General features: G+C 38.6%; 4 protein-coding genes across 11 annotated transcripts; 1 reads left to right on the top strand and 3 right to left on the bottom strand.

The window, feature by feature from the left end:
• Window positions 1–34229: 34229 nt before the first annotated feature.
• Window positions 34230–35237, bottom strand: LOC124514373 (platelet-activating factor receptor-like). Its single transcript, XM_047082368.1, has one exon. It carries the CDS (start codon window positions 35235–35237, stop codon window positions 34230–34232), a length of 1008 nt encoding a protein of 335 aa, XP_046938324.1.
• A 4287-nt stretch (window positions 35238–39524) lies between these two features.
• On the bottom strand, window positions 39525–42729 carry TMEM35B (transmembrane protein 35B). Of its 3 annotated transcripts, XM_047085116.1 has the most exons (4): window positions 42571–42729; window positions 40990–41170; window positions 40833–40887; window positions 39991–40077 (listed from the first exon to the last, which is right to left on the bottom strand). In XM_047085116.1, exons 1-3 carry the CDS (start codon window positions 42676–42678, stop codon window positions 40838–40840), a joined length of 339 nt encoding a protein of 112 aa, XP_046941072.1. In that variant the 5' UTR covers window positions 42679–42729; the 3' UTR covers window positions 39991–40077; window positions 40833–40837. The 3 variants fall into 3 exon arrangements, 2 of the variants coding, with proteins under 2 accessions (XP_046941071.1, XP_046941072.1); XM_047085115.1 differs by lacking the exon at window positions 40833–40887 and having other exon boundaries at window positions 39525–40077; window positions 42571–42724; XR_006962954.1 differs by lacking the exons at window positions 40833–40887; window positions 40990–41170 and having other exon boundaries at window positions 39989–40077; window positions 42571–42659.
• A 1408-nt stretch (window positions 42730–44137) lies between these two features.
• Window positions 44138–85346, bottom strand: ZMYM6 (zinc finger MYM-type containing 6). 6 transcript variants are annotated; one of them, XM_047084084.1, is made up of 16 exons: window positions 85241–85346; window positions 83958–84124; window positions 75410–75494; window positions 74346–74595; window positions 71224–71392; window positions 69247–69438; window positions 66473–66623; window positions 65935–66050; window positions 64586–64861; window positions 64269–64419; window positions 63513–63685; window positions 62034–62181; window positions 60453–60593; window positions 59967–60007; window positions 47756–47900; window positions 44138–46053 (listed from the first exon to the last, which is right to left on the bottom strand). In XM_047084084.1, exons 2-16 carry the CDS (start codon window positions 84048–84050, stop codon window positions 44222–44224), a joined length of 3963 nt encoding a protein of 1320 aa, XP_046940040.1. In that variant the 5' UTR covers window positions 84051–84124; window positions 85241–85346; the 3' UTR covers window positions 44138–44221. The 6 variants fall into 6 exon arrangements, with proteins under 6 accessions (XP_046940040.1, XP_046940041.1, XP_046940039.1 ...); XM_047084085.1 differs by lacking the exon at window positions 85241–85346 and adding an exon at window positions 82840–83101 and having other exon boundaries at window positions 83958–84043; XM_047084083.1 differs by lacking the exon at window positions 85241–85346 and having other exon boundaries at window positions 83958–85092.
• Window positions 85347–104369: 19023 nt separating this feature from the next.
• Window positions 104370–130114, top strand: ZMYM1 (zinc finger MYM-type containing 1). Its single transcript, XM_047083713.1, is given in 11 exon segments — window positions 104370–104599; window positions 113276–113445; window positions 115538–115610; window positions 115799–116048; window positions 121975–122143; window positions 122230–122351; window positions 122353–122434; window positions 124761–124914; window positions 125798–125935; window positions 126360–126397; window positions 127135–130114. Coding segments are annotated over 10 exon segments (3423 nt in total). The 5' UTR covers window positions 104370–104599; window positions 113276–113349; the 3' UTR covers window positions 129436–130114.
• Window positions 130115–144179: the final 14065 nt, after the last annotated feature.

The following is a 144179-nucleotide window of genomic DNA, read 5'->3' as shown; positions in this document are numbered from 1 at the left end:
GTTTTCTACTTTTCTCTTAAAGCTGTCATCAAAGGGTTGATATGTTTGAGAACTGAGAATATAGGGCAGCTTTCATTTGTTAACTCAACAACGATTTACTGATTATGATTAATCAGACAGGCTTACCTTAGGCCGTGTTCTTTCATAGCCATCCAGTGACATATAAGGGAGATGGAAATGTAAGCCAATAATTAGGATCAGGGCCAGCTTCTTAGGAGTGTGAGCTGTGCAGTCACACAGAGTCCCGCACTTAAAAAGGTCCCACTCTTGGTTTAATGCTCTGCTGTCACTATCTTGGAATTCTTAATCTTTAACGAGGGACCCTGCACTTCACAAAGTATGATTGCCGTGTTAGGAATTCCATGCCTTAATAGAGATAAGCACAGAATACTTTGAGTCTAGAGGCAACAGCCAACTCTGCCTCAGTGAAGAGGAGTAGTCAGAAAAGCAAAGAAACATAAAGGAAGCATTTGAGTAGGCTCCAAGTTGGGAGAGAGAATTAGGGTAGAAAACCACACATGTGCAGAGACAAGAACTCATCAAACTGTCTGTCATTCAAGCAGTATGGCAGACTAGGTGCTTCGTTGATCCTCCCACTGAAAACGTGATAAGTGTTAAAAAGTGATAGCTAAAAAAAAATTTTTTTAATCTTCTTAAATGCATCAATGAGCTGGCAAGAAAATTAAAATCACCCCAGCCAAAATCTAACTGAAGGCAAAACCAGAGAAGTATGCAGAGCACTGAAGGCAACTTTAGTCTTGGCGGTTATGATACATTGGTTGCAAAAATGGCACCAATTTACCTCTCCCTGCATCCATGTCCTTTGCCATATGACTTTGAAACTCCCTGCATCAAGAGATGGACTCTATTTTCCCACACCATGAATCTGACTTGCCACTTGCTTTGGCCAATAGAATAGGGAAGAAGTCACGTGCCAGTTCTAAGCCTAAGCTTTAGAGCTTGCATACTCCTGCTCTTTCTCTTGAACTCCTGCCTCCACGGTGAGTGTAAGCCTGGGATAGCCTGCTGGAGACAAGAGACAGGTGCAAGAGAGCCAGGCTTTCCCAGCCAAGACCATCAGAGCCACCATCTCTTGGTCAGGTATAGCCAGCTGACCCCCAAACATGAGCAGCCAAGAGCAACAGAGGTATATTATACCTGACTGTCGCTGACTGCAGACACTTAAGTGAGGCCAGCTGAATGAGAAGAACCATCCCACAAAGTTGAGGACTCTTGAGCAATAATAAATGCTTATTAATTTAAGCCACTGAATTTTTGAACGGTATGTTATGCCATAACATTGTGGCGATAAATAACTGACATGGGGGTATTTGCTAACAGGTGAAATTGAGCTTCAGTTTTCATGATCTCTCAGGGCAATTTGGGAAAAAAGATAAAGCACAGGGTCTGCCCAAGTTGAGCAAACACTCCCCTGCATAAACTTAGAACCTCAAAGCATTCTCTCTACTCTAAGGTACAGGCGAACTAGAAAAAACTTGCCCCATCCCCACACCCAGGAAATTGCAAGAAAATAACTGGGTTTTTTTTTTAACGTTTATTTATTCATTTTTGAAAGAGAGAGAGAGAGAATGAGTGGAGGAGGGACAGAGTGAGAGAGAATTCCAAGCAGGCTCCATGCTGACAGCATCAGAACCTGATGTGAGGCTCAGTCTCACAAACTGTGAGATCATGACCTGAGCTGAAATCAAGAGTCAGACGCTTAACTGACTGGGCCACCCAGGTGCCTCAAGAAAATTACGTTTTAAACCTTGGCAATAGCAATGAATGTAGGAAAAAAGAATCATCTCCTGAGATTCCACAACTACAACTTAGACCTCACACAATATGCAACTATCTGGGACATCTGAAAAACCTCAAACCAAGAATTTAGCATTAAATGATTCCAAACTGGTAGTGCCCCAGGTGCCAGGCAGAAGCCAATATAAAGTTCAGGCCTCGAATGATTTCCACAGATAAGGTTCCAAAGAAAATGAATGAACACAATCAAATATCACCAAACACACATGGAAATATGACATCAAGGACAAGAACCAGCAGGGCGCCTAGGTAGCTCAGTCAGTTGAGCAGCCAACTTGGGCTCAGGTCATGATCTTGCGGTTCATGAGTTTGAACCCCACATCAGGCTCTCTGCTGTCAGCATGGAGCCCACTTCAGATCCTCTGTCCCCCCCCCACCATCTCTCTGCCACCCTCTCTCAAAAATAAATAAACTTAAAAAAAGAAACAAGAAAAAAGAACAAGAACCAGCTAAAACAACAAATAGCAGAAACATCTGCAAATAACTCAACTTAGAGTTGTGAAACACAGAATATAAAATAACTGTTTAATATATTTAGAGATAAAATAATCCTGTTGCCTTTCACTTATTTTCCTTTTTTTATTGTGCTGGCCAGGTCCTAAAGTACAATGTTAGAAGTGATGATGGCAGGTAAGTTTGTCTTATGTATGAATTTAACGCTCTGGCATTTCTTCTTTATGATGATATTTATTGCAGAGTTTTTGGAGACCTCTCTTGATCAAGTAAAGGAAGTTCAAATTTAGTTCTAATTTACTAAAAGTTTTAATTAAATCCACATTGAATTTTATCAAGGGCTTTTTCTGCATCTTTTGACATGATCATATGGTTTTTCTCCTATAATCTGTTGTGGTCAATTATATTTAGAGATTTTCCTGATATTTGATTTTATTTTCCTGAAATAAACCCAACTTACTCAAAGACTTTATGATTTATTGTACATATATCATTGGATTTGATCTGCTAATATTTGTTTTGGATTTTTTCATCTATATTAATAAATAAAATAAGCCTGATATTTTCATTTTTTTGTTATCTAGGATTTGGTATCTAAGCTATTCTAGCTTTATAGAATGAGTTGGACAAGTATTATCTTTTTTCTTTTCTCTAAAAAGTTTATATAAAGTTGGAATGATCTGATATTTTTAAATTTGGTGAAACACATCTGTAAAACTATCTGGAACTGGTGTTTTCTTTATGGGAAGTGTTTTGTTTTGTTTTACTATTTCTTCTGTTTCTTTAACAGTAATATTTAAAGCACTATTTCAGGTTTTCTATTTCTTTTTGAGTCAGTTCTAATAAGTTATATTTTTCTAATACTATGTCTGTTTTGTCTAAGTTTTCAAATGTATTGCTGTAAAGTTGTTGACAAAATTCTCTTATTATCATCTGAATCTCTGCTTCCTCTGTGATTGTGTCTGCTCTATTTTTTTGGTTAACATTTATTTGTGTCTGCTCTATTTTTTTGGTTAACATTTATTTTTGTCTGCTCTATTTTTTTGGTTCTCATTGGCAGAGACTTTTTGTCCATGTTTTAATCATTATAAAGAATCAATTTGTTAACTTTGCTGATCTTTTCTATTGTATCTTTTCTAATTTCTTGATATCTACTGTTATTTTTATTATCTACTCTATTCTACTTTCCTTGGGTTTACTTATTCTTTAACTTACCACTTAAGTTGGAAACTTAGTTCCCTAATTTTCAGCTGTTCTTCTTTTTTCATATAAGTATGTAAGGCTAAAAATTATCCTTGAAGAACTATTTTCGCTGTATCTCACATGTTTTATTATCACTCAGTTCTGAGTATTTTTAAATTTCCATTATGATCTCTTCTTTGACACATGAGTTATTTGAAAGCATGTTTTTCATTTCTAAATAGCAGTATTTAGGGTATATTTGTGATCAAAGAACCTTGCCCGTATGATACTTTTTCTTTAAAATTTGTTGAAACTTGCTCTGTGACTAGTATATAATCGGTGTTTGTAAATGTAACACATGTGCTTATCAGTCTTCAAGGTGGCCCTCAATTATTCTCATCTCAAGGCATTAATAATCTTGGGTAGTCACCTCCCACACTGAATAATAAGCCTGCTATGTACAAGCAATAGATGTTGCAAAAATGATAGCATGTGACTTCTGGGACTAAGTCATAAAACACCTTGCAGTTTCCACCTTGCTATCTGAGGTTGCTCACCCTAAGGGAAACCAGCTGCCATGTCATGAAGATATTCCAGTAGCCCTGTGACAAGACCTACAATGAGGAGGAACTGAGGCTTCTTTCCAACCACTAGCACCAACTTACTAGTTATGTGGGTAAATCAGTCTGAAAGTAGATACTTCTGCTTCAATCAAGCCATCAGATAACTGCAGTCACTAAAATCATCTCCGTGAATCTCATGAGAAAATTGAGCCAATTCTGCTGTCAGCACAGAGACCACTTTGGACCCTCTGTCCCCTTATCTCTCTGCCTCTCTCCCCCTAAAATAAATAAAAAATTTTTAAAAAGATGTATTGAATCAAAACCACCCAGACAAGCTCCTCCTGAATTCCTGACCCATAGACATTGAGGTATTTTTTAAATGCTTATTTTTGTTTTACACTACTGAGTTTTCTCAGTAGTGTAAGATAGATACTAAGATAGTTCTGGAGAAGATTTTGTACTCTTTAATTGTACTAGGATAGTACAATTAAGATAACTAAGATAGATAACTAAGATAGTTCTGGAGAAGATTTTGTACTCTTTAATTGTACTAATTGTCAAGTCTCTGTTGTACAATTTTATTGTTCATGTCTTCCACATATTTAGTGTATTTTTATCTGTTTGTGTTATCACCAATTTAAGGAAATGTATTGAAATCTCCCACTATGATGGTGGATTTGTTTATTTCCTATCTATTGTAGCCCTATCAAATTTTCTTTTAAGGTACTTTTTTAGGCACATGCATGTTACGATTAAAGAGGGAAAATAAAACTAACATTATTTTCAGATGACATAACTCTTTACCTAGAAAATACAAAAGAAAGACAAATTGTTAGATGCAACTGTATTTAGCAAGGTGCCTGGATAGAATATCAATATACAAAAGTCACTTGCATGTTTTTACATTAGCACAATACTAAAACATGTAATCTGCAAAAGTACATCATTTACTGTATTACAATGAGGGGTTAGATATTTAATAACCTAATAAAGATGCAGAAAAGTATAAACATTTCTTGAAATTTTATTTATTTTTTTTTAAATTTTTTTTTTCAACGTTTATTTATTTTTGGGACAGAGAGAGACAGAGCATGAACGGGGGAGGGGCAGAGAGAGAGGGAGACACAGAATCGGAAACAGGCTCCAGGCTCTGAGCCATGAGCCGAGAGCCTGACGCGGGGCTCGAACTCACGGACCGCGAGATCGTGACCTGGCTGAAGTCGGACGCTTAACCGACTGCGCCACCCAGGCGCCCCTCTTGAAATTTTAAAAAAGCTAATCAATGGAAAGATAATTCACATCCATGAATTTAAAAAGTATAACTTTATAATGAAGTCAGTTCTTTCCATATTGATCCTAGATTCAGTGCAGTTTCAATAAAAAACCATGTAATTTGATAAGCTGGTTCTAAAATCAATATGGAAAAGTAAACAACAAGGGGACAGTTTTTAAACTTCTTATCATGAAAAATTTCAAACACACACACACACACAACAAAAATGTAGAAGAAAGAATAATATAATACTCCTCCCCCTGTATCTATTCAATTATCCAATTCAATTATTATAAACTCCTGGCCAATCTCATTTAATTTATATCTTCCACTTCCTCCTCTCTTTGTATTATTTTGAAGCAAGTCCTAGATATAATATCTTACTAATAAACATTTTAGTATGTATCTCTAAAATACAGGCACCTTTTTGTTAAATATAATTATAATAATCACATCTAAAAGTTTAACAATAATCCCTTAATATCATTAAATACATAGTAAAATATACAAATTTCCCTGACTCTTCTCATACATTATAATTGATTAATGTCACTGAAGTCTTTTTTAATCTATAGATTCCCTCTCCATTTTTTTTTTCAGCAAATTCATTTGTTGCAGAAAGAAGATTGTTTATCTTGAGATTTTCCTATAGTTTGAGGGTTTGCTTGCAAAGTTGTTTATCATATTTCTCTATCCCCCCATATTTTTTTGTAAAATTTTATAAAATTCTTAAGTAGACCTAGAGATTTGATCAGACACAAGTTCAATTTGAGGGCAATAATTTTTTATAGCTAGTATTGTATATTTCCATCAGTGGATGATTGTATCTGGTAATATCTCTTTATACGATGCCTCTTTTTTATGCATTAGAGGTTGCAAAATGGTGATATACCAATTATTTAATTCCCTCCTCAGTTATTAGCTGGATCATTTCTATGAAGAGAAACATCACTCCTCAATTATCTCTTCTATGAAGAGAAATATTCTCTCCTCAATGCATAGTTCATACAGGAAAAGCAAAAAAACATTTGATTTGTTCCCTTTAAGTTTGAGAAACCATGAGTTGGTTAAAAATGAACCTTGACTTGGAGTGCCTGGGTGGCTCAGTCAGTTAAGTGACCAACTCTTGATCTTGGCTCAGGTTATGATCTCATGGTTCATGAAATTGAGTCCTGAGCCTGCTTGGGATTCTCTCTCTCCCTCTCTCTCTCTCTCTCTCTGCCCCTCCCCTGCTGTCTGTCTGTCTCTCTCTCTTTCTCTGTCTCAAAATAAGTAAAAAACTTAAAAAAATGAACCTTGACATCAAAAAATATTTTTAAAAAATCTTGACTACAAAAAAGCAACTCTTTTTTTTTCTGTTTTTCTTTTGTTTTTTGTTTGTTTATTTTCAAGTTAAATAACATACAGTGTGGTCTTGGCTTCACAAGTAGAATCCAGTGCTTCATCACTTACATATAACACCCAGTGCTCATCCCAAGCGCCCTCCTTAATGAAAAAAAGCAATTCAAAATGGATTGCAGACCTAAAGATGAATGGTAAAGTATTAAATCTTCTGGACGGAAATATAGGAGAATATCTTTATGATTTTGGAGTGGGAAAATCTTAAGCAGGATGCAAAAAGTGATAACCATATAATAAAATATCGTAGAAGGATTCTAGGAAGATGATGGAGTAGGAAGCACCAACAACCTGTCTCCTCACCTAGGCAACAATTGCACTGGAGAATCTATTTTTGGAGCTCTGGAGTCTTTGGAAAGGCTTGCAACTTCCAGGAAAAACTTGGACAATAAATTCCTATTAATTTTGGTCAATTTCAGGTTTAGCACAGTAACATCTGCTTATCCCCCACCTCCAGCTACCTGACAGGTGGCTGTGCATGTTTTCTTGGAGCAACTTGCAGAAGCCAGGGTGCCAAAAGTAGCCTTTTCTCCAAATATCAGGGATCTGTGCTCTGACCCTTGAAAGTTATTTCAAATAACAGGATGTAGACAAAGAGGAGGTGGCCATTGTATTTGGACCTCCTCTCATTGTTGCAAGACACCCACACACACACCCTGGCTAAAGTGACTTCCAGGGGATTTAAGAAGCTAGATCCTGCTTTCCCTTCATTTTTCTTTCTCTTTTTGGTAACCAGACATTAAAGACTAAGATATTTAAAAGCAACTACATATATAGGAGAAATTAGAGTGTCACTGGGCATATGCAGGAAAAGACGTGGTCTCAGAAAACAGTGGAGAAGACCTTAAGTTTACACCTCAGGTTGATCCTAGGCATAGAAACAGTTTACAAAAATTTATTTAAAGGAAGAAAGGAAGAAAGAAAGATGAAAGAAAGAAAGAAAGAAAGAAAGAAAGAAAGAAAGAGGAAGAAAGAAAGAAAGAAAGAAAGAAAGAAAGAAAGAAAGAAGAAAGGGAGAGACAGAGAAGGCAACCCTGGGGATAGGAGGAAACTCTGATTTCCAGAGTTACCACATTATTAGGTACAAATCTCAAGTTTTCAACAATATATCACAAAGTATACCAAGAAACAGAAAAGTATGACCTATGCAAAGAGAAATAATAAACAAACAGAAACAGTCCCTTAAAAAGACCTAATGCTAGATTTACTAGACAAAGACTTTAAAGCAACTGTTTTAACAATGTTCAAAAACTAAAGAAAGCTATGGAGAAAGTCAAGAAAATAATGTATGAACAAAATGTCTATCAATAAAGAGATAGAAAACCTAAAAAGAAGGGCACATGGGTGGCTCAGTCGGTTGGGCATTCAACTTTGGCTCAGGTCATGATCTCGCGGTCCACATCAGGCTGACAGCTCAGAGCCTGGAGCCTGCTTCCGATTCTGTGTCTCCCTCTCTCTCTCTCTCTCTCTCTGTCCCTCCCCCACTCACGCTCTGTCTCTCAAAAATGAATAAATGTTTAAAAAAATCTAAAAAGATATTCTAGGGATGAAAAATACACTAACTGAAATGAAAAATTCACTAGAGGCATTCAAACACAAATGTGAACAGGCAGAAGAAAATATCCATGAACTTGAAAGTAAGACAATGGAAATTATTGAGGCTGAGGAACAGAAAGGAAAGAGATTGAAGAAAAATGAACAGAGCCTAAGGTACCTATGGGATACCATCAAAGGACCAGCAAATATAGTGTGGGAGTCCTAGAAGGAGATTAAAAGAGAGAACGGAACAGAGAGAATGTTTGAAAAAATATTGGCTGAAACTTCCCAAATTTGGTGGAAGACATGAATATAAACATCTAAGAGGCTCAAAGAATCAAAGATGAACTCAAAGAGACCTACACTGAGACACATTATATTCACACTGCCAAAAGACAAAGACAAAGAATTTTGAAAGCACAAGAGAGAAGTGACCTGTCGCATTACAAGGTGTCCTCAATAAGATCATAAGCAGATTTCTCATCAGAAACTCTGAAGGCCAGACTAGAGTCATCAATATATCAAAATTGTTAAGAGAAAAAAAAACTGTCAATCAAAAATCTTGTATTTGGCAAAACTGTTTTGTAAAACTAAGAAGGATATTAAAACAATCCCAGAAAACAAAAGCTGAGGGAGTTTGTTACCATTAGACCTTCCCTGCAAAAAAGTGCTCAAGGTAGTCCTGCAGGGTGAAATGAAAGGACACTAGACAGTAATTCAAAGCTGTATGGAGAAATAGAGATCCTAATAAAGGCTGAGGAACCTGGCTGACTCAGTCTGTACAGCATGTGACTCTGGATCTCAGGGTCATGAAGTTCGAGCCCCACATTGGGTGTAGAGATTACTTAAAAGTAAAATCTTTTTAAAAACATTTTAAAAAGATCTCAGTAAAGGTAAAAACATGGGCAATCATAAAACCTCATATTATTGTAAGAATGGTTTGTAACTGCATTTTTTGTTTGTTTTCTACATGATTTCAGAGACTAATACATTTAAAGAAAAAAAGTGTTAGTGTAAAAGCTAGTATTACTGCACCTTTAGTTTGTAACTTCACATCTTGTTTTCTACCTAATTTAGGAGACTAATGCACTTATAATAATTATTAGTTTATGTTTGAGAACACACCATATATAAAGATATAATTTTGTGATATCAACAACCAAAAGCAGTGGGGACAGAGCTTTTTGTATGTTATTAAAGTTAAGCTGGTATAAATTCAAAGTAGTTTTAACTTAAAAATTTTCAATGAAATCCTCATAGTAACCACAAAGAAAAGAGCTCTAAAATATACACAATGGGGCAACTGGCGGCTCAGTTGGTTAAGCATAGGACTCTTGATATTGGCTCAAGTCATGATCTCATGGTTTGTAAGATCAACCCTGGCGTCAGGCTCTCTGCTGACAATGGGGAACCTGCTTCGGATTCTGTCTCTCCCTCTCAGTATGCTCCTCCCCAGCTCATGCTCGCTCTCTTTCTCTCTCTCTCTCTCAAAATAACTAAATAAACTTAAAAAAAAAAAAAGAAATAGGGGCCCCTGGCTGGCTCAGTCGGTTAGGCGTCCGACTTCAGCTCAGGTCATGATCTCGCGGTCCATGAGTTCAAGCCCGGCGTCGGGCTCTGTGCTGACAGCTCAGAGCCTGGAGCCTGCTTCGGATTCTGTGTCTCCCTCTCTCTCTGACCCTCCCCTATTCGTGCTCTATCTCCCTCTGTCTCAAAAATAAATAAACTTAAAAAAAAAAAGAAATAAAATATACACAAAAGGAAATGAGAAAGGAATATAAGCATTTCACTACAAAAAATAAGCACAAGAGAGGACAGTAATGTAAGAGCAGGAGTGGCTATGCTAGTATCAGACAAAATAAATTTTAAATCAAAAAACATTGCAAGAGACAAAGAAATAAGTGAAATAAGCCAGTCACAGAAAGACAAATACTGTATTATTCCATAAGTGTAAGTGTATGATTCCACCTACACAAGGTACTAACAGTAGTCAAAATCCTAGGGACAGAAGGTAGAATGATGATTACCAGCAACTGAGGGGAAACGGGAATGGGGAATGGTTATTTAATGGGTACGGAGTTTCAGTTTCGCAAGGGAAAAAGTCCAGGAAATGGATGGTGGTGATGGTTGCACAACAGTATGAATGTACTTAATGCCACTGATTGTACACTTAAAAATGGTAAGGATGGTAAATTTTATGTTATGTGTATTTTACCACAACTTTCAAAAATTGAAGAAAAAAATACTGACAAATTGGATTTTGTTAAAATTAAACTTATGTTCATTAAAGACATCATTAAAGAGAGTGAAGAAACAAACCACAGACTGGGAAAAGGTATTTGCAGTATATCGATCAAATGAAGAACTCACATCCAGAATCTGTGAAGAATCCCTACAAGCCAATATGAAACAAAAAAACAAGCCACAAATTTTAGTAGGAAAAAAAAATCACTTGAGGAGGAACTTCTCAAAAGAGGGTCTCCCACTGGCCAGAAAACCTGCATTGGATACCACCACACACTCAACAGGATAACTGTATTTTAACAAGAACAGTACAAGTGTTGGTGAAATATGGACCAACCAAGACTCTGATACCTTGCTGGTAAGAGCGAAACGGTACAGCCATTTTGGAAAACTGTTTGACAGTATCTGCTAAAGTTATACAGAGACCCTATGACCCAACAATTCTATTCCTAGGTATATACTCCCTACCAAGTAAGTGCATATGTCCACCCAAAGACATGTACAAGAATTTTCACAGCAATTTAATTCATAATGGCCTAAAATTGGAAACAAAAATGTCCATTAATGGTAAAATAAGTAATAAATGTAGGAATAGTAATTCTATTAACAAATGAAAATCATTCAGCAACTAAAAAAAAAAGCTACTATTACTACTACACGCTACAACATAGAAGAATTTATATTCTTGCTTCTCAAGTGTGGGCCACAAATCATCAGTATCAGCATCACCTGGGAGCTTATTAAATGCATAGGATCCAAGGTCTCACAATAGACCTACTGAATCAGAACTTGAAAGTCACCAGCTGATACATATACACGTTAAGAGTTGAGAAGAATTATTCTATACCTTATGTTGAGTGATAGTTACATAGATGTATATAAATGTAAATTTTCATCAATTTATACATTTAAGATTATACATTTAATTTGCACATATTAAGGCCTATACATTTAAATGCATTTTGCTGTGTCTTTTTTAACCCAATACAAAGTAAGATAATCAAACAAAAGTAATGGTTCACTAGCATATTCCAAAGGTCACCAGTGAGGGATTTTTAGTATCATTACAAATGTATTAAAATATATTTGAAGTATTTTAATCCGTCAAAGTTATTGTTGTACTTATACTCTATTTTTCCATCTTTGGCCAGGGTTCAAGTTGGCCATCGGGTCATTTGCAGTCCCAGAAATATTTATAATTTCCTCATTTTGTAATATTAGAAAATGTTTCGACTCATTTTGTGCATTTTCTATCCAGATGTGAAAAATAGCCATTTTTCCAAGAATCCAGGATTCTTTTAATTGGAAATCATATTAAAGGCTCCAAAATGGGTACTAAGAGATCTAATTAATTACCTTAAACATTTCTGAAGAAAAGAATAAAGTGGTGTGATTTGCCTTATCAGATACCAGGGATTATTAAGAAGGTATAGCATCAGGACCATTTGATGCTGGCTCAGAGATACAAAATGATCAGTACAATAGACTAGATTGTTCAAAACAGATTTACATATGGAACTTAGATGTACAACAGAGGTGGCATAGCAGATATATGGGAAAAGGAGGGGAACTGATGATCTATTTAGAAAAATAATTAATTGGATCCCTACTTTACATAATGCACAAAATTCAGTTCCACATGGGTTAAAGACTGAAATATCAAATAAATTTAAATGTCTTATAGAAATTGTATTAGTCAGGGTTCTCCAAAGAGACAGAGCCAATAGGAGATGGTAGATAGATAGACAGATAGATAGATTTATATTTATTTTAAGGTACATTTATGTACATTATGTACATTAAGTATATGGGGTGCCTGGCTGATTCAGTCAGTAGACCATGCAACTTTTGATCTTGGGTTTGTACGTTTGAGCCCCACATTGGGTGTAAAGATTGCTTAAAATTTTAAAATCCTAAAAAAAATCTTAAAAATATATATATAAATATATATTTAATATAAAATACATGTCAATATATTTTGCACATATAAATATATATTTGCTTATGAGTTACATAAATAAGGATATAAATATATATAAAAATATATAATTTATATATGTGTTAAATATATACATATATATATAAAGATTTATTATAAGGAATTGGCTCATGCAATTATAGAGGTTGAGAAGTCCCAAGATCTACTGTAGGCAAATTAGAGACCCAAGAAAACTAATGGTATAGTTCTAGTCCAAGTCCAAAGGTCTGAAAACCAGGAGAACAGATGGCATAAGTTCCAGTTGGAGTCCAAGTTCGAAAGCAGAAGACTGATGTCTTAGCTTGAAGACAGGCAGACACAGAGAATTTTTTCTTACTCAGCCTTTTTATTCTGTTCAGACTTCAGTGTATTGGATGAGGCCCATTCACATTGGGGAAGGCAATCTGCTTTACTGAAATGTTAATCTAATCCAGAAACACCTTCACAGACATACCCAGAAGTAATATTTAACCAAATATCTGTGTACCACATGACCCAGTCATGTTGACACATGAAACTAGTGTGACACATCACAGAAGTATAGGTAAATATCTTTCTGAACCTGGATTAAGAAGGTTTTCTTAAACAAGGCATACAAAAAGCACTATCTTGGAAAGAAAATATCGACCCATTTGACTATATGAAAGTGAAGAACTTCTATTCACAAATCATCTTTTTTCATTTTTGATTATTTTTTATTTTATAAATCATCTTAAAGAAAGTGAAAAGCTACAAATGTTGAGGACATATTCATTATATACATAAATGACCAAGAATTGGCATAAGGGATTTTAAGTTTTCTTTATATAAACTCTTTCAAATCGATAAGAACAAGACAGGGATGCCTGGGTGGCTCAGTTGGTGAAGCATCCAACTCGGTTACAGCTCAGATTATGATTTTGCAGTTTTGTAAGTTCAAGTCCTGCATCAGGCTCTGCACTGGCAGTGCTGAGCCCGTTTGGGATTCTCTCTCTCTCCCTCTTTCTGCCCCTCCACCTCTCATGCTGTCTGTCTCTCTCAAAATACATAAATAAACTTAAAAAAAAAAAGACAATCAAATAGAAAAGTACATGAATGATACATGAGTAAGATACATGAGCAAGATATATGAGCAGGAAATTCTCAGAGGAAATGCATATGGCCATATATGCTTGAAGAGATGCTTGAATTTATTAATAAACAGGAAATGCAAGTCAAGACAGAATGAGATACCAATTCATACCCATCTGATTGGCAAAAATTAAGATATCTGTCAATTCCAAATGTTGGAGATAATGTGGATCAACGCAATCTCATATTATTTCTGGTGGAAGTATAAATTAGGACAACAATTTAAAATAATTTGACATTAGCTTACAAAGTTTGCCATTCATAAATCCTCAAGGATAATATTCAAAGTATTAACAACCAATGTCACATGGATATTGACCAATCAGAATGGAGTGCCTGACCAACCAGACTAGATGTTAGCCTGTAGCTATACTGATGTGCACTATCTTATGTACACTACAACCCAGCATTCCACCCATAGCTATGTGCCCAGTGGAAATTTCTGCTCATGTTTATCAAAAAATAGATAAAGGAATATTCATAGCAAGACTGTTGATAGTAGAAAAAAATAGAAACAACCAAAATGCTCATTAGGAGAAGAATGAATAAAATAGTCATGGAATAGTCTCACAATGGAAATTATAGAGTGTGCAAAAATATAGGAAAGTCTTAGTTAATATAATGCAGATATTTTTTAAAATCCCAGAATATTATATATGCCATAATACTCTTCATAAAGTTCAGAAACTATTAAAACTGAACAATATATTTAGGTCACATATATATTTATTAGAACTATAAGAACAAAAAAAATGAATGATAATCACAGATCTCAAAAAAAAATTTTTTTTAACATTTATTCATTTTTGAGAGACAGAGAGAGACAGAGTGCGAGTTGGGGAGGAGCAGAAAGAGAGGGAGACACAGAATCCAAAGCAGGCTCCAGGCTCTGAGCTGTCAGCAGAGAGCCCCATGCGGGGCTCAAACTTACTGACTGAGAGATCATGACCTGAGCTGGAGTCTATCGCCCAACTGACTGAACCACCCAGGCGCCCCAATAATCACAGATTTCAGAAGGGGGAAAGCAGAATTATAGGATGGGAATAAGCAGATAGCTAGCTCTTCTAGCTCTTGAGTTGGATGGTGGGATTAGGTAATTCATTACATTCTTTTAGAAATACACGCAGGGGTGCGTGGGTGGCTCAGTCAAACCTCTGACTCTTGATTTCACCTCAGGTCATGATCTCAATGTTCCTGAGATCAATCCCTGCGACGGGCTTGCGCTAACACTCTGGAGCCTGCTTGGAATCCTCCCCCTCTCTCTGCACCACCCCTCTCTCTCAAAATAAATAAATTAATAAGCATTTTTTTAAAAAAAATACATACATACATACATACATACATTCATACACAAAATAGAGGTCTGTGTCCAATGATGACAGTGAGTGACCATGAATCAAGGATTAAGATTTATCTAATTCTGTGTGTCTCAGATTCATTAAAAAATAAAAGGCAATTTTGAAATATGAGCAAAGAACAGGAATTTTAAAGAATGATCAAGTAGATAAGAAAAGGAACTAAATATAACTTCTAGAAATGAAAAATATAATAACTATAATTAGAAACTCAATAAATGGGTTTAACAGCCAACTGGATGCAGGTGCTAATAGAATCAGTGAACAGAAAGAGCTGAAAAATATATGAGGAAGACATCCTGGAGAGAGAAAGCTCTGAGAGAGAGGTTACAAAACGTGAAGGGTAATGTGAGTTGGCCAAACATACATCTAATCAGAAGCCCCCCCAAAAGAGGGAGACCATGGGGTAGAGGCAATATGTGGAGAGATAATGGCTGATGCTTTTCCAGAATTGATAAAGTTGCCCAATGAATTTCAAATAGAATAAATAGAAATAAGTCCACACCTATTACATCATGTTAAAACTGCAAAATCAAGAATAAAAAAAATTTTAAAGCAGCCAGAGAAAAGAAAGGTTGCCTTCAAACAAACAATAGATAAGCTGACAACTGACTTCACAAAGCAACAACAGACACCCAGAGAACAGTGGAATGGTATGTCCAATGTGCTGAGGGAACAGTCAACCTAGAAATCTATGCACAGTTAAAAAGATTTTTTAAGAATCAGGGTGAAATAAAGACATTGCAGAAAAGAAAAAATGGAAAGACTGCCATTAGCTGACCCTCAATAAAGAAAATTATAAAAGAAAAGTTCTTTAGACCAAATGTGATCTCCTCTGTAAAGAGTGATCTAAGATGGAAGGTCTAGGAAGCAAGAAATAATAAAGACAAAGAAAATGGTAAATATGTAGATACATATGTATAAACCATGACTGTTAAAATAGTAATCATAAGCTCTGGTGAGTTTTCCAAAGATGAAATTAAAACGTAGGACAGTAGCTTATATCTCTGGAAAGGAAAAAGTGGAGTTAAAGTGTCCAAGGTCCTTGTATTTGGGGTGGGAGTGGCGGTGTAAGGGGATTGACTTCAGACTTTCATAAATAAATATGTTAAAATTTCTAGAGTAATCAATAAAAGAATAGAAAGAGAATACATAATTTCCAAAATAGTTGTAGAAAAATTTAAATACGAGACACTCAATGAAAGTGGGAATCCAAGTACCATTTCAGAATGATTACACTGTGTAAGGATAGCAGAGGAGGATGAGATTAATGATACAGACAGGAGCAAGATTATGGAGGGTGTGGTGAACCTGGCTAAGAAGCTGGACCCCTAGGCAATGAGGAGTCAGTGATGAGTTTTCATGTAAGGAAGACCAACATGGTCAAATTTGTTCTAAGAAGCAACACTCTAGGGGTGCCTGGGTGGCTCAGTTGGTTGAGTATGTGACTCTTGATTTTGGCTCAGGTTATGATCCCAGGGTTGTGGGATGGAGCCCTACAGTGGGCTCCACGCTGAGCATGGAACCTACTTAAAATTCTCCCTCTCTCTCTCTCTCTCTCTCTCTCTCTCTCTCTCTTTCTGTCTCTCTCTCTCTGTACCTCTCCCCCAATCATTCTTTTCTCTCTATATATATATATATATAAATTTTTAAAAAAAGAAAGAAAGAAACACTCTAACAAGAACATGGGTATAGACCAAGTCTTACATAAACATATGCACATGCACACACACCTACATGTAATTGTACAAAGATAACCAAAACTCTCAACTTTTACCAGTTGGTAATACAAATGTCACCCATCAACATTTGCAACTAGATCTTGTTAGCTTAAAACCAAGGATTTTTGCAAGCAAGCAAAAAGTGGGAGCTCTGGACCATGGCTAGCTGAGCCAGAAATCTGCATGCTCAGGCCCCAACCATTCATGAAAGTGCCACCCCACACTGGCAATTGAATCCCATCACTGCCACAAGCCATTGTTTGTGGAGCTGAAATGCTGCAGCTTTGGCTTGATGCTTGAGATTAAAGTTATCTCTTGTGAAATAGAGAGAATGCTTTTTCTACGTTATGCTCAGTTGGAGAGGTCCTGCCATGAAATTGCTTGAGCTGTTAGTTATATCCTTCTTTTTCTTACTACCATAGACATCCAGGCAGGGACTCCATAACCTCAGGATTTATTGTCTCCATAAGAGTCATATTCCTGCTGAAACTCTATTCCTATAGATGTCATCCCTACCACCCCATGTAGGAACTCCCACATGCTGGTGCTAGAATTCAGCTGTAGCCTGAAGGCCATGAAACTTGGACACTGCATCACACTCAAGGCAGAAAGTCCATGTCTTCACCCCTTGAAAGTAAGAAAGAGATTCTCCTGAGACATGCTCAGGGTAAGAGAGGAGGGGAACCACATAACGAGATTGACTGAGCCCCAGGGTATTTCAGAAATCAATGATTTAGGGGTACCTGAGTGGCTTAGTCAGTTAAGCATTGACTCTTGATTTCAGCTCAGGTCATAATCTCACAGTTTGTGAGTTCGAGCCTGCATCAGGTTCTGTGATGGCAGCATGGAACCTGCTTGGGATTCTCTTTCTCCCTCTCTCTCTGCCCCTCCCCAGCTCTCAATCAATCAATCAATGAACAAACTTAAAAAAATCAGTGATTTAACTCTTCCAATTAAAACTCATAATGCATGTCTCCCAGGATGCACATCTGCCACCAGAGTGGTTGGATTGGAATCACCTCCAGTTTCAGCCACTGTCCTATACCTGGACACTCTTCTCCATTATTGTGACCTATCGTTAGAGCTGGTTTATGTACTCAACAACTTTTCCCATTTATATAGGGAGTTTTCCCTCAGTGGTTTCTGGTCTCCTTCCCTATCATCTGGTTTCTATTTAGGGTCACCCCTTTCATCCACCATATTGTATATCTCTGAAAAGAGTTTAGGACTTCTTGCCAGGGGTTCCTCAGGCCTTGTGTAAATCACTAGATGTAAAAGGATACAAAGAGAGGAGGATTTGTCCAACCTTTCTCAGAAACACCTGAGCCCCAGTTCATACACAACCATAACATTCTGTTACATTTATATCATTTTTGTAAGTTTTTAAACTTATTTTGTGACAGAGAAAGAGAGAAAGTGCAGGAGAGGGGGAGACAGAGAGAGAGAGAGAGAGAGAGAGAGAGAGAGACTCCCAAGTCTGACCCAGGACTCAATCTCACGAACCGCAAGATGATGACCTGAGCTGAAACCAAGAGTCAGATGCTTAACCAACTGAGCCACGCAGGCGCCCCACATTTATTTTTAAAGCAGTTTTTAAAATGCTTTTTTGAAGTATATTTTTCTTTTTTAAGTTAATTAAAATGTTAAGTAAATTACATTTTTAAATTTATAAAATAATTATATTGAATTACAACTGGATTGTATATAATGTGCATACATATGTACATACATATATTCACTGCATAAATTGTAAGTGTACCACTTGATCAACATGTCACAAAGTAAACACATTCCTGTAACTTGTCCTAATCAAGAAACAGCACATTATCAGCACTAAATTATATGTTTAAATAAGGACAACTTGGTAGAAGAAGAAAGGAAGTACCTCAGATCACCCCAGGGTCTGGCTCAGATGACTGAGCAGTGCCATTCACTAAAATAAAAATCACAGGAGGAAGAGCAAGACTGGAGGATAAAACTACTCATATGATCTTAAACATGTTGACTTGGAGATGTCTGTGGGACTCCCAGGAGACTCTCCCTCATAGACAGGTGGACCTGTGGTATGAGAACTCCAGGATAGATGGATGATAGATAGATAGATAGATAGATAGATAGATAGATAGATTTGATGACCGTAGTTTCTGAAACAAGAACTGGGAACCATAGTTTGTTATGAATTTTTGTGCTTCTCCTAGATTCAACAGAGAAAATTTTAACAGCAAAGTGTTGGCATTCTTGGGATATTTTAATGTTTAGACAATTTGCTTAGCCTCTCTATCCTTAGTCTCCTCATCTGTTAAAATAGGTATAATAGTGGAAACTACCTTATAGAATTCTTGTGATTAAATACTGAATGTTTCACTAGTAAGTATAAAATGTGTAGAACAGTGCCTGAGATGTAGGAAACAGTAAACGGCTGTTCCCACTTATGAGGACAATAGGTCTAACTATTTGAAATGAAGACTGTTCTCAATATTTTATTTTCTTACTACAGGCCAATTGTTGGGAAAGCACATATGGGTCCAGACAGTAGCCTCCTTAAACTGAAGGAAAAGAGGTCCATATCTGGTCCCTGTGATTAGGAGAGTCTTGCGTACCACACACACACGCACACACACACACACACACACCACAATTTATTAAAGTACACAAGGATGCCTCTGTCCCTCTGGATCTAAAACTGTTGAAATTATGTCCAATAAGATGTCTGAAGAAAAGGATAAAAAAAAGGAGCAACAATTGTCAGCACTAAACAAATATGCACTTTGATAAAGAACGTTGCCATGATATTATTAAAAGGATAATATTATATTTGGTATGTAACTAACAAAAGCACTATATTTCCAGAAATCAATAGATATTTTCTGGGTATAGTACAGATGATTTTGAAATTTTATTATAGAATGGAAAACATGTAAAGTGGATAAAAGGGTAATGACAAAATGAGTAATCATTTCTGAGATAAAGAGTTCAAATGAGATTAACAATATAATGGGCAATATAGTGAGAGAAGAAATTATATATAAAATTTCAATAAGTAAATATTACTTCAGTCAACTAGATTTTACAGGAACAAGAGTCATATTGAACAACAAACTTTATTTCCTTTTTTATAGTAATGGACATATAACATAAATTTTACCATCTTAACCATTTTGGGGGTACATTTCAGTGATATGAAATGCATTCATCCTGCTGTTGCAACCTTCACCACTATCCATCCCCATAACTCTTCTTACCTTGTAAAACTGAAACTCTATACCTATTAAATAATAACTCCTTATTCTCTCTTCCTCATGGCCCCTGGAAAACTCCATTACACTTTCTGTCTCTAGGGTTTTGACTACTCCATGTACCTCATATAAGTAGAATCTTACACCATTTGCCTTTTTGTGACTGGCTTCTTTCACTTAGCATAATGTCCTCAAGTTTTATTCATGATGTAGCATATTACAGAATTTCCTTACTTTTTAAGATGTAATATAGGTATATACCACATTTTGCTTATCCATTCATCAGTTGATGGACACAAGGGTTACTCCCACATTTTGGCTATTGTGAAAAATGTTGCCATGAACATGACTGTACAACTAACTCTTGAAAACTCTGCTTTCATTTCTTTTGAGTATATACCCAGGAGTAGACTTGCTGGATCACATGGTAATTTATTTTTAATTTTTTGAGAAACCCTTATGTCGTCTCCCACAGCAGCTGTATCATTTTATAATTCCACCAACAGTGTACAAGAGTTCCAATTTCACCATATCCTTGCCAACACTTGTTATTTTCTGTTGCTCTTATTGTTTTTTAATAGTAGCCATCCTCATAGGTGTGAGGTGGTGTCTCAGTTTTGCTTTGCATTTTCCTAGAAATTAGTGATGTGGAGCATCTTTTCATGTGCTTACTAGCTATTCATATATGTTCTTTGGGAAAATGTCTATTCAAGTCCTTTCGTAATTTTTGAATCAGCTTGCTTTTTGTTGTTGTTAAATTTTATGAGTTCTCTTTATATTCTGGATAATAATCCCTTATCAGGTATACGATTTGCAAATATTTTCTCCCATTCTGTACGTTGCATTTTTTTTCCTTGCCTAATTGCTCTAAAACTTCCAGTACTATATTGAATATAACCAGTGAAAGTGGGCATCCTTGCCTTGTTTCTGGTCTCAGAGGAAAAGCTTTCAGTCTTTTCCCATTGAGTATAATGTCTGCTGTGGTTTATTTATATTTGACTTTTATTGTGTTGAAGCTGTTTCCTTCTATTCCTAGTGTGTTCAGTGGTTTTATCATGAAAAAGTGTTGTATTTTGTCAAATGCATCAGCTGAGATGGTTATGTCAATTTTTCCCTTCATTGTGTTGATGTCAAATATGACACTGATCAATTTTCATATGCTGGACCATCCTTGCATTTCAGGGATAAATCTCTCTTGGTCATAGTGCATAATCCTTTAATATGGTGCTGAATTCTGTTTGCTAGTATTTTGTTGAGAATTTTTGCATCAGTGTTCAGAGATATTGGTATGTAGTTTTCTTGTATTATCTATGTCTAGATTGGTATCAGGGTTACTCTAGCCTCATAGAATAAGTTAAGAAGTATTCTCTCTTAAATTTTTTGGAAGAGTTGGAGCAGGAATAATGTTAATTCTGTAATTTTTGGTGGAATTCCTTAATGAATCCATCAGGTCCAGGACTTTTCTTCATTGGGAGATTTTTTGATTATTGACTCAATCTCCTAACTATAATAGCTACATAAAGATTCTTCTATTTCTTCATAATGTAGTCTTGGTTAGGTTTTGTGTTTCTAGGAGTTTGTCCATTTAATCTAGGCTATCCAATTTTTTGACCTGCAATTGTTCATAGTACTCTCTTATGATCTTTTTATCTCTATAGAATCAGCAATAATGTCCCCACTTTCATTTCTGATATTAGTAACTTGAGTTTTCTCTTTTTTTTCTTAGTCCATTTATCTGAAGATTTGTCAATTTTCTTAGTCTTTTCAAAGAACCAACTTTTGGTTTCACTGACATTCTCTATTGTTTTCTATTCTCTATTTCATTTATCTCTGCTTTAATCTTTATGGTTTCCTTCCTTCTGCTTGCTTTGGGTTTAGTTCATTCTTTTTCTAATTCCTTAAGCTATAAAGTTAGGTTGTTGGTTTGAGATCCTTCCTGTTTTTTAATGTAAGCATTTATAACTATGAATTTCCCCCTTAGCACTGCTTTCTCTATGTCTCATAAGTTTCAACGTATTGCATTTTTGTTTTCACTCAACTGAGTATTTCCTAATTTTCCTTGTGGTTTCTTTGAGTCATTGGTTGTTTGGAAAATGTACTGTTTCATTTAACCTTATCTCATAGTGGTCAGAGAGATACTTTGTTGATATCTATCTTCTAAAATCTATTGAGACTTAATGTATGACTTAACATATAGTCTATCCTGGAAAATGTTCCATGTGCACTTGAGAAGAATGTGTATGCTGTTGGGTGGAGTGTTCGGCATACGTCTGTTGGATGTAGTTGGTGCATTGTGTTGCTTAAGCCTTCTATTTCCTTACTTAACTCCTGTCTGGTTGTTTTATCCAATATTGAGAGTGGGGCATTGAAGTCTCCAGTTATCATTGTAGATCTATTTCTCCCTTCAATTCTGTAAGTTTTGGCTTCATATATTTTGATCATCTGCCATTAGGTGTGAAAAGTTTTTACAGGCACACCTCAGAAACACTGCAGCTTAGGTTCCAGACCACCACAATAAAGCAAACATCACAATAAAGTGAGTTTAGTGTATTTTTTGCTTTCCTAGTGCATATAAAAGTTATATTTATACTATATTATAGTCCATTTTGTGTATGATAGCATTATGTTTTTTTAAAAAGTACATACCTAGGGGCGCCTGGTTAGCTATTGGTTAAGCATCTGACTTCAGCTCAGGTCATGGTCTCACGGTTCGTGAGTTTGAGCCCTGCGTGGGGCTCTGTGCTGACAGCTCAGAGCCTGGAGCCTGTTTCGGATTCTGTGTCTCCCTCTCTCTGCCCCTCCCCTGCTCTTGCTCTCTCTCTGTCTCTCAAAAATATATAAATGTTTAAAAATGTTTTTTAATTTTTTAAATGTACATACCTTAATTTAAAAAATAACTGATTGCTCAGGCGCCTGGGTGGCTTAGTCGGTTGGCCATCTGACTTCAGCTCAGGTCATGATTTCACAGTCTGTGAGTTTGAGCCCCGCGTCGGGCTCTGTGCTGACAGCTCAGAGCCTGGAACCTGTTTCAGATTCTGTGTCTCTCTGTCTCTCTGCCCCTCCCCTGCTCATGCTCTGTCTCTCTCTGCCTCAAAAATAAATAAAAACATTTTTTAAAAATTAAAAAAAATAACTTATTGCTAAAAATGCTACCTATCATCTGAACTTTCATCAAATCATAATACCTGATCATAGATCACCATAACAAATATAATACTAATGAAAAAAAGCTTGAAATATTGTGGGAAACAGCAAAATGTGACACAAAGACATGAAATGAACAAATGTTGGAAAAAATATCACTGCAGTGTTACCACAAACGTTCAGTCTATAAAAATACAGTATCTGAGAAGTGCAGGAGAGCAAAGTGCACTACATGAGCTATGCCTGTAATAGTTGTATCTTCTTACCATATTAAATCATTTGCTAACGTGTAATGGTTTTCTTTGCCTCTTGTAAACTTTTTTTATTCAAATACTATATTACCTGATATTAGTATAGCCACTCCTGCTCTATTTTGGTTGCCATGGCATGGAATCTTTCCATCCTTCCATTTTCAAAGTTTGTGCCTTTGGGTCTCAAGTGAGTCTCTTGTAGATACCAGACAGTTGAGCCATTTACCAAGCTCTGCTCCTTTTGACTGGAGAGTTTCATCTATTTACATTTAAAGTAATTACTGCTAATGAGACTTATTTAAGTCATTGTGCTATTTGTTTTCTACATGGCTTCTACCTTTTTGGTCCCTCATTTTCTGCATTACTAGCTTCTTTTGCGTTTAGTTGATTTTTGTTGGTGAAACATTTAGATTTCTTTTTCATTTCCTTTTGTGTATATTCTAAAGCTATTTTCTTTGTGGTTACCATGGGGAGTACATTTAACATCCTAAAGTTATAACACTCTAATTTGTATTTATACCAGCTCAATTTCAATAACATACAAAAACTCTGCTCCTTTACAGCTGTCCCTATCCCTTTTGGTTGTTGATATCACAGGATTGCATTTTTAAAGATTTTTTAAATGTTTGTTTGTTTTTAAGAGAGAGAGAGAGAGAGCACAAGCATGGGAGGGGCAGAGAGAGAGGGAGAAACAGAATCCAAAGCAGGCTCCAGGCTCTGAGCTGTCAGCACAGAGTCCAACGTGGGGCTTGAACCCACAAGCTGGGAGATCATGACCTGAGCTGAAACCAGACACTTACCTGACTGAGCCACCCAGGTGCCCAAAATTGCATGTTTAAACATTAAGTGTCCAAAAACATAAAGTAATAAATGCATTAGTACCCCAAATTATGTAAAAAACAAGGTTTGGAGTTACAAACCAAAGTTATAGTAATACAGGCTTTACATTAATAAGTCTTTTCTTTAAATGCATTAGCGTTTAGGGGTGCCTGGGTGGCTCAGTCAGTTAAGTCTCCATTTGTGAGATTGAGCCCTGCATCAGGCTCTGTGCTGGGCATAGAGATTACTTAAGATTTTCTCTCTCCCTCTCCCTCTGCCCCTCCCCTGTGTGTGCACGAGTGCACGTTCTGTCCATCTCTGTCTCTCTTTCTCTCTCTCAAAAATAAATAAATAAATAAACAAATAAATAAATGCATTAGTGTTCTAAACCAGGTAGAAAACTAACAAAAAATACAATTACAAACCATTGTGACAATAATACTAGTGCTTATAATTGCCTATCTATTTATATTTACTGAGATCTTTTATTTCTTCATACAACTTTAAATTACTGCTTACTGGGGCGCCTGGGTAGCTCAGTCGGTTGAGCGTCTGACTTCGGCTCAGGTCATGATCTCGCGGTGTGTGAATTCGAGGCCCGCATCAGGCTCTGTGCTGACAGCTCGGAGCCTGGAGCCTGCTTCAGATTCTGTGTCTCCCTCTCTCTCTGCCCCTCCCCTGCTCATGCTCTGTCTCTCTCTGTCTCAAAAATAAATAAAAACATTTAAAAAAATTACTGTTTATTGTGTTTTTTCTTCTCACCTTGCAGGACTCTACCTGTCTTTCAGGACAGGTCTAGTGGCCACCAACACCCTCAGCTTTTGTTTATTTGAGAATGTCTTAATTTCTCCCTCACTTTTGAAGGACAGTTTTGCAAATATAGGATTCTTGACTGACAGTTTTTTTTCTTTTAGCACTTTGGGATTATTTTTTAAGTTTTTATTCATTTAAGCAATCTCTATACCCAAGGTGGGCCTTGAACTCATGACCGCAAGATCAACAGTCACCTGCTCCTCCAACTGAGCCAGACAGGTACCCCTCTTTTAGCACTTTGAATATATTGGCCACTCTCTTCTGGCCTCCAAATTTTATGCAAAATATGCTGATAATCTTTTGACAATCTTTGAATATAATGATTCACTTATTTCTTGCTGCTTTCAAGACTCTCTTTTTTTAAAGATTTATTTATTTATTTATTTATGTAATCGCTACCCCCAACATGGGGCTCAAACTCACAATCCCAAAATCAAGAGCTGCATGCTGTACCAACTGAGCCAGCCAAGTGTCCCAAGACTCTCGGTTTTTTGAATGTTTGATTATAATATGCCTTGGTGTGGGTCTCCTTGAATTCATTTTACTTGGATTCATTGAGCTTCTTGGACATTTATATTCGTGTCTTTCATCAAATGTCTTTCATCAAATTTTTTTCAAAATTTCTTCAAAACTCTGACCCTTTCTCTCTCTCTACTCCTTCTAGGATTCTTAGGACACATATGTTGGTCCACTTGATTGTATCACAGATCCATGAGATTCTGCTCACTTTTCTTTCATCTTTTTCTTTCTGTTTCTTAGCCTCAATACTTTCCATTGTCCTGTCTTCAAGTTGGCTGATTCTTTCTCCTGCATGCTCACATCTTCCTTTAAATCCCTCTAGTGAATTTTTCATCTCAGTTAGTGTACGTTTCATTTCCAGAATTTCTTTCAGATTTCTTTTAGGTTTTCTATCTCTCCTTTCTTTTTTTTTTTCTATGTTTATTTAATTATTTTGAGAGAGAAAGAGAGAGCACAAGTAGGGGAGGGGCAGAGAGAGAGAATCCCAAGCAGGCTCCACACTGTCAGCACAGAGCCCAACACAGGGCCCTATCCCATGAACCATGAGATCATGACCTGGGCCAGAATCAAGAGCTGGACACTCAACTGACTGAGTCACCCAGGAATCCCTAGGTTTTCTATTTCTTTATCGATATTTCATTTGTTCATACACCATGTTCTTGATTTTCTCCACACAGTTTTTTTAGTTCTTTGAACATCTTTAAGACAGTTGTTTTAATTTTTTTTTTAGTTTATTTATTTTTGAGAGAGAGAGACAAAGCGTGAGTTGGGGAGGGTCAGAGAGAGAGGGAGTTGCAGAATCTGAAGCAGGCTCTAGGCTCTGAGCTGTCAGCACAGAGCCTGATGCAGGGCTTGAACTCACAAACAGTGAGATCAGACCTGAGCTGAAGTCAGATGCTTAACCAACTGAGCCACCCAGGTGCCCCTTTAAGACAGTTGTTTGAAAAATCTTTGTCTAGTAGGTCTGCCATTAGGTCTTTTTTAGGGATCATTTCTGGTGGTTTATTTTTCTTCTTTTTTTAAAAAAATGTTTATTTATTTAGAGAGAGTGTGTATGTGAGTAGGGGAGGGGCAGGGAGAGAGGGAGAGAGATAATCCCAAGCAGGCTCTGAGCTGTCAGCACACAGAGCTGGATGTAGGGCTTGAGCTCACAGACCCTGAGATCATGACCTGAGCTGAAATCAAGAGTCAGACGCTTAACTGACTGAGCCACCCAGGCGCCCCTTTCCTTCCTTTGAATGGGCCACTTTGCTGTTTCTTTGTATGCTTTGGAACTTTTTGCTGAACACAATAAATTTTAATCTAAAATTATGGTAACTCAGGAAATCATTTTCTCCCTCTCCCTAGGGTTTGCTCAATCTTATTATTTTCTTTTTTTTTATTTACTGTGAGTTTTGTTTGTTTGGTCATTTTAGACCATTTCTGTGCTGAGGGTCAGAATAAGGTGTAAGCTTAATATCTTTGGTCTTTCTGGACCTTTCCCTGGGCAAGTGTGGCCACTTTCTAATTTTCTCTGTATATGCACTTGCTTTTCAATGTTCTAATCTTACATATCTGTCTCTCAAAAGGGAAAAAGCAAAAATAAAGGAGGAAAAAGAGACCCTGACCCTTTAAATCTCCTGCAAATCACTTCAGCAGAAATGTGTTTTTCAACAAGGGGGGATCAGGGTGGTGCGACAATGGCCACACATCTCTTTGCACCTCTTTGATCAGAAGCAACTATCAGTGATCAGAGCACAGATCCCATATATTTGGAAGACAGGATCATAGTTGCACACCCTATCTCCCATGTACTATGTGCAAGTTGCTCCAGGAATACTTACACAGCTGTCTGCTATGTGACTGAGGGGGAGGGGATGGTGTTATTGTACTAATAGCTAAGAATGACCAAAATTAGCCATAATTTACCATCCTAAGTTTTCCCCAGAAATTGCAAGCCTTCAAAGACTCTAGCGTTCCAAAACAGTTACATCAGAGAGATTCTGCCAGTGCAATTGTCCTCTCTGTGGGGAGACAGATTCCTGGTGACTCCTTTTTTGCCATCTTCTCAGAGTCCTCAAGCTAGTATTATATATATTGGAAAATACCAGAAGAAAATACGGAAGTCAAAAATAATTATCACAAGGGGTGACTGGCTGGCTCAGTCAATAGCGCATGTGATACTGGATCTCAGGATTGTGAGTTCCAGCCTCATGTTGGGTGTAGATATTACTTAAAAATAAAATGTTTAAAAAATAATTATCTACAAATAAAAAGCTTATGCACAGCAAAAGAAACAAACAAAAAGACAACCTACTAAACGGGAGAAGATATTTGCAAATGACAGATCTGATAAGGGATTAGTACCCAAAATATATAAAAAATTTATACAAATCAACAGCAGAAAAACAAATAATCCAATTTTAAAAAATGGGCAGAGGACATGAACTGACATTTTTTTCTAAGAAAGCATATAGATGTTCAACAGACACATGAAAATATGCTTAGCATCACTCATCATCAGGGAAATGCAAATCAAAACCACAGCGAGGTATCACCTCACACCTGTCAGAATGGCTAAAATAAAAAACACTAGAAACAACAAGTGTTGGCAAGAATGTGGAGAAAAAGGAACACTTGTGCACTGTTGGTGGGAAGTAATTCCACTACTGGATCTTTACCCAAAGAGTACAAAAGTACTAATTCAAAAATATATATTAACCTCCATGTTTATTGCAACATTATTTACAATAGCCAAATTTTGGAAGCAACCCGTGTCTATTGACAGATGAATGGATAAAGAAGATGTGGTATGCATATACAATAGAATATTACTTAGTCACAGAAAAAAACAAAATCTTGCCATTTGTAACAACATAGATGGTCTAGAGGGTATAGTGCTAAGTGAAATAAGTCGGTCAGAGAAATACAAGTAGCATATGATTTTACTCATATGTGGAATTTAAGAAACAAAACAAATGAACAAAGGAAAAAGAGACAAACCAACAAACTCCAGAGGGCAGGTGGGTTGAGGGGATGGGTGAAATAAGTGAAGGAGATTAATAGTACACTTATCATGATAAGCACTGAACAATGTACAGATTTGTTGAATCACTATATTGTACACCTGACGCTAATTCAACACTGTATGTTAATTATACTGAAATTAAAAATGTTTTAAATATTTTTTTAAATGAAACTTTTAGAATTTTAACAGAAGTTTTTTAAATTTGGGGCACCTAGATGGCTCAGTCGGTTGAGGGTCCGACTTCAGCTCAGGTCATGATCCCAGGTCTTTGCGGGTTCGAGCCCCGCATCAGGCTCTGTGCTGACCGCTTGCTGAGAGCCTGGAGCCCGCTTCAGATTCTGTGTCTCCTTCTCTCTCTGTCCCTCCTCCGCTCACACTTTGTCTCGCTCTGTTTCTCAAAAATAAATAAATGTAAAAAAAATGATTTTAAAAATAAGTTTTTAAAACTTTAAATGGTTATCACATCATTACTCCTATACATTTTTTAGAAGTATAAGAGTTTCTTCTTTTTTATTGGGATATACCTTATATGCAATAAATTGCACAAATCTTAATTGTATAGATCTGTGAATTGTTACATATGTAATTGTTATCCAGATGAAGATATTGACATTTCTGATATCCCATAAAAGCTCCCTTATGCATGATGCCACTTAATACATTCCAAGAGATAACCACTGTTTTTTGAAATTCTATTGGCATAGAGTAGCTTTGCCTGTACTTTATGTAAAAATATAATCATACAGAGTGTAGCTTTTTGTGTCTGGATCTTTTGCTCAATTTTACAATTGTAAGATTCACCCATGTTATTGCATGCAGTTAAATCTTTTTCATTGCTGTTTAGTATCCCAGATATGACTATATCATAATTTATTAACCATTCTACTGTTGATTAACATTTGGTTTGCTTCTAATTTGGGGCTATAATGAAAAAAGCTGCTATGAATATACTACATGCATATTTTTTAGTGGACATAGGCATTCATTTCTCTTGGGCATATACCCAAGGAGCTGAGTCGTACAGTCATGAAACACGTTTGTTTAGTGTTAGTATATTCTGCTGAATAGTTTTCTAAATTTGAAGTAATTTGAAGGAAGATATGAACATGATGAGAGGAGAAATAAAAGATTTTACGATAACTAGGCGGAATTTCTAGACATGAAAAATATAATGTGAAAAAGTCACTGGATAGCAAATTAGACACTGGAGAAGAAACATCAGTGAAGCTGAAGACACACAGTAAAAACTATTCAAAATGGAGAACAGAGAGGGGAAAAAAGAGACTGGGAAAAATAAACAGACTCAATTTCAAGTGGTTAAATTTACCTGTAATTGGAATCCTAGAAAAGTAGGGAAAGTACACAAAATTATTTTAAGAAACAATTACCAAAACCTGTACCAATATGATGAACACTATAAAGTTGTTGATCCTAAACGCTGAAAGAACTTTAAAATATTTTATATTTTCTGTGACAATTTAATTCAATCATTTTTGATAATGTGCTGACTTTCGGTCCTTAAAACCACAGCTTTGCACCTATTTTTCTGCCCTGTCATTATGAAGGTATAGTTGTCAAAGTAGGAGGATGGAACATGTTTACCAGTGTGTTAACTTCTAACTTTATTTTTTTAACGTTTATTTTTGAGACAGAGAGAGACAGAGCATGAACAGGGGAGGGGCAGAGAAAGAGGGTGACACAGAATCGGAAGCAGGCTCCAGGCTCTGAGCCATCAGCCCAGAGCCCGACGCGGGGCTCGAACTCACGGACTGAGAGATCGTGACCTGAGTTGAAGTCGGACGCTTAACCGACTGAGCCACCCAGGCACCCCTAACTTCTAACTTTTAAATATTTAGACACATAGTACGTAGGCCTCTATTTGTAATTTTTCCCAGCACTCCACAAACGCTCAGGGTCACTGTGAACCCAGCGGTCCGATCACAAGTACATTTCAGAACTAGACTAGCGCTCGCTGGGAATTAGGGGTGAGGAAGCATGATTTTATGTCAATATGTCTGGATTAGCCTCGGTGGTGGACATGTGACGCACCAACAGCAGGAAAGGCAGGCCTGGGAGAGCCCTAGAGGTGATTGTTCTGGGAAGGAGGTTGTAGTTCTTGAGGCCAGAATATAGTCCAAGGAGGTGATTTCAGGATCAGCAAGGGATAGCTGCAGCCACAGGGGGATAAACACCATCCTCCTAGGGCTAGAGGAAAGGGAAATAGATGTCAGGGCAAAGAATCAGTTTCAGAGAGAGCACCTTGAGGACTGAAGACAGAGAGAGAAATTAAGGTAAAATCTGACAGGCTTCCCTACAGAAGCCAAAAGGGCAGGTGGTACCTGGGCTAGAGGCAGGTAGGCAGGTGTGTGCAGAGCCCAGGACCTGGACCAGCCCCGGTCATGGGCAGGAGTGGGGATGGGCTGGGTACAGAGATCTGGACTGCGAGTAAGTTGGGAGAGGGAGTGGGGTCTAATACAGAAGGGGACTTTGATTCTTTCTGTGTCAGGAGCAGCTTCTTGGCACCACATTTGGACCCCCACAGCCAAATGGCCTAGGTGGGTAGGGCCAGGGATTGAGCTTCCTGGTCCTGCAAGATGTAGGGGGAGTCTAGGGCATACTAACTGATAGCTGCTGAAAACAGTTGGCAGATGAGTTTTCCCTGGATCCTGAAGAAAGGGGTTGTCTGACATCTAATCAAGGACCAACCTGGGCTCCCTTCTTCTCCATCCTGGGTTGAGGGAGGGTCTTGGGTCAAATTCTTGAGGTTTGGAATAAGTAAGGGGATCAAGAATCCAGAAGGACTGACAGTACAAAGCAGACTGTTCTCTCTCACCCCTTGAGCTCTTTGCCTCCTGGTCCGCACCCCAGGTTCTAGTCTCTTGAGTCAACAGGGAGGAAAGAAGGTGATTCTCACACACTGTAACTCTAGACAGAGGCTTTATTTCCACCAGGTCTGACCTCCCAGAGGCAATCAAATCTCAAGTTATTTTTCCCCAGGTCAGACACAGAAGACTAAGTTAGACATTTCCCAAAGGAAACTGACTACTTTACTACAGGAAAAGTCACATTAAAAGCAAGATAGTACAAGACCATGGGGATGGACAAGGCCATAGGGAATAATGTTTTTATCTGGACAGAAATAAATTCAGCCTTAGGAGACTCAGCTGGCCCTAATGTGGACACCAGATCATTTCTCAATGACCCAGCCTTGCATGGCCCCGAGGCTGAGCAATTCATTCCACCAGAGCAAGTAAATTCATGATGTGGGCCTTGGCCTGAGATGCTGGTCCTCAATGCATGGGATAAACCAGCCTAATCCCCAAAGAAGGAGAGAGAGCTAAACATTATTGTGGACCTACCGGTGTGCAGTTGGGGTCTCATTTGTGCTTTTGTTTAATTCCTCCAAAAAGCAAGATAGGCTAAGATTTGGCTGGTGTGAGGTCTTAGGTGACAACTTTTCCTTCCCACTCCCACCCCCACCAGGTTTCAAATAAACACTGAGGAGACTGAGCACCCCTCTAGGAAAAAGACAAAAAATAGCCATGCCCATAGTGGTAATGCAAACAAGAGTCCAGATTCAAGAAAGGGCAGGTGACAATACCCAGACATGGTAAGGGTGTGGTAAAACGGGGACCATCACATACTGTTGAGGGCCTAATTGGTGCAGCATTTTTGAAGGCAATTTGGTGATGTAATTAAACAATTTAAGTGCACACACGTACTCCTTGACAAAGCAATTTCATTGCCAGGAATTTATTCTACAGATTTTACAAGTATGCAAAGATTTGTGAACAAGGACATTCATTTGCCTCATTTATCACAGTAAACAAGGAAAACAAATGCCTATCAATGGTGGACCCATTGAGTAAAATAAATACTCTGCATCTATCAAAAAGAATGAGGTAGATGTACAAGAAATAATTGTTATGAAAAGATATAAAGAGATGTACAAGATTATTAAATGAGAAAAGAAATTGCAGGAGAGCCTTGTAATCTTATCCTATTTGTGGGTTTTTAAAGACTATTAATTATACATATATTTGTACTGGAATAGAAAACATACAGAAAGATACACACAAGAAAAAGTGAACAGTGGCTACCACTACGGGACCTTTACTTTCTATTTCACATTTTTCTCTACTGCTTTGAATTTCTTTTCAAACATGTATTACTTTTAAAATATAAAAGAGGGGTTCCCAGGTGGCTCAGTTGGTTAAGCACCCAATTCTTGATCTCGGCTCAGATCATGATCTCGCTGTTCGTGAGACTGGGCCCTGTGTCAGGCTCTGCGCTGACAGCATGGAGCCTGCTTGGGATTCTCTCTCTCCCTCTCTCTCTGCCCATCCCCCGCACGTGTGCTCGCTCTCTTTCTCAAAATAAATGAATATTGAAAACTAAAATAAAATTTAAAAGAAAAAAGAAGGAAAAAGGGACCAATGAAAGGTAACTTATCAAATGTCATCATTAGAAAGCAAATTCAGAAGACCTGAAGGTCAGTAAGACCTGGTGGCTGACTGGGGGACCCTTCCTGACCCAGCTGACTGGGCAACATGAACATGCTGCTCTCACTCCTAAGTTCTAACTCCTTGAGACCCAAGCACTCTTGCCGTGGGGCCTCCTGCAACATGGCTGAAGAGAGGGAGTGGCTCTCTTCCCCAACTGAAGCCAATTTCTGAGTCATCAAGGCATATAAAGGGAAAGCACTGGTGGCCAGTGACATTGGCAGGGATTTGCACCCAGTGACAGAGTCCCAGCTCAGCTGAAGCAGAAGGCAGCAATTCTGGCAGATCCCCATCCCAGCTAATAGCAGGATAGATCTCCAGCTTGGTTACCACCAAGTCTTGGCACAGGAGTCTTGGCACAGTGGAGGTGATGGCAGAATTGCAGGTATCCAGCAACAGCAAAAGGAAGCAATCATCAAGACTGAGTCAAGAATAAACCTGGGTAATATGAGCTTGGAGAATCCCAGAAAAACTTGAGGAAAATCTACCTATCTGGAATGTCTGAGCATTTTAAGTTAAGAATACCCAGGGTTCATTCGTTCATCTTATATACTGAGGTCTTACTGTGTTCAAGACACAGTAGCAAGCACAGGGGATACAGCAATGAATAAGGTAAACACAGAATTTATTAAGTTGAATTGGATGAAAATACAATTGCCAATATTCAACCTTTTTGGATCTACAAAAATGGCACCTTCCTATGGATCAACGTAAATATATTCTGGCAAGAGAAAAGAAAAGATGAATTTCCTAATTAATTGCTTGATTACAATTGTGAAAATAGCTATAAAGGGACAATCAGATTTAACACAATTGTGTGAGTGTGTGTGTGTGTGTGTGTGTGTGCGTATGTGTGCGCGCACACGTTGCTGGTCAAGAAGGGCTTCTCTATAAAGAGTTACTTTTAAAGAGGTGAGGATGAAGAGGAATTAACTTAGTGAAGGAGAGAGAGGGATATCATTCCTGGCCAAGCCAGGCGCAAAGGCCTCGAAGGGAAGGAAATTGGTCTGTTCCAGGGACTGAGATGGTGAGTGAACCCACGGAGAGGGGCGGAGGCGGTAGAGGATGAGATGGGGATAACAGGATGCTGAGACGGACACGGGAGCCAGATCACGGCATAATCCAAAACACTGCAACGTCTAGAGAACATTCAGGCAACAAAGCCTGTTCATTCCCCCGTGTAACCAGCGAGCCCCGCACTCTACAGCGAGGCGGCCAATGGGAATCGAGTCCTTCCGAGGGCTTCCTTCACCCGGTGCGCCACGCGCAGGGTGGCAGTGGTGATGCAGGCGGGGGAGGCCTGGGCCTCAGGAGGAGGAGGCCAGGGAGGCCGCGTGTGCACCGGGCGCCCTCACCCCAAGGCGGCAGCCCAGCGTCCAGCAGTCCTGGCGGAAGCGGCGCACCGAGAAGCAGTAGATGAGCGGATCCAGGCAGCTGTTGAGGCTCAGCAGCGCCAGGCTGAGGGTGTGCAGGACGTCGAGCGTGGAGGCGGCGCGGCACCCGCCGCCGTCGCTGCCCGCGTCTCCCTCCCGCCCGGCCACCCAGGGAGCCAGCAGCAGGTGGTAGGGCGCCAGGCAGAGGGCGAAGACCAGCAGGAGCCCCAGCACCATGGTCCTGGCCGCGCGCCGGTGCGGGCCGGCGGGGGCCGGGCCGGGGCCCGAGGGGGCCGCGAGCGCCCGCGCCAGGCTCACGTAGGCCGCGAGCACCAGCAGGAAGGCGGCGGCGAAGAAGGCCACGGTGGCGTAGGCCAGGCCGGCGCGCGCCCAGCCGTGCTCCAGGCAGCGAGCGGCACCGCCCGGACCCGGGCGCAGCGCGTGCGGCGCGGCCAACGAGGGCGCGGCGCAGGCCAGGCCGGCCAGCCAGGCGGCGGCGCAGGCGGCGCGCGCGGGGCCCCGGCGGCGCAGCGCGAGGCGTCCGGCCGCCCTGGGCCGGGGCCCGCGCACCGAGCCGCAGCGGCACACGCTGATGAGCGCAGCGAAGGCCACGGCCGCGTAGGTGGCCACGTAGTAGGCCGCGCCGGCCGCGCGGCAGGCGGCCTCCGGGAAGGGCCAGTGGGCCGGGCCCAGGTAGTAGGTGAGCCACAGCGGCAGCGTGAGCGTGAAGAGCACGTCGGCCAGGGCCAGGTTGAGAAGGTAGAGCCGCAGGGCCTGGCCCAGGCGCCTGCCGCTGCGGACAAACACCGCCAGGGCGGCCACGTTGGCCGGCAGCCCCAGGCCCAGCGCCAGGGCGTAGGCAGTGGGCACCACGATGAAGCGAGCAGGGTCGTCCCAGGGGCTGCAGCCGCCGACACCCGGGTCCCCAACACTGCCGTTCATCTCGGACCTTGCACCAGGGAGAGGAAGAGAGGTCACTGTGGAGGCTAGCCACAGAAGGCCTCCGTACCACCTCCCCCCCTACCCCGTCTTCCTCTAACTCGGTCCCTGCTGGGAGGGGACACTAAGGAGCAGGGAAGTTCGTGTGGGAGAGGATGAGGACTGAGCTGAGCCAGCACCCCTGAGGATGGAGAACAGGGGGTGGACTCCAGAGTCCCTTGAAGTACAATGGGCTTGCTGACAAGCTGCAGGAAATGAGGAAGACACAGGAGTCTCAGATAGCTTGGAAATTTCCAACCTCGGTGACTGAGAGGGTGGAAGTGCCGCCCCTCACAGATGGAGTATGTTTCAGATATGTGGAGGCACCGGCACGTGCTTAAGCCCGAGCAAGGCTGAGCCAACACGGAGTTCTGGAGAAACCAGAATATAGAGTCCTTCCCATAAAAAGCGCAGTCCTCCCTCCTCCACATACTATGGACGAACAGGCTTATGATGCAGTGACCCTGAGGACAGTCCCATGCATAGTGACCTTGGACTTGCCTTAATGAAGGTCCACTCCCTGCTTGCCTGTAGCCAGGGGGGCAGGGCTGAAAAACGGTTCAAAACTCTCAGGCTTTCCAGCCTGGTTCCTTCCCCTCACCTTTTGACCACAAAGAAGTCCTGGGTCTGCTTCAAAATTTTGGCCAGCAAAGCAAAACAGAGCACAGGCCCAGGAATCAGGCAGGTTCTAGATACACACATTTATTTGCCATGTGACCTTGGGCAAATTACTCCGCTTCACTGAGGCAATCTTTCTCTGCTGTAAAACGGAGATTAAGATACCTACCTCACAGTGTTGTTGGGAGAACTATGAGAAAACATAAGTAAAACTCTGAGCGCTGTGGCTGACACTGGGGAGACACGCCAGAACCATTAGCTCCTTTCCCTCCAGGCAGCACACAGATGAATGTGTATACCACCCACACAGGCACCCCAAGCAAACAAAACAACACAGAGACATCTGGGCGTATTCCTCTTCTCTCCCCAGGGGGGTAAGTGCAGAAGCCCATGTCCTGTTCCTATTTTTGGCACAGTCACCCCCCTAGGGTGTCCCAAAACTCAGTTCCTCCAATACCAAAATTTGTATTTCTGCCTCTGCACCCCTCAGGCTGCAATCCTTTCTGGGACCCTGAGTGGAATGTCTTCTCCCCTCCCTCTCCACTCTGTCCACTGTTGGCTTTAGCCCCCAACTGCCCCACCCGGAACCTCTCCCTGCCATCCCTCCAGGTCGTTCCTCTCTTACCTCTTGCTGTTAAAGCTGCTGCAGCAATCTCTAGGGCCTTAGGGGGCCTGGCTTTAAGGAGCTGAGACAGAGCAGAATCCACTCCCACCCCCACATCTCAGACCCTCCCATCAACCCACTAATCCCAGGACGCCACGTGAAGAATGGGCCAACAGCTGGAGGGGCTGGGGCCCACCTGTGGCAGCTATAAGCTGGGTTTGTGGGGTGCAGCCAGGGCCGCAAGGGAAGGGAGCATCTTTGAGGGCAAGGGGGCACAGAGAGGGAGATAGAAAAGCAAAAGTAAGGCCTTGCAGCTGAATGTCATGGTACTGACCTGACCAAGGTTCAGGGTGCGGTTTGAGGGGGGCACATATCCTGAAGCCTGGCTTCTCCTTGGGCCAAGGAGGCACTGCTGGAACTCAAGATACTCCTGCTGCTGTCAATCCCAACTGCTCCACACCAGCTGGCCAACCCACTCCTCTAGCACCCTGCCTTTCCCACAGCTGCTAGGTGGGCCCTACAGCCGAGCTGGGGGCCCTGTAGCTGCTAATCAGCTTACAGGCCAAGCCGTGGTAAACAGGAGCCCTCAGTCTAATGCCAGCTGTGAGAGGTTTTACTCAAAGTCCAGGCTGGAGACAGGCTGACTGTCGCATCCCGGAAGGAGTAGAGATGGTAAGAGGCCAGGATCCTAGGGGCTCCAGGTCCTATGTTTATGGCCTTCAAAATGTTCATGCAGAGGGGGAATTCTGGAAACAAGGCAGATTTAATCACATTGGGCAGATCATCTCCTCTACCCTGTTGAAGGGAGCAGGGGTGCTATGCATGCCCACTTTCAACTTTGACAGCCGGTGCAAAGTTGAAATTCCTCTGGAGTTCATCAGGCCCTAATGAATCTCAGATCTGATACATGGGCACTTAAGCTTTCTGACCACATCTTCCCATCTATAGAACAAACTAATAGCAAATGCTATTTAATGATAGCATTTACTGAGCATTTATTATGTGCCAGGCACTACTGTAAGCACTTTCTCACTAAATCCTCACAGCAACTCTATGAAGTATTTACCATTATTACCCATATTTTGCAAAGAAGCTAGTAAGTGGTAGGTACCATTACCCACCTCTTCCCTTTCTTTGCTGACCAGGGTGGGTAAATCTTAACTAGTCTAAGTCCATCATAGGAACTCCTTTCTCCTTAAGAATGGGTGGTCTAGGTATAGAGATGGGACTAATTCTGGCCAACGGGATGTGAGGGGAAATCTGGGGGTCTTCCAAGAGAGCTTTCCTCTCCCTTTCCACCTTTGGATGTTATGTGCGAATGTGCCGTCTGGAGCTGCTGCAACTATTTTGCAATGCTGAGGGCAGGAGCCAATAAATTGAAAGCAGCAGAGCAGAAAGTTGAAAGAACATCAGTCTTTGAGGTCATTGCAAAGCAGCCAAATTACCCAACACAGAAACTGAAAGTATGTTATCACTGGACCTCTGTCAAAGAAAAGGATTCCTGATTGTTTTGACATTCTATGTAGTGAATGTATACTACTGCGTTAAAAAAAAAATTTTTTTTTTTAAATTTTTTTTTTCAACGTTTATTTATTTTTGGGACAGAGAGAGACAGAGCATGAACGGGGGAGGGGCAGAGAGAGAGGGAGACACAGAATCGGAAACAGGCTCCAGGCTCTGAGCCATCAGCCCAGAGCCTGATGCGGGGCTCGAACTCACGGACCGCGAGATCGTGACCTGGCTGAAGTCGGACGCTTAACCGACTGCGCCACCCAGGCGCCCCCAAAAAAATTTTTTTTAACATTTATTATTGAGAGACAGAGACAAAGCATGAGCACGGGAGGGGCAAAGAAGGGGGAGACACAGATTCTGAGGCAGGCTCCAGGCTCTGAGCTGTTAGCACAGAGCCTGACATGGGGTTTGAACTCACAAACCACGAGATCATGACCTGAGCCAAAGTCGGACATTAACCGACTAAGCCACCCAGGTGCCCTAATATACTACTCCATTTTTTACGTCTATTTACATATACTACTTTTAGATGTACCAGTGTGTGTCATACACACACACACACACACACACACACACACACACACAATATAGATTGCATCACTGTGCTTTCAGACACAAGAAGAAAAGACCTAAGGGTGCCAACTTGCTTGAGGTTCCCAGCTAGTCAGTGTCAGGGCAGAAATTACCATTGTGTAGTAAAGATGAAATGGACTAATGTACACAGACAACTTTCATTCCTATGGGCTCCCAAAAGCCATTGTCCCTACCCCCAAAGTAATCTGTCGGCTGGTGGCTATGGCACTTGCATAAATAAGCTCTTTTCCTCTCTTCCATTATGGGAGGCATATCACTTTCCAAAAGGCCCCCACTGAGGTGAAGACAGTTGGTGATGTGATAGTAGGGACTCTAACGTGGCCACTTTCCCTCAGTAATTGTCCATACACACACACACCCTTCTGATTCCCTGGGACCTCTGGGATTCATCCCCGGCTTCCAGCATTGCTTTACCATGCAGCATCCCTTGAGTTGGCTGTCCTCTGCTTCCATGTAGATATCCAAGGAGCACTGCACTAAGTACCTACCTCGCCACCAAAGGCTGCAGTTTCAGATCCTGCAAAACAATGATCCAATGCCCATCTTTGTTAGGTTAGCTCTGCAGATCTAAAGTGCACAAAGTAAAAGAATGGGAGGGGATATCTCACGCGACTGGGAAGCACACAGGCAGAGGCAGGTACTTAGACTCTGCCATAGCCAAGGTGTAAATTTTAAGTATGTAATACCAATGCTTTAAATGTGCGGGTCTTTTGAAGCAGCACCCTCACTTCGAGGGAAAGACAGTAAGTATGCAAAGGTGATTTACTGTGAAGTTTACAATAGCAAAAAACTAGGGACAATCTAAATGTTCCTTAGTGGGGGCTAGGATAAATATATTACAGTACATCCTCACAACGGAATACTATACAGCCATTAACATCAATGAGGTAAAACGGACACGGAATGAATGGTGTTACAGTATGTTAGTTTTAAGAGACATTTAATAAAGTAATTTATAATTGCCTCATTTTCATTAAAAACATCTGTACAAAGGCATAGTAAGAGTTGAGGTACAGTTATTAAAAAGGAGTGGATAGTGGTTATTTTTGGTGCATTAAATTTTGAGGTGATTTAAATTGCTTTTCTGTTTTCTATTTCCACATTACATGAGGAATGACAGTGTGCAACACGTGCTCCTCAAAAAAGAGCAGTGAATGTCTCAGAGAGAAAGCAGGGTCAGGTAGAGAAGATGTCTGCTTCGACACTGAACAGCCCTGGATGCACTGGTAAGAAGGTGGCAGACTCGGCGTTCCACCATGCTCCTGCTGTGATAGTGATGTGGCATGAAGAGAAAAAAGGACTCCCAGGACTCCTTGAATGCACTTGCAAGAGTCTTCTTCCTAGTGGGTCTGACCACCTTCTTAGTTTGGACTCAGAGCTGGCAGATATCCAGCAGCAGCAGGAGCCCCAGGCAGATGACTGCTGGGATGTAGGTGTTCGGTGACTCTTTCAGAGATGCCAGAGTGAAGATGGCTCCTGGAATGGAAAGTGAGGTCCCTGAGGCCCCCTGCCCCTCTCCAGCTGAAGCCTTCCCATTCAACACCTCCCAACCACACCCACACAGAGCCTGAGCTAGCTGCTCTCATCTCTCTGGCCTCCCAAACAGAACCAGGAATCAGAAGCCTCATAAACTAATGTAGCCCCTCTCCGAGGGTGAGAAAGAAACAGGAGCAATCTAGCCAAATGGCGCAGGGAGGTAGGTAGGTGGGCATCTGGGAACAACTTCTAATCCTTCTCCTTTCTTAATCCTACCGGAGGGAAGGTGGAGGTATGGGAAAGATCCGAAAATGAGGGAAGCCTCAGAGATGGAAAGCAAGTCCGGGGGGGAGGGGTGGCAGTGGTGGCAGCAATGGTGACACAAGGCCAGGGGATCCAGAAGAGTCTGAAGTCGTCTGATCTTTGAAGCAGCAGCTGTCTTGGTACATCAGCAGGTCCTGTGGGCAGAGCTGCTACGAGGGGGTGCTCTACAACTGCCTGTCACAGGGAAATTCTCTGCTTTTCTGGGGGCCCTGGCTTCCTTGCTCTCTATTCCCACCTGCCAGACACATAACCCCACCGGCAGCTGCAACTCCATCCCCTCCTCTCTAGGGTAGGGCTTAGGAGAGAGCAGTAGGGACTTTGAGATTATATACATCCATACAATGGGAATACCCTGCAGCCAGCTGAACTGATGAGGTAGGAAGTATGTCTGACAAAGAATCACGTTCTAGTATATTAAGTTTTAAAAGCACCTGTCCTAGTCCAAAGGCCATGGAAAATAGAGTACAGCAGGGAGGGCTCCTGGTTCTAGGAAAAAAGGAAAGGAGGCAACAGTAAAGGGAACAGCCAGATCTTCCATGATCCTCTGCCAGAGGCCCCGATTTCCCCAGCCCAGTTGCACCCCCTTACCCATCATGAGCAGGGTCAAAAGCAAGTTACTGATCTCTTGCAGCATCGGTGGGCCCAGGACCAGCAGCAGCCCAGCCAGCAGTTCCAGCCAGCCCACAGCCTCTTGATAGCCCATGGGATCTGGCTGATAGCCGAACACCTTCAACGGGAACACCTCAGCAAACTGCACAAACAGGGCTTTCTAGGGGCAGCAGGGAATGTCTGTCAGCCACACTCAACAAGGATCCACTGCCTGGGCACTCCACAGGGACATTCTGGGCCTGCGCCCTCACCCCCTCCCCACCCCCCCCCAACAAAGGAGCTACTATTCTAGGTCAGGTCCAGGGTTGAGGTCGGTCTGGAGAGGGGAGGGCCTCCCTGGGGAGGGGCGGGGGGAGCTGAGCTTTGGAATCAGGAAACAGGCTTTACCCTCCAAGAAGGGCTGGATGGTGTGGTGCAGAGATGGACTGATTTTCTCAACAGACTCTCACCAGATTACAACCCAGCCCCAAATTCCAGGACCAGGAAGCTAGGCTTGCCAACTTTAGGAATGTCACAGCTTCTCTTTCTTTCTGCCTGACCTGCTTTCCCCTGATGACACTACGCTGGGAATATTGGGAGGTGGGGGTGAGGATGGAAGGGTAGACGGTTGCTCATTCAACGGATTCCACTATGAATATGGTATGCTGGGCCTGGATCCCATTGCAGTCGACCCAAGAGTAGTTAAGGAGGCTCAAAGAGACTCATTGTGCTGAGTTAGGCTCCGTGACAACTTCAGCCTCAGGCTGACTACCTTTTCCTGCATCGCACCCCACCCCCACTTTAGCTCTACCTCCCCTACTGTCAGCAGCAAGGAAGAAACTCTAAGCGGCTGGCTCTGGGGAGGTACTTCCGCAAACAATCCACCACCCTAAACCAGGGAGGAAGGGCAGAACCCAGGCCTGGGAGACGGAGGCTGGCAGGGGTCTCCAAGTCAGGCTTATTTGAAGGGCTGGGGAATTGGTGAGCATAAGGGCACGAAAGCTTTCCCGAGTCTGGACCTAGCCGGAAGGTGGAAGAACTTGTAGACTTCCCTCTCAAGCTGCCCGGGAAGGGTTCTCTGGATTCTGAGTTAGGGGAGCGTCTAGATTGACTCCTGCTTCCTGACCTGCCGTGTAACCTTTAGCAGACACACTTCACCTTCAGGGCGAGTTTCCTAGCCCACCAAGCGGTAATTCATAAACCCATCCTCATGAACCTCCCAAGAACGCAAACAGGAGGAGGAGAAAGGGGCAGGGAGGGTTCTGGGTCCCCCTTCCATTCCATCTTCTTCCGCCCGGGGTCCCGGCGCATTCCTCCTCCAGCCCTAGGTTTGCCCGGGGCCCCCAGTGCTCAGCTGGAAGATGTGCCCCTTCCGTCTAGGCAAGAGCCAGAGGACTCGGAGGAGCACCCCGGGAGAGCGCCTACGTCTCAGTCTAGCACTGTCTCGCCGGAAGGCAGGCGGGTCCGCAGGGCACCGGCGCGGGCAGGCGGGCCGGTCGCCGCGGGGTGGGGGGGGGGGGCGGGTAACGGCCGCGTCCGCAGTACCCGCCGCCGCGTGGCCGCCCACATCCCGCTGCTCACCATCTGCTCGGACGCTGGAGCCGAGATCTGCCCCGAGAGCTTGGCCGCCCCCGTGAGCGCGAAGAAGCCACCCAGCAGGACGCGCAGAGCGGCGAGCCCGAGCGCCATGGCCGCGCAGGTCCTCCGGGAGGGAAGGAAAGGGAAAGGAAAGGAAGGGGAGGAGAGGAGAGGCCCCACCGAAACCCTCCCCCTGCCGCCCGCTCGGTTCCTCCCTCCCCAGGGCCACCAGAAGACCGGCGCCAGAACCTCCCGCTCCCCGCCCCCCACCCCGAGGCTGTTGCCACCCTCTTTTCTGGCCCCCACCTGTTGCGAGGGGAGACGGCCTTCGGGAGGGGCATCCCCATCTCTCAGATGGGGGCACTGAAACCCAGTGGCTCAACTGACCGCACGAGCCCCTTTGAATTCAAGGGGCGTCTCTTGTCTCCCAACCAGTATGACTGAGTAGAGTCAGACTCCAGGAGTAACCATCTACACGTGCCTCGCAGAAGACCGGAGTTTCCTTCCAGCCTGAGCCACCCTAGCTTTGGGATCTGAGCTGCCACCTAACCTCCTCGGGCCTCACTATTTGCATCTGTAAAAGCGATTAAGCCTGTTCTCCTTAGGAACAGGCCTAGCACAATGTCTGGCACCTGTAAGAGCTCAAACGTTATTTGTAAATTAGTAAATTATGAAATTTTTAATAAGTCGGTAGCAAGTAATTATAAATTGTTTTCTTGGTGTAAAATATATTTTTCCTCCAATTCCTCTCAGTTGAAATTAAAATATGAAGTGTTTGAAAATTCAGACACTTGCAGCATAGGTAAGAGAGACTTCCACTAACAAAACCCTACAGGCCACTCGTGGTCCATCTGCTATAACCTGGAAATCAGTCTAGACCTTGATGGACAAACTGTGGGCCAAATTTAGTCAGCGGTTTTTTTCCACTGGTTCCCCCTTCTTCCTCCCCAGCTAACAATGTTTTACATTTTTTAATGATAAAAAAAATTTTAAGGCAGCTTTCATGACACATGAAAATTATATGAAATTCTTAGTTCAATGTTCATAAAGTTTTATTGAAACACAGCCACACTCATTTGTCTGTGTATTGCCTACAGCTGCTTTTGTGCTGCAAACCCAAAATTGACTAGTTGCCACCACATGGCCTGCAAAACCTAAAGTATTCACTATCTGGCCTTTTATGGGAAAAGTTTGCCAAGCCCTGGTCTAGAGCGCCACAGAAACCCCTACTCTCCTGCAGCTTCTATTTCTGATCAGCCAAGCTGCTTAGATCTTTGTTTTCTACGTACCCACAACCTGCTGGGGTGGGTGGCTGCCTGGCTGAAGACTGCAATGTCCCATGTGCTTCTAAAGGCCAAGCAGATTAACATCCAGGTGTGCTGATACATTACAAACAGGCTTTTTGTGACCATTTTTGTCCCTAATCCAGATGATCCAATCAATCAATCAAATAGCTAAATTCTCTGCCTTGGACTATTAAAATTATAATATATAACTAGGTATAAATGCACAATTATTCCTCAACAAAAAGAAAAATTATTAAAACATATAATCACTGAAAACACATATCCACATTAGGAAATTATATTTTAGGATATTTATACAAAATTTAACACAAAATTATAGACTTTGATCATTAGCAATACCCATCTTACTATTCTTTCTCCTTTACTAATTTTTCTATCCTTGGAATTAAAGATGTGACTGCAAGTCTTAGAGCAGGACCAGAAACCAACAGATTTCTTTGTCTTGACTCAGTCAAAGCGGAAAATGTAGCATCACATAAATAAACAGTTGAAAAGGGCAATAAAAACTTCATTGCCTTTTCATGGAGTTCTGGGTAATTTGTCTTTGCATTTATCCAAAACTGAGTCACAGACATTGATTTAAATACTGACTGTAATTCCAAATCTGAAGATAGCTGTACTAGTTTTTCTTCTTCGAAGTCCATGAGATTACTATCTTTGGGATTCATAAAAGGATTAATTATCCACAAATTTCCTGAACGCAAGTCTTCTTCTGGTGGGTAACAGTCATGGAACATTTGACAAAGTCCTTCCAGGTGCTCAAAAATAATGCTTGCAATGCTTCTCATATTTAAGTCTGATGAGTTTACGAATTCGGAAAATGAAGGGAACATGTCATAATCATTCTCTTGTGTGCGCTTCAACCACATTTTTAACTTTTCCTTAAGTATATCCATTTTATTATACAAATTGAAGAGAGTAGTCATAGTTCCTCGGAGACTTAAGTTGAGTTCATTTATAAGTGAAAAAATATCTGATAAATAGGCCAGCTTTGCAACCCATTCTTCATCAAGAAAATACTTGGCCAAATCTGAATGCTTCTGGTTTAAAAAAATTTCAATTTCATGTCGTAGTTCAAATAATCTTGTTAAAATTCTCCCTCTTGAAATCCAACGTACTTCAGCATGAAGGGGTAGATTCACATGCTCAGGCCCCATTTCTTCACACAAAATCGTTAACATTCGTGAATTTGATGCATTGCTCTTTATAAAACTTAAAATCTGTGCTGACTGCAAAAGAATTTTATGTAAGCATGGAGACAACTTTTCTGCTGCTAAATGCTCACGGTGAATAAAACAGTGTGTAAATGCCACTGTATTCGTGGCGATTTCTTGAATCTTTTCCCTTAAACCAGAACACCTGCCAGTCATGCTTGCAGCCCCATCTGTACAGAGACCAACACAGTGTTTCCAATTCAGAGACTTACTATCAATATATTTATTTATTAGTTCAAATATTTCAAAACCAGTTATTTGAGAAGGCATTTCAATGCAACACAGTAATTCTTCTTTTATATCACTGCAATCATAATCAATGAAACGAATATAGCACAAAAGAAGGGTGATATTTGAGATTTCTGATGATTCATCTACCTGAAGGGCAAACCACTTTGACTTTCTGACTTTTTGAATCAGCTGATCTTCAATGTCTGCAGACAACTCATCAATCCTGTGTCCAATCGTGTTATTAGAAAGAGGAATGGTTTTCATTTTGTCTCCAGCACTTGAACCCAAAACTTCTGAACACATTTCCACTAAATATGGTTTAATTAATTCTTCGGCAATGGAGAATGGCTTCTTGCTGGCAGCAATTTGGAAAGCAATTAAATAAGAAGCTTTCACAAGTGACTTTTCAACTAGTAAACACTTTTTTAAAGAACTATTCTGACATTCCATTTCAAGAGATTTTTGTTCAAAAAAATCTACTGGTTTGTTTTCTAATTCTGAATGTTTTGTCTTCAGATGATGAGAAAGATTTGCTGGCTTCATGTTTTCAGTGGATAAGATTTCTCCACAAATGACACATTGTGGCCTTGGTGAACTTTCTTTTGATCCTGGACAGATAATAAAACCAACTTTTAAATATTCCGCATCATAAGTCTGGAAAAAACCTATTCTTTTTTTCTTTGCAGGTGGAGAATCAAGTTCCGCATCATTTTTCTCATTAGGCATAGGTAAATCTGAATGAAATATTTGAATCACTGTTATTTTTCAAGAAGAAATAAGCAATAGTCTTTATGTTTTCCCCCACACATTTAAAATATCTTTTTTTAGTATTTATATTTGTCAAAAGAATACACTAACGTTGAAACAGAAACCACAGAACTTTCATGGTGCCATTAAAAACAGAATTTCTCCTTGCCCAAAACTTGGCCACTGACTAGAGCAAAATTATAGGCTGCGGGATGTGAACTAGCAATGCTATATATATATATATTCAACAGATTGCTGGAATTAGGGCTGAAGTCCACAGGATGCATCTAGTTAAGAATAAATTAATTTACTTTTTTAAATTTCAGAAAAAAGAAAACAAATGTTTAAAAAGTTAACATTTGGTGAATCTAGCTGTAGAATATATTAATGTTCATTGTGCCATATTTTCAATCATTCTGAACTTTGAAATTTCTCCAAATTAAAGTTGAAGAAAAAAAAAGGTTAATTAGTAGTTTTAATACCCAATGTATGAGGGTAAAGAGAAATGGGTGTTCTCAAACACTGATGTAATTTTTCAGTTTTGCAACACATATCAAAAAGCCTTAAAAATCTATGATAGCTTTTGAATCTGAAATTCTACTACTTAGGATTTATCCTAAAGACCTAATTAGACAAGTGAACAAAGATTCATTTACACAACTTAACTCAATACTGTTTACAATATTAAGCAACTAAAAGCGATCCAAGTGTCAATCTTAGGGGGATGGATAGGTACATACATTGGAATCTATGCATCCATTGAGAATCTCAATGTATATTTAAATTTATATTGACATGGAATATTTCTGATGAGCAATGTCAAAGGAAAAAGTTCACAACAGTACATCTTAAATAATCCAGTATTTAATCTAGAAATTTTTAAAAAATGTATAAGCACACACATACCCACACATATAGATGTCCACAGATCTTTTACTACCTTCCACATGTGAATGTATATAGAATATAAATTCATGTACACAGAGTATATCATTTTAACAGGAATATACAACAATCAAATTTACTTTGGAAGGAAAACAGGATTCTCCTTGACTCCTACTAAAAGAAATGCACCCTACATAAAAACTCAAGATTACTTGTTGACAGATTATACTTTTAAATAAACTACATATATTCTGTGTAGTAAAATTATCATTAAAAACAAAAATCAAAAAATGCTTTGGGCAGAGTAGGCTATGTAAGTAATTGAAAACATGAGGGTAGTGGCAGTTAACATGGATTGGGGCAGCAATAGTTTACAGCCTTTCCAAATATGAATTCAAGTCATTTTCCTGATCACCAACACCTCAGACACACAGTTATATTTTTAGTAAATGACAAATTAATTCACATTGTTTTTAAAAAGAAAGAAGAACTACAGTTAAATCATTAACGCTTTTAAAGAAATTTGTATCTTAATAGTTATAATAGTTTGTACATTTGAAAAACAGCAGTGCACAGAGATGTCTGTCCACATAATGCTGTGTGTGCAGATGGATTCAATTTAGTAGTTCTTGGTGTTAATGACAATAATTATAAAAGGAATAAATCAGATGTTCAAAGGATGTGATGCAAGGATGAATGTTTTCCCGTTTAAGAAATGGTATATGATTTTCTTTGCCTTTCTTAAAAAAAACAAAAACAAAACAGAGTTAACTTTCCACATAAGCAGAGCACAAGGATACATACCTGTCTGACATTCCTTGTGTTGTATATGTGGTTTGCAAGAGGTGGCCTTGGTCTGTGTGACAGGCTTGCACAATACTGCTTTGTTCTTTAAAAGCTTGGAAGACTGGGAAGATAGAAGTTTTGTGGCATCTATCTGTGTGCTTCCCTAGTTAAAAGCAAATTCAGAAACCAAAAACATGTTTTTTAGTACCTTAACACTGACCAGAATCACTATCAATTGAAAGTTGGCACATAGTAAAAGAAACAGAATTCCTGTGAAAGAGTAGTTGCAATAAAGAAGCTACTTTGGAAAATATACACTAATTCCTAAATCTTCTAATTAGTGTCAGTTCCATTCATTAATTTTTTAAAAATACTCTGCCTATAGTAAGGACAATCAACACAATAAAAACAATCTTTACTGATTAAGACAATTGGCTATTCAGAAAAATTAGATCCAACTCAGACTTTATGCAAAATATATTCCATATTGATTTAAGACCTCAACATGAAAAAAATGAAATTTTAAAATCACTGGAGAGGGAGTGGCTAGCTGGCTCAGTCAGCAGAGACTCTTGATCTCGGGGTTGTGAGTTCAAGCCCCACGTTGGGACGAGAGATAACTTAAAAATAAAATATTTAAGGGGCGCCTGGGTGGCGCAGTCGGTTAAGCGTCCGACTTCAGCCAGGTCACGATCTCGCGGTCCGTGGGTTCGAGCCCCACGTCAGGCTCTGGGCTGATGGCTCGGAGCCTGGAGCCTGTTTCCGATTCTGTGTCTCCCTCTCTCTCTGCCCCTCCCCCGTTCATGCTCTGTCTCTCTCTGTCCCAAAAATAAATAAACATTGAAAAAAAAATTAAAAAAAAAATAATAAATAAAATATTTAAAAAATAAATAAAACAAAACAAAAAAATAAAATAAATTAAATCACTGGAGAACTTTCAAATGACCAGAACAAAGAGGAGGTATTCTTAAAAGAAACACAAGAATTATAAACAAAATAGAAACGACTAATACATTTGACTATCTTGAATTTTTTTTTTTTTTTTTAAATAAAGGTCTTTATAAAACAAAGCTGAAGAGTAAGCAACAGAGTTAGAGAATATATTTAGGGGGCACCTGGGTGGCTCAGTCTGTTAAGCATCCGACTTCAGCTCGGGTCATGATCTCAGTTTGTGGGTTTGAGCCCCACATCAGGCTCTGTGCTGACAGCTCAGAGCCTGGAGCCTCCTTCCGATTCTGTGTCTCCCTCTCTCTGCCCTCCCCTGCTCTCACTCTCTCTCTCTCTCAAAAATAAGAATAAAACATCCTAAAGGGAGAAAGAGAGAGAGAAAATGTATTTAAAAGATGTTTGCTGGAGTGCCTGGGTGGCTCAGTTGGTTAAGTGGTTAAGTGTCCGACTTCAGCTCAGGTCATGATCTCGCAGTTCATGAGTTCAAGCCCCACATCAGGCTCTATACTGGTAGCTCCGAGCCTGGAGCCTGCTTCAGATTCTGTGTCTCCCTCTCTCTCTCTGCCCCTTCCCTGCTTGCTCTCTCTCTCTCCCTCTCAAAAAGTAAATAAAAATTAAAAAAAATTTTTTTCATAAATAAAACATGTTTTTCACTCAACAAGTATTTACAGAATGTTTACTGTAACTCAGGCACTGTTCTAAGCCCTGGGGATACAGCAAAAAAAAGGAGAAAGAAAGTCCTGCCTTTATGGGCTTTACATCCCACAGGGAGACACAGAAGATAAACAAGTAAAGCAAATATATATTGTGTAATTCCAGGTAGTGACGAGTGCTATGAAAGAAAGCAGGGTAAGGGAATGGAGGGTGATGGTGTGGAGAAAGGGTATTTTTAGAGTAAATATTTGAGCAGAGATCTTCTGAATACTCAACTCAAAAGAACAAACCACACAAACGCCTGAAGTCAGAGGACTCCAGGCAGTGGGATTACAGATGCAAAAGCCCTGAAATGGGAAAGTCTAGCATGCTTTAGGAACATTAACAAGAACAAGGCTGAAATAAAGTAAGCAGGGGCTAGAATGAAATGTTTGAAGAGGCTGGCAGAAGCCAAATTGTATAGGATCTTGAAGGTCTTAGTTTCAAAAACAGTAAGAAATTAGGATTGTATTTTAAATATGATGGAATGCACTGCAGATTATATTTAAATTTACTTTTTAAATAAGCAATGGATGTAATAATTTTGAATTATATAATAATACAAAAGGTATAAAAGTATTTACATGAAAAGTAAGTTTTCCACCCATCTACCCCCTGTCCAGACTCAACCTTGAATACAAGGTTCCCAGTTTTGTTTTGTTTTTGAAGTTTATTAATTTGAGAGACAGAAAGCACATGTGTGAGCAGGAGAGGCGCGGAGAGAGGCAGAGAGAGAGAGAATCCCAAGCAGGCTCCACACTGTCAGTGTGAAGCTTGATGCAGGGCTCAAACCCACACACCGTGAGATCATGACCTGAGCCAAGATCAAGAGTCGGACACTTAACTGAGCTACTCAGGTGCCCTCCTAGTTTCTTACACATCCTTCTAAAGGTGGTCTATGTAATTAAATAAGTTGCTTCTGACTACAAATTGGTGGCATATTATTAGCAAGGCTCTAGCACCTTGTACTGTACCTATTAGCAAGCTATCTTAGAGGTATATTTACATAACTTTGTATAAAGCCACCCTAATAACAGCTTTATACATTGAATGTATCATAGGTAATCTGAAGAGTCTCTGCTACTGAAAACTGAATGTTAAAAACATTTGCTATTACAAACAAGGCTTTTTTTTTATTACATTTATTTATTTTTGAGAGACAGAGTGAGACAGAGCACAAGCAGAGGGACAGAGAGAGAAGGAAACACAGAATCTGAAGCAGGCTCCAGGCTCTGAGCAAGTGTTCAGCACAGAGCTTGATGTGGGGCTCGAACCCATGAACCATGAGATCATGACCTGAGCTGAAGTTGGACACTTAACTGACTGAGCCACCCAGGCGCCCCAAACAATGCTTTAATAAATACCCCTACATATAAATTAATTCTACACGTGCTAGTATATTTATAGAATAAGGTATTCTAAATTGTGGTTTGGTGGGTCAGAAGACTTTAATTATGTTGGTACAGTCACACTGCTTTCCATAGAAGCACACTATATCACATTATATGACCTTCAGCAATGTACGTGAGCTCGTTTCCCAACACTCCAGTTAATATGGTATTTATGAAACTTTTTGTTATTTCTCAATAAATGAAAAATTATCTAACAGTAGTGTGGTTAGGTATTTTGCATGTTTAAGCATTATTAGTGTTTCCTCTTCTGTGAACTATCTACTCCTATCCTGTGCCCTGTTTTCCTTTAGCTTTAAAAAAAAAATTCTATAAAGTTAAAAAAGAAGGGGGTGGGGGGTACACCTGGGTGGCTCAGTTGGTTAAGCACCTGACGGCACAGGTCATGATCTCACAGTTCAGGAGTTCGAGCCCCACATCAGGCTCTCTGCTGTCAGCACAGGAGCCTGCTTCAGAGTCTCTGTCTCCCTCTCTGCCTCTCCCCTGCTCACACTCTTTCTCTAAAAAATAAATAAACATTTAAAAAATGTTTTAAAAACTTCTATGCATAATTTTTTGAATGAGTAATGTAACATGTGACATAAAATTCAAAGACTTTAATATCAAACATGAAAATATACTAATTTCCCTCTTAAATTCTGCCTTAGTCGTTCAGTTCTCCTTAGAGGCAACCACTATTATCTATTCATTGGCTGCCTTCCAGGGCTTTCTATACATATGTATAGGTATGTGGTGGTGGTGGTGGTGTGTGTGTGTATGTGTGTTTACACTTGATCTTAGCCAAAAGGCCGAGAAGCGATGTGTGTATGTGTGTTTAAAACACAAATGGCAGTTTGCTATACCATTTGGCCTTTCTCATTTATTGTATATGAGACTGCTCTATGTCTGTACATATATAGTTACCACATTCTTTTTAAGTGCACAGTATTCTACTATAATGGATATAGCGTACTTATTTTAACTATAGTCCCCAAAGAGCTGCTGTATATGCTTGGGCAGGGAATTCCACTCACCAGACCACATGACTAAGTATGAGCTAGGAGAGGGGTATATTTCAGGTTCTACCCATGTAGGCCTATTTTTTTTTTTTTCTAGTTCACACAGTAACTGAGAATGAACTCACAATGGCCCTGACTATTGATCAAACAATGTGGCTGTTTTCAAGCCTTTGCTACTACAAACAATGCTGAAATCATCCCCGTACATACTTCAATTTATAAATGTGCAAAATATATCTGAAGGATAAATTCCTAAAAATGGAGTTCCTTGGTAATATGGTATTTACATTTTAAATTTTAACAAGTTTTACTAAATTGCTCTCTGTAGCAGTTTTACCAACTGCAATTGACAACATGTAAAAATGCCTTAACAGTGTTATCCATTATTTTTATTGTTGCCAATCTGATAAAGTTGGAATTTCTCTAATTTTAAAGTTGAATATCTTTGCATATGTTTAAGAATAATTTTTATTTCCGGGGCACCTGGGTGGCTCAGTCGGTTAAGCACCTGACTTCGGCTCAGGTCATATCTCATGGTTCGTGAGTTCAAGTTCCACGTCAGGCTCTGTGCTGACAGCTCAGAGCCTGGAGCCTGCTTCAGATTCTGCCTCCCTCTCTCTGTCCCTCCCCCATTTGCCCTCTGTCTCTTTCTCTCTCTCAAATATAAATAAACATTAAAAAAATTTTTTTAAGAATAATTTTTATTTACTAGTCTGATGGATCAGATTTTGTTGCCCATTTTTCTACTGGGTGCTGGGTCTTTTTATTGATTTATAGAAGCTCTTTACATATGGAAAAACTGGCTTTTTATGACATGAATTGCAACCTTTTAATTTTTTTCATGTCTTCTGACTTTGAAATGTAGCTGAATTTCCATAACAACTCTTTATGGCTTCTGAGTTTTGTGACATATTTAGAAAGACTTTCTCCACTTGTTTATTAAAATTCTTTCCTGTATTCTTCCCTACTACTTTATTATTTTTTTACATTTAAATCTTTTCTCCATGTGGACTTCATTTTGGTGGAACTTGTAAGGTAGAAATCCAATTTATTTTTTTCCATATGTATGCTCAGTTGTCACAATGCTGTTTATTGAATAAGTTTCTCCTACTGATCTGAAGTGCTATCTTTATTATTTCTAAATCTACATACATATTTAGATCTATTTCCAGACTTCTATTGAGTTCATGGCTTCAGTATCAATTGTTTTATCTTTCTAGCTTCATAAAATTTACAGTTCTACTATAATTTTGGAAACTAGCTCTTCCTCTTCCCCCTTCTTTATTCTTCTTTTACAGAATTTCATTGAAGATTTTTAAGCAGTGGAGTGACACAATCTGATTTAAAATCATTCTGCTAACAATGTGGAGAAAAAAAATGCAAAGGGCAAGAATGCAAGCAGGAAGACAGGTAGGAGGTCACTGCAATGAATCAGAGAAAAGACGATGGTGCCTCAGACAAAGAAGGTAGCAGCAGGAATGGTAAGAAGTAAGGAACACTAGAGAGGAAGTCTGGGGTGGAATAAAAGGGTTCTGATTTAGACATATTATTTGAGATGGCCATTAATCATCTAAGTGTATATGTCAAGTAGGCAACTGGATACATGAATCTGGAGCTCAGAGGTCATGGCAAGAGAAATAAATCTGGGAATAAGCCACCATCTAGGGGGTGTTTAAAAACCACAGGACTGTACTGAGTCCCCAGGAAGATTGAGAAAAAAGACAAGTATGTTGACCTAGAAGTTGAAGAAGGTATTTGAAGAAGAAAGGGAGAGCAACTGTATCAAATGTTACTGAAAGGATAGGTTAAATGAGAACTGGAAATTGACCACTGGACTTGCAAAACTAAAGGTTCATGGTGACCTTGACAAGAGCAATTTCTTCCCCCCCTCCCCCGTGTTTATTTTTGAGAGAGAGACAGAGCACAGTAGGGAAGGAGCAGAAAGAGAGGGGAGACACAGAATCTGAAGAAGGCTCCAGCTCTGAGCTGTCAGCACAGAGCCCAATGCAGGTCTCCAACGCATGAACCGCAATATCATGACCTCAGCCAAAGTCTTAACCAACTGAGCCACCCAGGCACCCTGACAAGAGCAGTTTCAATGGAATGGTGCAAAGCCTGACTTAAGTGCCCTAAGGAAAGATAACAGATAAGGGAGTAAGGCAGGAAGTTGAGGCCACCCTTAGAGTTTTTCTAAAATGGAGAGTAGAGAAATAGGACAATAGCTGGAGGGCTCTGGTGTTAAAATATTTTTCATAGATATTAAGTATTACTGCATGTTTTTTGTGTCAGTGAAAATGAGTAGAAAGAGGTGGGGGCAAATCCAGAATATATAAAGAGATTCTATAAATCAATAAGGAAAAGATAATTCCACACAAAAATGGGGAAAAATTAAGAACAGGAAATGAAAAGAAAATTCAAATGTTCAAAAATACAGACATATAAGCAAAATTGCTAGTTATCAGTGATATGCAAAATAAAATAAGGTATTACTAAATAGACTGACAAAAAATGTTTAAATCTGACAACATTGAATGATAGCAAGGCTGTGGGAAATGAGTATAATCATAATCTCCTGGTAGGAATAAAAACTGAAACAGACATTTTGAAAACAAAAATGCAAATACTCTTTGAATTCAAAATTCTACTCTTCCATATCTACACCAGACAAACACCAGCACACGTGCACAAGGAGATGTATACAAAGATGTTGATTGTAGCAGAGATTGTTTTAATAGTCAAGACCTGGAAGCAACCTAATGTTCATCAACAAAGCAAGGATAAATAAAATGCATTACTTTCATACAACACTATCCAGCAGTCAATGAACTAATAAGAAATGAATTCAGTAAAGCCACAGAATACAAAATTAACAGACAGAAATCAGTTGCATTTCTATACACTAATGAAGAACTATTAGAAAGAGAAACTTAAAAAACAATCCCACTCACAATTGCATCAAAAAGAACAAAATACCTACAAATAAATTTAACCAAAGAGATGAAAGATCTGTACTCTGAAAACTATAAGACACTGATGAAAGAAACTGAAGGAGATACAAATAAATGGAAAGCAATACCATGCTCATAGACTAGAAGAATTAATATTGTTAAAATGTCCACACTACCCAAAGGAATCTATAGATTCAATTCAATTCCCATCAAAATACCAACAACATTTCTCATAGAACTAGAACACAGAATCTTAAAATTTGTATGGAACCACAAAGACCCTGAATAGCCACAGAAATCTTGAGAAAGAAAAACAAAACTAAAGTATCACGCGCTCCCTAATTTCAAACTACAAAGCAATAGTAACCACAATAGTATGGTACTGGCCGGAAAACAGACATGGAGATCAATGGAATAGAACAGAGAACCAAGAAATAAACCCATTCATATATGGTCAATCTATGACAAAGGAGACAAAAATATACAGTGGGTAAAAGACAATCTCTTCAATAAGGGAAAAACCCAACAACTACCTGTAAAAGAATGAAACTGGACCACTATCTTACACCACATGTTGAGTAAGAGTTGAAACTATAAAACGCCTTGAAGAAAACATAGGTAATTAGCTATTTTTCATTTTTTAAATTAATTTATTTATTTTGAGAGAGACAGAGACAGCATGAGTGGGGGAGGGGCAGAGAGAGAATCCCAAGCAGGCTTCACGCTGCCAGTGCAGAGCTCAACTCGGGGCTTGAATCCACAAAACTGTGAGATCATGACCTGAGCCAAAACCAAGAGCTGGATGCTTAACCCACTGAGCCACCCAGGTACCCCGGCAGTTAGTTATCTGACATAAGTATCAGCAACATTTTTTTGGACCAATCTCCTCAGGCAAGGGCAACAAAAGCTAAAATAAATAAATGGAATTACATCAAACTAAAAAACTTCTACATAGAGAACGAAATGATCAACAAAGTGAAAAGGCAATCTACTGAATGCGAGAAGATATTTGCAATTCATGCATCTGATAAGGGAATATCCAAAATATAGGAAGAACTTATACAACTTAATATAAAAAAAATAACCCAATTAAAAAATGGGCAGAGGACTTGAATAAGCATTTTTCCAAAGAAGACATATAGATGGTCAACAGGTATATGAAAAGATGATCACATCACTAATCATCAGGGAAATGCAAATCAAAACCACAATGATTCACCACCTCAAACCTGCCAGATTAGATATTATAAAAAAGACAAAAAAATGACAAGTGTTGGCATGGATATAGAAAAAAACCCTCATGCACTGCTAGTGAGAATGTATATTGGTGCAGCCACTGTAGAAAATAGTATGAAAACAGTATGGAGTTTCCTCAAAAAGTTAAAAATAGAATTCCCATATGATCCAGCAATTCAACTTCTAGGAATGCATCCAAAGAAAACCAAAACACCAAAGTGGAGAGATACATACACCCCTATGTTCACTGCAGCATTATTTACAATAGTCAAGATACGGAAGCAACCTAGGTATTCACTGATGGATGGATAAAGAAGCATGATGCACACACACACACACACACACACACACACACACTAGAATATAACTCAGCCATAAAAAAGAATGAAATTTGCAACAACATAGATGGACCCAGAGGGTATTATGTGCACTGAAATAAGTCAAACGCAAAAAGACAAACACCATATGATTTCACTTGTATGTGGAATGTAAAAAAACAAAACAAATGAGCAAACAAAACAGAAACAGATTCCTAGATAGAATTTCTGGTTATCAGAGAAAGGGAGAGATGGGGGGGGGGGGGGGGAGGAGGGACAGGCAAAACAGGTGAAGGGGATTAGGAGGTACAAACTTCCAGTTATAAGAAAAATAAACCATGGGGATGTAATGTACAACACAAGGAACAAAATCAATAAAAATGTAATAACTTTGTATGGTGACAGATGGTAACTACAACTTACTGTGGGAATCATTTTACAATGTATAAAAATATCAAATCACTATGATGTACTGATGTACTCCTGAAACTAATAGGATACTGTATGTCAATTATACTTCAATTTAGGAAAAAAAACATAAGTTTTAAAAGAAAAAGAAAAAAAAAGATAGACTAAAACTAAGCAAATAAGCCCAATCTAACAATGGTTAATTCTCAATGGTGAGAATACAGTAGAGCAGGAGTTAGCAAAGTTTGGAGTGGACCAAGCCCAGCCTACCACCTGGTTTTGTAAATAAAATTTTATTGGAATGCAGCCACTTACTCATTTATGGATTGTCTATGGTTACTTCTGCACAACAGCAGAGATGAGGAGTTGCAACAGAGTCTGTATGGCAAGTTTAGTCTAAAACATTACTACCTAGGAAGTCTGCTGACTTGTGCACATTTTTTTTAAGTTTATCTTGAGAGAATGTGTGACAGCACGGATGGGGTGAGAGGGAAAGAGAGAGAGAGAATCCCAAGCAAGGCCCACACTGTCAGCATGGAGGCTGATGCAAGGCTCAACCCATGACTCATGAGATCATGACCTGAGCCGAAATCAAGAGCTGGATGCTCAACTGACTGAGCCACACAGGAGCCCTGACTTGTGCAGATTTTCTTCTTTGTCCTTTTCTATATCTCACCTTCCCCTAAAATTTAAGACTATTTAAATAACTTGAAGGAGAGTCAAACTAAAGTCTGAGAGAAACAAAGAAAAGATTCTAAAACTTTCATTTTTTTTTAAATTTAAGAGTACTACATATACTTTGTATTGACTAAACTGAAAACATTAATCAGAGCTATTCTATAACACAGTTTAAATGACTGGTGAATTATAGAGGTACTCCACATAGAGAAAAAATACATAGGGCAGTCCTATTTAAATGAGGGATGTATTCTTAAAAACCCAGAATAATTCAAAACTAACTGTCCCATATATAGAAGAAAAAGGATGCATTCTCAGGATACATAAATTTGCAACCAATATAGAATATTTTTATAATATATACTAATAACATTAGTATAAAACCTAGTCTATTAATACCCTTATTAATTATACAGTTATGTGCTTAAGAAGAGAATTATTCATTGTTATAGCAATTTATTAATCACGTAATTTTAAAATATAACTTAATGTATAATATACAATATACAAATATAAGTACAAAGTTAACTTAATGATATTGCATTAACTACTGCAGTATCCTGCCTGAAAATAATTGAGTAAAAGTTATCATTATCATCTTCTAACAACACAAGTAAGGGGAGAGTTAAAAGGTATCAAATTAGGACAAGCTATCTCGCCACATCATGGGGAAGGCGGGTCTGAGTCCCTGGAAGATTTCTACTAAAGAATGAATCTGATGTGGCTGGTTTTTGCTCTCATTTTCCTTGCCTCTGGGGATTTCTTGATATGCAGACACACTGTCCATCTTTCACCTTGCCACCATGAAACAGCAATCCACATTTGGATCACTTTCTTTAATAATAGCAATTGTTGCTGGAATACGGTCAAAAGCATATGCCAGTTACTTCGCTGCTGGCTGCTGTGCTGAAGGCCCAATAAGTGCCGGGACCCTCTTCCAGCTGCCTTTGTTTTTCTAATTCTAGCAAGTCTTCCTGTATTACTCCACGGAGAACCACCCAAGCGAAATTTCAGCATCCCCTTCACCAACCTTGCACAAATTCACCTTCTTTGTCACTTTCACAGATTGTTTATCAGGCGTGAGGCTGTCGTCTTCCAAGATAAAGCCTCTTTAGATTATGGTAAAGCTGAAATGTTTTGATAGCTTCGGTTAGCAGCTATAGCTTGCCTGCTCATTTTTATACTCTTAAAACTTTGGTAGGCTTTAAAATTAGAAGGCCAGCCATGACTTGTAGTGAACTTTTTTGTCTCACTTTCAACTCCTTTCAAATCATTAAAATTACTTCAGGCCTTAGCACAGGCAATGGCTTGAACTCAGGGGGGCATTACAGCAGCACTGATCTTGCAGCTGCGTTGCCAGGATTTTTTCCGTTTACTCCATTATTCTTGCCTGGTTATAAGATTGTGTGTGTGTGTGTGTGTGTGTGTGTGTGTGTGTGTGTGTGTGCGTGTGAGAGAGAGAGAGTGTGTGTGTGTGAACTAAACGATGTATCTTCTTTAATGCTGCTTTTGTTTTTTTGAGCATTATCTCAATATTCTGCAGGCTGCACTCTCCTAAATGAACAGCATGGGGGATCACATCCTGGTCTGGCCTTTATCACAGAGTTTTATCACATCTAACTTCTGTTCCAAAGATACTGAATTTGGGGTACAGTTTTTTAGCACTAGCACCACTACTTAATAAACTTGAATGACACTGTTATATGACATACAAAAATATCTTTAATTATACCAAAAGCAAATGTTAAGACAGCTACCAAAAACAGTCACCAAAAACATTAACCCAAGATCCAATATATTAGGTTCATGTGATATTGATAAAAGATGATGGGAATTTTGTTTCCTGCTAACACAAGATATAGGAAAATAATGACGTAATTTGCAATCCTTTCAACTAGTCAGATTTGAAATTATGTGTTTCCTCAAAATATTTTTTTTAATTTTAAAAAGTTTCACAATACTTCAAATTGGAAACATAAAGTGGGAACTTAAATGTATTTTTACTTTGCACTATTTTCAGCTTCACATAATTTGAAGATGCATAAAATAACACTACACTGAACTTTTTCAAGAGACTTTCCAGTCTAAAAGAAAAATACTTGAATGTAGTAAAAGAGAAAAATAAGCAGCCAGATGGAATTAACAAGAATTTAAAGAAATTAAGGAGCCAGGGAGCCCGGGTGGCTCAGTTCGTTGAGCGTCTGACTCTTGATTTCGGCTCAGGTCATGATCCCAGGCTCATGGGATCAAGCCCTGCACTGGGCTCTGCGCTGAGTGTGGAGCCTCCTTAACATTCTTTCCCTCTCTCCTTCTGCCCTCTCCCCTGCTCGTGCTCTTTCTCTCTCACTTTTAAATTTTAAAAAATTTAAAAAAAAAGAAAGAAAGAAATTCAGGAGCCAGAACACAACGAAATAAATCAGAAATGCATTCTTATTAATGTAACTTTAAGATTCCGAAACAAAATCAGTGCATAATACTCTACTTTTTTTTGAAGACTAAGCGAAATGCATTCAGATACATATTAGAATGCTACATCCAAAATGAAAATAAACCCAAGTGGCATTATGAGGAAAAATATTAACGATAAAACTTACATCTTCAATGACTTTTTGTGTTGCCTCTTTAGTAACTGCACCTGTTATAAATGAACACACACATTATTATCCCCAAAATATACAGATGTAAACACTGAGACCAACAAGTTATTTTCCTCTCACTAAGGTGGGCCAGAGTCTACTCCAGAATTTCTCAAAGAATGGTCCAAGAAAACTGGGCATCAATATCACCTGGGATGCCTGAGAAAGGTAAGGATTCTTGGGCCCCAATTTCATCCTACTACAGTAGAATCTCTGGTGATAAAGGCAACTATATTAAAATCACTTAGGTTTAAAAGAATAATAATAAACTGTACACGCCTCTTCCTTCCCTACCCATGCCAATCTGTCTGCTACCCACTTCCCTCTGAGAAAAAGGGGCATGTTTCCTCACAGAAATATAAAAGTAAATATTACTAACAAGAGCTACTTAGACAACACACTTAACTCTATAGTCTAATTAAATGCCTTTACATCAAGTCATACCTTTTAAAACACTATTAGTGTTCCCTGTGGGCTGGGCAGGAGGTATTTTTGCCAATGACACCACACTGGTTATAACTGGTGTTGTATTTTTCCTTGTAGAAGGGAGCTCCGTTGAAGTAGTTTGCGCCTTATAAATATTTACTGATTAAAACAAAAAGGTAAGACCTAGTATAAACAAAAGGGTTACACACACACACACACACATACAAAACCCTGTTCGACAACTAAGTTTCCAAGAAACAGTGCAAATATCTAACTCTGTATAATGTACCTCTATAAAAAGAGTGATTCTGGTCAGATTAACATTCATTAGGACTTAAAAACAGCCTGATTTTCTAAAATTATAAACTTCAAATGCTATTTAAAAATATAGGTATTAGCTTTAGAATTAACTGGCCTTTCCTATTAGTGAATATTAAAACTCCTCCACCTAAGCTTGCTTCAAATAAAAATTTAACATGACAGTTTTTATAAAGAAGTTGGTGAGTTTGCTACCCATCCGCTGGTTTGTCAACACATATTATAAAATAAAAATTCTACCACTGACCTGACTGGTCTTAGGGAATGGATGATGACATAAAAGATTGGCACATGGCATATGTGATTAAGATGATGATCAATAAAATTGCAAAGGTAGACAAGGGCCAGACTGTAAGGACAAAGCACATGGATTCTGTCAATTCAACAGCACTCCAGGCTTTGATCAGACAGCATAATATCAAATGGTTTTACCCTAATTCAGAGAAGTACTACTTCAGGGAGCTACTTTAAGAACATGCCACACATGTAACTATTCATCTGGATATTTTGACCATATTAGCTTTCCTACTTGCAAAATTATTCTTAGCCAAAAAAATTTTTGCTACCTATGAAGAACTGGTCTACTTTATTTTTTCTGATATAATTAATGTGTTGGTTCTTTTTTCCTTGGCTACAATCAAACTCTTGATCAAATCTTACACCAGTCATAGCAACTGTATTAACATACTTCTATTCTCTCCTTCTGTTTGCCCTGATTTTCTATTTTTTTCTAGTTTATTAACTGAATAACATATGCCCCTTAGTGGAAATTATTTATGTACAGATAACATCAACCAAAAGCAATCAAATCTAATTTTCCTATAAAATACATTTATTGATTCCTTGGTGTGTTTGATTATGATAGCAAAAAGCATCAGGATTGATTTTCCCTGAAGGGCAATTTTTAAGAATTCTTACAAGAGGGACATCTGGGTGGCTCAGTCATTTAAGCATCTGACTTCGGCTCAGGTCAAAATCTCATGGTTTGTGGGTTTGAGCCCTGTATCAGGCTCTGTGCTGACAGCTCAGAGACTGGAGCCTGCTTCGGATTCTGTGTCTCCCTCTCTCTCTGCCCCTCCCCTGCTCATGCTCTGTCTCTGTCTCTCAAAAATAAATAAGCATTAAAAAAAAATTTTTTTTTAATTCTTACAGGAAAATTTAAGGACATCCAGGCGATTTGAATTCAATAAAATTTTGATGCTATTATATTTACAACTGTGTGTACTAATAGTATATCCTAGCACTGACCTAAAGATCCCATTAGCCAAGTTTAATTTTTACCTTTATTTTGTGAAAGAGGGTCATTCATAATTTGTCGATGACAAAACTCCAAGACACAAAATAAGTTACAGAAATGTTTGATGTTTCCTCGCCATTTTATGGACTCACTTAGCTTACCCTGTCGTTTACAGCCATCACACTTGGCCATCTGAGAAAAAAATATAAGACAGGATAGGCTTAAAACCATAAAATAATGAAAAGATAACATTAATCATAAAACCAGAAGGCACTATGAAAACAGGATATGTAAATCAGCTGAAATTACAAAATGTAAGGTTCCTACCTTAAAATATTCTGGTTAAAAATGCATATACTTGGGGCACCTGGGTGGCTCAGTCGGAAAAGTGTCCAACTCGATTTCAGCTCAGATCATGATCTCACGGTTCATGAGATGGAGCCCTGAGTTGGGCTCCTTGCTGACAGTGCAAAGCCTGCTTGGGATTGTCTCTCTCCTTCTTCCCCTGCCCCACCCCCGCTCTTGCGCACACTCTCTCTCAAAATAAATAAATAAATATTAAAATATATATTTATTTGCTTTATATACATATCTCCATCTACAGAATATAAAAACTGATCTCCCATTTTCAAAATTACTGATGAAGGAATCTAAAGATAGGCTCTATTTTTAAAAGGTTAAGCAGTGACATCATGTAGTAGAAAGAATATGCACTTTGGAGTTGTAAAGACATTGATTCATTCAACAACTAATTAGGTACGCTTTGTCTTGAGCACTGAGATAGGCGCCATATAATTATGATAAAGACATACCTCCCAAACAAAAATATTGTATTTTAGCAGGTAGGGAGACAAACAGATGATTTCACTGGCGTGTTATAGGTGCCATCCAGCTATCACCTACCAGCTTCTTGAAGAATACACTACTGAACCTCCCTGGATCTTACTCCTTTTCCTTATTTATAAGCTGGTAATAACACACCTACCTCTAAGGATTATAGTGAGGATTAAATGCAGTAACACTTATGAAGCACTGGACCTGTATTAGTGGTTCAATTAATTGTAGCTTTCATTGTTAGCCTTCCAAAAAAATAATTTTTTAAAAAATAAGTGGGTAAGGAGGTCAGTCACAGTCATTTGACCTATGAAGCAAGAACAAGGTCTGACTTCAAATTCATCAGAGTAACCTTCTGAATGAGACAGCCACTTAAAGGCAACATAACTATAAAGGCAACTTAAAGGCAACTTGAAAGAACTCAGTGATAAATAAGGTTCGTGTGCCTCAAGAGAAAGCAAAAGATAAAAAGAAAAGGAATATACCCTCAAACAACAACAAAGCCTCCAGATATCATATGTTCTTTACCACCAAAATTTCATGTTTATATTCAACTGAATTTTGCTTTGGGAGCCCATAATTTATTTTACCCAGTTCTAAACACTAAATTTTACTTCACATGATCTAAACGTATTTAAGAAAATAATTTGTACTAACTTCAGAAAACCAAAAAGGTGTATTACATTTACCTGATAAAACAAAACCGTAAATTTGGACATGCAATCTTCACAACAGAACTCTTCTAGCTTTCCTTCCAATCGATTTTCTACCAAATTAGGGGATGTCTGTGAGCAGTAACTGCACATCTTACAGTAATTCCCCCAGCGCTCTCCAAAGTCACGGGCAGAGAGGAATTTGCAAACTGAGAACCAGAAGGGATGAAAGGAAGAAACATCAAACTTACATTAACTCGAAGGAGGTAAAGTGAGTTTCCACAGTCTCAGACACCAACTAAGCTAGTTTCTTGCTTGCTTCTTAAGCCAAGAAGCAGTAATTGCTTAAGTATCCTCTTTACAAGTGGGTGCAAGAACAGGAAGATCTCTCAAGTCACTGATAAACTTATGAAGAGATTTTTTACACTCTAACCTAATACCATTGACCGAATTACCTTTCAAAAGTTTTTTTTTTTTAGTTTTAAGCAATTTATTTAGATGACTGTAATTTTAAAAATCACTACAATTTGGCAAATCATAATCACAAATATAATATTTAAATTTGTTTCAAGTTTTTCTTTGAGAGTATTATAATATTTAAAAAGACTTTAAAGTGAATTAAGCATGAAAAATAAAATGAATTAAGTATAAACTCAAGAAAGAAAAAAACCTGAAATTATACCTAAAACAAAATTACTTGAAAATTAATTGTAGAATAGCTCAACTCAGCATGAACTACTTTGTACCAACCACAAGCTCTGTGGATAAAGCTGAACCGCTTGCTTTCTTTACCTTCACTACAGAATGGCTTATCAACCCCTGAGAATCGGACAGTCTCCTTTATAATTTTCTGCAGTTTACAGTAATCACACATTGCCATAACTTTATTTTTCTTTTTGTATTCATCAGAACAAGTCTTGCCACAAAAAAGAAACATTCTACCCTGCAGAGATTAAAAAAAAAAAGTCATTAAGACCTAATTAACAGTTGCTTTATCTTTAAGAAATCATTCTCATTTCAAAGCAAATGAAGTGACTGTCAAAGATGAAAAGATAAATGCTTCTAATGGATATGTTTACAATTCAATCCCTTTCATAATTTCTCTTTACCTTGTAGAACAGAAGTTCTGGTTTTGTGGCAAACAGATGGTTACAGTGCTGACACTTGAGTTTAACAAGTGTCCGGGTTAAAGCAACTTGCTGGGATGGGGCCGCAACAGGCCGGAAACTGGCTGCAGGAGAACCACTGATGGAGGCAGGGGAACCAGCAGAGGTGCTACCTCCTCCAGCTGATACTGATGACCCAGCTGGTGGGCTTACAACCACTTGGCCCTGAGACAGGGACACTGCTGACGAGTTTGTTCCTTTTGGCTTGTTAAATACATTCTGAACGAACACAAATAAGGCAAAGATTTTAGCAACTGAGAAACAACTTGGTAATTTTCATTTTCTCATTTTAATAAACTACTACCTGTAACATTTTATAAATATTTTTTAACATTTTATAAAGTAGTTCACAGAAAGAGTTTAAATGGCATACTTCCAGAATAGAAGGACTGAGAAATGTAACATAAAAAGGTTTAAGAACTTGAATTCAGGCTTTTCCAAACACCTCTAATATAGAGCTCTAATAAACTAGAGCAGGCCCCTTCTTTTCCCCCAAAATACCCCTCCATCTGCATTCCCATCACCACCCGGCCTCTGATGGCTATTATGAGTACAGTGGAGGGGCGCCTGGGTGGCTCAGTCAGTTGAGTGTCTGACTTCGGCTCAGGTCATGATCTTGCAGTCTGTGAGTTCGGGCCCCACGTCGGGCTCTGTGCTGACAGCTCAGAGCCTGGAGCCTGCCTTGGATTCTATGGCTCCCTCTCTCTCTACCCCTACCCCGCTCATGCTCTGTCTCTCTGTCAAAAATAAATAAACATTAAAAAAAAGAAAAAAAAAAAGAGTACAGTGACCACCAGTAGTCTCTTTCTTCCTGGTGCCAGGGACATTGCATCAGGCACCTTGCCACCCCAGGGGATCACTAAACTCTACCTTCTCTGTGTATCTCTCAGAGAGTGAGGAGCAAATGGGACAAGAAAATGGAGGCTTATGATTCCATGCCAGTAGTCAATACGTATCTGGCCCATGATGAGAGGGACACATGAGCACATCACCGTGCCACCTATCTGAACCTTATCTTAGCTTCCACCCTTTTGAAAAGGATAGCGTCAAGGGCAAAAGTAGGAGGGAAGGGCAGTTTAGGTAAGGACCTTGAATTTAGGAAAAGGGCACTGAGGCTCAATACCTGGCTTAGACATTTTGCAGAAATGACTTCTGGGACCAGAGTTGAACAGAATTTTTTTCTTTCTAACTTGAATTTACTCTTTTGTAAATATGGACCTTCAGCAGTTCACATATTGCCATTCCCCAATGCCTAAGAGCACTTAGGGGTAAAATACTACCTCAGATCATACCTGGAAAGCCACCACACAACTGGAGCTGCAGAAGCTATAGATAGTTCCATTGGACATGGCTAGGTGATACTGAGGGATTGCTGAGGTTTTACAACTATGACATGAAACCTGGACACCTTGGCAACAACAACAAAAAAAACCAATGAATAAGCTACATAGATGAACACATGATCCAAAAGGGTATTAGGGGAATTAAAAAATATTCAGTAATATACAAAGCCAAAATCAAGCAACCTTACAATTATCTGTAAAGCTAACTGTAACTAATCTCAGTTAAATTCCACTTACACAAAAACTAACTTGGAACTTACAAGTGTGGTTTTCATTTCTTTCTTTTCACATATGGAACTACAAAATAAATGCCTCAACCAAACCAGTGAAAAACTATTTTCACTTACAAATCAGTTCTTTGAAACTAAACTTTGGGTCTTTATTTAACCACACAGATAAATTCAATTTGTAACAAAATGAAACAAAAGCAGCTACATTGTTCTTTAATAGTTACTAAATCTATAAATTTATCCAATGTAAACATTACCTGAAGAAATAACGGTCTTAACTCTATAAGCAGATAAGCAATTAATAGAGCAGAAAAGTTCGGTTTTTCCTGAGTCGTTGGTAGTCTCAATCATTTCTGCTGAAGGCCTCAATGATTTCCCCAAGGCGTATGGAGGAGTTTGGGCTGAATTCTATCAAGAAAATAAAATAACATTTAGATACCTAGCACAAACACACACGTTGTTTAAGAAAAGAAAAAAGAAAAACTAACTATAAAGATTGCCTTTGATTGAAATATCTGAGCTCAGAGGACTATGAGGCCACTCTAACTATAGATTTTTCTGGAAGTTGGGATGTGAGAAAAAGAAGTTCTTTCAGACAATAATGAAATGTAAACTGAAGAAAATGAGTAACTACACTCACATACATTAACAACAAAACACATTAAAGGTAATGAATTTTGTATTTGTTATACACTTTTCTCATTAAAAATAATCTAAGATGACCAGGTAATCCATGAACCAAAGGGCCATCCTCAATAGTCTTGGACATCAATCTATAAGACTGTCTACCACCTTTAAGGTTACATAATCAGTAAGACGCTTTAGCAGGAGGAAACAGAAATGATGCTTAATGTAAATTAGGAGATCTTACAGAACTACCTGTTTTTTAAGATGAGTTTTACACTAAGATGTGTCTGTAACTTTACTCATATTTTAAGAAACAATAATTACGATGGCTACCATTTATACAAATTACCAATATTATTACTTATTCAGTGCTTACCAGGAGCCAGGCCCTATACTAAATACTCTGTATTTAACTTATATATACTGTATCATGAAATCCTTCAAACAACATATTGAAATACTTTTAAAAATTATATTAACAAGAAGTTTAAATTAATTTTAATTCAGTTAACAAATAAACAGAAAAGTGGGAGATTAAACATTTCATCTCGCTCCAAAGATCCAGGCTAACCATTACACTATACTGTCATTGACACAACATAGTCTCTCAACAAGAAATTATATGGGGAATTAAACAGTAGGAAAATACAAATTGTTGGGACTGCAAGCTGGTGCAGCCACTCTGGAAAACAGGATGGAGGTTCCTCAAAAAACTAAAAATAGAACCACCCTACGACCCAGCAATTGCACTACTAGGCATTTATCCACGGGATACAGGTGTGCTGTTTCTGAGGGACACATGCACCCCAATGTTTATAGCAGCACTATCGACAATAGCCAAAGTATGGAAAGAGCCCAAATGTCCATCAATGGATGAATGGATAAAGAAGATGTGATATATATATATACACATACACATACACACACACATACATACATACATACAATGGAGTATTACTCGGCAATCAAAAAGAATGAAATCTTGCCATTTGCAACTACGTGGCTGGAACCGGAGGGTATTACGCTAAGTGAAATTAGCCAGTCAGAGAAAGACAAATATCATATGACTTCACTCATGAAGACTTTAAGAGACAAAACAGATGAACATAAGGGAAGGGAAACAAAATAATATAAAAACAGGGAGGGGGACAAGACATAAGAGACTTTTAAATATGGAGAACAAACAGAGGGTACTGGAGGGGTTGTGGGAAGGGGGATGGGCTAAATGGGTAAGGGGCATTAAGGAATCTACTCCTGAGATCACTGTTGCACTATATGCTAATTTGGATGTATATTTTTAAAAATTAAATAAATTTATTAAATTTATTAAATTAATAAATAAAAATCTTTGCCAAAAAAGAAAAGAAAATATAAATTGTGAAGTTTCACTATATAATCTTCCTGGTGAAAGAGGAATATCACTTATACAGTTGACAGAGTATAATACCAGCAACAAAATTAGAAACAGAACGGATTTTTGGATCACATATATAAAAAAAACACGGGTTTTATTCTTGTGAAAACAGTAACCAAAATGCCAAAAGTGGTAACTCCTTGAAAAGGGATACTTCTCACAGATCAATGTCCAACACCAACTACTTGGAGGAATTAAAAATAAATCAAACTTGCTAATTGAAAAAATTTAGTTATCATTTATGCTTTTTTAGAAAAATAACTTTTTAAAGACTTCATTCAGTAATAATTAACATAAATATTTAGTAACCAAATGAATCTATTATTCATTACAACAAATAAAAATTAGGTAAAGTAGTCGAATAAGGCATGTTGCCAAAATAATTACAATTCATCCCAAAACACATTAAAAAATATATTTTCTAGGGGTGCCTGGGTGGCTCGGTTGGTTGAGCGTCCAACTCTTGGTTTCCGCTCAGGGCATGATCTCATGGTTCATGGGATGATCAAGCTCCACGTGGGGCTATGCACTGACAGTGCAGAGCCTGCTTAGGACTCTCTCTCTCTCTCTCTCTCCCCCCCACCCCGTCTCTCTTCCCCTCCCTGGCTCTCTCTCTCTCTCTCAAAATAAATAAACATTAAAAAAATTTTTTTTAAATACGTATTGTTTTTTCCTAAAAGGAAAAAGAGAAAGATATGCTTTAGATCTACTGATTTTTAACATCTTATGCCTGTTGGCCACAGTTTATTTAAAATAATATGGAGCTTTCTCCACTTACCAATATATCATAAAACGTTTCTGACTCACAGAAAATCATGAAAGTACATTAGTGTATCATTTCACTATAGTCAACACACCACCAGGACCTATCCCATTTTTCTGGAGGGGAAATCACACCCCAAAATCAATTGATGGGAAGAGCCCACTCGTTTATTTTAACCTCATCCCTGCACAGCCATCCTGGAAGGAGTGACAGACGGGCCTTTATACCTGCTTATATGCTGTGACGCTTGTTGAACTAAACACCTTCTGGGACCGGCAAGGCCCAGAGCTGCTGTAGCAGTAGCCCCCACAGTTCTCACAACAGTTCATGGTGAGGTTGTTGGCGGAGTGAAATTTTGAGAAACAGGCATCACTACAAAGACCATGTACCACATTTTGATATTTAACTTCAAATCGGATCTAGGAAATAAAACACACACACATCCAAAATAAGTAAAGCCAATTAAAAATCTCTGATCTCTGGTCACGGCAGGTTTGCTGAAGAAGACCACCAGCCTTGTGGGATTGGCTGTCAGAGTCCACACAAGAGGCTAGGAATATTGTACACAAAGATTCTTGATGTTCTTGGGGTGCGTGGGTGGCTCAGTGGGTTGAGCATCCGACTTGGGCTCAAGTCACGATCTCGCAGTCCGTGAGTTCGGGCCCCGCGACGGGCTCTGTGCTGACAGCTCAGAGCCTGGAGCCTGCTTCGGATTCTGTGTCTCCCTCTCTCTGTCTGCCCCTCCCCCACTCGTGCGTGCCCTCTCTCTCTCTCTCTCTCTCTGTCAAAAATAAACATCAAAAAAAATTAAAAAAAAACGACAACATTCTTGATGTTCTTGAGCAAATGCCTAAAAATGCAGCATATAGAAAGTACACAGAACAGATTACAAATGAAAAGCTGAGTATGGTTAAAGGGGAACCAGATGTTAAGAAATCAGAAGACCAACTGCAGGATGGCCAACTAGTAGAGGTGATTCTTCAGGCTGAAATGAATCAAGTCTGGCAAGAAAACTTTAGAGTGGAAACCATGGGAGCCTTTAATGGAAGAGCCTCCTGCCAACCAATGGAAATGGCCAATATAATCATCATTAAATGACTAGCGTGTTGATGGGAAACTGATATAATTAATATTCTGTAATATTAAAAATGTTTCCTTATTATTGATGCCTTATAAACAAGAAAACTAATACAGAACATACTTAGAGTTGTTAAAACTGATGACTGTGGTAACAGGGATTGGTGAATCCATATTTGATATGTAAAGCATTCATGTAAATTATTTCAAAGATGGTTTTTTTGTTTTGTTTTTTTAACAGAGAGGTTGTGCAAATATCTGAAAGTTAATTGGAAAAATTCCTACAGATTTTTAATGCAGAGGCCATAACTGAAATGTGAAGTATTTTTAGTAGTGTCTTCAACACATCATTTAATGTTTTTTATCCTGAAAAAAATAGGAAAGGTACTTAATTATTATTATTGTGTAGATAAATTTATAAATCACTGAAGTGAAGTACTAAGAGTCAAAACCATCAAATTATAGTTGTATAGCTGAGGAAACTGATTTGGTATTTGAAAGAAAGACTTCTTATTTATAGTGGTAATTGTAAAAACATTTTTTTTGTCTCATTTAAAGAAGTTAGCTTTCTGTTGCTTAGCCTTTTGTTTTCTTGATCAACCAAAGTACATCAAGGTAGAGATAGAATTTATATAAAAGAAGAGACATAAAGAGTTCCTAAAGTTTATCGGACTTATGAATAGGCTTATATTCAGAACATCTTAGTCACACATGGGTTGTAACTTCAAAGTAGAATCACTAGGTGGTTTCCACTAAGTTTCCAATATGAGTGCAGTTGGGTATCAAACTGAAGATAAATGCTATCGCAGGAAAGAAACAGTTGGCATAAATTACTTTTAATGTGTCCTCACCCTTTCTTCCTAGACCCTATCATTTCTAAATACCTAAGTTGGTATTTTTTAACTTCGAGACAGTACTCTTTTGTGTTTGTACGCATATGTGTGCGTTTTGCTATTCCTTGTGTTTTGCTATCCCTGACTCAATTCAGAATTTTTAGAATGAGAAAAATTTTTTCCCCAATATATTTCTCCCCTACAATGCTATAAACTGAATGGTAAATAAATATTAAATGAAAAAAAATCTCTGATCACTGAGCAGAATCCCAGGAAAGGTACAATGTAACTTACATCAGCATTCTTCTGACACATGCTGCACTTGGTTGAAATGCTGTTAGTATATATGGTAACAACAGGCTTCTTCTTTAGCTCATAAGAAGAAAGGCATGATTGGCTGCAGAAATCTTTGCTAGAATTTTCAAAACGGGTCGTGATCACATCCTTTGGATTTAAAATGTCTCTAAAAATAAATAACAAAAGGCAAAATGAAATATGTTCTTCATAATTGTAATTTCTTCCTCTTTGTGAGCTAAAATAACTATGTTTACTAAGGGCAGCTATTGCATGCTAGAAAATGGCTGGCCAGGGATAAGACATCTGAAAACCTGGGCTTGATGATTAGTTCTGTTAGTTAGCTGAGTGACAATGAGTGAGGTAATTACTCTCTCAATTTCCTCATGTAGAAAATGGGTTTATGATACCTAATTTATAGATGTGTTGAGGGAAAATTATATTTAAAATATATCCAGCCAGATGTTCATGACAAAAGCCGTGAGGCTTCCAGCTCCAACCAAGTTTCATCCACTGGAGCCAATGGAAGAAGTGGCCATCCCTCAAGTCCAGACCACAAAACCCTTGTCCTCTTACTAGCCAGCAGCTGCTAAGAGTAGGAACAGCAGAGACAAAGAATGACATGTTTGTTTGTTTTTTAATTTAAATGCAAGATTTGGGAAACAGATGAACTACCAAAGATTAATATAAAAAATAAGCATGATATATAAAACTGAACTATAACTGAAGAGATCAAAGAAACAGAGGACAAAAGAACTATTAAGGTTTGGTAGCAGAGGACAGATGGAAATAAGAATAAGACAGAAAGAACACAAATAACTGAGTCATTCTGTAAGATTCCTCAAGTTATTTTGTAAGAGCCCATTGATGCAATACGCACTAACGGTAAAAACAAAGGCTGAGTATTGCCATTTTCTGACAAGTATAAAAAAACTAAAGGAAATGGTCAGTAATCAGAAGCACTAGTATAAGCCACGAAGAATATAACGGCAATAATATTATATACAGTAATGTGTACTAAGTAATTGCTATGTACCAGACATCATTCTCTTTACTCAAATTATCCAACTTAATTTTCACAAAAATTCTGTGAGATAAGTATTATTATAATTGCCATTTTACAGATGAGGAGACCAAATCGGAAAGGTTAAATAACTTGTCAAAGTCACAAACTGGTAAGCAATGAAGCCCGAATACAAATTCTAGGCAGTCTGATTCCACATTCAGTGGTTCATCATTCCACTCTTCTGCCTCCCATCCTGTGCCTTTATTATACAAAACTGTTTCACAGTAAACTATTTACGAATAACAATAACAACAAAGTACTTTAATTTTCTAAAACTCACCTAACCTTAAAAATAGGACAGTGAATCTTGGAAACCAAGTGGATATGCTTACACACGGATGAAGTTATTAATTTTGAATAGTGATTTTTCTACTAAAAACAAAGCAATAAAGAATGTTATTTAATAATGTGAATCTGCCAGTGGTATAATATACATATATGTAAACCAAAGTGAATGACTTTTTAATGGAAATCTGTGCACATGAATATAAATGCATTCTAAACCTTATGCATCCAAAGGAATCTTACACCTTAACTTTAATCTTAGAAAAACCATACATCTTCCAAAAACAAGGCTCCAACATTCTTCTACTTTATCCTTTATTTACAATAACTCTAAGAACAACTTTTCAAAGTTATAGTCAAGTATCATGTTTAACAGTATGACTCAGTTTAATCGTCTACGGTAGTCAACTGATAAGGCATCAAGCAACTTCTGACAATTTGTAAAAATCAAACCCATGGTTTAAAGATAGATTTGTCACCTATCTTGGTCTAAAGGAAAGTTTCATAGGCTCTGAACGCAATGCCAAATCAAGAGAGCAAAAAAATTTTTGAAAAGGAGCAGCGCTGTGGTAGAACATCTTTGACAAGAGTAACTATTTAAAAAAAAAATAATATGCATTTAGATGTATAACTTGTGCTGTGTTCTTTAAAATTTAATTCACTTTATTTTGATATTTGATATGTTGAAACGGAGTATCTAAAAACAGAAAACTAAACTTACCCTTCTAGATCAGTTTCACGAGAATGCTATAGAAGAGTTTAAGTAAGGTATTAGAATGGCATTTTAGAACAAAACTAAATTTGAATATTTATGTAAAATATTTTTAAATTCCTCTGTCCTTTTAGTTGGAGATTTTCACTTTAACATGATCTACTTTTAGATACTTAAGGCCAACACCCCAAACAGATAAAGAAACTGTCGTAGATCTCCAAAGACAAAATAGGGGCCTAGAAATAATATGTTAAGATACATGATGTGCTAAGCCCTGGGCTAACATTGTCTCATTAAAATCTGAGGAAGTAGATACTATTTACCAATGAAGAAACTGAGGCTTAAAAAAAATTAAACATCTAGCCCCAACGTCATATAGTTAGTAAGGGATAGAGCGTGATCTACACAATAAGCTCTTAACTTTTTTCACTCTACATTAACACTTCGGACAACACAATACATTCTTAGAACTACATTACCAAGGGAAGAGGCAGAACATGCCAAATTTTTCAAACATACTAAGGTAGAGAAAGAAGTTTATGTGGCTTTGTTACTATTTCTTCCTCTCTCTGCATCTATGTGTGACTATAAAGCAATAAATTCAAAGAACTTTTTTTAAGAAATAAACACATTATTTTGTGGCCATTTAGAGATTTTTTTTTAATCTTCTAAAGAATTACCTAACTTTTATATACTATTATAAGACCCATGTTATAATATGCTATATACTTCAATAACTTTCAAGATAATAAATAATTGTGAATGGCTGTTGTCTATAGTCACAGGATATATGAGCAGCCCTGCAATTCCCACAAATGGTTTGTTATTTCTTTCCACAGTAAAATTTAAACTTAAAGAGACAGAAAACTAGTTAAGATGATACTTTTAACACCAAGTCTCTTGTTTAACATTACAAAGAATTTGCAAATTTCTCAGCTAAAAAGCTATTTCCATAGAAACGTGCTCAAGAGATTTAAAGTAGCAACAGCATATTTGAACTAAACTAGATACACACTAAAAAAAGTAAAGTAAAAAGGGATGTAATTAAGAATTTTATACTTTGAGCAGTTTGTGCAGGTTTTCCTGGGAGGAGTTGGTATGCAGACAGGTGAAGGATATCCAGTGATGCACCGCGTGGAGCAAAAGAGCTGAGTAGATCCTGTCTTATGATATGCAGTTTGCCCTTTATAAAGCATTTTTTTACAACCAGAACAAAAAACCTGAATAGCTACGGCTGGAGCCGAAGGAAGCAATACATTTGGGCCAGATGATGCAAGAGAAAACTGAAAGCCTGGAGTCAACTGTTGGGCTATAAATACAAAATAAGGGGGGAAAAAACAGTTTTAGTATCAACACAAACACATATACATTCTCCATTTTTTAAGACAAATTCTCAGTCTCAAAATCCAATTAAACACTCTAAAACAGGGAGTTTCAAACTTTTTTTTTTTTTGGGGGGGGGGGAGGTGTGGGTTCAAACTTTTTTATAACCCATAGTAACAACTATATTTCACATTATAACCCAGGAGACACATACATACATTTCTGTGTATGTTTATATGTGTAAAATTTAATAACTGAAACAGTTTTGCAAAATAATGTTTCCTTACTACATGCATCACATTCTTCTAATACAATCTTATTCTATTCTCTCTCCCTCCCCCCACCCACATACATACATGTATATGTGTGTGTGTGTGTATGTATTTTTTTTTTTAAGATTTTAAGTAATTTCTACACCCAACGTGGGGCTTGAACTCATAACCCTGAGATCAAGAGCCGCATGGTCCACTGACTGAGACAGCCAGGTACCCCTCAATTCCACTTTTTAAAATGCTAGTCAACACCACCTACCCAGTTTAAAAAGTACTGCTTTATCTTAAGGAAAAAAAGATTTACATGAGGACGTGCTCTCCCTCAGTTCTACTAGTTAGAATATAACAATATTAATCATAATTAACTTACTTGGTCCTATTTCTTTCCTTTTTTTTCCTTTTTTAGATTTTATTTTTAAGTAATCTCTACACCCATTGTGGGACTTGAACTTACAACCCTGAGATCAAGAGTTCCATGCTCTACTGACTGAGTCAGCCAGGTGCCCCATATGCAGTTCTATTTCTTACCAAGAGGACTGTCACTGACTGAAAACACAGCACTAATTTTCAGTTCACTTTCTTGAGTTTTTTGCTTTGGGGCATGTCCATACTCCTTAAAGAAAAAGAAAAGAGAGAAATGAATACAGTGTTAGTATTTAAATAAACTAGAAATTCAAGAAAAAAATAAGTCTGTCATATCTCTTCTACATTCTAATCATAATCACCTTCACAAATACCTCAAAAATCAAAATTTACAAGTTGTTAGAACAGACTTAAACTTTACAAAAAGGACCTTTCAGAATTGGAAAATCTTTCATGACAGTTATTACTACTTTTCAAATGTAATATATAGGAGTCACATACAGCTACTTCAATGTTCAGCACTACCCTTACTTTAGTCTGTGTTTGTAAGAAAATGATAAATAACATTAAGTCTGAATGATGTAGAGTTTGGATCCAATTACAGATCTACAAACTGTCATATCTGTTAATGGCATAAAGACACAATGCAATCTGTTTGTTATACATAACATCATCACAGCCTAAATCAGATTTATTCTAATTATGTATTCTTTAAAATGCTTTAAGATGAAATATAATCATAAAACAAAGTTTTATTTTTTTACAAGACAAAATTCTAAAAATACATATATCAATTTTAAAAAAGACTTCTTTATTGAGATCACAACCATCCTACATTATGTTGTTGTTAAAATAGCCTTACATACTTCAAAATAAAAACTTAAGGGGCACCTGGGTGGCTCAGTCAGATAAACGTCCGACTTCAGCTCAGGTCACAATCTCACAGCTTGTGGGTTTGAGCCCCACATCAGGCTCTGTGTTGACAACTCAGAGCCTACTTCAGATTGTGTCTCCCTCTCGCTCTCTGCCCCTCCCCCACTGTGTTCTGTTTCTCTCAAAAATAAACATTAAAAAGTTAAAAAAAAAAGTCTTACTTTTCTGAAACAATGGTGATAATAAATAGTAGTTGTATTTTACATCCTTATACTTAGCAAAATAAATGATGGGTATGTCAGCTCCCAAAGCTACTTTTGGAACTGCTTTGGACTATTACATGCCAAAGACTAGGAACCACTGCATTAATTTACCACTTCCCATAGTGTACACTGTGGCGCCAAATGAGCTGCTGCCTATGAGTAGGGACTACAGTATCTTCTTTATAGGTAAGGAAAGTGAAGCTTAGAGATGGTTCAGCACTTTGTCCAAGGTCACAAAGATACTAAGTGCACAAACGGGAATCAAACCCAGGTCTATCTGTTTCAAAAGCCATGCTATCTCCCTCATAGATGGACAAATATAAAAAAATTACTATAATGAATTCAAACCCCAGCCCCCACCAGAAATTAAGCTCCCAACTCCTTTCACTCATAGCACCTGTCACAATATGTCACTTCTTATTTATTTGGGTGATACTTTGTTTGTCTAGCATCCTTCTTCTTTACCCCAAATGTGCAAGACTGAAAGGACCATGGCCATCAAGAACAGGCACGATATCTGTTTTTCTGCCTCTGCACACTCAACATGTGGCACAGTTAACATAACCTAACAGAGAAGGCTCTGGGTTCTGACAGAAGCAGAAGCAGATATGATCTTGACTCAAACAAATTTTTCAATCTTTTCTAGTTTCAATTTCCTTATCTACAAAATATATTATCTAACCCACAGGGCCATGATGGAGGGATAAATGATTTAATACAGATGAAGTATGTAGCATGATCCCTTACAGATAAGCCAAAACTGAAGCATGATTTATACACAAAAATGCTAGCTTTTATTACTTTCACAATTATAGCATTTAATAAATATTTGTTGAGGGGCACCTGGGTGGCCCAGTCGGTTGAGCATCCGACTTCGGCTCAGGTCATGATCACACGGTTCGTGGGTTCGAGCCCCAGTTCGGGCTCTGTGCTGGTAGCTCGGAGCCTGGAGCCTACTTCGGATTCTGTGTGTGTGTGTGTGTGTGTGTGTGTGTGTGTGTGTGTGTGTCTGTCTGTCTCTCTCTCTCTCTCTCCCTGCCCCTCCACAGCTCACGCTCTGTCTCTAAGAATAAACATTAAAAATTTTTAAAAATTTAAAAAATATAATAAATAAATAAATATTTGTTGAGGAGCACCTGAGTGGCTCAGTTGGTTGAGTGTCCAACTCTTGAGTTCAGCTCAGGTCATGATCCCAGGGTTGTGGGATCAAGTCCTGCATCAGGCTCCGTGCTGAGCATGGAGCCTACTTAAGATTCTCTCTCTCTCTCCCCTTGCCCCTCTCCCCCCTCCTTCTCTGAAAAACTAAATCAATCAATAGACAAATAAATAAATATTTCTTGAATGAATGAGTCCAAGTGGATAGTCTTACATATACTAAAATAATAATGTTTATTTATTGGCACTTGCATAAAAAAGAGAGGAAGTTAAAAGTACCTATATACACCCTCCTTCAAATTACCAAAAAGAACACTTAAGAATCAATATAAAATTAATTTGCCCTATCATCAACTCAATCTCTAATATTTTTCTAACATGCCTGTTAAATTTCCCCCGATTATTTCCTTTAACTTCACAAAGTAACTGTTCCAAACCATCACTGCCAAGTCACAACCATGCAAATGTCCAGCTCCCTGATGTTTAAATTTCACCAAGAAAAACAGAAACAAAGAACTCCCTCAACACTCTGATTCCCCCCCACCACCATGCCTACAAATTGATCAACAAACTGTCCTCCTATCTTCCAGGAAAAAGCAACCTTCTTACATGACTGACTAAAAACAGGCTTGCGTTTGGGATCCTGCTCCCTCTCCCATCTTTAAGCACTCCATAGTATCATGTATCTTCAGCCTCTCACCACCTCCATGCTGGTTTTCTCCTCTCAGGTTATAAGGAACCTATTTCTTAAGGAACTACTTACTACCCTCTTCTCTCCCCTTCCAATCAGTCAGTGAAAAAGTGCCTCATTCTTTGTCTACTTCTTTATTTTTCTTTTAAATGCTTATTTATTTTTGAGAAGAAAGGGCAGAGAGAGGTGGGGACAGAAGATCTGAAGCCAGCTCTGCACTGACAGCAGAGAAGCCAGATGTGGGGCTCAAACTCACAAACCCATGAGACATAAGCTATGCCGAAGTCAGACACTTAACTGACTGAGCCACCCAGGCACCCCTTCCTTAATCTGATTCCCTCCTGAACCTAATGCTATCAGGCTACTGCTTCAACTGAAACTGTTGGCTGTTTTTTGTTTGTTTTTTTTAAGTTTATTTATTTACTTAAGTAATCTCTACCCCCATCTGGGGCTAGAACTCATGACCCTGAGAACAAGTGTCACATGCTCTACTGACTGAGTCAGCCAGGCACCCTCAATTGAAACTTTTAAGATTAACCAATCACCTCACAGTTGCTTAACCCAATGAACACTTTTAGGTTTTATCTTACATGGCTTCTCAGATACATTTGACACTGCCAATGATTCCATTCATTGTCTTCTGGTTCTTACTTCAATTCATTACTATGTCTTTCTACCCTTCATTGATGTTCTTATATTCAACCCTAGGGGTATCAGAAGCCCCTAGAGGTCTTGTTAAAACATAGACTGTTGGGCTTCAACCCCAGTTTCTGACTCAGAAGGTCTGCACCAGGGTCCAAGAATATACATTTCTAACAAGTATCCAGGTAATGCTGAGGCTGCTGATTGCAGGAACTACTTTGAAGCCACTTTGAAGCCCTAAATTAATCCATTTCCTAGCTTTCTGACATGAGCTCTACTCTCCTCTCTCTACTTTTTCCCTGAACAATCTCATCCATATTCGTAACTTCAATTATCACCTATATGAGGTTACCAGATTTAGCAAATAAAAATATAAAAGCTTGGTTAAATCTGAATTTCGTATAAACAACAAATAGTTTTTAGTATAAGTATGTCCCAAGTATTGCATGCAACATACTTACAGTAAAAAATAATTACTGTTAACTTGAGAGTCAAATTTAACTGGGCATTCTATATTTTATCTGGAAACACTACACCAAATTTCTAAATACCATCACTTCTTGGCCTTTTGGCTAAAATAAAGTGCAACTCTCTAAATACCATACCCATATATGCAAATGCCTCCCAGTGCAAATTACCAGTTGACTGTCCCACCAGCCCTTTAAACACAACAGATCCCAGGGCACCTGGGTGGCTCAGTCGGTTAAGCGTCCAACTTCAGCTTAGGTCATGATCTTGCAGTTCATGAGTTCTAGCCCCACATCGGGCTCTGCGCTGACAGCTCAGAGCCTGGAGCCTGCTTTGGACTCTGTGTCTCCCTCTCTCTCTGCCCCAACCCTCCCCTGCTCATGCTCGCATCTCTCTCTCTCTCAAAAAAAAAAAAAAAAAAAAAAGAAAGAAAAAGAAAGAAAAAAAAACACTAAAAATAAACACAACAGATCCCAAACGGTACTTATTACTTCCCCCCAAATCCTGTACCTAGCCCCTCAGTAAACTGTATCATCAAAAACTCAACTTACCGAGGACAGACACTTCTAAGTACTCTGGGACTCCTCCTTGACCCACATACCTCATATGCTATCTCTAGGTCTGATCAACCCTACCTAAATATCTCAAATTCATTCTCTTTTCTTCTCTTCTTTATTGTTGAACACTCAACCACTAAACATACCACATTCGCTCACCTCTCCATGACTTGACACATGCTGTTTTCTATGCCTGAAAACCTTAATTGTTACAACTCAAGTGCTACCTACCCCATGAAGCTGTTCTTTCCTCTCCAGACAGACTTCAGGGCTCCTTCCCCTATTCTCCCAATGTACCTTACACAATTTTTTTAGAGTAATTACATAAGACTGTGATTCTGTATCTGTACAGAGGTGGCACAAAGGAACAGAAAGAATACAAGTTTGAAAAAAAAAAAAAAAAAGAAAGAATACAAGTTTGAAGCCAGTTCCTATTCCAGTTCTGATGCTGCCTTTGAATTTGGCAAATTACTTAACTTCTCCTTTTCTCAGTTTCCTCATGTGTAAAATGGAGTAAAGATCTGCCCCTCATATGGTTGTAGGATTTAAGTGAGAATGCATACAGCATGCTTAACACAGCTTCTGATGAGGCACGCTCAATAAATAATTACCCCTTTTTCCTGTATCTTTATTCCTCCTTACACTATTAATTTCCTTGAGAGCAGAGGCCCTGTCTTTTCATCTTCTGAAAACTAAATAACTAACACAACTTAGCCTACAGGATCATGGTTAAGGGGTTGGGAATCTTGAACCAGACTGCTTGGGTTTACATTCTAGCTCAACCATTTACTAGTTGTGTGACATTTAACAAGTTACTACCTGTCTCAGCTTCTTTATGTGTAAAGCAGGGATAGTAATAGTATTTAACTCCTGGGTCCTGCTCATCAAATGGAGTAATATATGTACACCACTTACAACAATGTTAAACAAGTGCTATGAATCATAGTTAGCAAGAATAAAAACTCAGTGAATGAATGACAGCTCGACTGTGACTTTAACATCCAGAACAGACTCTTAGTAGAGGTATTCCCTACCTTTCAAAAGTTCATGTAACTCCACTTTGCTTTCACAAAAGACCTAGGTCAGTTCCTGCATTTGCCAACCAAAAGAAATCTGAAGATTTTCACTTTTAAGAGAAAAGGCAAAAAGCGAAAAACAGCCTTCAGCTTTGTTTTGCAGCAAACAGTTACAGAGCAGTGTGCAGTGTGAGAAGCGAGAGTGGCACCACTGAGCTCCTTTCCCAAGAACCACACTCAGCATCTCAGCATCAACCTGATGCTGCTGTAGCTCTGAACTATGTAAGCACTGGTGCTTTCTCTTCATTTATTTTGTGCACCTGGGAGTAAGATGTGTCCTAAGGTACCAGAAAAGCCTAAGAGTGGTTAGTTTGGGGGGTCTAGGAATACTCAAAAATTTTTCCATATAAACCAATGGTAATCAATTCATTTTACACCATTTCAGCTTACAAAAGTTTTCATAGGAACACTACTTTCAGATGGGGGAGGGGGGAGGCTATATATCAGAAAATATTAAACATTTTCTATTTCTTGCCTCCTATTTTCCGAAATTCGAATGCAACATGGAAAACACTACACATGATTTGTTTAATTGGCTTTTCTATCATAGCCCACACTATCAATTATGAAAAAAAAAATTACAGCCTATTCACCTTGAGTAGCCTTAATATAAACCAAAGAGAACTGAGTTGGTTCGTATCCACTTAAAATGTAAACTGTTAGGGGGATTTTCATTATCATAATTTTGATATTCAGAAAGAACACTCAACTCATAGCACAATATTTGTGAAGTTTATGTACCACAGACAAGGCATAATGAAAGAAAAATTGGATCTGGAATTTAAAAAAAACTGGTTTTGTATCCCAACTTGCTACGAGACCTTGGTGAAGTCACTTATTCCTTTGGGCTCAGTTTCCTCATCTGTGAAACAGAGGCTCTTTTATTCCAATTTTTGAGCATGTACTTTGTGCCAGTCATTTGCCCAGGAATTGAGGATTCAGGTCAAATAAGACCAGAGTGTATGTAAACAAAATTCATTGATGTATAGATGTTACAGCAAAAGTGAAAGCAATATACAATAGAAAAAAAGAGAATTACTAATTCTACCCCAGTGACTATTAAACTATGTCTTAAAAGAGGAGAAAACCTAGGCAAAGCTGCCTAGTTTAGAATACCACGGGCAGAAGAAATGGCATGTGCAAAGGGAGAAAACAAAACTCAACAGGATATGCTTCTGAGTAAAATGCAGATAATTTGCAGACTGAGTAGATTCGAAAAGGTGGGAAGGATAACCAATGATACTGAAGACAGAAACAAAGGCTGAAACGTGGATAGTTTGGATGTTACACTAAAAAGTTCACGCTGTATCACACGAGACAGGGTCTTTAAAGGGAATGGTGTCATCAGATCTGTAGAGACACAACAGCATCATTACACAGTGTTTTGAGGGAGGCTGTGACTACAGGAAAAAGGATGAGTAGGAAATACAGTTCAAATGAGAAATAAGAAATAGGGAGGAAAAGGAAGAGACAATAAAAAAATTCTTCAAAGGTAGAATCCACAAAACTTGGCAAACAAAGCAACAGCTTTGGAAGAAGAAGAGTAAGAATTTACCATCTGGGGGGAAAGTAAATGTCATGGATGCCACCATCCCCCACCCCACACCCCACGGACACACCTCATAAGCCTTCTCAGCACAGCACAGGAAGACATAGAGTTGACGAATGAAACAAAGCTTTATGGCGTCCCTGTCCTGAAATAATACTGCCTTTAAGATGGTATGAGAAATAAAATATTACCATCATTTATTGTTTTATTATATTATTTATATTTTTAATATTATTAATTTGCTTATGTAATAACTAGAGTCTCAAGCAAAAGAACTGTCCAAGAAGAAAAAAAAAATCATTTTTTGCCAAAACAACTAACCAATGTCTCCATATTGATCCCCAATCCGGGTTTCCAATCCAGGTTCCTAAGGGTAGCTAGATGATTTTTCTGAACATGTTTATCTCATTCTCCCACTTAAAATCCTGCAATGTCTTCCCACTGCTCTCAGCATGAGCCTCATCCTAGAGGCAGAATAACACAGGCTTTGAAGACTGACTACCTGAATTTGAATCTAGTCTGCCATTTATGAGGTGTGATCCCTGGTAAATTGCTTGACCTCTTTGTACTTCGGTTTCCTCATCTGTAAAATGGGAGTAATAACATGGTTGTGAGAATGATGTCTGCCACAGTCTAAGCACATATATCAATAATAATAAGTTAATATTTATGAAGTCACACATAATATACACTACACATTGATATATAAATACCATCTATTATCAGTGTTGGTGTTATGATCAACATTATCATCATCACCATTTTCATACCTTTTCTGTTCCAGGCCCACTGGTCTTGCAGTTTTTCAAAAGAACCATGCATCTTTCCAACTCAGGGCTTTCCTATATGCAGATCCCTCTGTCTGGAACACTCCCCATGCATTTGCCTAGTCCATTCATTCTTCATAATTCAGCTTACACATCCTTCCCGCAAGGAAGCCTTCCCTAGCCAGCCTCTGCCCCCAACCACACGTAGGTCAGACTCCCCATTTTAGGCTTTTCTTGAAAAGCACTTGTCATAGTGTGTAATTATATATATTATTTGATTAATTACTTGTGCAATGTCTATCTCCCCCACTAATGTATAAGCTCAATGAGGGAAAGGACTAAACGGACTCCTCGATCCCCTGATACAGAACAGACCACAAATACTTACAGAATAAAAGGAAACTACTGTCAGATACAAGAGAATTAAAAAAAAAAAAAAAGGTACCAAGTATAGAAAAACAGTAATACATATTACTTTCCTTTTACAAAAAGAAATAAACAGTTACTAAGGTCTCATTTACAGAGCAGAAAAACCGATTTACCCATCTAATGGGGAGAAAAATCAGCTTGGGTTGTTTTAACATACAAGCCAGAAACTAACTAAAAATCTGAATTCACCAGATAGAAAAGAATTCAAAAATTTTTTTTTATTTAATAAAATGAAATGCTTACTTGAGCATTGTCAGGTTCTTCTTTAATTTTGTCCAGAAGTCCCTGCTGTGGTGCCATTGCCTTGCCACATTCACCATCCAAAGGTTCTTTCATTCTAATTGTTTATGTAAAGGAATTCCCCAGTCTAAAACTAATAGATTTCTTCTTGAGGAAGGATAGCTGGACTCCTAAAATACAACATAAAGGATTGGTATTCAGGTTTATTCTTCTCATTTTTTCCTTCATGTCTATATTAAAAGCTTTGTGTTGCGCTCAAGGCTTTAGAGTTGAGGCTTTGAAAAACAATTCTTCTGGGGCCATGACTAACTCTAGTCTCCCCTTCTCCTTCCTTCTGCTCCTTTAGTAGTTCTCACCACATAAGGAAAGTTTCCCGGCCACAGCTCCCAACCTCCCTAATAACTTTAAAGCCAAACGCTCTGGTCTCTCAAATGCTGAAAGTTACAAAGGGAACCAGACCAGCAACCCAAAATATGGGAAGAAATTACCAACCGCTCAGAGGAAAGGACTCGGAAAACAGTTTCTGACTCCAGGAGAATTAGTACTTGGAGGCCCACCTCTGCTTTTATTTCTCAAAGTGGGGACACACCAAGCTCCCCACCCCCACTTCTAACTCAGCCGCTGCTGGAGGCCTCCATAAGGGCCCCATTTCTTGGCCTAAAGATAGACCAGAGCTCCAAATGCCGTCACAAGTGAACAACAGTACACCCTTGTTTAAAGCGGACCACCTGCACCTTCCAGGGTCTCCCTGGGAACCATTCCCACGAATAAGCCCCCCTAAGCTTTGCTTCTTAAATGCTTTCCTGTAAACAAGAAATTCTATTAGCCATTCAGCAGATTTCCGTTCCCCTAAGGGTAAACGTTCTAAACCCGAACCAAAAAGGAAGCCCCCCAAAGTTGTCTTTATCCAGAGTCAAGCCAGGCATGGAAATGGGCAACTGGTGGAAAAGGCTGCGGGGAAGAACACATGAGAACTTTCGACCACTTGCCACAGTTACAACCATCTAAGGGTGCTCATCCCTCTTTGGAGTAGGGTATTCGCTCCGAAAGTCTCGTCCCCACCAATAATCTCCACGCCCGTCACCGAGTACAAACGCGGCAACGTTGTATCGGAGGGAGAGAACGCGACCCGCAAATCCCTGTCACCGCGTCCCTGCAGCGAAATCCGCACGGCGTCAGCCGCGCAGCCCGTCCGGCGCCGCCCCCACCCGGTGCCCGCCTCGTCACGTGGCGCGCCCGCCGCCCCGCCCCGCGCAGCCCTGGCCGCCGCCACCCGCCGCGCTCACCTTCTGGCCACCTCCCGGCTCCCGGGGAGTACCGGGGTGGGTAAGGCCGCCTAGGACCCAACGGCTTGCGCCCAAAGACCAGGATGATTTCCTCTTACTGAAATTCTTCCGCCTGATCCATCACAACGCAACACCCAGCCAACCGTGCGTGCGCAGCCCTGGTCTCCGCCCCCCCAGCCCCGTTTCCCGTCATGCCCCGGACCTGAGCCGAGTGGGTCTTCCCAGGATTCCCCTTTGCTCAATTATGGTTGACTTCTTAAAGAGACCAAGACCCAAGCGTGAGAAGGTAGAAGTAAGAGTTTGGGGCAGGAAGTTGGGGGCATTAGAAACCCTGCACTATTCTTTAATGCCGGTTTCCAGAAAGATGGCCTGTTAAGAGAATATAAAAATAAATAATGGCTGACATTTATTAAGCCAAGTGCTTGCTAAACACTTGTACGGCATCATTCCACTTAATCCTCACCACCCCTGCAAGAGGTACAAATTTTTATCTGGGAGATGTAAGTGAATAGATTAATTAACTTGCTCGAAGCCAAGTGGTATTTTCCATTCAAAATTGTTTTTTGATTTGTGACTGCTGTATAGTATTCCATTTTATGAACATGCTACAATTTATCTACTATTTATGTACATTTGAGATGTTTCCAGTTCTTCGTTATTAGGAATGTTGCTGCTGTGAACATTCCTGTCTTTTGTTGCAAGTTTGCTAGGTTTATGCCTAGCAGTGAACTTGCTTGTTACATACACATAAAAACTTTAATGGAGAGTTACAGTTACCCCACATCCTTGCCAATAGCTACTATTGTACATCTTTTTAATTTTAACCATTTTTGTGGGGGTATAGTGGTATCTCTTTGTGGTATTTTATTTTTATTATTATATTTTATTTTTAAATCATCTTTACACCCAACATAGGGCTCAAACTCACAAACCCGAGATCAAGAGTCACTGTCTCCACCAACTGAACCAGCCAGGAGCCCCTCATTGTAGTTTTAATTTGGATTTCTCAGCTTTCTAATGAGGTTGAGCCCTCTTTTGGATATCTGGATATCCTCTTTTATGAAGTGCCTGTTCAAGACTCTTACCCATTTTTGTATTGGATTGTATGCCATTTTATCATGGGTATATATTCTCAATGAGTCCTTTCTTGAAAATATGTATTGCAAATTATCTTCTCCCAGATATAATTAGTTAAGAGGAGGTCATATTGGCATAGGGTGGACCCTTAATCCAACATAATTTGTGTCCTTATAAGAAGAAGAGACATAGAGACAGACATTTGAGGAAAGAACAACAGGTGACAATTGAGGCAGAGACTGAAGTACTGCAGCTGCAAGCTGAGGAATGTCAAGGATTAAAGGTAAACACCAGAAGCTAGAAGAGACAAGGAAGGATTCTCCCATACAGATTTCAGAAGGAACAAGGCTCTGCTGATACCTTGATTTTGGACTTCAAGTCTCCAAACTGTAAGACAATAAATTTATGTTTGTAGCACTTTCTTACAGCAGGCCTGGAAACTAAGATATGGTTGAATCTTCCAACCCGTGAAAATAGTATATCTCCCCATTTATTTCTGTAATTTCTCCTAATAATATTTTATAGTTTTTAAGTATAGAGATCACACATCTTTTTTAGATTTATTCTAGACCTTTGATATTTTATGGTATTTTAAATGGTAAAATTTCATTTCTTAATTGTTTTTATTTCCAGTGTAAGTATAGAAATACAATTGTTTTTTGTATGTTGGTTTTGAAGCCAGCACCTTTGCTGAGTTCATTTATTAATTCTAATAGTTTATCCATATTTCAAAAATTTTTTCTGTTTCTAACTATGTAGAAAATAATGACAAATTTATTTCCTCCATTCTAAGCATATAATTTTTATCTCACTTTCTTGCCTTATGGAAATGGTAATATTGGACATCTGTATCTTTTTCCTGCTATGTTGTTTTCAATATAAAGTCATTAAATATTAATTTTGCTTTAGAATTTTTGCATTTACCTGTGGGGCATTAAATATGGCAAATTCTTTGAAACTTCTTTCATCAAGAGAGGGAGTCTGTGTCCCTGCCCCTTGTTTTGTAGTTGGCTTTGTGAATTATTTTGACTGACAGAATGTGACAGAAGTGATATCATGTGAATTCCCAAGTGTAGGTCTCAATATCTTTGCAGCTTCTGCTTTCACTTTCTTGGAACATTCTCACCACATGTCAAGGTTAGATGGGTTAAACTACTGAATGATGAAAAATCATGTGCAGAGAGTAGCCCCATAGCCAGCACTAATGCCACATAATGTGAGTGGAACCACTTTAGATGCTCCAGGTTGATAGATGACTACAGCCGCATGAGTGAGCCCAGGCAAAATAAGCAGAAGAATTACCCAGCTAAGCCCAGATTTTTGATGATGATGATGATAATGTATTTATTTATCATGAATGAATAAATGGTTCTTATTATAAGCCAGTTAGTTTGGGGTGCTTTGTTATTTAGCAACAGGTAACTGTTACAGAATTGATATCTAGAAACGGAGTACTGCTATAATTAAAATCTAAAACATGACATTGACTCTGGGACCAGGCAGCCAGCAGAAGTCTGGAAAGATAGCAAGGAGTCTGTTAGTGGAGGCTGGAAGAGCAGTGAGGAAATTGTTATTGGAGGCTAGAGAAACAGTAACCAGTGTAATGCAGCAGCAAAATGTTTTGCAGCACTGCCACCTGTAATAACATGGAAGATAGAAAATGTAGTTAGTGAACTTGTGGATCTGGTTAGGAGATTTCCAGGCAGAATATTAAAAGTGCCTATTGATTTATTTTAGCTACCTGTGATAAGATTTTGCAAAAGATAAGCTAAAAAAGGAACTTTTGTTTTCAAGCAGAAATTAGACAAAATATGAAGGGCCCAGGACAGTCTCTCCAGCTAACAAAATATCATCAAAATAAGAAACAACCTCAGAGAAGAAAAATCACATATAGGATATTGCAGGTAAATGTGGCCTCAAAGTCAAGATCAACTCAAGAGTGCCGCTGTAAGACAATGCCTCACAGACCCTCTCATCTAGACAGAAGGGCTTCTAAGAAACACAGGGCATTGTCCAATAACAATCTGACACAACCAGAATAGAGTTTTGTCTCAGAAAAATGGATGTGATTTGGGGGGCACACAGTGAATCCAGTAAGATCCACAAAGGTTTTTGTTTTTGTTTTGTTTTAGAGAGAGAGAGAGCAAGAAGGGGAGAGGGGCAGAGGGAGAAGGAGAGGGAGAGAGAGACTCTTAAGCAGGCTACACGCTCAGTGAGGAATTCAACACAGGGCTCGATCCCACCACCCTGGGATCATGACCTGAGCCAAAATCAATAGTCAGACACTCAACTGACTGAATCACCCAGGCACCCCAAGATTTTATTTTTAAGTAATCTCTACACCCTATGTGGGGCTTGAACTCACAACCCTGAGACCAAGAGTTGCAAGCTTCACTGACCGGGCCAGCCAGGCATCCCTCTTCTTCCTTTCTGAATAGGAGCATTCATTGGAGTCATTATGTTTCTGTATCATCAGGTGTATTGAGTATGTGGGCAGCAGGGAGCAGGGGGAACAGATAACTTGTCTTTTTAGTTCACAAAGTTGCACCTGAGCAGATGCACCCAGTGATCCAAAGGAGTTTCTTCTTCATAGACCTGATTTAGATGTTGAGATTATGGACTTTGATCCACTGCCATAATGGCTTGAGACTTTTGGTTGAGGATGTGAGTGTATTTTCGTTGGGAGGGGACATGAATTGTTATGTCCAGAAGGCAAACTGTGAGAGATTGTTTCCAAAGATGGCCACCAACAATTCCTCCTATCTCTGTATGTGTAATGAGGTTTCTCCTACCATGAGGTGGATTCAGTTTCCTTGCCACTTGAATCTAGCTGGCCTGTCAACTTATTTTGACCAATAAGTTGCAGGGGAGTGACAGTGTGAAGTTACAGGTGTAGGCATTAAGAGAACTGGCAGCTTCTGCCTTTGCCCTTTTGGAGCCACCAGCATGTAAACAGGTTTGGCCACCCTGCTAGAGAGACCAGGTACAGAAGGAGAGAAGTCCCTGAGCTTGCCTGCCAAGGTCCCGGGGATGTGGGTGAAGTTATCTTGGGCATTCCAGCCAAATTCCTAACTGAAAGCATCAACATCCTATGGGACAGAAGAACTCCCCAGCTGAACCCAACCAATCACAGAACCATGAGATATAACAAATTGTTGCTTTAAGCCACAAAGTATGGGGGTGGTTTGCTACATAACAATGGATAACTGACACACTAAAACAGCTTACATCTTTTAGTTGGATGTTTATCAGGAATTCCTCTTAGTATGTATGTTCTGTTTCAAGAATCCTTACTGTATACTTCTATTTCAAGTTCCCATTTGCATTATTGTGACCTGTTTAAAGTACAGATTTATTGTTTATCGCTCTTTCTTTTCTTCTCCCTTTCCTCTACCTTGAAAACTAGTTACAGTATTTTATTTTCCTCAGATACAGTTATGGATGATACATATTTTTGAATCACTATGTGTTAAAGAGTATATTTGTATAACAAAGAAACCCCAAAATGCAATACCTCAAATAAACTGAAGTTTATCTTTCTCTCACATCACCGTTCAAGGCATGTGTTCCAGGTCATTAGCAGTTGTGTTCCTACAACATCATTTATGAACACAGGATTCTCCCATCTTGTTTCTCCATCCTTGAAACTGGTTCACAGACACATCTTCCTGAGGGTGTGAAGGAGGCACATGTGGGTCTTATGTTGCTGGGCTCAGAAATGACACATAACACTCTGAGTACATTCTCTTAGAGACTCTTTTGTCCACATAGCCATGTATAACTGCATTGAGGGGGGTAGGGGGGAGGTGCAAGGAGAGAATAGTGTCATGTTCCCAGCTACAATGATAACCCCACAGTAAAAACGACATATTTGTTACCAAATTAAAACAAAAGTCACTGGGAAGTGACAGGCAGCTCTCCAGTTCGTGAGTGTAGTGCAGACGTGTGAGTAATAAGTAAGAAAATCCTATGTGAAACATGAAAAAGAACATTTACTTACAAAGGAAAGAGAATTAGACCAGCTTTGGACTTCTCATCTGCAATACTATGACAGAAACTAAAATCTAGGAATGTTATACATGTCCAAGACATTTGTCATGGTCAATTAATGACATTTCTGGAAGTACTGGACAAGGTATGGTGTAGATTGCTAACTTTCCAGTAAATTTCAGTCTTCCTTTTCTTTATGATCAGTTCTATCCATCATAGGCAGACCAAGCCTTCTCCACCTCTCCCCTTCTCAGGACTGCCTGGCCAGTCCCAAGAGGAGGAAGCCCCATAGCTTACCTGGGCCTGGGGGTAGTGGAGGAAATGTGTATAAACGTGGGTCGATGAGTGTTTATTTAGTGATGAAGTTAGGTTTTAACATGCTTATCGGTGAAGAACATATGAAGATAGGGTGCCTGGGTGGCTCAATTGGTTAAGCTGCTGACTCTTGATCCCTCTCTTGAAATAAATAAACTTAAAAAAAAAGAGTTAAAAAAAGAATATATGAAGATAAACATTCATAGCAACATCTATATACAGGCAGGAGTTTATGTAAGTTGTATGTGATTTAAATTACTGTAAATATGGGTGTGCATGTATAAGAAAGCAATAGGAGTTGGGGTTCATTAGGCTGTGACATTATTCCAAGTGGCCTCCAGGCAACCTTGACCATGCCTAGACAGACAGGCAGCTTTTGGAGTGCTGTACCTCTCTGGGACCAGCCCTATGTCCTACCACGATCTCAAAGTTCAGAGATGGAAGGCCCTTAAGTGGTTATATGGTCTGAGCTTGTGCAGTGTTTGAATCCTTGCTGCAGCACTGCAAAGGCGATCTTCAGTCTCTGTTTGCACACCTTTCAAGACAGGGAGTTAACTCCCCCCTAGCAACTCCTTTCACAGTGGACAGCCCTGCCTTCAGGAAGGTTCTGATCATAAACCCTGGCTAGGCCCTAGGAAGGCATTCTCCTTCTCCCTCTTCTGTCCTCATTCCCACTTACATAATTCAGCTCCTGGGTACTTCCTTTCCTTTTCTCAATCACCATGACTAAAGCTATCAATTATTATTGAGCCAGAGCTGGTGCTAAGCACTAGAGACATAGAAATGGATGAGTTAAATTTTATCTTTTAAAAAAATGTTTATTTATTTTAAGAGGGAGAAAGAGCATGAGCAGGGGAGGAGCAGAGACAGAGGGTGAGAGAGAATCCCAAGCAGGCTCCGCACTGTTAGTGCAGAGCCTGACACCAGGCTTGATCCCATGAACTGTGAGATCGTGACCTGAGCTAAAATCCAGAGTTGGATGCTTAGGGGTGCCTGGGTGGCTCAGTCGGTTAAGTGAGCAAATGAACACTCTCTCATGCTCTCTCTCTGTCTCCAAAAAAAAAAGAAAAAAAAAAGGAATTAGGAGTGATTAACCAGGTCGAGGAGGAAGAGAGGTGGCTTTCAGGAAAGACTCCCTGGAGGAAGGAAGAAACATCTGAGCTGAATTAGAGGCAGAGTCAGGCTGAGGAAGCCTGCAGTCAGTGCTGCCTCCTCTACCACACACTCTCCAACTGTGTCCCTAGCTCCTCACTGTCTTTTCTCCTGTTAAGCCTGGAAATCCAGAGAGGAGAGAAACAGGCTTAGACATCTCCAAGGCTGGGGTCAGTATCTCACAGAGTTACAGGCAGAGCCAAGGTGGGAGGTGCCACCACGTGAATGCAGCAGCACGCCAAGTACCCTGTGAGGCCCAGCCCTGTGTCTGACTCCCCTCTGGGAGAGGCTCAGAAGGAGGGCACAGGCCCTCCAGCCCACACAGAAAGCTTGACAGGACAGTGTGCTAACCCAGGAGGCAGCCCTAAGCTCTGGTTCTGGTGAGGGTCTACATCCCTGGACCAGAGAATAGGAAAGGCCATGGGCCTGGCCTGGCTGAGCAGCTCTTGCCCCAAGGGTCCCCGCTATGGGCTTAGGTTCCTAACTACTGCTCTCTGGCAGTTCTGGCAGGCGTACGTGTGCCCCCACTCTGGAAGCCAGGGCACATCTTGGACTCTGTGGTTACATCAGCTCAGCTCAACCCGTCAGAGATTCTCAGACTAGAGAACGCTCTGGGGCATTAAGAAAGAAGAAAGAAAGGAAGCAAATGAATTCCTTCTGTACCAGGCACTACACAGGGTGCTTCACACAGATTAATCCTTTGATGCTATAAATCTCAATTGTAGCATAGTCATAAGAAAAGACCGAACTGTTAACACTTATCTATGATAGGTAGAATATTAGAGGACTTTGTTTCAGTGTTTTATACAGTAATACATTATCAGAAGTAAAATATCTTGGGGTGCCTGGGTGGCTCAGTCAATTAAGTGTCCGACATCAGCTCAGGTCATGATCTCACAGTTCATGGGTTTGAGCCCCGTGTTGGGCTCTGTGCTGACAGCTCAGAGCCTGGAGCCTGCTTCGGATTCTGTGTCTCCCTCTCTCTGCCCCTCCCCCGTGCGCTCTCTCTCTCTCTCTCTCTCTCTCTCTCTTTCTCTCTCAAAAATAAATAAAACGTTAAATATTTTTAAAAATAAAAAAAGAAGTAAAATATCTCTAGCAGCCAAAATATCTATTTTGATAGATAAGATATATATTCTATTTCCCACATTTTATACAAAGGGTCAGTCATTAACAGTGAAGTACTGACTTCTGTTTGCTCTGTCGTTCTTTGTCAGTTGAGGTAGTGACTTGTCTAAATAGAGAGTTTGAAAGGACAAACTATGCAATTTGGGCTTTTCTTTCTACATGGAAGCAAGTTGTCAACAGGAAACTAGTTTTCCTTGGCTCTTCTCTGCCTTAAGTATCGCAGGGGCAGGCCTGCCATGTGGGGAGTCTTTATCCTCCAACCTAGCCTTTTTCCCAGTAATGAAGGTGATGTGTACCTTTATTTACCATTTCCTAAGTCTTATTTCTCAATTGGTTTAGAAGTTAGTGGGGAAGAGGAATGCTAATTGTTTGGCCCCCTTGAAACTCCCAAGAGTACACAGAAAGAATGCTGAATCAGGAGATACAAAGTCAAGTTAGTAATCCTAGACATGCCACTTATGAATTGTGCCCTAGAGCAAAACACTTACCATTTAAAACCTCGATTTTTTAGCTGATGAAGGAGTCTATGTTCTTTTTTTTTTTTTTTTAAGTTTATTTATTTATTTTGAGAGAGAAAGTACAGGTCAGGGAAGGGCAGAGAGAGAGGGAAACAGAGAATCCCAAGCAGGCTCCGCACCTTCAGCGCAGAGCCCATCTATGTTCTGACTGGTTTTCTAATGTAGTTAATGTACAGTGTTATATTAGTTTCAGGTGTACAATATCGTGAGTCAACAGTTCCATGATCATCAATTAAGTGTACTCCACCTCCTCTTCTTCTCCTTCTCCTTCCTCTTTTTGAGTAGGCTCCATGGGGTTTGAACTCACAACCCTAATATCAAGAGTCACATGCTTTACCGACTGAGCCAGCCAACCACCCCAGGTCTGGTTGTTTTAAGCCAAAAAGGGAAAATATGGTGGCCTTGAGAATGATGAGAAAATCTAAGAAAAGGTTTAGATAATGAACAGAACAGAATCCCAAAATCTGTCAGCAAGAATAGCTTGATCCAAGTCACTGATAATTGCTAAAATAAACTTTATGCCAAACAATTGGTCTCTTAGTCTGGGTAAGCTAATTGCTAAGATAAACTTCCAAATTACAGAGGTTCTACAATGTGAACATTTGTTTCTGTCTCACACAATAGTCCAACATGGGTACTCCTGTTCTAGTGGCTTTTCTGGGCAGCTGTCCTCCAGGCATTGTCTCAGGGACCCATAATCTTTACATTCTGTGGCTCTATCCTCTTCTATGTCTGTGGAGTCTTCTCCATTCAGCCAATGGTTGGGGAAAGAAAGGGCAAAGATCACATGAGGGAGGTTTATATAGGTCAGGTCTAGATGTTGGCCATTGTTTCTATGTTCCATTGTCCAGAAATCAAGTCACATGCCTGCACCCGACTGCAAGAAAAATGTAGTATATTTGTATGCCCAGGAGGATAAGAAAATGGGGTTTGATGAACATATGAAAGCCTCTCTCACAACATCCCTTGAACAAGATTCAAAGTTCTGAGAATGATCATCTGATTGGCATAGCTTAGGTCACTAAGCTACAGGCCAAATCAGGAAAGAAATACAGAAAGAATCAATCCCTTTCTATTCCACTGTTAGAGGAAGCAGACAAGGGAATTGTCTTTACTTACAATGGAGAATTTTCCTAAAAGGAAGATCAGGATGCTTAGAAACAGGGGGAGAGTTGGATGCTAGACAGCCAAAAATGACAAATGTCCAGTATATCTGTAATCTGCCTATGTTACACAAGAAAGTCTCTAAAGGTTTTTTCAGCTTTAATTGTTCATGACTCAGATGCAATAACTAAAACATATATAGATGTCCAAGGATTTCTGTTGAGAGCAACAGCCCTCCAATTCCTAAGGGCCTCCCTGACTCTCAGAAGGGCAAATAATTCATAGAACAAGATGATGCCTGTCGATACATGGGAAAGCATTAGTGCTCAATGGAACCATGTAGTCTAAGAAAAGTATGATTAAGTAACATAACATGTTAAAATGGAAAATAGCATTGCAACTTCACGACCTTGTTTGGTTTTTTTTTTTCCAGGTTTGTCACTACTAAAAGACATAGCAGCTCTAATATTTTGACTCCACATTTACTCTCATGTATATCCCTAACACCTAAATTTGATCTTTAGTAGTTTTATCCGCCAGAATTATCTGGAATTCATTGCAAAGTGGCTGATTATATGGGGCAGGGGAAAAAATAGTATGACTTCAGAACATTCTCTTATGGCAAGAAAGGAGGAATGTTTCAAGGATGTCAGGGGCAGAGCTAAAAGGACAACACTTAGAGATGTACCCAGTGGTGAAGTTGTAATAATTAAATTTAAATTTAAATTTAAATAATTTAATATAAATAATTTAAAATGTCATAATTAGAGAAAATTGGAATAAGTAAAATCTACAAAGGCTATGCATTCATACTAAGACTCAAATGGGAAAAGTAAACAAAAAAATAGCTTTAAGTAAACAAAAAAATTTTAATACAATAAAGGATGAATACAATATATGTTTAATGATTAGTAATGTGTATGTCTTTGCATGTACAGGTGTGGCTGCACATATATTTTTTTCTTCTGTAAAAGGTATGTTGACTTAAATATATCCACATATAATTTACCTATATCTATGATTTACATATGAACAAGCAGATAAAAATGAACCAAAAGGTAGGAGGAAGGAGCCATCAACACTAGTAATTTTGTAAAATTATCACGACCAGATAGAAGGTGAGTCTGTCAGTTATTCAGCACCACATTTACAAAAAGCAAGTAAAAATAGAGTTCAACAGATATTCTAAGAATGAGAAGGGTAAATCAATATTCTATCTTTCAGGAGATAAAACAACAAAATGGCTCTAGTAATTATAATAAGATACTGATAAGAAATACATAAGTTCCTAAGCAGATCAATGTCATATAATAGCAAGATGGCTATTGGTCATGCAAACCTTAGAGCTTACATAATTTCCAAAATAGACAATAAGTTTCAAAATTTAAAAACCATAAGGAAGACAGAGGATTATAAGTCCTATGGTATTTTAAAACTTTTACTATTACAAAAGGGTTTTAAATAAATGGTCTTAATTACCTTGGACAACAAAACTAGGTCTTATGTCCCAACCAAGAAAGAATTAGTTGATATCACAGATCCTGGAACCTCAACTGATTTAAAATTATATTTCTTTTTCTATTTGATTTGGTAAAATTTCTGAAATCCCAGAAAATAATCAAAATGCTATTACTGAAACCTTAAGAAAATATGAAAGTAAATATAATCTTAAGAGATATAAAAGTGGTACAAAAATAATACAGTAATAGTCAACCCATGGCATTGAATATTCAATCCAGGCCTACCTAATTGATACAAGTGTAGTCGATTTTGTCATCTTTGTGTTTGTGCACAGTTTGCTGATATTTAACGCCTATGAGATATTCAAAAGTATCAACCGTATTAAATTTGTAATTCCAGCTTAAATTGTTTCAGAGAATTAATCAAATGTGTATTCTGGTTTAGTGATCAAGAAAAACTATTTCAACATTTTATTTACTAGAAATAGGATTTTGGCAATTGGGCATTAAACAACAAACAAGCTGTGAGTATTCTCCAAGCAAAAAAGCCCCCTGGACATGAAAAATACTGAATCATAAGGCACAAAGTAGATAATGTGTTTTTACTAATACTCCTCAGGAAGAAGGGGAAGTAACAAATGGGAGACTTGAATAAGGGGTTGGTTGAAAGAATTTGGAAAACTGTGGCACATACACTTTCTGAGAGAGACACACAACCAAACAGATAATTAGCCTACAGTGTGGTGATTATTACAGAAGCAATACTTGGACCAAAGAAGAAAGAGAAGTTAACCTAACCTGTGCATCTATTACTTACCAGGCATAATAGAATACGATGAAATTGGCTAGATGTTTGTAACCAAGTATCATGGAAACCTCACATCAGTTCTAATTCCAAAGATTTTTCATAATGTGGGGAAACCAGATTAAGCCCAAAATGGCCCCATGGCTAGGATCTAGACATATTCTCCAGGCCTACCTAATTGATAGGACAGCCAAGAAGTCTGTTTTCTAAGGGACTTCTAAGAGAGAACTGATGTGAAAGGAAAAAATAAGCCATCGGGACAAACCTGGTACAGTAATGAAGCCTCAGGGACAGTGGATAGGTGACTGGACAGAATACAGTGTCTGTCACTTGGATTTGATTCAGCCTCGGCTCAAATGGTGTCACGTCTAGGGAAAGGGAAAGACAGGGGAAGAATGAGGTCTCAAGAAGACACAAAAAAGAACAAAACTCAAAACTTGAAACATCAGTTTTTACAAAAATTTCTGACCAATATTAACCCTACTTCAGCACCCCCTCACACACACATTACAGTGCAACACAAAAGTGAAGAGAGATGGTCTCCTCACTTTATTATAGATATCAAAAGATCATATTGCCAGGGAAATGGTGATTACAAACAAATTAGAGGTCTCAAAAATTAGTTAAACAGCTTCCCCAGCTTCTGCCAAGGTTGTAAGTGATAGAGTTAGCATTTGGATCTGAAAATATGTGTGGATCCAATTCCTCCCCCTCCCCCTTTCATTTCAATGTGCTCCTCTGTGGTCTCCAGGCTGTGTTTATTTCTAATGATAACTACTTCAGTTGCAGCTCTCTAAATCGGAGGATGCTCAGTCTCCTATACCATCTGCCTTTGGATTTTTTTAAGGTTTTAAAGTAATCTTTACATTGAATATGGGGTTTAAACTCAGAACCCCGAGATCAAGAGTCTCATGCTCCACTGACTGAACCAGCCGGGCACCCCCCATCTGCCTTAGGATTTAAAGTTGGGTCTATATCCCCTATGCCCCCCTTTGCTACTCTTATGTAAAAATTCATGTTCCTTTAAAGCTCATTTCATCAGGCTTTGAGTACCCCTCCTTATTACTGGCATCTACTTATCTCCTAGTCACTCTTTGACATTCATTGAAGAATTTAGCTGCTGGCTCCGTTTTCCTCTTCTGCCACAATTTCACCTTTCCCATGGACACTTCTAATACCTTGGTCTCTCAGTTTATTTAGCTTCTCAATTTCAGCAAACTTTTCCCCTTTCTACTTGCACCTCCCCACTCCAATGACACATCTTGAATCCTTTGCCTAAAATTGCCCCTCCTCGGAAATAATATATTCAGATATCCCACTTTCTGACCACACCCTATTTTTTCTCACTCAATTTCTCCCTCTAAAGCTACCCTTCTATTTTATAAAGACCTCTGGTTCCTCCATCAGTCTACTTTCATTCTATTTATTCACCTTTTGCTGTCTTCTCTTCCTTTTATGTTTTCTACTAGTCACTTGCCGATATCCTCCACTCTCTTCTATGGACCTTATCTCGTTTCTACCTGGAAAAACCCTAAATCAACTTCTCCATGCCCACACCTGTGCTGCTTATTATTGTTGATAAAAGTCATAGAGTCTACCAAACTGGCACAAATATAAATTCTCAGGGTTCTCAGCCTCAACTGGGCTGATGGTATGTCTAGAAATCCTCCCATGGCTCTTTTGTCAGTTTTCTCTTCCATTCTTCACAAAGACTATTCAGTTTCTCCTTTCTCTTCAAATCTCTGACCCAAAACTTCACTCACAGCAGGTGACATAACCTATTATTCTCATAGAGAAAATACTATACAATCAAATAAGAACTTCCTCAGTTCCTGGCACAAAATGAACAGTTTTCTGCAATTAAACCTACCATTCTTTCTTTCCTCCAATTACAAAGGAGAGAGTGTCTCTCCAGCTACTACCTTATCTTTGTCACAGCCACATACCTCTTAGAAGAGCTGACTACACTCGTTTTCACTTCTTCCTATCACAGCCACTCCTCAATCCACTGCTATCTGGCTTCTGCCTTCCACAGAAACCACTCTTGGAAAATTCACTAATGACTTTGTTGCTAAATCCTATGGCTATTTATCAGGCCTTATTTCAGCAGTCAATGGCATTGCTGCTATTGACCTCATCCTCTCTTAAATCCTCTCTTCACGTGGCTTTGTGATACCCTATACCCTATTCTCCGAGTTTTCCTCATATGCCCTTAGCCATTTCTTCTTAGTTCCTTTCTTGTGTTCCTATAGCTACACTAGTTTGTTAATTATCAGTGTTCCTTAAGGTTTCTGTCTTTGGCCTTTTCACCTCACTCTACCCACAATGAGTGTACTCTCAACCACCCACTTCTGTGGCTATAATCATCAACTCTGTATGGTAACTTGCAAAACTACAACTCTTTCCAAGATATTTCTTCTGAACTGTTTATTCAACTGCCTATTAAATATTTATCTTTGGGTATTTCATGGTGTTTCAGACTCAACATATCTAAAACTGAACCCATTATTTGCCCCAGTGCCCCACCCTTTCAACAGCTTCCCTCCCCCTCTTGTATTCCCTATCTCTTGGAATAATGCCACCATCCCCTAGGATGTAACAGTGAGAAATAGAAACAAAGATATTCTGAAACAGAAAGGATACATTCACCCATCCATTCATCAAACAAACATGTATCAAGTGACTCCCTACCCAGTATTGTGTTAAGTACTAGGAGATGGGCTGAAAAGAGACAAAGACATATAGTTTCAGAAACAGAGAAAGTGCATGTCAGGCAGAGATGCAGAGAAAGACCTACACAGAAAGTTTCATTTCGTGTGTTTCATAACCAGGGGGAAAAAAGTATATATATTTCAAATAGTTGTCCAGAGACAAGATGTTACACTTAATTTGGGTGCTTTTTAAATTTTTTCTTCAGCATAAAGAACCTTGATGAAGAGGGAAAAGGGCTGATTAAGGAGACAAACAGAATTGACTCATTCTTATTCTTGTTATTGGCAATTAGCTGTGTACTATCTAGTTAAATCTCATACTACAATTTTGCATCATTCTTTGAAATTTATGGAGCTTTTTTTCCATTATAAAAGTGATACAGGCTATGGTTGGGGGGGGGGAGGATATATAAGAAGCCTTTTGGATGGTATAGAATTCAAAGAATAAAGTTGTGGGATTAATTCTCATTCTTTCTGAACTCCTATTCTTGGACACAAAGCAGAATACTTTTTTTTTTTTTAACATTTATTTTTGAGAGAAAGACAGAGAGACAGAGCACCAGTGGGGGAAGGGCAGAGAGAGAAGGAGACACAGAATTGGAAGCAAGCTCCAGGCTCTGAGCTGTCAGCACAGAGCCCAAAGCAGGGCTCGAACTTACGAGCTGTGAGATCATGACCTGAGCCGAAGTCAACCGACTGAGCCACCTAGGCACCCCAGAATACTCTTAATATCCAGGTGTTTTCCTAAGGGTTTGATTGCCACTGATTATCGATGAGATCCTGGGGAATTTTAGGACTATGGCTTGACTGCTGTTGGGCCTCTCTCTTAAGCTGTTTATTCAAAAGAGGTAAGTCAAGGAATTAAGTTGGGTTCTGATGCTTCATCCAGAAGTAACAGCGATGATTTTTAGGGCATATTCAGGTATGGAGAAAATAATATTTATTTTCTTCCAAATCTGAAGCCTCACACTGCAACACTGGCAGAAAATTTAATCTCAGTCATTATTGGCATTCTCAAGAAGGCCACCAGAAGTCTGCATAGTTCTGGGCCCACCCCCCCCCACCCCCCTTGAAGCATCAAGGAAGGTCTGCAACGATTGGCTCAGTAGTCCAGATTGGTTATTGGAGACAGCCACTGCCCCAATCTGCATGTTCTCCACAGGACAAGTGGCTTTGGCACGCGCATCTTCAGCAAGGATAAAACTCCTTATGTTCAGGGTCCAGTCGTCTCCCCACAGCGCTGTTAAAGAACATGGTACACATTCTTCAAATCACACTATAGACCTTCACCCTCTTCCTAGCCTTCTGAAACCTTTTCTTCCTTGGTTTTCTCTAAGACACTTCCCTGTCTCCTACACACACACACACACACACGCACACACACACACACACACACACACACACACTCATACATACACATACTCCCTGGATACTTTCATAATCTTTTCAGTCGGGTTGAATTTTTATAAAACATAAGACAGCTCTTGACTTCCAACAGCTTCTGTGTTGGCTCCTACCAAAATCTCTCTGACAAAGATGCAAGGGAGGGAAAGTATACAATACAAATCAATGTCTCAGAAATTAGATAACTGCCTCGTGAACAAGCAATTTGCACACTCAGTGGAAATCCTCACCTGGGACCAGGATTCAATCTTTCTTATAGTGTTTTCTTTTCTCAATCCTATTATCAGAAGCAGGGATGTGCACTCAGTGCTCCAGTTCTCCTGAAGCTGTTACACAAAACCTAGGGCTTATCTCTCATTGATATTTTTTACTTGCACGAGTCATTCATTTATGAGAAACAAGAGTCTACACATCTTATAGACCAATTGCTTTATCTTGCTTAGATAAACTTATGTTAACTTAGAAAATAAAACACATTTGTTGACAGCAATTGCTCATGAGTACATTTACTAGATAGGACTTTTGGCTGCAAGAGATAGAAACCCAAATCAGGGGCGCCTGGGTGGCGCAGTCGGTTGAGCGTCTGACTTCAGCCAGGTCACGATCTCGCGGTCCGTGAGTTCGAGCCCCACGTCAGGCTCTGGGCTGATGGCTCGGAGCCTGGAGCCTGTTTCCGATTCTGTGTCTCCCTCTCTCTCTGCCCCTCCCCGTTCATGCTCTGTCTCTCTCTGTCCCAAAAATAAATAAATAAATAAATAAATAAAAAAGAAAACCAAATCAAAGTAGGTTAAGTACAAAGAGAATCTACTGGCTTACATAATTTGTCCAAGAGTTGGACATCACAAATGGATGGACCAGGGAGGGAAGGTGTCAAAATTAGTATTATATGACTTAGACTGGAATCAGAGTCCTCCACCTCTCAGGTACTATGATTAGGTCAGTGATGGTCATTTGATGGTCACCACCTCACTGGAATTTTTTTTCTCCCACCCTATCAAAAAACACACTTCTGTATCCAGTGAAAATATCCTTCAGGAGTGGAGGTAAAATAAAGACATTATTAGAGAAGAAAAACAAAAAGAATTTCTTGGCAACAGTCCTGCTCTAAAAGAATTGCTAAAGGAAGTTCTTCAGACAGGGGAATGATACCTGAAGGAAATGGGAACATCAAGAATCAAAGAACAGAAGTGGTAAATATATGAGTAAACGTAATAGACTATTCTCCTCTGGAGTTGTTTTAAAAATATTTGTTGGTTGGGGTGCCTGGATGGTTCAGTCAGTTAAGAGTCCTGCTCTTGGTTTTGGCTCAGGTCATGACCTCACAGGTCATGAGTTCAAGCCCTGCATCAGGCTCTGTGCTGTCAGTGCAGACTGCTTGGGATTGATTCTCTGTCTCCCCCTCCCTCTCATGCCCCTCCCCTGCTCTCACTCTCTGTCTCAAAAATAAATAAATAAATAAAATATTTTCTGGTTGACAGCAAAAATTATTAACACTGGCTGATGGGGTTTAGAATTCTAATACATAAAATGACTATAACAAAAGGGTAGAGAGAGGATAAACAGATTTATTTAGAGATAATATTTCTACATTTTACTTGAAATGGTAAAATACTAATTCTAAGTGGACTATAAAAAGTTAATTATGATTATTGCAGTCACTAGAGCAACCACTAAAAAAAATTATACAAAGATATATGGTCATAAATAGTTAAAATGGGGGGCGCCTGGGTGGCTCAGTTGGTTAAGCGGCCGACTTCGGCTCAGGTCATGATCTCGCGGTCCGTGAGTTCGAGCCCCGCGTCAGGCTCTGTGCTGACAGCTCAGAGCCTGGAGCCTGTTTCAGATTCTGTGTCTCCCTCTCTCTGACCCTCCCCCATTCATGCTCTGTCTCTCTCTGTCTCAAAAATAAATAAACGTTAAAAAACAATTAAATAGTTAAAATGGAATACTAGAAAATGTTCAAATTAGCCAAAAGAAGGCAAGGAAAGGGAACAGAGAACAAATAATAAAATGATATACATAATTACTAGATATTATATTAGGAACATAAGAATAACTTGGAGAAACTAACTTCAGTTACCAATGTAGTATTCAGAATCACCAAAGGGTCTGAATTTAAGGTTAACTGCAGAGGACATTTAGGGATCATAGCAGCAGGGGTCAGGAGGACCTTTTGACCTGGACATAGACTTTTGATAATATCTAAGGAAGCATGGTCAAAGACAAGATTGCAATAAATTCATCATTCAACTCTATATATCTTTTATAATCCTATTATGATTTTAGAAATAGCACAATTATTCGATACTATACTCTTTTAGGTGTTGAAAATGTTAATTTGTTAAGTAGCATTTAAAATATACCATGAATGGGGCGCCTAGGTGGCTCAGTTGATTAAGAATCCAACTTCAGATCAGGTCATAATCTCAAGGTCCTTGAGTTTGAGCCCTGCATCAGGCTCTGTGCTGACATCTCAGAGCCTGGAGCCTGCTTCAGATTTTGTGTCTCCCTTTCTCTCTGCCCCTCCCACTCCCCCACTCGCACTCTTTCTCTCTCTCTCTCAAAAATAAACACTTAAAAAGCTTTCAAATAAAATATACCATGAATATATATTCAATGGAATATTACTCGGCAATCAAAAAGAATGGAATCTTGCCATTTGCAACAACGTGGATGGAATTAGAATGTCTTATGCTAAGTAAAATAAGTCAGAGAACGACAAATATATGATTTCACTCATGTGGAACTTAAGAAACAAAACAGATGAACATAGAGAAAGGGAAGGGAAAATAATATAAAAACGGAGAAGCAAACCATAAGAGACTCTGAAATATAGAGAACTGAGGAGAGGTGAAGGGTACTTGAGTGCGGGGATGGGCTAAATGGGTGATGGACACTAAGGAGGGCACTTGTTGGGATGAGCACTGGGTGTTATATGTAAGTAATGAATCTCTAAATTCTACTCCTGAAACCATTACTATGCTATATGTTAACAAACTTGGGTTTAAATTTTTAAAAATAAAATAAACCATGATTTTTACACACTCATTTGGGATCATCTTAATATACTAAGACCACCCGCAAATGGAAAAAGCCTGAACCCCCTCTATTGCTGCAGGTAATTCCTTTTACTGGTAATTTACTCTGTACCTTGAACTTTTCCAACCTTGTCTTTCCAATCCACGTGCAGATGACACAGGCACCCAAGGATGAAGAAATTGGGGATTTACAGAAATTGCTAAGAGACCCATCTTTTGAATCCAGTAAATCTAACTGCCATTCCTGAGTCCATCCCGACGCTGCCCCAGCCTCTAAGTGTCCAAATTTGTGGCTCTCTAGCATGGCTTCATACGTCAGATCCCACGGGACTGTAAGCGCTCTTCCCGCCCTCTGTTGCTCAGGGATACTGGATCATTCCCGGCCAGCTGCGCTGCGCATGCTCGGCCGCACAGCTCGGCGGGAAAGGGGCGGGGTCTACCTGACTGTTTCGCGTCAGAGTTAAGTTCCTTAGAGAAGCGTCCTGCGGCGACCCTCACTGAGGGGAATTAGTAAGCCTCCTTAAGTGGCTGTGTTGTCGGTCTTTATTCCTGCGCCTTACCGGAAAGGGGCTGAGAGTTTCGTCTGTCAGAGGGAGGATGAAGCGTCGGGTCGGGCCGGAGTCCTAAAGATGGTTCCTTGCGTGCGGCTTCCGCCATGTGAGAGTCGGGAACTCGGGTCAGACCCCTGGTTGTGTTTGTCCTTTTCTTTAACCTTGTCCGCAGAGTCGGGGGATCCTTGTCCAGCATTTCCAGCGTTTCTCGCCGCCCACTGCCCCTGCGTCGTAACTGCGCTTTCGGCGTTTGGTCTCTGTCCGCGGCCTCTTTTTTTAAAACATTGATCTATCGTACCGGTGGCTCTCGATTAAGCCGTGGTGACTTTTCAAACTTAAAAAAAAAAAAAAAAAGACATCATGGAAGTTCTTTTGCAAGTAGACGTGTATACGGAATCTCAACTAAAAGAGATTGAATAGTTACTACAAAAGTTTGACTCGATGAATTGGAATATAAAATCGGGATTAGATGAAGGTGCAGTCTTTATCATTTTATTTCAGTATTTTGCCTTAGTGCACAGGGATTGAGAGTATTTTGGTTTGCATGGATTAGTGTGTGCAATCAGTAACTTCCAGCTTTCTTAGGATGCAATTTCAGCAAGAGTTGGATCACTAATAACACCTGACAGTAACTTGTATTCCTCATCACAAATATATAAGACAAGAACTTAAAATTTATAACAAGAACTAAAAATAAAATATTTATAACAAAACTATATTAATTTTAGTTTTGACAGGATCAGGATTCAACAGTTTGCGGTTTTTTAAAAGATTTTATTTTTAAGTAATCTCCATACCCAAGGTGGGGCTCAAACTCACAACCCCGAGATCAAGAGTTACATGGTCTACCGACTGAGCCAGCCAGGCACCCTTGCCATTTAACTTGTAGGTTGAAGCAAGAGCATTAGGGAAGTAGATGCCCTTGCTAGAATAATGAATTTGCTTCTGGGATTTTCTGTGAGTGAGCATATAACAGGTCACAATCCAAAAAGGATAGGTGAAAAGCTGTCCTCTTAACTCGTCACTGACAAAGCTACAAGGAATTGAGCTGTATTCAGCCAGATGGCAGGAAAAACTATTTTCTGAAGGTCACTTAATCTGGCACAAATTGAGGCTTTGGAAGTCTCTAAAATACTTAACATTTGGTATATTATAGAATTAAGTATATTTCATGATTTTTAAAGTACATTTTTCAAATAATATGAATGAAATGTTTGCTGAACCCCTAAAGCTACTGATTTACAAGAGTTAAGTTCAAGGATTTTGGTGTTCAGGGACCTTTCTGATATGACCCATGTCAGCTTCTCAAATGTTATTTCCTTGCACTAGCACTCTTACTTTTTATCTTTAACAATAACTCCGCTTCTTACAGTTCCCACGTTTGTCATTTTGCACATGCCGTCTCTATACCTGGAATATACTTTTCATCATCCTTTGTAGACACTTTAAAACCTAGCTCAAATTTTATCTTCTAGAAGATTTCTTCCCTCTTTTCTGCTTTTTACCTTGCATACACTTAAATTGTTGTAATCATACTGTGCTAGCAGTGTATTTATAATAGAGTGTTGGGACATCCTAATCGTTCCTCTAATTCCAGTACCTAAATACTTCATAAATGGTGGCTCCCCATTGCCTGTAGAACTAAGCAAGGACATTTTAGTTTGGCTTGAAAAGCATTTAGCCTTCTGCCTCCAGCTTTTCTTTTTAATGTTTATTTTTGAGAGTGAGAGACACAGAATGTGAGCTGTGGAGCGGCAGATAGAGAGGGAGACACAGAATCCAAAGTAGGTTCCAGGCTCTCAGCTGCCAGCACAGAGACCGGCACAGGGCTCAAACTCACAAGCTGTGAGATCATGACCTGAACCTAAGTCGATGCTTTACCAACCGAGCCACCCAGGCGCCCCTCCAGCTTTTCTATCAAGATAGTAAAAAAGCTTACAGAACACAAGTGAATAAAACAAGTTTTTGCAAAGTGCCATGTATAAAGAAATAGCTATAATGCAAAGAAGTAAAATGTTAGAGTATAACTGCTTCTGGACTCATTCATTAGTCACTTTATTTTTTCTTGTGACCACACCACTAGTAAGTCCTCCAACTTTTTTCTTTTTTGAGATTATTTTAGCTATTCTAGGTTCTGTATACATTGCATATATGTTAGAATTATCTTGCAGCTTCCACAAAAACTGGGACTGATCTGTAGCTCAGTTTGGGGAAAACTGACCTAACAGTATTAAGTCAATCAACAAGCATGCTTTATTTCTCCATTTATTTATATCTTTCTTAATTTCTCTCAGCATTGTTTTGTTTTTCATTGTGGAGATCTTGACATATTTCATTAGATGTATTTGATGTTTTATGATGCTGTAGAAAATGGTTGTTTTAAAATATTTAATTGTTATAGTGAAAAGAAATGATTTTTGAATATTGACCTTCCTAAATTTACTTAATAATTTCAGCAGTTACTTGAAGATCCTTTTGGATCATGACCTGGGCCAAACTCAGATGCGTAACCAACTGAGGCACCCAGGCATCTTGGACTAAATTGTTTCTGACAAGAAAACAACTTTATTCTAATTTTTGTTCTCCTGTATGTTATGTCTTTATTCTTCAGCTGCTTTTAAGATTTTATTTTTAGTTTTCACCAGTGTAACTATAACATACATTGTTGTGTTTCCCTTTTGTATTTACCTCGTTTGTGTATTCATAGAGCTTCTTGAATTTGTGTGGTTTGATATTTTTCTTTATCTGGGGGAAATTGTCCAGCCGGTAGTTCTTCAAATATTATATCTGTTGCATTGTCTGTTTTCTCTTTTTCTGGGACTCTGTGTACATCTGTAAATAGATATATTGTCATACTCCGCATGTTACATTTTTTTGTAGTTTTACCCTTTTATGCATTAGTCTGAACTACTTTCTACTATTGATATAAAATTTATTAAATTCTTAATTTCCCTATTTTCCAATTCTCAAATTTCCATTAACTCTTTTTTTTTTTTTTTTTTTAATTCCAGGACTCTGCTAAACTTCTCTTTTTCTCTGTTTTCTCAAATGCGCCAAAGACCTAGCCTGATAATACCAATATTAGCCACCTGTAGGTCTGTTTTATTGTCTTTTTTCTTTTAATTGATTTTCAGTCAGTCTTATTTGGGAGTTTTGGGTTGGGGTGTACCCATACATTTTTACTGTACTGTGAACACTGTGGATGAAAAAATTTAAAGACTAACTGCACTAACTCCAGAGAGTGCTGTTTCCTGTAGGCAGGCAGACAGTTCTTACAGATTACATTAATCCTGTTGAGGCTAGTATTAGTCCTTGTTAGGGCTTATTTATTTTTGGTTTGCTTTCTTCTAGGGAGTAGTCTTTTCTCCTGGGTTGTGGTCTGTACTCCTAGCACATGATGCTTCCCTGGAGTCTCAACTGCAAGTCCAGATCTTTACCAAGTCCCCTCTACCTTTGCTGGGCTTAAATTTCAACTTTGTTCTTAGCTCTGCAAAGCTTCTATAATCTCTTTTCAGCTCTTTAGACTCCCAGTTGCTATTTTCTGTTTCATATCTACAGAGTATTGATATGCAGTTTGGAAGTCAGCTAATACGTGGAGGAGGAGGAGGATACTTGTATGCAAATTGGGGGGGGGGTTATTTCTCCTTGGTTCTCACCTCTCCCTTGTGCCTCTAGAGTTCCAACTACTTTGGTGACCCAGAACTCCCAGCTCCTTAGTTCAGTATGCCTGTTTTCTGCTCGGGCTTGTTCCTCTGCCCTGGAAAGTGCCCTCAGGGGCAAAGCCTGTTAATTTTATCATTGTTTTCAGTAGGAGGGTTTATCATACTGAAGACTACTCTGTTTTGCCTAGATTGTTTTTTTTTTTTTTTAAATAAGCAATTTCTACACTCAACCTGGAGCTTGAACTCAGGACTCTGGAGATCAAAAGAATCACATGCTTTGCTGACTGAGCCAGCCAGGCACCCCTAGATTTATCAGCTTTTTATTTATTTATGTTTTTAATATTCATGTATTTTTAAGAGACTGAGAGAGACAGAGCGTAAGCAGGGGAGGGGCAGAGAGAGAGAGAGATACGAATCCAAAGCAGGCTTTAGGCTCCGAGCTGTCTGAGAGATCATGACCTGAGCTGAAGTCAGATGCTCAACCGACTGAGCCACCCAGGCACCCCTATCAGCTTTATTTTTAATTCTTACCAATCTGATAAAACTTGGAGCTGAGTTGGTTTAGAAGCTGAGTAGGATTTGAATAGGCAATAATGACTTTACAGGTAGGAGAACAGTATGAGCACAATATAGTGGGGAAGAATTAAAAGATTAAGGGTAAGCAATTTGGAGCATCAAGCTTATATAAGCCGTATTGTACCAATTTTCCAGGAGGAAAGTGCATACATTCTCTGTGGAGGTCTGTTTGTATGTCTAGAAATAACTCCTAATAGCTTGTAATTTCTTTGCAGTCTCCTGTTTTACTTTAAAAATTAATGTGAATTTTGTTTTTTGCTTCATGTTATATTCCTCTTTGGTTTAAATTAAAATGTTTTAATTGGTTATTACCAAGTAGTATTAACCATCAGGAATATGTGCCACATTGATCCTAGTACAATTAATGCTCTTCAACTTATGCAGTTTAGCCCCAGTTGGGGCAGGTGAGAGACTATATTAAAAACAGGTTTTGGGGCACCTGGGTGGCTCAGTCAGTTAAGCACCCGACTTCAGCCCAGGTCATGATCCTGCACTTCGTGGGTTTGAGCCCTGTGTCGGACTCTGTGCTGACAGCTTGGAGCCTGTTTTCAGATTCTGTGTCTCCCTCTCTCTCTGCCCCTCCCCTGCTTGTACTCTGTCTCCCCAAAATAAATAAACATTAAAAAAAAAAAAAAGGTTTCAATGCTTGGCTGGCTCAGTTGGAGGAACATGTGACTTGATTTAAGGGTCATGAGTTTAAGGCCCACGTTGGGTGTAGAGATTACTTAAAAATAAAAGATTTTGGGGGGGCACCTGAGTAGCTCAATCAGTTGAGCATCTGTCTCTTGGGTTCAGCTCATGTCATGATCTCATGGTTCTTGGATTCATGCCCCACAAACTGGGCTCTGTGCTGAGTATGGAGCCTGCTTGGGAGTCTCTCTCTTATCTGCCCTCCACTGCTTGTGCATGTGCTTGCGTGCTCTCTCTCTCTCTCTCTCAAAATAAATAAATAAAACTTTAAAAAAGTCTTTAAAAAATTTTTTAAGTTTATTTATTTTAGTAATCTGTACACTTAACATGGGCTCAAACTCACAACCCCGAGATGAAGAGTCACATGCTCTGATTGAGCCATCCAGGCACCCCAAAAATAAAATCTTTTAAAAAAAAAGGTTTCTAGGACTTATTTTACATTAATGTGCATCTTGTTGGAAAAGGAAGCACTAGATTTATTATTCATACATGTTTTTTGCTCTTTTTGTTTTTCCAACAGTTCTATACTGTTTTCCCCTGCTTCAGAAACATGTTATAGATTAATTAATTACACTTTCAGGGTGCTTTCCATTATTTTCATATTTGTGTGATGACTGACACATTGGAAGGGATTCCAAGATGCAAAAGCTCATAGGTGCTTTGTTTTGGTTTTTAATGTTTTATTTTTTATTTTTATTTTTATTTATTTATTAAATTTACAGCCAAATTAGTTAGCATATACTGCAACAATGATTTCAGGAGTAGATTCCTTAATGCCCCTGACCCATTTAGCCCATCCCCCCCTCCCACACCCCCTGCAGTAACCCTCTGTTTGTTCTCCATATTTTTGAGTCTCTTATATTTTGTCCCCCTCCCTGTTTTTATATATTTTTGTTTCTCTTCCCTTATGTTCATCTGTTTTGTCTCTTAAAGTCTCATACCAGGGCGCCTGGGTGGCGCAGTCGGTTAAGCGTCCGACTTCAGCCAGGTCACGATCTCGCGGTCCGTGAGTTCGAGCCCCGCGTCGGGCTCTGGGCTGATGGCTCGGAGCCTGGAGCCTGTTTCCGGTTCTGTGTCTCCCTCTCTCTCTGCCCCTCCCCCGTTCATGCTCTGTCTCTCTCTGTCCCAAAAATAAATAAACGTTGAAAAAAAAAATTTTTTTAAAGTCTCATACGAATGAAGTCATATCATATTTGTCTTTCTCTGACTAAATTTCACTTAGCATAATACCCTCCAGTTCCATCCACATAGTTGCAAATGGCAAGGTTTCATTCTTTTTGATTGCCGAGTAATACTCCATTGTATATATATATATATATATATATATATATATATACCACATCTTCTTTATCCATTCATCCATTGATGGACATTTGGGCTCTTTCCATACTTTGGCTATTGTCGATAGTGCTGCTATAAACATTGGGGTGCATGTGTCCCTCAGAAACAGCACACCTGTATCCCGTGGATAAATGCCTAGTAGTGCAATTGCTGGGTCATAGGGTAGTTCTATTTTTAGTTTTTTGAGGAACCTCCATACTGTTTTCCAGAGTGGCTATACCAGCTTGCATTCCCATGTTTTATTTATTTTTGAGAGAGAGAGAAACAGAGTGCGAGTGGGAGCGGGGCAGAGAGAGAGGGAGGGAGACACAGAATCTGAAACACGCTCCAGGTTCTGAGCTATCCAGCATAGAGCTGGATGTGGGGCCCGAACTCACCAACCACGAGATCGTGACCTGAACTGAAGTCAGATGCTTAACCGACTGAACTACCCAGGCTCCCCGATAGGTGCTTTGTTTTTAATTTATTTTTAGACTTACCTATTTTCTTTCAGGTGAATGATAGTCTAATAGTTAATTTCCAGAGAGTTTTACTTTGCTGGTATGGGCTGGGAAGAGGCCATAAGAGCTTTTATTTTACTTCACAGGCCTGAAGGATTCATTTAATTCTTTGCTTTGTGATAAGGGATTTTAGTAAAAGCTACCAGAAAAGTGGGGAAAAGATCTCAGATGAGAGAAAAGAAGATACAAGGAACCAGTCTGTCCTTGAAAAAGGAGCCTTGGGACTGAGCAATCAAAAGGCACTTGTGGGGGCACCTGGGTGGCTCAGTCAGCTAAGCATCTGACTCAATTTCAGATCAGGTCATGATCTCATGGTTTTCAGGTTAAGCCCTGTGTCGTGCTCTGTGCTGACAGCATGGAGCCTGCTTGGGATTCTCTCTCTTCCTCTCTCTCTGTCCCTCTCCTGCTCATGCTCTCTCTCTTTCAAAATAAATAAACATTTTTTAAAAGGCACTTTTAGTTCTTCAAAAGCTGTAAAATGGATTTTTTTTTTCAAGTTTATTTTGAGAGACAGTGCAGGCTTGAGCCAGGGAGGGCTAGAGAGAGGGGGAGAGAAAGAATCCCAAGCAGACTCTGCGTTGTCAGCTTGGAACCCAATGTGAGGCTTGAACTCACAAACTGTGAGATTGCAACCTGAGCTGAAATGAAGAGTCCGACACTTAACCGACTGAGTCACCCAGATGCCCCTGGAATTATTTTTTAAGCCTGAATGCGCAACAATCTTTTATATTGTGATTTTGGATTTTAGCTATCTTACCTAGTTACCAAAAAGAAATCCACTCATGGGGGTGGAGGAAGGCAGGCATGAAATGTAATGGAAAAATAGATTCAAAACATATTTAGAAGGTGGGGCACCTGGGTGGCTCAGCGGTTAAGCATCTGACTCTTGATCTTGAGTCAGGTCATGATCTCATGGGTTATGAGATCAAGCCCTGCAGCAGGCTCTTTGCTGACCTTGTGGAACTTGCTTGGGATTCTCTCCCTCCCATCTGTCTCTGCCCCTCCCCACACTCATGCTCTCTGTCTCTCTCTCAAAATAAATAAACTTAAAGAGAAGAAGACCAGCAAAGAGATAGGAGAAATAGGTCTTGGAGTCATAGGATTCAAGGAAAGGGAGAATTTCAAGGATGAATGAAGGGAGTAGTCAGAGAGAGGGCAATAGCTTTAAAAGTTGGATCCTTCTATACTGACAGCTCAGAACCTGGAACCTGCTTCGGATTCTTTGTCTCCCTCTTTCTCTGCCCCTCCTGTGCTCACGCTCTATGTCTCTCACTCTCAAAAATAAACATTAAAAAGAATTTAAAAGTTGGATCCTTGAATGTATTTGAATGTTTATATGTGAAGAACCAATAAGGAGGGGAAGTAGAGTTGAAGATACAGATAATAACTGGCTCTATAGGAAGGCAGTGTTGGGGGAGAGGTAGTGAGTACAGGTATTTGGATTAACCTTGGATAGAAGACTTTACATTTCCTAAGACTATTTATTTATTTTAATTTTTTTAACGTTTATTTATTTTTGAGACAGAGAGAGACAGAGCATGAATGGGGGAGGGTCAGAGAGAGAGGGAGATACAGAATCCGAAACAGGCTCCAGGCTCTAAGCAGTCAGCACAGAGCCTGACGCGGGGCTCGAACTCACGGACCGTGAGATCATGACCTGAGATGAAGTCATTCGCTTAAACGACTGAGCCACCCAGGTGCCCCTCCTAAGACTATTTAATAAGTTAAAAGTAAACTTGTGAGTTTGGTGGTTTATGCTATAGTCAGGCCTGGGGGAATAGAAGTGGAGAAGACTAGTCCCAGAAGAAAGCATAGATATGTCTACCAGAAAATTATACAGCAAAGCTATATTGGGGAATAGTGAATGAATGAAGGGAAGAAAGCCAGTGTTGGTACTGTGAAGGAACCTTGAGTCCAAGCTGTCTAAAGACCTTTTGTGTTTCCAGAAACCTACCATATTTAAAAGGACTAATTTTAAAATCAGGCTCTCCATTAATTCATATTTTATTTTAGGAACCTGGATACTATTCCCCAAGAAGAAATTCATTAGTTTGGAACTAGTGGATTCCTTTGCAACAGATACTAAGATGAAAGAATCACCGATAGATAGCGAATGTGACAAAGCAGTAGCACCACAACTGGGGCAGCTGGATGAAATTAAGACAGAACCTGACAATGCACAGGTAAGTATTTTACTTTATTTTCTTTTTTCTAGAACAGCGTTTAAGTGTACATTCCAGTTATGCAGATGCTGGTTTATGGGTTTAAAATCTTTCTTTTTCTTTCTTTTTTTGTTTTTTTAAAAATATCTTCTTTGGGGCGCCTGGGTGGCGTAGTCGGTTGAGCGTCCGACTTCAGCCAGGTCATGATCTCGCGGTCTGTGAGTTCGAGCCCCGCGTCGGGCTCTGGGCTGATGGCTCAGAGCCTGGAGCCTGTTTCCGATTCTGTGTCTCCCTCTCTCTCTGCCCCTCCCCTGTTCATGCTCTGTCTCTCTCTGTCCCAAAAATAAATAAACGTTGAAAAAAAAAATTAAAAAAAAAAAATATATCTTCTTTATAATTTTTTTTTAATGTTTATTTTTGAGAGAGACAGAGACAGAATGCAAGTGGGTTACGGGTAGAGAGAGAGGGAGACACAGAATCCAAAGCAAGCTCCAGGCTTTGAGCTCAGTACAGAGTCCGACATGGGGATCAAACTCATGAGCTGTGAGATGATGACCTGAGTTAAAGTCGGACACTCAACGGGCTGAGCCACCCAGGCGCCCCTATGGGTTTAAAATCTTAAATCTTGGGGCACCTGGGTGACTCAGCCAGTTAAGCTTCCAACTCTTGATTTTGGCTCAGGTATGATCTCACTGTGAGTTTGAGCCCCACATGTTGGGATTCTCTCTCACCCTTGTTCTCTGCTCCTCTCCTCACTCTCATACATACATGTATGTGTTCTCTCTCTCTCAAAGTAAATAAACTTAAAAAAGAAAAGAGAATCTTAAATCTTTATCTTCCCTAAAGTAGTTGGTCAAATCATATATTGTGTCAAGTGCCATCACAACTATATGCAAGAATATGATTTGAGAGAAGCATAGATGGTTGGAATTGGGTTTTTGGATTGATACAAGGATTGCCTAGGATATTATGGGCCTAGCTAAGGGTAACACATTTTTCTTTTCATTTTTATTAACTAGAAACCATACGAGTAACTAATTGTATGTTTTTATGCTACTGACTCAATTGAAGTAGTAGAATTAGTACATTTTTAATCCTTAGAATTTTGTATTTGTTTGTAATTATCTTACCCAAATTAGTTTCATGTTTATTCTTAAACTTTTTTAGATATATCCTAAAAAACCTATAAGTGACAAACTGATTCAAGCTGTGAGTATTCTGTAGTAGGGCCAAATTTTCCTTAGAATGTTTATATATGAACCAGCTGAAATTTCTGATGAAATAAAAAGTAAATTCAGTTTTAATTTCTTTCTTTTTTTTTATTAAAACTTTTTTTTTTTTTACATTTGTTTATTTTTGAGAGACAGAGACAGAGCACAATGGGCGGAGGGGCAGAGAGGGAGGGAGACACAGAATCCGAAGCAGGCTCCAGGCTCTGAGCCATCAGCACAGAGCCCGATGCGGGGCTTGAACTTACGAACCGTGAGATCATGACCTGAGCTGAAGTCGGACACTCAACTGACTGAACCACCCAGGCGCCCCCAGTTTTAATTTATTTCTAATATTCAGTTTAGAAATAGCCTAAAGTAAGTCAGTATCAAGTAAGGATATGACTCTCATTGACTTGGTGTCACTGGGGAATGTTGTCCATCTAGGAAGTATCTGTTGCTTCTTCAGTCTATGGACATTCAAACACATAAATCACACTTAGATAGCTTGTCAGCTGCTCTGAAACATCCTCCTCTGTAAGACTTATTTAGGCCAGTCCAACAACTTTTGTGTTGATGGTCTTTATGAAGACAGTTAGCTATTAATGACTGGAACAAGGATGGAAAATAGATGTCATTATTGAGTGTGTCTCCTCTGTTTGTAGTAGCTCCTGAAGGGCTGTGTGAACAAAAACTATTGAGTAACATCTAGTTATGATTACACATAATGTGATTTATTGGTGTTGTCAGTCAAAGGTCACCAAAAGGAGAGTGTTCACCTATGTACTATGGTTCAGTTTAATTATACAATTCACTGAACAGACTTAAACATAATTTATCATTTTCTATTGAATAACTGCTGGTTTTATACACAGTGTATTCATTATTTTCATCTCTTTTTTTAGGAGTATTGTCAAGCCCAGCAGCCCAAAACTCAGGAGAATGAACTGAAAATAAACACTACATTTTCAGACAGTGGTAATAGAATCACTTTATTCTAAATGTAATAGCCAATTTATTCTGCTTTTTTAGAATATGTTTGAATAGTGTGCATTGTTTGTTTTGGGTTTCACGTCCAGGAGAAGTAACCTCTAAATGAAAATGAAAGAATGCATACTTAATTTTATGTAAATACTAATTTTCTTCCTTCCTGTTTTGTGTTATAGCTCCACAGTTGACTACAAGCATTCAGCTTTCTCTGACATCATCTGGCATGAATAAAATGCTTCCTTCAGTTTCAACCACAGCTATTCAGGTTTCCTGTTCTGGTTGTAAAAAAATTCTTCAGAAGGGGCAAACTGCTTATCAGAGGAAGGGGTCTACTCAGCTCTTCTGCTCCACGTTTTGCATCACTGAATACATTTCATCTGCCAGTTCACCAGCTCTTCCCAAGAAAACTTGTTCAAACTGCTCAAAGTATATAATTCTAAATTATGCCCACTTTTATTTCCCCTACATAGAGCTCAATCAGTCTTGGTTGTAATTACCTACATTTTCATTTTTTCTGAATGTATCACCTTGATTTAGTGAAAAGAAGCTGCTTCTGCTTTCACTTCCTTTATTAGATTCTTCAGAAATAGTTTTTTTATTGAGAGATTTGCACAAATTAAAACATAGGGAGTTCTAGTTCTCTTCAACTTTAAATAGTGTGACTTCTGAAATTTACTTTTCTTTCTAGTTGAAATTCTCTATAAGTGGGATTATTATATGCCCATTCTATTTTATCATTTAACTGTATAGGATGCACTAACACATTAATCATATAACAGTTTATTTGGATCTTCCAAGGTATAAAATTATATAATGTTTCTCTTGTAATGAAGTTATTTGATTCTTTTGCAAAATCGAATAGTCACAGGTAAACATAAATAGGTAGATATCTTTTCAAGATTTCTGTGAGCTACTGTCGGGGTCTTTATTGCTAACTTTTTTTTTTTAATTTTTACATATGTAAGGCAATTTAGATGCAGAGAAAGGAAGTAGTACTAATTTCATAATGAATTAGTGGAAAATGTCCAGAACTTTGAACTCTACCCTGATATGTAGATCAGTGTGCTTTGAGACTCCTATCATAATATTCTGGTTTGTTAACGCTCATGAAATGCTATTGCTAAATTTTAAATGTTTTTGTTTCAGAATGAAGAAAACACATAGGTCACCAGTTTTGCTTGTAAATACAATAAATTCCTTTCAGATGTCTTATTTTGGAATCAGATTGCCATAATTTGAATCTTGCTTTCTCCATTTATGGTTATATTTTGTAACTTACAGCAGCTGTATTAGTATCCTCTGGGAACTTGGTAAATAAAACCACAGAATCTCAGGTCTCACCCAGACCCACTGAATCAGAAATGCTTTTGTCCCCAGATGATACGTATATAATGCTAAAGTTTGAAAAGCACTGAGAACTTCTGTCTTAGTATTCCCATCTGTTTAATTCAATGTACATAAGAATTATGAGCATTAAATAATAGATTTAAGTGATAGAACAATACTGGTATGTAATAAGAACTCAGTAAATGTTAATTATTACTATTACTACTCTCTTAACAAACTTACAAATCCTTTTTATTGGTTGCTTCAGCTCCTTGTTTGGCTGGCACTTTGGTGTTACCCTTTGCTGCAAGTCTTAGACCCTGAAACTGACCTTTCTCTTGTGCTTTTTCAGCCCTTCAATACTGTGTCTTTTTTCTTTTTTGCTAAGGGCTGTAACGCACTTTTCTTCAGTCTGCTTTCTTTCTCTGCAGAAACATAAAACTGGAAGGGACCTTAGAGATCATCCAGTCCAAACATTTTCTTTTGGTTTTGAGGAAACTGAGACCCTCAGAAGTTAAGGTATCATGTTACTATTTTGGCCCATTATACATCTTCAGCACATCTCCCAGGTAGATTGAAAAGGCTGAAACAGGAAAGATATAGTAAGTTCTCTAAGGCAGAGAAATCCAGTATGAGCAAAAACAAGAAACAAGTTTTACTTTCTTTGGAATACAGAATTTTTTTTGATGCAAAATACTATTGTATACGTTGGTGGAAAGGTGGTAGTGCTTAGGCTAGGAGAGTCCATCCATTTTTCAGAGTAACCTGTGCTTGTTTTGAAATTTTTTTTCCTTCACATTTATTAGCATCTTGCATTAATACATAGTTCTCAAGTTTTAGCTAATTATCAGTCCTTGTTGAAGTTTCTTTTATAGCAGTGATTTAAAATCTGTTTTGAGTTATTGCAATCTTTATTCTGTTTTATGAACCAAATGAAAGTTAGCTTTGAAAATGACATTTTAAATTATGTTAGAGAAGACTTCTTTTGAAGAACTGTTGTTTCTGCACCTTAGTATCCCAGGTGGAACCAACCAGAGATCCTGAAAGCAACCAACAGAGTTCAGAATATCCCTGTGCACTAATGCTGTAACACTTAAATATATAGGAAAGTTGTTCAGTCCGATGCTTAAGAGTTAGTTTAAGCTAATTGTAGGCACTTTTAAGAAAATTCATTTTTTTATTTTTTATGTATAAGGCCTTAGTAGATTAGAAACCAGCAATCTAGTATACTGGTAGTAGTAAAAACCAGTAAGCATTTTCAGACTTCATGCTTCTGCTGATGCAGTTTCTTCTGCCTTCCTTTCTATCTGGCTAATTTCTGTCTTAAAGGTCTGCCTCCAATATCTTCACCTTTTGTCTATTCGCACACCATTCCGTCCTCTCTTCCTAACTCCCAACCACTCGGAGTAGTTGTTCCATGGTCTGTGTTTCAGTAGTGTTCATAATTCCCACAATATTAATCATAGCATTAATGTTTTAAAAAATTGATATTGCCCCGGTTAGACTGTGAACCTCTTGAGATTAGGAACCAGATCATACTCCTGTTTATATTCCCAATGCCTAAACACTAGCTGGCACACAGTGAAACCTAGAAAAATTTTTGTCAAATGAAATACAAGGATAGCACAACTCAGATACTGCATTTAGAACTGTATCTTAAACCAGTAAAATGACTGGGGATCATGAAATGAACCTGTTATTTTTGGTACCATTTGTTTAAGAGGCAGAAAGATCATAATACACTAAAAATTTGTAAATGTTGAAGTGTTAAAATAGTGCTGATTTCAGGAGTATTTCATCTGGATAATTATTACACTGAATAATTGATATTCTGAAGGTTCTAAGTAGCCAGATATCTTGGCAGTCCTCAAACATTCTGGTCCCTGGACCCCTTTACACTCTTAAAAATTATTGAAGAGACAGAGAGCTTTAGTTCATAGGTTATATCTACTAATATATACTGTGTTAGAAATTAAAATGGAGAAATTTTTAAGCTCATTATTTAAAAACAGTCATTTAAAAATAGTAACTCAGTGCATGTTGACATAAATAATATTTTTTAAAATTCATTTTAGAGAGAGAGGAGTAGAGAGAATCTCAAGCAGGGTCCATGCTGAGCATAGAGCCTGACGGGCTCAGTCCCACAACCCTGGGATCATGACCTGAGCCAAAATCAACAATCAGACACCCAATTGACTGAGCCCCCCAGATGCCCCTACATAAATAATATTTTTTAATGAAAACTAGCCATATATGTTTTTTAATTTGATGAGAAGAAATGTTAAGAAAAATTTAGTAAGCATGATTTTATTTTGCAAACCACTTTAATGTCTGGCTGAGTTTTCATATCTGCCTTTGTATTCAGTTCATTGGAAAATGTTTTAGCTGAAGTGTGAAAAAAAACTGATCGTACAAATATGTAATTGGAAAAGGGAAGAGTGTTTTAATAGCCTTTTAGATTTTGTGGTGCTCTTCTGTGACACTCCACCCAAGTATTGTTAAAGGTTATTTGGAATGTAGAATCTGAAACCATATCAAAATTTTTTTGTACTGTTTGGTTAAAATTCATTGGTCTTGTTAGGTTACAATCATTGGTCTGTCTGTACTTTGAATGTTTTTTTTACCCATAAATGAATGATTGTTACCTGGTATAATAATTCGGAAAATAATGGTTCACTGAGTTATGCAGATCTTCTAAATGTTAACATATTTCTTTATGCAATATTTCAAAAATCACATTTGCTAAAAAAAAAAAAAAATCACCACCCCCAAAAATAATCCTCATCATCACTACTAATCTCATCAGGAAAGTTTAACTATTGGGAAGCAATCAAATTGGAGGTGGCAGATTTTCCAAAATTCTAATTTTCTTTTTTTTCAGCTTATTTATTTATTTTGAGAGCGAGACAGCACGAGTGGGGGAGGGGCAGAGAGACTCCCAAGCAGGCTCCACACTGTCACCATACAGTCTGATACAGGGCTCAAACTCACGAAACTGTTGAGATCATGACCTGAGCTGAAACCAAGAGTCCGATGCTTAACTGACTTGCTTAGTCAATGGCTTAACCGTACCACCCAGACACCCCCAAAATTCTAATTTTTCTTTTTTTCAATTTTTTTTTTTTTAATTTATCTTGAGAGAGCGTGAAAGGGGGAAAGGCAGGGAGAGAGGGAGACACAGAATCTGAAGCAGGCTCCAGGCTCTGAGTTGTCAGCACAGAGCCCGACACAGGGCTCAAACTCATAAACCATGAGATCATGACCTGAGCTGAAGTTGGACGCTTACCTGAGCCATCCAGGCACCTCTGAAAATTCTAATTTTCAATGAAAGCTCAAATTTTATCATTGGCAATGAATACTGCCAGTTTATCTTGAAGTTACAGTCTTACTTTATTCATTTTTGAGAAAATATTTACCAGATACTCACTTCTGGATAATAGTTTGTTCTTTCAAGTGAAAATATGTTCCACAAAAAAAGTAGCTACCTTAGGTTGTAACTGTTAACATTCCCACATGAGATATTCTTTGAGGCGGCCATCATACTTTAGTGTGCAGGGGAAGATCTTTATGCCTGTGTCCCATTTCATCACAGAAAACTGAAAAGAGGTTGTCAAGGGTGAAGTTTAATAAAGTAAATTGATTTTTACAGTGAATGTATGGCAGTGAATAACAAATACTAGGACATTTTGGTACAAGTGCCTTAATTTGCCTAAGGCTCTGGCAAACGTTTTTATCCAGCATTTTTTTTCCCTCCCAGCTTATTAAGGTGAAATTCACATAACAAAAAGCCATTGCAGTAATGTTTAGTATACTCAGGGTGTCTAATTCCAAAATATTTCTGTTCTCCAAAGTAAAATGTTCTGTCTCTACCAGTCTGTCTTCTTGCTGGGGATTTATCTTTTCTGGATATTTCATATTAATGGAATCATACAACATATGACCCTTTGTGTCTGGCTTTTAGCATAAGGTTTTCAAGGTTTATCCATGTTATAGCATGTGTATCAGTACTCTGTTCTTTTTTTACAGCTGAATAATATTCCACTGTATGGATATATCACAATTTGTTCATCCATTCATTCAGTGGCGAACATTTGGGCTGTTTCCATCTTTTAGCTTTTTTTTTTTTTTTTTTTACATAAACTCCAGGCCCAACGTGGGGCTTGAACCCACAATCCAGAGATCACATGCTCTACTGATGGAGCCAGCGTGGCACCATCTTTTACCTATTTGAAATAGTGCTGTTAGAAACATGCATGTGTCTATCCTTTTTTGAGTACTCCTTCACTTCTTTGGGGTGCATATCTAGGAGTGGAATTGCAGTGGCCCATTGTTGATTTTACACCATCACTTGAAATGTTAACACAACGAGAAAGACAAATAACATTTTAATATGAAAATAGTTTTGATTTGTGAACCCCTTGAAAGTCTCTGGAGGATCTCTGGAATTTTGTAGACTGTACTTTGATATATTTTGTAGATTCCAAATTTGGTGAGGAATGAATATGTGATTTCTCATCATCATTTTGTTATGACTAGCACTAACAATACAGACTAGGTAGTCCTCAAAACTACGCTCTCAGATGTGCTTTGTAGTCCCTACTTTAGGGGCACCTGGGTGGCTCAGTTAAGCATCTAACTTGGGCTCAGGTCATGATCTCATGGTTCGTGAGTTCAAGCCCCGCTTCCGGCTCTGCGCTGACAGCTCAGAGCCTGGAGCCTGCTTCAGATTGTGTCTCTCCCTCTCTCTGTGCCCCTCTGCAGCTCATGCTCTCTCTCTCAAAAAAAAAATACTACAAAAAAATTTATAGTCCCTACTTTATAGATGAGGGAATTAACATTTGAGAGTATAAATGACTTATCCATCACTACTGAATGTAAGTCCTAGAACTAAATACCAAAGGTTTTCTTATTTCAAGGCTATTACTGCTGCTGCACACTCCTCAAGTAGGTGAAACGGGAGAGGGTTACTTGAGAGTGTGCTTTAACTTATAAAAGTGTTTAATAGTGCCCTTGTTTTTATTTTCAGAGACATTTTAAATCTAAAGGATGTGATCAGTGTCCAGCTGGATGACTCTAGCAAAAATTTTTGCAGCCAGTCTTGTCTTTCATCATATGAAGAAAAAAGAAAAGCATTTGTTGCCATATGTACTAATAACATTTTAACCAAATGCAGCATGTGTCAGAAGACTACTGTTGTAAGTTGCAATTTTTTTTTAACTTTAGGGATTCTGATTATTTTGCTTAAATATTAGCATTTTTAGTGAATTCTTTTAAATCCTAGATTCAGTATGAAGTAAAATATCAGAATGTGAAACACTGTCTTTGTAGTAATGCCTGTTCTTCACTCTCACTTGAACAGCCTCCTGTGATCTGTTTTGAGAACTATAGGGCTTACGATCACACTGTCTAGTCTGTTGCATATACTTCCAATGAAAGGCCAGTCCCATTACTTTATTAGTTCAAAGGGTATGACAGCATATAAGCAGGTAAAAATAAAGACCTATTGCATAAGGACCACTCCACTGGAATTTGCATGGGACTAAATGAAAAATCCAAGATTGAGTTCCTTCCATTAGTTTGCTTGTGAGTGGTTCCACTTCAGGAAAATGTGGGGATTGGATTTTAGTACCATTGGGAATAGTTTCAGTTGGCAACACATTGAAGGAGATGAAATGAAAGACTTCTGACAGTTCCTCTTACATAGCAATTCATGATAAATGCTGTATGGAGATTTTCCTAAAATATCTCAGGATGATCATCTGCCTTGAAAAAAAGCCACACAGATAGAAGCTTGTTTATAAACTGAGATTAGAGATAGCAGAAATAACAATAGCCTACTGGTCAGTAAGACTCAACCACAAAGGTGTTTTTAATTCTGTTTTCCTAAACCCTAAGCAAGGTTAAAATGAATCAAGAATGTCACAGGTTTATCTGAATCTGTGAGAAATAATCTTCTATTTCTGGTGGGAGAGCCTTTGGTGGTTGGTTCTGAGAGCAGAGAAGCTGGTTCTACTTTGGTGGACTAAATGAGATTAACACAATTAGTGGTTTGAGCCCCTGTCATGAGGTGGGACTGTTGTCTTGCTTGTTCAGATGATGCTTTGAGACCCAACTCCCTATCTATGTAAATTCTTCCTTAAAAATAAGCAATTGAAGATGGGATTCTCAGCAAGTCTGAACAATTCAAATAGGTCATTTACGAGCCACCTTTTATCTATGGCAGAATGTCCACACCATGAGAGTATCTTGCCTTTGGACCAGAAATGGGAGAATGGAAGGCATGGGAGCCTTCTGAAGGCAAGAAATGCCATTCCATCTTTTCATTCTTTATCAGTCACACTCAATAAATAGGATTTGTCCTGTTTTTAAGAGCCTGTTTTGAGTACCTAGTTACTCAGCCTATGTGATGGGGTAGGGCTGATTTGGGTAAAGGAGTTTAAAAAGCACCATTTAACACTACACCCTGCATATAAGATATTATTGTAATAGTGATAATGGAGAAAATCCATATTGTTAGTTAAGTGTAATCCAGAGTTAGACAAGCAAAAATAATATAAAAACGGGGACAAAACATAAGAGACTCTTAAATACAGATAACAAACTGAGGGTTGCTGGGGGGGTTGTGGGTGGGGGGATGGGCTTAATGGGTAAGGGGCATTAAAGAAGACACTTGTTGGGATGAGTGCTAGGTGTTACACATACAGGGTGAATCACTGGAGTCTACTCATGAAATCATTATTGCACTATATGCTAACTAACTTGGATGTAAATTAAAAAAAAAAGATTTAGAAAATTGTTCAAATCTATGAATCTAAAAATGGGGTGACTTTTTTTTAAGTGGATTGTTTTATATAAATATACTTTGACCACATTGTTTCCCCCCCACATCTTCTTAATAGAGTAAATTAATTATTACTTTTCCCATATGAATAATTAACTAACTACAGATGATACATAGTACTATTATTACTTGATGTTAAATATTGATGAATGGTAAGGGGTGTCTCAGTATAAAAAGTCATACTAATAAAGGGTAAAAGAATTTTCAAAGTTAGACTCTGTTTTTTGTTTCATTATTCCTTTGCCAATATCCTGTTCTTTCACAGAAGAAAACCTATATATTTTCAATTGTCTTTGCACTTTATGTCCCCCAAAGCAGTTCTTTTTCACCATTGCCATAGTCCAGGAATGAGGATTCCTCTTTCAGTAGAAACAATAGATGGTGAACCTCAGTTTATATCCTTTACCTTTGTACACTTACTGAATGCACTATATTCTATACATCTTACTGTTTATGTGCTGCCTTCTCATAATATGCTTGCAATTTTTACCATGAAGTTAGCCTAGAAAAACAGTAATTCTCACAGCATGTTATAACTTAATTAAGCACCCTTTTCTGGCTCCTCCTTAGCACAAATAAAAGGCTTCCCTGAGTTTATATCCAAAGTGGAATTGAAAAGAGATATAATTTTAAGGCTTTTATTTATGTATCCCGTTGGCTTTGATTGCCTGGATTGAGGAACATTTTCTGTGACCTCCTTCTTCATTGCTTGCGTATATATTACTGCTGCAACTAATATATATCTGAGACATAACACAAATAGTTATATTTTGGATTGATCTATTTCCCTCATTTTAGTCATTGTAATCCGTAGTGCCTTTTTTTCCTGGCTTTTAGGAAAGTGTAAAACAGGGCTTCATCATCATTACTTATTATATTTCAGCTAATAGCAGTAATGGTGGATATGTTTTGCTTGTTAACAATATATATCATATACCGGGAATATGAATATTACTTTAATCTCTAAACAGAAACCAGCCAAAACACTTACATCTGTTCTTTGCAAATCATTGAAGCCCTCAGATGAAATGATTGAGACCACCAATGACTTGGGGAAGACAGACCTTTTCTGTTCTATTAATTGTTTCTCTGCTTACAATAAAGCTAAGATGGAATCTTCTACAGGTAATGTTTATTTAGCAGTTATCAGAGGATTAGAAACTATTGAAGAATATTACTGCTTTCCTTTAATTTATAACCTTGATTTATCTCAAGGTTAAGTTTTTGACTTAAAAATCAAAACAATGCAAAACTTGTTGCAAAAAAAAGTTTCCAGTAGTTTTATGTAAAAGAAAATCTACTTCACCACCAGAGACTTAATATTTATTTATGAAAATCGTTGTATTAGAATATAGAATTTTGTACTCAACCCTGCTTTGTAAAAGCAAGGCTAGTAGTTAGTTACATTTTTTACAGGAAGTAGAGCTAGTTGGAAATAGTTTGAAGTTCACTAGTAGAAAAGCACTAAGTAACCCAGAGCCAACTTTGTATTCCATCAGAGAGCCTCCTATAGAACCATTGGTGCTATTTACATAGATAATAAAGTGAATGATTCTCCTGGGGCTTATACATCATGTAAACTGGCTTATGATGGAAATCTCTGCACTGTTAGCTTAGAAACCAGTCTAGCTCCATTCATGTTGAGGGTTAAGAATCTTGGAGGTGTTAGAAATGATACCCATTAGGAGATTCTATAGGAATCTCTTTTCTCTTCTTTGTGGGTAATTTCATGTAAAGATTTGCTTGAAATTTCAAGCAAATGGTGTATAAAGAACTAAGAAATTGTATGCAAAAATAAAATATACAAAATAATAGAAAATGTAAATTATCAGTTTAAGGTTATTAATGTGTTATCCTAAAGAACCTACCTATTCCTTAGCCTTACTTCATATCCAGCAATACCTTAAGCTATTAGATATTTCCATTGTTTGTTGAAATAACTTGTTATTAAATAATGCTTTCTGATTGATTCTTCCTGGTTTTTGAGAAATCTTCTTATTTTTATCAGTAAATGTTTCCATGGTACATGATGCTTCAACGGGGCTCTTTTCTCCAAAGAAAGATACAACTCCAATTATAAGCAATATAGTGTCACTGGCAGATACTCATGTCTCCCTACCCATCATGAACTCTGATGTCTCACAAGGTAAAATTGATAATAAAGATATTTGACATATACACTGTTTTCCCATCCTTGATGAATCTATCTATTCTAAGTTTGTTTGTTGTTGTTGTTTTAAGTTTTTTAATGTTTGTTTATTTTTGAGAGAGAGAGACAGAGTGAGAGCACAAGCAGGGGAGGGACAGAGAAAGATGGAGACACAGATTCCAAAGCAGGCTCCAGGCTCTGAGCTGTCAGCACAGAGCCCAATGCAGGGTTCAAACCCACGAGCCGTGAGATCATTACCTGAGCCAAAGTTAGACGCATAACCAACTGAGCCATCCAGGCGCCCCTATTCTAAGTTTGTTTTTGTTGTCTGATACGAAATAAGCAATTGTGGTTTATGATGCTATTTTGTAGATTATAGTATAAGATCTTGAATTGATGATACTCTATTTTATTTTAGCAGATACAGTTTCTTCAGTAACAGCAAATGTCATTGTAGATGTAAGTTTTGTTCCTAATATTTTTTGATGCTGTATTTTCTTTGTTAAGTATATTTGTGTGTATATACACACAATTCACATATATACATATATATGACCACATTCATTCCTGTTTCCATCCTAGAACTCAAAAAAGTTGAGCAATAAACATCTTTTGGTATTCATATTCAATTTCCCAAGTCTCAGGTCTGACTTGAAATTATTAAGAATATTTAAACATAAGTATTATTAGTCATAGTTTTTCCTTTGGGTTCTTTATTACCTTTTTCAATACTATAGTCCTATGAGCAATAAAAATTATTTTTATTACAATTACATACCAAAAGATTATTTGAACATTTTTTTTTTTAATTTTGAGGGAGGGAGAGAGCATGCATAAGCAAGCAGGGGAGGGGCAGACTGTGAGGGAGAGGGAATCCCAAGCAGGCTCTACGCTGAAGAGGGGCTCGACAGGGGGCTCCAGCTCACGAACCATGAAATCATGACCTGAGCCAAAACCAAGAGTCAGACACTTAACCAACTGAGCCACCCACGCACCCCAAGATTCTTTGAACATTTAGTGTTGAATCTAGATCGCAACTTTACATTATAAATAATTGTTAATGTTTCCCCCTAGTGGAGCTCATGTTGCAACGTGCCTATTCATTTTCTTGTGTTATTAGAATAGATATGTTTGATATTTTAATCATTTGATAACTATTCAAACAAATGTTTTTGTTTTTTTCTCCCATTTCTAAGAGTTTACCCAGTGAATCAAGTACTGGTGTTGCTAATAATAGTGTTGAACAGCCAAGCCTTTCACCATCTTCATCAATATCCAGTCAGAATGCAGTTGGCTCCAGTGTAGAAGTACAGAAAGATCAAGTGTCAAACCAAGATGCTACATACAATATGAAATCTGTGAAAATAAGTGATGGACTATGTCATCCAAAATTTACATCCAAAGTACTAAAAGTTAAAGATAAATCACGAAGTATTAAGAAATCTTGGTGTTCAAATTTCCAGCATTTGAAAAGCAGTATTAAAAAGGATGTGACATTCTGTTACTCATGCCAGTTGTTCTGCCAAAAAAGTTTTAGTTGTGGAGGAGAATCATTAGCAGCCCAAGGAATTTCTAATTGGAAAAAGACTCTGGAAAAATTCAGAAAGCATGAAAAAAGTGAAATGCATTTGAAGTCATTGCAGTTTTGGAGGGAATCCCAGTTTTGTGATGAAGCTGTCAATGATAATTTATCTATTCATTCAAAACAGATGGAAGGAAATAAAAAGTACCTAAAGCTTATAATTGAAAATATTTTATTTCTTGGGAAGCAGAGTTTATCATTAAGGGGAAATGATCAGTCGATTTCAACTGTGAATAAAGGCAATTTTTTAGAATTGTTAGAAATCAGAGCAAAAGATAAAGGAGAGGAAGTATTCCGACTTCTGAATTCACAAGTTGACTTCTATAATAGTACACAAATTCAAAATGATATTATTGAAATAATAAAGACTGAAATACTGCAAGATATTGTGAATGAAATCAATGTCTCCCCAGCTTTTTCAATAATATGTGATGAGACAACTGATAGTGCCACTAAAGAACAGCTTTCCATTTGTGTAAGATACCCACAAAAAATGTCAAAGGCTGTCTTAATAAAAGAAAGATTCTTGGGTTTCATAGATGTTGAAGAGATGACTGGGACTAACTTACATAGAACTATCAAAACTTACCTGCAGCAAATTGGAGTTGATTTGAGTAAACTATGCGGCCAGGCCTATGATAGTACCATGAATTTGAGGGGAAAATTTAATAAAGTTGCAGCAGAATTCAAGAAAGAAGAGCCAAGAGCTTTGTACATACATTGTTATGCCCATTTTTTGGATTTAGCAGTAATTAGGTTTTGTAAAGAAGTAAAAGAACTCCGAATTACTCTAAATACTCTCAGCTCTTTGTTCAACACTATTCATATGTCTGGGGAAATGTCTGCACATTTTCAAAATACTTGTAAACTAAGTCAAAACAAAACATGCAAGAAACATACATCACAATCATGTTGGACAGCCCATGATCGTATGTTACTATCAGTGATCGAGGGTCTTCCAGAGATTATTGAAACACTGGAATTTGTAGCAAGCCATTCTTCAAATACAAGTTTGGCTGATGAATTGAGTGATTTGTTAACATTGGTTTCCAAATTTGAATTTATCTTTTGTTTGAAATTTCTTTATCGAGTGTTAAGTGTTACAGGAATTCTTTCCAAAGAGCTTCAGAGTGAAACCATAGATATTTTTTCATTGTCTTCAAAAATAGAAGCAATTTTGGAATGTTTATCATCTGAAAGAAATGACGTCTATTTCAAAACTATCTGGGATGGAACAGAGGAAATATGTCAAAAAATAACCAGTAAAAGTTTTGAAGTTGAAAGACCTTCTTTTCAGAAAAGAAGAAAAATTCAGAAAACAATAGATCTTGGCAATTCAGATAGTACTTTTTTTCCTACCTCAACAGAAGAACAATATAAAATTAATATTTATTACCAAGGATTGGACACTATATTAAATAATTTAAAATTATGTTTTTCAGAGTTTGATTATTGCAAAATGAAGCAAATTTCAGAACTACTATTTAAATGGAATGAACCGTTAAATGAAGCAACAGCCAAACATGTCCAAGAATTTTATAAACTTGATGCAGACATCATCCCAGAACTTAGATTTTATCGGCAATACGCAAAGCTTAACTTTGTCATAGATTATGATTGTATCAACTTCATCAACCTTGGCTATTTGTTTATCCAGCATGGTCTTCACAATAATATTCCTTGCATATCAAAGCTGTTATATATTGCTTTGTCTTGGCCAGTTACTTCAAGTGCCGAAAACTCATTTTCTACACTGCCTCGTCTTAAAACATATTTATGTCATACCATGGGACAAGAGAAGCTTAGTGGCCTAGCCCTAATGGCTATTGAGCAGGAATTGGTAAATAAACTGATGGAACCTGAAAGACTCAGTGGGATTGTGGAAAAGTTTATCCATCCAATGAAAGAGATGTAACACTTGCTAATTTGAGTTTTACCTAAAATAATTTTGTATTTCTGCTGGAATGTTTGTTTTTATTTCAAAATTTTATCTCCTAAGAAAATTTTTTTTTCACCAGAACATGTAACATTCACTTGATTCAAAATTCAAAAACCAGAATGATGTACAGTGAAAAGTCTCCTTCCCTTTTTTTAGTACCCAGTTCTCCCTGTAGTGTTGTCTGTTTCTCAGATATCTCTCTGGAGATATTTTTCATAGATCATACTCTGCAGTGCACACTGTTCTTCAACTTGTCTTTTCCACTTAACATATTTTTGAGATTGTCCCATATCAGTACTTAAAGGGTTTCTTGATTTTTTTTCATGACTGCATAAATTTTCATTGTATGGATGTACCATAATATATTTTAATAGTCCCTAATGACAAACATTTTAATTCTTCACAATATTTTGCCATTATACGTAATGCTGCATTTAATAATGTTACACATAGGTCATATTGCACATGAGTGAGTTAACTCAAAGATAAAATTTTAAATTGGAATTACTAGGTCAGAAAATTTATACATTTTTATTCTTGATAGATAACTGGCAAATTGATTTCTATAAGAATTATGCCATGCATGATGCCACATCACCAACCATGTGTGAGATTGCCTATTTCCTTCAATCTGTATAAACATTGTTCCCAAACATTTTGGTTCTTGCCAGTCTGTTACTAATCCCAGTGGAACTTTGCATTTTCACTTAAGAAGAAGGTTGGGTATCTACTTGACCCATTTATATTTCCTTTTCCTGTGAACTGTCCTGTTTAAATATGGCTGTGGTTTTGGTTGACACAAATAGCTAAATGATACAATATAAATTCTTAATCTACTTTATGAAAATATTACTATTTCTTAAATAATCAGAAAGGATCCTTTTTCTCATTATACTTTATAAAAGTTCAGGGGCTAAAGGAAAATGTGTCCCTCAAAGATTTGTAAGAATTTAGTGGTAGATGTATCTGGGCCTAGAATTTTCTTTATTTGTTTTAGGAATATTTCTCTGCCACTTTTCCCTTGCTGTTTCTCATCAATTCTTATTTGTAATTTTTCTAGAAAGAGCATCCATTTTATTTAGGCTTTTTTAAAAATGTATTTACTCAGAGGTATAGAAAGTATTTTAATTTTTTCTATAAACTATACTTACTTTCCTCATTGATCTTCTGTATACTTTTTTGATTAGGCCAAAGTGATTTATTTACTTGTTTTTCACACATATTCTTAGATTTATTTATCAGCCCTGCCTTTTAATAATACTATGGTTGATTTTTTTTTTTTTTTGTTATGGTTGATTTTAACAAAAATACGAAGAGTGTAACAAGTAACATTTAATCCTGTTAAATCCTAACATTTTACCATGCTCCAGATTTTTTTTTTTTTTTAAGTTTATTTATTTTGAGACAGAGAGTGGGGAGGGTCAGAGAGAGAGAAAGAGATAGAATCCCAAGCAGGCTTCTCACAGCATGGAGCCTGATACAGGCCTCTGTCTCACGAACCATAAGATCATGATGAAATCAAGAGTTGGATGCTCAACCAGCTGACCCACCCAGGCACCTCCAAGCTCCAGATTTTTATTTCAGAAATAAAATATTACAGATGAAGTTGAAGCTCCCTTGCAAATCTTTTACTGAGAGCATTCCTCTTCTGTTTTCCCCAGAGGCAACAATTATTTGTTGTGCTTCTTTACATGCATGTCTAATTTGATACTTGAAAGATAGCCTTGTTTCATACTTATAAACTTCATATAAAACTCTATGTAAGTTGCATTGTATGTATCTTTCAGCAATTTGCTTTTTTCACTTAATGTTGTTTTTGAAATTTATACATGAATTTCTAGTTCATTTACTTTAACTGCTGAATAATATTCTATTATATGAAATACATGTTCATCCTTTCTCTTTTTTTTAATTTTTTTTTAATGTTTTTATTTTTGAGACAGAGAGAGACAGAGCATGAGCGGGGAAGGGGCAGAGAGAGAGGGAGACACAGAATCTGAAGCAGGCTCCAGGCTCTGAGCTGTCAGCACAGAGCCTGATGCGGGGCTCGAACTCACAGACTGTGAGATCATGACCTGAGCTGAAGTCGGACACTTAACCAACTGAGCTACCCATGCACCCCATCCTTTTTCTATTTAAAGGGACATTTTATACTCTCTGATTTTGCACTTTTATAATACACCAGTGAACATTTATATATGTGGTATGTGCACATTCAACAAATATTCTTTGAGCAAGTACTATATACTTGACATTGTTCTAGCTGCTGGAGATCCAATGAGAGAATAAAATAAGGCCCTAACTCCAATGAAAACTTAGCGTTCTAATGTGGAAATCCAAGAAAGATACTAGAAGAGGTTGTTCACCAGTTCTTTATGTAGATAGATGATAATACAGAAAAGAAAGTGCTTAGTGCTATGAAATTTCCTCTGAAGTCACCTTTGTCTACCATGTGTTTCTCATTTTCATTATTTTCTAGCTGTTTATAGTTGTAGTTTGTATATCGTCCTGAAACCAGGAATTAATTTTAAGAGGTTAGGCTTCTTTTTTAATATTCAAATGTTTTGGATTTTACTGTGTGTGTGTGTGTGCGTGTGTGTGTGTAGTCTGTAAAGTCAGTAACAAAAAACCTAGACCTGAAAAAGGAAAATACAGTAACTAAAACAGCTATCTATTTTGAATAGCTGCTATGTCATTTAGTGTTTTCTCAGTGCTTTACACATGTTATTTCATTTAGATCTCTCAACAACCTGTTATTTTACAGAGAAAACGACAAGAGGTTATGGATCACACATTGGTAAATGCTGAGCCCAAGATTAGTGCCCAGGCAGTGTGACTCCACAGCCCATGTTCTACTACTTCTTACATAAACTGTTATCAGAAATATTACTAAATAAAGGATTACCAGAAATGCATTAAATAGAAGATCACAGAAATAGTATACTTTTTAAAAAATTTTTTAACATTTATTCATTTTTTTAATATATTCATCATAACGTTCATTTTTGAGACACAGAGTGTGAGCAGGGGAGGGGCAGAAAAAGAGGGAGACAGAATCCAAAGCAGGCTCCAGGCTCCAAACTGTCAGCACACAAAGAATCCCAAGCAAGCTCTGTGCTGTCAATGTAGAACCCATTGTGGGGCTCAATCTCACCAGCCTCGAGATCATAATCTGAGCCAAAGTGAGATGCTTAGCTAAGCTACCCAGGCGCCCCCACAATTAAGTGTTTTAAACCAAGGTATAAAAATTTAAGAAAATTATGAAAGCTATAACCATTAGAAAAGCTCAGATAAGTGAATAAAAGATTTGAAAAGATCAGTAATTCAGGAAAGCATTAGAAATTAAAAGGCAGTGGGGCGCCTGGGTGGCTCAGTTAGTTGAGCGTCCGACATCGGCTCAGGTCATGATCTCGCAGTTTGTGAGTTTGAGCCCTGTGTCGGGCTCTGCTGACAGCTCGGAGCCTGGAGCCTGCTTTGAATTCTGTGTCTCCCTCTCTCTCTGACCCTCCTCCACTCACACCCTTTCTCTCCTTCAAAAATAAACATTTAGAAAAAAAATGAAAAGGCACTTCAAAAGTGAAAACTAAACTAGAAGGAAGTCCAAAGTGAATACTCCACAATTAATACCTAAGAAAATGTTTGGAGGAGCACCTGGGTGGCTCAGTTAAGCATCTGACTCTTGGTTTTGGCTCAGGGCATGATCTCACGAATTGTGAGTTCAAGTCCCACATTGGTCTCCATTTTGACAGTGTAGAGCCTGCTTGGAATTCTCCCTTGCTCTCTCTGTCTCTCAAGTTAAGTAATTAATAGGATGGAAAGGAAGAAAATGTTTACAATCAAGACGAGACTTTGAGGGGTGCCTGGGTGGTGAGCATCAGTCTGACTTTGGCTCAGGTCATGATCTCACGGTTCATGAGTTCAAGCCCCACATTGGGCTCTGTGCTGTTAGCACAGAGTCTGCTTTTAGAGCCTAAGTTCCCCTCTTTCTCTGCCACTGACTCACACACTCTCCCGCTCTCAAAAATAAACAGGGGCGTCTGGGTGGCTCAGTTAAGCATCTGACTTCAGCTCAGGTCATGATCTCGTGGTTCGTGGGTTCGAGCCCCACATCGGGTTCTGTGCTGACAGCTCAGAGCCTAGAGCCTGCTTTGGATTGTGTCTCCCTCTCTCTGCCCCTCCCCTGCTCACACTGTGTCTCTGTCTCTCTCAAAAAATGAATAAACATAAAAAATAAAAATAAACATTTAAAAAACATTAGAAGACAAAAGACTTTGAAAAGATTCAAGAGAAACTTATCAAATATAGAAGACTTGATGTCCATATAAAAGGAATCTTCAAAGAAGAAAATAATGTTTATTTTTGAGAGACAGAGCCCAAGCAGAGGAGAGGCAGAAAGAGAGGAAGACACAGAATCTGAAGCCGACTCTGAGCTGTCAGCACAGAACCCAGCATGGGGCTTGAACCCACAAACCTTAAGATCATGACGAGCTGAAATCAAGAGTCGGGACACCTAACCAACTGAGCCATCCAGGTGCCCCAAAGAAGAAATCTTCAGAACTATCCAGTAATCCAAAGCAATAGAAAAGAACAAACACTAAAAACTATATGCCAGTTATTAAGATTTTGTCTCTGCTCCACACCCAGCATTCTGTCTTTTATGATGGTAAAGCTTTTAAGTCCAAACCACGGCAGTTCTGCTCTTCTAGCTGGGTCTTGGTTAGCCTCGGCCAATAGGGGGCACTAGAGGAAGGCTGCGAGTCTGTCAGAGAAAGTATTTGTTCCTTCCCATCTGTGTCCTGGGCTTTATGTCTGCTTGTGGTTGTGAAAATCATTCCAGCAATGCTACTTCATTCTAGAAGCAGAACCTCCTTCCCTGGCAGAAACTGAATCCAGCTGCAGTTTTTACAACACTTGCAGAACCACTTTCATCATGCCCCTCCTGTAAGATCCCAGCATCCCTCCTCAGAGGTCTCTCAGCTCCATGAGGTCCCTGTAAATTTTAATTCCTAGCTCCTTTATTCGTTCTCTCATCTCTGAGAATTTAAGCTGTTACTTCTATGACATCTTGGGTTTTCTTTCTATTTTCAGTAATCTAGTTAACTCTATACTTAGTTACTTTGGTTTCATATTCCCTCTACTCAAGTAGCTAATACGGCTTGTGTCCTTACTGGACCCAATACACTAATTCAAGGGGGCTTGCCTGAAATCAAAATGACTTTATGTATTGAAAAGATAACACTGTGTGCCTAGGAACACGACCCAGAATAGTCATGGCCTAAAAAAAAAACAACAAAAAATTAATGTTTTCATTTAAAGAAGAAAATCATTTTGGAGCACCTGGATGGCTCAGTCTGTTAAGTATCTGACTTTGGCTCAGGTTATGATCTCACAGATCATGGTTTTGAGCCCTGCGTCAGGCTCCATGTTGACAGTTCAGAGCCTGGAGCGTGCTTCAGATTGTATCTCCATCTCTCTCCGCCCCTCCCCAGTGCATACTCTCTCACTCTCTCTCAAAAATAAACAATAAAAAAGTTTTAATAAAATAAATCCTTTTGAGGATCCAGGCCCAAAAAAAACAAAGTCACTTTTTTTTTAATATATATTTTTTTAATGTTTATTTTTGAGAGAGAGAGAGAGAGACAGAGCACAAGCGGGGAGGTGGGTGGGGGGCAGAGAGAGAGGGAGACATAGAATCCGAAGCAGGCTCCAGGTTCTGAGCTGTCAGCACAGAGCCCAACACGGGGCTTGAACCCAAGAACTGTGAGATCATAACATGAGCTGAAGTTGGACATTTAACCAACTGAGCCAACCAGGCACGCAAAGCCAAGTCACTTGGAAGGTAAATCTGATTATTTTCATAGTTTTTCATAATGATATTCTATGTCAGAAAACAATGAAGTAACATAAACTTAGGATTTTATATCCAGCAAAATTAACTTACAAGCATAAAATCCGCAAACTGTCATCAATATACAAACTCATGGGACATTGTTTCCATGATCCCTGGACCTGAGGAATCTACTAGAGAATGAGGTTCAGATAACTAGATTAATTGGAGAGGCATTAACATAAGGGGTGATTTTACAATAATTTATCAGAATAAGAAAGAATAATGAAATTAGAATTACCCCTCTTGCATTAATGGATCTAGGCAATGATCATGCATGGCTGCTACTGTCGCTAAAGGACAGCCAGACTTTGTGTACTTCCCAATGGACATCAGCACCAGCTGAGCCTTGTGCCCTTCTCAGAGGTCTGGATTGCAATTCCACAGAACTCTTCTTCCAGGCTTTTAAGGGTTAATAATTCCAATCTCTTCTCTTTTTCCCCCCAGTGCTACAGATGGTAGAAGTCACCTGGAATTGCTGCTTCTATAACACCTCAGTGCTCTCTTTGTTCCTTCTTAGTTCTATAGTTCAAATAAGTCAGGGGCACCTGGGTGGCTCAGTCTGTTAAGCATCGACTTCAGATCAGGTCATGATATTGCAGTCGGTGAGTTCGAACCCCGCATCGGGCTCTGTGCTGATAGCTCAGAACCTGGACCCTGCTTCAGATTCTGTGTCTGCCTCTCTCTCTGTTCCTACCCCATCCCATTCTCTCTCTCTCTCACATAAAAATAAACATTAAAATTATATATATATATATATATATATATATTTCAAATAACTCATGTGGTTTCAGTCTCCTGACTGATACAGAACCACCCATGAAGTATTCTTGCCAAAAGAATTCAATCTTTAATTTCATCAAGTCCCTAGATCTAATAATCTGGTTTCTCTTCAGGTCAAATAAATCTTCTGCCTTTTATTAAAACAAAACAAACCAAAACAAAACAAAACCAAAACCTACATCTAACTGCTCATTTCTGAAAGATTGGGTCAAAGGAACATATTAAACATCACTGAGATGCAACCAGCAAAATCTAGATACTGGAAGACTGCACAGGATAAACAACACTTTAACAAAAACTTACAAGAAAAATGTAAGATATGACAGAAGATTCTATAGATTAACAGAGAAGTAGGAGACCTGTCAACAAATTACAATATATGAAATTTGTTTGGATCCCACTGTAAACAAATGTGAACACTAGATTTTGATAATATTAAAGAATTGTTAATTGTGAAAGCCTAATAGTGACATTGTGGTTATGTTTTGTAAAAGGTCACTGTCTTTTAGAGGTAAGTATTTCCAATGTTATTGGATGAAGTTATATGAAATCTGGGACTTCAAAATACTTTGGTGGAGGAGGAAAGTGGTGGAGGAGGTTGAGATGAAACAAGATTGGCCATGATTTCATAGTTGTTGAATCTAGGTGATATGTACATAGGAGACTCACTGTATTGTTACTCAACTTTTGTATGTGAAGTTTTCTATAAATGAAATGTTTTGTAAATGATGTAGTGTCAGGAATGTAAAGGTGTTTCAGTGTTAGAAAACTTACGAATGAAATGCAACAAAATAATATATCAAATTAAGAAAGTAATATCTCAATAAATACTATAGAATTATATAAGGTGGGGCGACTGGGTGGCTCAGTTGGTTAAACATCCGACTTCAGCTCAGCTCATGATCTCATGGTTTGTGAGTTTGAGCCCCACATCGGTCTGTCTGCTGTCAGCACAGAGCCCGCTCTAGATCCTCTGTCTCCCTCTATGTCCCTCTCCCATTCACACATGTGTGCATGTGCACATGCTCTCTCTCAAAAAATAAACACTAAAAAAATATATTGATAAGGCTTTTAACATTTGTACCTGATTTTAAAACATAGGTAAAATTAGAGTTGGGGCTCCTGGGTGGCTCCGTCAGTTAAGCATCCGACTTCGGCTCAGGTCATGATATTTCAGTCCATGAGTTCAAGCCCCACGTTGGGCTCTGTCCTGACAGCTCAGAGCCTGGAGTCTGCTTCCAATTCTGTGTCTACACCCCCCTGCCCCTCTCCCACTTGTGCTCTGTCTTGCTCTCTCAAAAATAAATGTTAAGGGGTGCCTGGGTGGCTCAGTTGGTTAAGCATCCGACTTCAGCTCAGGTCATCATCTCGTGGTTTGTGGGTTCGAGCCCTGCATCGGGCTCTGTGCTGACAGCTCAGAGCCTGGAGCCTGTTTTGGATTCTGTGTCTCCTCCTCTCTCTCTGCCACCCCCCACTCCTTGCTCATGCTCTGTCTCTGTCTCTCAATAATAAATAAATGTTAAAAAAATTTTTTTTAAACAAATGTTAAAATTTTTTAAAATTAGAAAAGTTATTCCTTTAACAAAATGTAGGTAATATTAGTATTAGTATATTTGTATAGGCCTAGCCAATATATAACATCATGCTTAAAGGTAAAATATTTGAAGTAATATTCCCCAAAATATCAGAAATCTACCAACTATGGGGCACGTGGCTGGCTCAGTCCGTAGTGCATACAACTCTTGATCTGGGGGTTATGAGTTAGAGCCCCACGTTGAACGCAGAGATTCCTTAAAAATAAGATCTTGGGGACAAAACATAAGAGACTCCTAAATATGGAGAACAAACTAAGGGTTGCTGGAGGAGTTGTGGGTGGGCGGATGGCTAAATGGGCAAGGGGCATTAAGGAAGACATTTGTTGGGATGAGCACTGGGTGTTATATGTAGGGGAAGAATAACTGGATTCTACTCCTGAAATCACTATTGCACTATATGCTAACTACCTTAGATGTAAATTAAAAAACAAAAATAAGTAAACAAATAATAAAAATAAATAAAATCTTTTAAAAAATCTACCAACTATCAGCCTTATATAATATTTTTAAATTAGACAATATTTAGATAATTGTAGGTTCATATTAAGTTGCAGGAAGTAAGAGTTCACACATATCTTTCACCCAGTTTTCCCCTACATTAACATCTTGCATAAGGAAATAAGAAAGGAAGGGAGGATCATCTATTTTATGTTTGAGAAATTGTACAGGTACTGTTTTTCATTTTGTTTTCTACATTTTCATTGTTAGTATAAAGAAATTCTATTGGGCTTTGGGTATTTATTTTATATCCTTCAAATCTGCTGAACTCACTTTGTTCTAGGAAGTTTTTTTGGTAAAATCTCTGAGATTTTCTACATAGACTTTGTCATGTGCAAATAAGGACAATTTATTCATTTCTAACTGGTATGCCTTTTCTTTCTTTGTCATTCTTCTTGTGGATGTATAAACTTTTAAATACTAGACAATATTCCCAAATAAGAGCACACAAATATTTATTGAGCACATCTAATATGTGCCAGATAGCTACTGGGAATACATCATTTAACAGAATAAAATCCCACCTCATATGGAGCTTGCATTCTAGTGGGAGGTGATAAACCATAACGAAGCAAATAGGTAAAATATATACTATCTTTAAAAGTGTTAAGTAATGTGTAGAAAAGAGAAAGATTTGCTGGAATCATGTCTTTGAGAAGAGATAGGATCTAGTTCACAAATGGAGGAGTTGGCCTTAGCTACAAATAAGGAAATTTCATCCATAACAGAACAGGAATTTACAGGTGTAGGTAGGACACGAGATATGACTGTAGAAGCTCATGGAACTTCTCTTCTGAGTGCTTCTGTTTTCTCAATGAAATAGGAAATAAGGTTATCTGCTGAAAATGAAGATGAAAGAAAAGGCATTACACATTTGAAAAAAGAGGATATGACATGAAGTAGATTTTAATAAAGAAAAAAGTATATGATTGCAGGGCAGTAAAAAGGAATCCCTAGAGATTAGTAAGTAGAATTTAAAGACAGCAGTGAATATGTATGGATTAGATGGAGAGTTTTATTTGATATGATTTTGATGTTTGCCAAATGAGTTCAATCAATAAAAGCGAGGCAGAAGAATTACGATATATACAATGTCAACTTAAAATTATCAGTTTTGGGGTACCTGGGTGGCCCAGTCGGTTAAGCATCCAACTCAATCTTGGCTCAGGTCATGATCTCACAATTCTTGAGTTCGAGCCCCATGTCGGGCTTTGTGCTGACAGTGGCAGCCTCTTGGATTCTCTCTCTACCCCTGCCTGGCTCGCACTCTCTCTCAAAATAAGTAAATTAATTAATTTAAATGATCAGCATTAAGTACCATTTTATTGAGTGTTGACCGTCTACCAGGAACATTAAAAAGGAGGAAAGTAAAAAGTAACTTTTTTATTTACATGATCTCATTCATTCTTACATTATATCTAGGAAATGGTGCTGACTCTTGATCCTTCTCCCTGTTTACACAGGCCAAATTTTCTAGGAAGGTGGCCAGGGAAGTGAACAAGCTGAAAATGTTTTTTCTAGATTACTCTAGATTACTTTTAAACTCTGACAAAAAGAGATTGGCAGATTGAATTTTTTTTTAAATGATACAATAATATGCTGTCTACAAAATACTCATTTTAGATTCAAAGACACAGGTTGAAAGTGGAAAAATGGGAGCCTGGGTGGCTCAGTCAGTTAAGCATCCAACTCTTGATCTCAGCTCTTGTCTTGATCTCAGGTTCAAGCCCCACATAGGGCTCTATGCTGGGTGTGAAAACTAAGGAAGGAAGGAAGAAAAACCGGAAAAATAGAAAAATATATTTTATGCAAACAGTAACAAAAAGAGAGCAGAGGTGACTATACAAATCAGACAGAATATACTTAAAAAAGGTTACAAGAGGGGCACCTGGCTGGCTCAGTCAGTAGAGCATGTGACTCTTGATCTAGAAGTTGAGTCCAAGCCCCATACTATGCATAGAGCTTACTTTAAAAAAAAAAAAAAATTAGGGGTGCCTGGGTGGCTCAGTAGGTTGAGTGTCTGACCTCAGCTCACGTCATCTCACGGCTCAAGAGTTTGAGCCCCACATCAGGCTCTGTGCTGACAGCTCAGAGCCTGGAGCCTGCTTCAGATTCTGTGTCTCCGTCTCTCTCTGCCCTGCCCTGCTCTCTCACTCTCCCTCTCTCAAAAATAAATAAATCAAAAAAAAAATTTTAATTGAAAATTTTTAAAAATTTTTAAAGGAAAAGGTTACAAGAGACAGGGACATTATATATTAATAAAAAGGGCAAGTACAGCAAGAAGATATAACAACTATAAACACGTATGCACATAATGACAGAACATCAAAATATATGAAGCAAATATTTACAGAATTAAAGGAAGAAATGGTTCTACAATAACAGCTGGAAACCTCCTATTCTCCGTAACGGATAGAACAACCACATAAAAGTTATGTAAAGAAACAGAGGACGTGAACAACACAATAAATCAAAACTAGATTTAACAGAAATATACAGAACGCTTAACAACAAAATACACATTTTTCTCAAGCACATGTGGGACATTTTCTAGGGCAGACCATGTGTTAGGCCACAATTAAGACTCAGCTGATTTTAAAAGATAGGTATCTTCTCTGACCACAATGAGATGAAGTTAGAAATCAACAAGAGGGAAAACTAGAAAATACACAAAGCTACAATAATCAAAACAGTGTGATACTGGCATAAAGATAGGCATATAAAAGAATGAGAGCAGACACTCCAAAAATAAACCAGATATATAATCAAATGATTTGCAACAAGAGTCCCAAGGCCATTCAAAGGGGAAAAGACTCTGGGCACCTGGGTGGCTCAGTCAGTTAAGCATCTGACTTTGGCTCAGGTCATGATCTTGAAACTCATGAGTTCGAGGCCCATGTCAGGCTCTGTGCTGACAGCTCAGAGCCTGGAGCCTGCTTCGGATTCTGTGTCTCTCTCTCTCTCTCTCTCTCTCTCTGTTCCTTCCCACTTGCAGTCTGTCTCTCTCTCTCAAAAATAATAAATAAACATAAAAAAGCAGGGGGGGGAGATAGTATTTTCTTTAAATTCTACTGGAAAAATTGAATATCCACATACAAAATAATGAAGTTGGACTCTTATCTAACATTATAAACAAAAATTAACACAAAATGGATCGTGACCTAGAGGTAAGACCTAAAACTATAAAACTCTTAGAATAAAGTATAGGGCACAGCTTTATGATACTGGATTTGGCAATGACTTCTTGGATATGACACCAAATGGGTAAGCAAAAAAAAAAAAAGAAATAGATAAATTTAATGAAAAATTATAAATCTTGTACATCAAAAGACATTATCAACAGGATAAAATGGCAACTCACAGAGAGAGAAAATATTTGCAATTAATCTAATAAGCAATTAATATAAGAATATAGAAAACTCCTAAATTTGACAATAGCAACAAAAATGAGATTCAAGAATGTTCAAAGATTTTGAATACACCTTTCTCCAAAGAAGATAAACAAATATCCAATGAACACATGGAAAGATCCTCAATACCACCAATCATTAAGGAAATGAACATCAAAACTGCAATGAAAGAATGCTTGGCTGGCTCAGTTTGTAGAGCATGCAACTCTTGAACTTGAGGTCATGAATTTGAGCCCCATGTTGGATGTGGAGCCAACTAAAAAATAAAATGTTTAACGGGTGCCTGGGAGGCTCAGTTGGTTAAGCTTTGAACTCTTAATTTTGGCTCAGGTCATCTCACAGTTCGTGGGATCAAGCCCCATGTTGGGCTCTGCACTGACAGTGTAGAGCTTTCTTGGGATTCTCTCTCTCCCTCTCTCTGCCCCTCCCCTGATCTCTCTCTCTCTCCCTTTCAAAAATAAATAAACATTAATTTTTTAAAAATGGTTAAGATAGCACATTTTATGTGTGTTTTACTACAATAAAAAAAATGGGAAAATTTGGGGGGAAAGAGGCAGGTTGAACAACAGAAAGCCTACAGCCAAGGAAAAATAATAACCTGATAAAGACATCAGGGTAAGCAATTGTCCTGAAGCAACAGGAAGCATAAAGAAATGGAAGGAATGAAAAAAAGTTGAGATATGAAGAATAGAAGTAGAAATAACATCTGTATAAAATGAGTTCCAGAAAGGGGTGGGGAGGAGTAAATTATTTCCCAAAATAGCAACTACAACCAAATGGTTCTTTTAAAAAAAAAAAAAAATTATTACATGTGTAATACACATCTGTATGCACAGAAAAAGAGCACTCATGGTAAAGTAAATGGAGTAAAATGTTACCAATAGGTGACACTGAGGGGTGCCTGAGTGGCTCAGTCAGTTCAGTGTCTGGCTTCAGCTCCGGTCATGATCTCACAGTTTGTAAGTTCCAGCCCCTGACACAGGGGTCGGAGCCTAGAGCCTGCTTTGGATTCTGTGTCTCCTTCTCTCTCTGCCCCTCCCCACTCATGCTCTGTCTCTCTCTGTTTCTCAAAAAATGAATAAACGTTAAAAACAATTTTTTTAATTGTTTAAATAAAATAAGTAGGTGACACTGAGCCAATGATGATACACGGATGTTCTTTGTACTATTCTTATTCTTACAACTTTTTGTAAGTTTGAAATTAAGTACAAAGGGTTTTGTTTTGTTTAGTTTTGTTTTTGGTTTGTTTATTAGATTTTATTTTTAAGTAATCTCTACACCCAATGTGGAACTCAAATTTGCAACCCCGCAATCAAGAGTAGCATGCTCCACCAACTGAGCCAGCCAGATTAGTCCAAATTTTTTAAATTAAGTCCAAATTTTTAAAAATGCTTTTAATTTCCCAGATTAGAGAAAGAGATATATAACTGCTAAAAAGGATTCAACAAAAATGTCTCACAAGATAGACTTTAAAATTCTTGGCCACATCTACTACAAGACTGAAGAACTATCATACTATCAACATTCCAGAAAGTGTCCACATTACTCTGAAAGTATGCAGTTATTGTGAAGGGCCCCAAAGGAATCCTGTGGAGGGACTTCAATCACATTAATGCAGAACTCAGTCTCCTTCAAAAGAAAAAGAAGAAACTAAGGGTTGACAAATTCTGGGGAAATAGAAAGGAACTGGCTTCTGTTCCCATGATCTGTAGTCATTAACATGACCCAAGGATATTACACTGAACTTCCATTACAAAATCAGATTTGTGTATGCCTATTTCCCTATCAAGCTTGTTATTTGGGAGAATTGTGTAGAAATCTGAGATTTCCAGTCTTTTGTGGATATCTGAGATTTCTCGGGTAAAAAATACATCCACAAGTTTATGTGAGGCTAGGTGTTCCTTGTTCAGTACTTGAGCCCAGGAGGAGGATTAATTCTTGAAGGAAATGACATTGAACTTGTGTCAAATTTAACTGCTTTGGTTCAGCAAGCCACAACAGTTAAAAACAAGGATATCAGAAAAGGATCATGGTATCTATGTCTCTGGAAAAAAAAAAAAAAAAAACGTTCAGCAGGCTAATGAAGATCTAAGATAGCTACAGAAACAACAAGATGGCAGATGATTCCTAAGACATATTTTAACAGATAAAAATTGGGACCTCCCACTACAAAACACTTAGATCCTACAATATACACATACTTTACATATACAAAAATCAACTCAAAATGGATTTAAGACTTGAAAGTAAGACCTAAAGCAATAAAGTCCTTGAAGAAAACATAGGTGGTAAGCTTCTTGACATTGGTCTTGGCAATTTTTTTTTTTTTAATTTCACAGCAAAAGCAAAGACAACAAAATACAACACAGACACAATGAGATGTGACAAAAAATGAGAAGTGAAGGGTAGAATGAAAAGTAATAATAGTCTAACCAGAGTCTCAAGAGGGGAAAAATCAGAAAATGAAGAGAATGAGAGAACCAACACTTGAAGAGATAATGGCCAATAATTTATTGGATCTGTTAAAACTATAAATTAGGAGATACA

The sequence above is a fragment of the Lynx rufus genome, unplaced genomic scaffold (assembly GCF_022079265.1).
Source record: "Lynx rufus isolate CCGP_SWC_20201006 ecotype Redwood Valley unplaced genomic scaffold, mLynRuf1.p SCAF_2, whole genome shotgun sequence".
Taxonomy (NCBI): Eukaryota; Metazoa; Chordata; class Mammalia; order Carnivora; family Felidae; genus Lynx; species Lynx rufus.
Note: the sequence above shows the minus strand (reverse complement) of the source record. Positions and strands in the feature narration are given on the sequence as shown.

Excerpts from the sequence above, each read along its gene's own strand:
- ZMYM6 (XM_047084084.1), bottom strand. The coding sequence starts at position 84,050 with ATGAAAGAACCTTTGGATGGTGAATGTGGCAAGGCAATGGCACCACAG. Across the intron at positions 66,051-66,472 it reads TAAGACCGTTATTTCTTCAG|GTGTCCAGGTTTCATGTCAT; the intron begins GTAATGTTTACA and ends GTTGTTGCCAAG. Across the intron at positions 60,594-62,033 it reads CCCTCTTTCACAAAATAAAG|TAAATATTTATAAGGCGCAA; the intron begins GTAAAAATTAAA and ends TGTTTTAATCAG.
- LOC124514373 (XM_047082368.1), bottom strand. The coding sequence starts at position 35,237 with ATGAACGGCAGTGTTGGGGACCCGGGTGTCGGCGGCTGCAGCCCCTGG.
- TMEM35B (XM_047085115.1), bottom strand. The coding sequence starts at position 42,678 with ATGGCGCTCGGGCTCGCCGCTCTGCGCGTCCTGCTGGGTGGCTTCTTC. Across the intron at positions 41,171-42,570 it reads CTCCAGCGTCCGAGCAGATG|AAAGCCCTGTTTGTGCAGTT; the intron begins GTGAGCAGCGGG and ends TGCTGCCCCTAG. Across the intron at positions 40,078-40,989 it reads TTTGACCCTGCTCATGATGG|GAGCCATCTTCACTCTGGCA; the intron begins GTAAGGGGGTGC and ends TTTCCATTCCAG.